Source organism: Arvicola amphibius, chromosome 6 (genome assembly GCF_903992535.2).
Source record: "Arvicola amphibius chromosome 6, mArvAmp1.2, whole genome shotgun sequence".
Taxonomy (NCBI): domain Eukaryota; kingdom Metazoa; phylum Chordata; class Mammalia; order Rodentia; family Cricetidae; genus Arvicola; species Arvicola amphibius.
In genome coordinates, this window is record NC_052052.2 from 50753166 (window position 1) to 50897344 (window position 144179).

The following is a 144179-nucleotide window of genomic DNA, read 5'->3' on the forward strand; positions in this document are numbered from 1 at the left end:
ATATCTTGTTCCTCCCTATTGGAGTGGGAATGTATGCTCTGCTATTGTATGTGGGGAAGCATGTAATTTTTGTAAATTGTACAGGGTTCACAGTTAAGAGACTGCCTTGAGTCTCAGAAGATACATTGGACTTTCAAACAGTGTAGCTTGATTTCTTATTGGTCTTAATAATAAAAACACGGAGTCAGATATTAGGAAGATAAAAGCTGAAAGATCAGAGACGCAGAGCAGCCAGCAACTAGTTCTTACCGCTATGAAATCCTCAGACCGAATGGAGTAGCCTGTCTTTACAAGTCCTCAGACTGAATGCCATGTGCTCCAGTCTCCTTGTGCCTTATATTCCTCTCTCTGCTCTGTCATATCCATTCCAGTCTCCACCTTCCTAGTGCTGGGATTAAAGGCGTGTGACTCACTAGTACTGGGATTAAAGGTGTGAGGCATCACCTCCGGACTCTGTTTCTCTTTTAGACTGGATCAATCCTGTGTAGCCCAGGATAGCCTTGAACTCACACAGATCTGTCTGCCCCCTGCCTCCTGAGTGCTGGGATTAAAGGTGTGTGTCACCACTGCCTGGCCTCAATGGCTAACTAGTTAGTGGCTTAGCTCTGCACTCTGATCTTCAGGCAAGCTTTATTTGTTAGACCACAAACAAAATATCACCACAGAACGGCACTGGGATTGTTAGAGTACAGGGGCCTTTGAAGTTGGATAGGAGTCAGGGTTGGAACTTGGGATCCGATGATGAATTGTCCGCTATAGGCTCATATTTTGAATATTTGGTCCTCAGCTGGTGGTGTTCTCAGACAAGGCTATAGGGCATTGCTGCACGGAGTGAGACACTGGAGTAGGACTTAAGATTTGCCTACTTTCCTGTTCCCTCTCTGTGTTTCCTGAGCCTGCATGCAGTATAACTAGCCATCCTTCTGCTCCTACCACCATGCCTTCTCTGCTTACTACAATGTCTTCTCTGTCACGATGGACCATATCCTGCTTGGGAGGAAAGCACAAACCAGCCCTTTCTCCCTCCAATTCTTTTTGCCAGGGTATGTTGTCATAGCAATGAGAAAGCAATTAACACAAGGTGCTAAGGAAGCAGTAACAAGAAGGAATCACACGTGTTCGGGAGGGTATGCCAGAGAAACTGCGGAGCATTGGAGAAGAATCATCTTGTCAGGCAGGGTTCAAAAAGGTGGAGAGGAATGAGAGGAAGACTGCAGATTTCTAGAAGAAGACTGGGGAATAGGAAATGATTCTGTGTATACAGATAGCTGTCCTGTGTGGAGGGAGGCTGTGAGCACTCGGTGTTGCTACGGGTTACATATTATTTTGCAAAAAAAAAAAAAATGTGTTCCTGGCTGTAACAAATTAATTAGAGTTTGATTTGGTGTAATTTCCTTTGCCAAATTAAAGTCGATTTTTCTTATGGATATCAGGAAACTACCATTCTTCTGAGAGAGAAGTCAAGCAAGCAACAACACAAGAGTAAGTCCTATGAAGAAAGCAAGCAGGGCTTCAGCAATTCATACACCATCAAGGCCCACCACGGATCGAGTTGAGAGGTGGGGGCTGCATGGGTGTTGCTCACCAGACAAAGGAACCTAGTCCTGAGTTGTAGGAACAGCTTGTGCCAAACCAAGACAGGAGACAGCCCAGACGCAGCCTGTTTGTGCGGCTGCAGGTGTTACGTACTGCAGAAGACAAGCGAGCAGGTGGGACTTGATAGCATGGATAGCAGGGGCCTACCAGAGGTCAGCTGCTGATGAGACTGTGTGGTATTAAAGTGAGGATGGGGTAGGGTGCCCTGGCCCTGAGCAAGCATGGGCTGGCTTCCCAGGGCAGTCAGCAAATCAATTACGCCCTCCACCGACTTTCGCCTTGTGTATTTAGAATGCATGGTATTTCCCTGCCAAACATCTGCTCTCGCTATTAAGCATGCCATGGTAACCATTGCACTCAGTGCGTCAGCGCCACCAGGATTGGTAATAATCACAAGTGTCAAAACCGAGAAGAATGGGGAAGGAAAGCTGTGCAAAAATCCAGCGGCAAGATGATTGGACTGGAGCACCAGTCTGCAGCTCGCCAGCTGCGCCTTCTGCTGCCCTGCTGGGGGCAGGGGAGCTGATATGGCTCTGGCCTCCTTTTGCCCCTTCTGTTGATCCCACTCCCTGTATTATTCATTCATCCACTGCTTCCCCCGACGTTGGAAAATATGCCAGCGCAACATATGTGCCCCTGCGCCATTGTGTATGATGAATAAACCCGCCAAAAGCTCACCAGACCTAGGGGCCTCTGGGTGCAGACCCAGCATTGACACAGGCAGGCAGTGGCGTGTCCTGGCGGGGGGCCACGGGAAGACACAAACCAGGCTTGGGCTTTCAGCATGACTACTTCAGAGCCGGGAGACCTTGGCAAATCTCTTAGCTCTCTGAGCCCAGCTTTTGCCCCTTTTGAAAAAAAAAAAAAAAGAGTAGCAGCAGCGCTTATCAACTACATTCGCTTGGACGCTTAAAGGGAACTAGCAGCCTTTCATGAGAGCTCAGCATAGTCCTTCAGGGTCAGCTATATGATTTCCTTTTTAATTGCGCTCTCAAAAATAGAGATAAGTAAAATTGCTAGGCACTATGCCCAACTCTATATTCTATTTATGGGATCTCCACAGCCATACTCAGGAAACACGACGGATACTGTTCGATGCGAAGTTTGAGTATGGGAGACGGTTAAAGGTTAAGCGGCTAGACAAACCCTCAGGTGGTGGCAATACCAGGCCATAGGTTGATCTGGGAACTCAATCTCAGCCCAGCTTGCTGCATCAGCCACCCTGCTGACTCTCTTACCTTGTTCTTCGCTACAGCGAAGGAAATACTAGTTATAGGCCTCAGTTCGGCTACAGGAGCCATAAAATGAAGTTGTTTCCTCTTCCAAACAAATGCCCTTCGGAAAGGCAGAGCCAGCTCCCACTGCCCCAAATCTGTGTTCCTTCTGACCAACCGGTGCCAAGTCCCTGGGCAAGTACCCCCTTCTCCAATTGTTTCCCACTGGTCCCTTCCACCATGGTGAAGAATGCCTCTCTCAAAATGAACTCAAACCTGTTCTGCGGGGTTCCTGAATGGGAGCTAGGGCTTCCCTTTGAGCGAGTCAGCACATTTAGAGGTTCACAGATAGGCAGGCTGGCAAGGTTGGTGCCACCATCTGGAGCATGCCCCTTTGGATGGCTTCTGAGCATCCCTGGATACTAGTTCCAGCGAGGCTCGGTAACGTGGGTTCCAGCGCCCTCAAGTGGACAGGGAGTGAAATCTGTGTAAATGACACTTAAGAGGACTAACGAGAACTCGCATTGTCTCTGTTAACAAAGTAAGATAAGCTTAAAATGCAATTCCCTCCCCGCGACGCAGATAGTGTTTGAATCTCTTTCCAGTTTGGGGTGAAATGGGTGATCGCCCTGCAGAGGTCCGGAAGCAAGCAGGAACTGACCACCGGTGCTGTTTCTTGTGCCAGTCAATGAAAATGCATATGTCACTTAACCCCTTGCCCTGCCGCTGGTAAATTCTCACTGACAGCCCACTCCAGACACAGTGTTCTTTCAGCTGTGTTAATGAGATAAGAAGAAGGCAAGTGTGAACATTTGGGTCAAAGATTCTAACCAAAGAGATGTTTCCTTCCGTCGCTGCCTCATAGAATCTGGAAACTGGATCAGTGAGCAACCGTGTGAGAGCAAGGAAAGAAAGGCAGTGTAGCCCAAGGCCAGACAGCAGCTTGAGTCACCTCAGGGCTGGATAGATTCATAAACGCACATGGTAACTCCACAATCCTGCTTAGGCAAATGTTGTCTGGGAGAGTTTTTCCTGGAAAACTCATTGGGAGTCACTGGGCAAGCTCCTCTAAGAGTGCCCCTTTTCAGGGAGTGCTGAGGCGAGATTGTCCCCAGGTGCTTTCCAGCTGGATCCAAATCCTGTGAGACTCACAAGGCAGCAGTCTCGTGACTAAACTTTTCTAGCAGGGTTGGAAAGCATCCAATACTGGTTCAGCACCAACCATCCCCCATACACTTGGTATTGACACTGTGGCTTTCTTCCTTCGCGGTAACAGGCCAGTCTTCAACCTACCAAGATTGGGCACACCACGGAGTTACTTCTGTTGCCATCCCTTTGTGAGAAGAACCAAGGGATCTTATAGGTAGGGATCACACTCTGAAGTGACAGTTGACTTACCCTTATAGCCAGGGTTATAAGACAATAGCTTTCCCTGAGTAAACCTCTCTGGCAGTTGAAAACCTGGCTAAGCATGCTGTTGAGCTGCTGAGCGGCAGCCATGATTGAAGCACCTGCAGCCACATGCTCAACACAAAGAAAAGATACAATGGCTGTCTTAGTAATCCTCAAGCTGCAGCGTCCCTAGTGAGACCATTCATACCCATCTGATGTCAGTGTTGATGGTGTCATGTGATATGTAATTCACATGACACCACCCACCACACCACAATGATACCGACCTGGGATATCAGTGTCTTTGCTGAGATTCTCCATGGAGGAATGCCCTAGAATCAAAGTTAACAGCCTTCTCTGCTGTTCGGGCTGTGGCCCTTCCCTATCTCTTCTCCCAGAAACCCTACCTATCTCCTACAAGCACTCTGGTAGCGGGCCTCTCCTGGGAGGGTCCAGTTGCTTGTAGTTGTTGGGACTAATGAGTCCTGGCCTTCAGCTGCTCTTCCCTCCTAGAACCTTCTAATTGAAGTTAATAGAAGCTGTGCCTAGTTTAGAGGATCAGAGGATGGGATTTTCAGCTGTTGGTCATTGACTGCAGTGTATTTAAACCTACATGGTGTTAATAAAGAGGGGCTTTGGTATCAGTGTTTAAAGGTCTGCATGTTGGTCTGTCTCTGCGTGTGTATTCTCAACCTCCAGCCCCTTGCCCGAAGCTTGCGAACTGGGTTCTAGCGCATAGAGTGCAGACGGGGGCCACGGTGCGCGGCATGTAGTGAGGAAAAATAGACCAATAAAAGATGTAACAGGTGAAGTAGGGGGCAGCAAACAGATAAGAGACAAGAAATGGAGACCAGCATCAGGGAAGGCGAGGAGGGGGGAAATGAAGAAAACACAATGCCATAACAATTCTAAATAATTTCATTTGTCTTAATTAAGATAATTCCATCTTATGTTTGGTTACTTGAGATCTTCATTGAGCAAAATCTTTTTTTGAGGAATAAAAATAGCAGGCACCACAAACTTTCTATTGAGAGCTGAAATGTCTATTTCAAGTAACTGATTTCTACTTCATCTCTGTCATCTTTAATACTATTATCGATACATAGAGATCCAACATGAAATGACCTGCATGCCTTTCAGATCCCATTTGTTCAGAAAAAGAAAAGAAAAAAGACCTTGTACAAGAAACTAAGGTAAGACAACCCAGGGACTTCTTGGGAGTTCAAGACAGACCTCTGGCAGACTGCCCAATATCTTAACATTTCATATATTGAATATATTGTAGATTTTTGTATATTGACTTTTTGTATATTGAATATTTTTTCTCATTTTCCCTCAAGACAAAATGACTAAATTATAGGTGTATAGAAATACTTTACAGTTTTACTTAAAAGGTCACCATTCATGGCTTAAAATACCGTAATCCTGCTATGCCCACACCCAGCACAGATCTCCCCTTCTCATATGATGGAAATGTGAAAGGAACTTTATCCAAGACTTAGACATGGGAGGCAGGTACTCTACTGAGTATATTGCTCATTCCATTCAAACTCAGATCCAAGATCACCCCAAATTGCCCGCAGATACTTGCTCAAAGACTTCAAACACAAAGCAAGAATCATCTGCAGGAGGCAGATAACAAGGCAGGTCCGACAAGCAGAGACTGTGTGTCCAGCCCACCTGAATGCCCTGGGACACAGAATCCCTCTCCCTGCTGCTTGAGGGCAGGCCGTAATAATTCATCTTATGGGTTATTTTCTTCTTTAATGAAAAGACTGGCTTTTAAAACCCCATCTTCATTCAGCCTTCAGCTCACATTCAGCTAAACTCCGCTAAATACTCATTGGATAGAAACAGCTCTTTCCAAAGAGGAAATTTTATGTATATCTGTGTAAAGCTCCTTTGAGAGGTTTGCATAAACTGCTTGTAATTACGTGGCTGGAATATCCACGCCTGGCTTTGTGGCGCCTCCAGCCAGAGTTTTCTTACATGGTTAGGTTAACTCATTCTTAAAACTCCTATAGGCTTTTGAATCTGGATTTCTCAACCTGTGAACGATAAGCTGCATCTTCTCAAAGGCTAGCTAGTTCAGAGGTGGAAGCCAAGGTCATATTTCGAAGAAAAAAATAAAAGGGAGAAGGTTTTTGATTGGCGGGTGGAACAATTTCACCCAAAGACCTAAGTTTCGAAATCTACAATAGCCTGAGACCTAAAGGCTACAACGACATGATAAACAACCACCCAATAAAGCAATCAAAGGCATTTGGTTAGGCGATATGGATGGAAACATATGTTTTGCACCTTCTTCTCTCTAATCTGAACTCAGACAAACTGATTGATAGGTGAAGGCAGTGAGGGAGAGCCTTCATCTCCTATCACTGCTAACCTTCTTGTAAAGATGTTTAAAGATGTGCAGCCCATTTGGGCTTTCAATCAGCCCCATCGGCATTGTTTCTAGTGAAGCTTACTAGAGCACACCTAGAGGATTTGTTACATTTCCAGCTGATGTGTTAAATTCCACATGGCATTTGGCAAAAGCAGTGTAATAAAACAGAAAAAAAATAGCAGCTTTAGAGTTAAATTGATCTGTTCCTAGTTCTGTCAATAGCAACTACACATCTCCTTGATCTTCAATTTCTACATCTGCAATCCTGGAACAGTAAAGTAAGAAATATCTGCAGCATGGGGTTGTGATGATAATTCAGTTAAATGAGGCAATAAACAAGTTTAGACTGCCTGGAATAGATCAAGTTTTGCATATGCATTTCCAGAAAAAGTATATAAGTAAGGAATGCTGAGGCCTGGGAAATGAGGTAAGCTGAGGCTTTCTGGTGTGGGACAGTTCTATATTCTGTCAATTATATTTTATATAAATGCTGATTGGCCGGTAGCCAGACAGGAAGGAAGTAGAGGTGGGGCAATGAGAACAGGAGTATTCTGGGAAGAAGGAAGCTCTTTCCGCAGTCCTTCCCAGATCACGGAAGAAGCAGGATGTGACCTGCCCCCGCTGGAAAAAGGTGTTGAACCATGCAGCTGACATAGATAAGAATAATGGGCTAATATAAAATACAAGAGCTAATAAGAAACCTGAGATAATGGGCTAATCAGTTTATCATTAATATAGAACTTTGTGTGATTTTCTTTGGGGCTAAACGGCTGTGGGAACTGGGCAGGACAGAAACCCCAACAAGCAGGACCTCATGTTACAGCTTTCCTTCTTCCTTCCTTCCCTCCCTCGTTCCCTGCGTCTCTCTGTCTCTCTCTGTCTCTCTCTGTCTCTCTCTCTCTCTCTCTCTCTCTCTCTCTCTCTCTCTCTCTCTCTCTCTCTCTCTCTCTCTCTGTGTGTCTCTCTCCAGTGTTTCCTATATTGCAAGCTCACCTTGAATTTGGTAGGTAGTCAAGGCTGACCTTGCCACAAATAGAATGATTTTTAAAACTATGAAATGTAGAATAAGGCATAAATCTCAGTTCTCACTCATTGGAGCTATTTATCTGTTGAAGAGAAAAACGGTTATGCTGAGAAACAGAATGGCTGCAAAGACTTGGAATGCACTGCTCTCAGACAGGTGAGTTAAGTGGCTTAACACAGTGCAATCAAATGACACAAAGTTTTAATCTCAAAAATTTGGTGGCCAATTTTGGTGCCCTTGTGTTTGGGACATATATGTTAAGAACTGAAATGTCATCTTGGTGAGTTTTTCCTTTAATGAATACGTAGTATCCTTCCCTTTCTCTTTTGATTAGTTTTGGATGGAAGTCTATTTTGGTAGATTTTAAAGGGGCTTTACCAGCTTGTTTCTTAGGTTTATTTAATTAGAATATCCTTTTTCAACCCTTTACCCTGAGGTAATGCCTATTCTTGATGTCGAGGTGTGTTTCGTGGATTCAACAGAATGATGGATCCTGTTTTCTTTTCCATTCTGTTAGTTTGTGTCTTTTTATTGGAGAATTGAGATCATTGATATTGACAGATATCGATGCCTGTTATTTTGGTGGTGGTGGTTGTGCTGGTGCTGGTTCTCTCTTTCTCTCTCTCTCTCTCTCTCTCTCTCTCTCTCTCTCTCTCTCTCTCTCTCTCTTCTTTTGATTTTGCTAGTGTGACAATATTTCCTGTGTTTTCATAGGTGTAGTTAACCTCCTTAGGTTAAAGTTTTCCTTCTAGCACCTTCTATATGACTGAATTTATAAATAGATAATGTTTAAATTTGACTTGGAATATCTTATCATAGAATGTCTTATGTCTTAGTTAGAATTTCTATTTCTGTGCCAAGACATTATGTCTAGAGTAACTGATAAAAGAAAACACTTAATTGTGGTTTGGTTAAAGTTCCAGAGGTTTAGTCCATTTTCATCATTGTAGGAAACTTGGTGGCATGCAGGCAGACATGGTGCTGAAGAGGAACTGAGAGTTCTACATCTGGATCCACAGGCAGAAGGAAGAGACTGTGAGACACTAAGCCTGGTTTGAGCTTCAGAGACCACCTCCAGCAAAATCACAACCACTCCAAGAAGGTCACATCTCCTAATCGTGCCATTCCCTATGGGCATATGGGGGCCTTTTTATTTAAACCACCAGATCTTATTTTCTCCATCTATGGTGATTCAAAGTTTTGATACATGTAGTAGTTTGGAATGACATCTGTGGTCTCCAAGATTCTGCACCACAACACTTCAGGCCTCCTCCCTTTTAGAGTCTCCATTGAGAAGTCAGGTGTAATGCTAATAGGTCTGCATTGATAGGTTATTTATTTTTTTCTCTTACAGCTTTTAATACTCTTTGTTTGTTCTGTTTGTATAGTGTTTTCTTTGTCCATCTTTATAATTTTAGAGATTTCAAAGTTGTTGGCAACAGGCGTGGCTACAAAACAAGATATCCTGACCTAGGGTGTGGTTACTTGATGTTTTGGACAGGAAGATGGCCCATAGTGGTGGATCCGCTGCACCCTGAACAAAGATCAAAGAAGTCAAGAAGTCAAGCATACTCCTGTGCTCCTTCATTTAAAATAGGAGGTTTGACATAGGGAGTGGCTGCCTACAGGACACTTGGTTCAGAGTGTGTTCACTGTACTAAACATCAAATGCTTTACTCAGAAAATGATGGTTTGATGCCCCAATTATTAAAACAAGTACTTGTCCTGGTTGTTCTTTGTGTCATGTTAAAGTAGTATTTTACATTTTTCCTTCTCTTTTGTATTGGGGTATAAAAGCATACAAAAAAATAACATGACCAAACTCAGAACCCAAAATGCAGCATTCAATATCTCCTGAGCTGCCCTCTCAATATTATCCTATGCCTCTGTGCTTCTTATCTCTGTCCTGCCTTCCTAGAATTTCTAATCCTTACGCCCTATTGTGGAGCATACAAACCTGCCTCGACTGGACTATGGCAGAAGTCACCTCAAAAAGGTGGCTTATGACAGCTGTACTTATGTGCCTGCGCCTTATCCAGTCATCATCATGGAGGCTTCTTCTGGTAGCATATTAGAACAGATGCAGAGACACACTATTTGCTTTGCCAGACTGGGGCTAGGAAACTACTCTGTCTTGATAGCTTCTAGGAGGATCCTTCAGGTGGAGAAAAACGAAGCAACCACAGACTTGTCAGTTGGGAGAGCATTTATGGTGAGCCATTATGGCTCTCCCAGAAGCTAGTTTTAACTTTTATTGATTCTTTTTGCCTTACCCAAATGAACTAGTAGAATAGACCAGAAGTGAATACATGCCTATGACAGGATGAGAAAAAAAATGAAAACTGAAGATATAACTACTATGATGTTATTTATGAGCTAGATAATATTTTATTCGACTATTTGCTGACTCTGACTCTTTTCTTTAATTTTTTAAATTTGTTTTACATCCTGATTGCAGCTTTCCCTCCATCCTCTCCTCCAACTCCTTCCTCCCACCTCTCTTCCTCCCCTATCTACCCTTTCTCCATATTCACTCAGAAAGGGGCAGGCCTCCCATGGGTATCAGGAAAGCACATATTAACAAGATGCCTGAAAATCATGTACTTTTCCCTGGGCATGGCAATCCAGCATAAGGAATAGGTGACCAAGAGCCAGTCAAAGCACCAGGGACAGCTCTGCTCCCATTGCCATGAATCTCATAAATACTCTGACTCTTATAAGTACTTTGTTTATGAAATGGATCACCATTCTCTGTCCCCTTTAGATGAAAAGATATGTCACTGAGTTCATTAGTGATTTGTTCAGAGTTAACATGGAGATAATAGTTGTCTAGGAATTACATAAAATTTCACTGGTCTCCATCTTTCCTCTGTTGCCTTCATCCTGTCCCCTCCCAGGTGAGCAGGCCTCAGCAGCTTGAAAGCATATGTCAGTTCTTCTTCCGTTCTCTTTCCATCTCAGACATCACAGTCTAGGGACAGCACAGATGCTGTATCAGACTGGGGAAAGGGTGAGGGAGGCCCATTCTGAACTTTGCACTCAGTTTCTCATTGATTGGGGCCTTGAAGATAAAATTTTGCATGAGAGCAGTGAAGAAAATGAACAGCTCAAACTGGCCAGTTTTCCAGGGCAAGCTTGCTTTCCTGTGGCACCAAAACAGAAGACCTGTTATTTTCTCAGCTCATGTTCTTGGCTCCAAGGACTGATATCTTAAGTACCTCATTCAAGTCCTGAGTTGACCTTGAAATTTTTATTCAACTACTCATTTATCTGCAATGGATCTACAAAAGGTATCTGTCTGTGATCCCTCAGAGCACAGAATCTGGAAGTCATAAGTCAAAAGTCAAATGTCCCTCCCTTCACGGGCAGGGAGCTTTTGGTGAGAGCAGTGTACAGGATGCTAGAAAAGGGAATTGTGGCTGACTGAGAAAGCTTAAGAGCTTTCATAACTCAGTTAACCACCATCACTGATGCAACAGACCATGATTTGGTGGAAAGATTTTTGATGCCTTTCAATATATACAATGAAATACAAATAAGTGTGTCAGCAAAGTGTGTCTGAAGTGAAGGTCATCTTTTTCCTATGCTCATCGTCCTCTTCCACCTTGATTGATGTCAGTGACCTTGATGATCATCCTTTCTCCATAGTGGTCCTAAGAAGGGAACTAAAGGAAACTGGGGCATTGCAGGAGCTGAGCCATGGGTGAATGTGGATGTTTAATTATTTACCTGACCTCTTCTTGAAACAGAGTGAACCACATTAGCTGTTCCCCCACTAATGCAAAGGCTAGAATTGGCCTCCAGATAGGCTAGAGAATGCAGATGAGAATAGAAACAACCCTACCCTAAGGATTGTCTAAATATGCTGTGGTAAAAAGGCTGTTAAGATATTTCAGTCATACCCAGCACTTGCAACCTCTTGATGTGTCCAGAGTACTTCTTACTGCATATTTACAATTGAATGTACCTTGAAATTATGGCCATCAATAACTGGATTCTTTTAATTGTTTCTCAGAGTTGTGAGAATTAGTCCCATCTATCCACAGTAATGACTGGCTTTGCTAGTACAACAGTCTTTATTGACCTTTTCCATTCTGACACTTTTGCGCCTTCTTGGCAATGTTCGCTAAAATTGTTTCCCTCAAATCCCTCTCTTGAGGCTCCGTATCTCCATGTTTGTTTTGGGAGATACCTGAAACAAAACATTCCTGACTTCAATGGGTGCATAATTTTAAAGAAAGTGAGGCTATAAAGTATAATCCTTTCTAGTATTTTCCTAAATTGGGACAATAACAAAGAAACATGCAGTTGGATATTTTTTACATGTTTGATAATACTCACCATGCTTACAGACTTGTAAAAATGTTTCAACAATTTTAGGGATATCGGTGATGCAAACGAGGGGGTACCTAACTGCAGAGAGAAATTCGTGAGATGGTGTGAGAGATGCATGCATAGAGGGAGCAATCTCTTTAGGAACAGGATCCAGTGGGTAGGAAAAGAGCCCACTATCAGAATAGGGTTCATAAAATCAGTAAAGTAGGTTAGCCAATAAGGATGTGAATGACCTTGGAAAGCATATTGGAGTAAGACAAGAAAGAATGTTAAAGGAAATGTTAGACCACCTGGGTATAAAAATCAAGGTTACTAAAGGGAATGAGAGCAAGCAAGTAAGTATTATATGAGAAAGTTACGATTTTTGTAATATTGAGTAGAATGAAAGGAGTAGATGCGGGAATAAAGAAAGGAAATAGGATGTCAATGAACAAGGGTGACAGACACTAACTCTGTTGTCAGTGGGCTAGAGAGGACCGTGCTTTACATCTACTTTAGCATTGTAAAAGAGAGAAATCAAAGGGCAAAGAGGCATAGACCAGTTGCTGTTTTGATTCCGGTTATGCACAGTGTGGTGGTTTGAAAGAAAATGGCCCCCCAAAGAAAGTCGCACTATTAGAAGATGTGGCTTTTCTGGGAGTAGGTATGGTCTTGTTGGAGGAAGTGTGTCGCCATGGAGGTGGGCTTCGAAGTCTCTTTTGCTCAATCTTCACTCAGTATGACACTTAGACCATTTATTCTTGCCTACAAGATGTAGGCTTCTCAGTTACTACTCCAGAACCATGTCTGCCTGTATACTGGTATATGCGTCCTGTGATCATACTGGACTGAACCTCTGAAACTGTGAGTCACCCCAAGTAAATGTTATCCTTATAGAAGTTGCTGTGGTCATGAGGACTCTTCACAGCAATAGAAACCCTAAGACAGAACTTAGTACTGGGGAATGGAGTATTGTTGTGATAGGCCTGGCCATGTTTTTGTTTGGAGGAATTTGGACTTTGGTACCTTTGGCTAGGAGAGCAGTAGAATGTAGTAAGCCCTGCTTAATGGGCCATACTAGTAAGAGCCATGGGAGACAATGATGCTGAGAATGATTTGAACTGTGGGGATCAAGATGTTTTTAAAGTAGAATTTGATATGTTGCCTAGAGATCATTCTTACCGCCCTTGTCTGAAAATTTGCCTGAGGCTAAAGTAAAGAAAGAGTTCTTTTGGCAGAAGAAATACCAAAACAGCCTAGCACATACTCTGGTTATTAGTGGTAACTCTAATGAAGATTCATAATGAAAGGGAGCAAGCTAAGCAGGGTAAATTACAAAATGTAAAATTTGAGAAAAGGCGCATGGGGAAGGGGAATAGTGGTAAATCCTATGTTTAAGAGGATAAATGGAAAAAGAAATGGAATAAAGGGAGTGGTGACCTCAGGACAAGATTCCACTGAGGTAAGTTTCCAACTTGTAAAAAGGAATTAAAGCAAAGCTTCAAGTCAGGTCTAATGTTGCAAGCCTTTTATCTCAGCACTCAGGAGGCAGAGATCTCTGAGTCTGAGGCCAGCCTGGTCTACAGAGGAAGTTCAAGGACAGTCAGGCTTAGTCAGTAAAGACAACAATCAAAAACAGAAAGGTGGCGCTCTAATTGAATGAGGGGGCCATGTTACAACCACAGGAAGCAGATGAACTTGGCAGCTTTGGCCATGTGGATTGGATTTACAATGAAAGATAGAAGAAATAAGTATGGAATTTGCCTGCATGCTAAGAAAAGCTGCTGAGGCCAGGCATGTGTCAGGGATGTTCCTGAATGGAAGCCTAAATAGGCCATTGCACGAAGCTGTGAAGTTGAAGCCTGGATTGCCATGGAGATGTTAGAGGTATTAGAGATGCTAGAGTCATGGTATACCTGCCCAGGAGAACTGCTAACAGGAGTGGAACCAGCCTAAAGAAAGACGTATGTTGCTGTCAACAAAGTTGAACAGAGGTGGAGATCTGAAGAGCATTTTGACATCAGACATGGGGATGCAGAATTTTAAGTTTGCCTGGCTGATTTTTAGTCTTGTTTTGGGCCAGTATTTTCTCAGTATGCTCCCTTCCCTGCATTTCGGAATGGTAAAGTATACCCTGTGCCATTATATTGAAAGCATGTGATCTGCCTTTTTATTTGATTTTACAAGAAATTGCAGTCAAGAAATTGCATGAATCTCAGAAGAGACTTTAAACTTTGGACTTTTAAGTAAGTTTGGGACTGTTATACACTATTCAGGTTTTTGAAGTTGAACTAAATGCATTTTTGCACTATGATATCATTAACGAGGTGGCTTGAAAGAAAATAGCCTCCAAAGGGAGTGGCACTATACGGAGGTGGTCATGTGTCTCTTCTCAGCAATGAAAACACCAACCGAGGCACACAGGGTGTGCAAAGAAATACAGAACTCTGGGAAATGACTGCGGAGGACGCTGTGTCGTTCAGAGAAGCTTGTTCCAGGTAGAACAAGGCAGTGTAGTCATCATTCATACAAGAGACTACTGATGACAAAGTAAGGGCCGTGTCATTAGGTCAAATTCGTTTTGTCAAATCAATGGAAACACAAATTTGTCTAGAGACACAAATACAAGTGACACGGGACGATCTTAAGTAAGGACCTCTGCCATCTGTCAGGACAGAGGAACAGCACAGAAAGAGCATGTCATCCTGATGGTCTAGTAGGAGAAATTGCAGAACCAGTTCTAAATTTAGTAACCTTCACATTGGTGCTGTGTGTGTGTGTGTGTGTGTGTGTGTGTGTGTGTGCGTGCAGGATAAAGCAGAGGACTTTAATCAACTTATTAACTCTTCCTAGGTTTAGTATGAAAACTTCTGTGAATTCTACTCTGATGTTGCTCAATTTGAAGCATTTCTGCTTCCATGTCTCCACAGAGCTGCATTTTACATATTGCCAAAGTAAAGTGAAAGGATCTACCTGGCAGGAAAGGGTAATGCAGACTCAGCTGCCGTGTGAAAATAGAAAACAGTACAAACAACATTCTTTCCAAATCCAAGTTCCATCCTCACCTCCCTTGGTAGGCGCTCCCCCAAAGTTCTTCCCAAGGTTCTGGAGTGTAAACTAAATTTCTCTCTGTTCTCATTTCCCTTCTGCAAGCCCTAGAAACTGCCTTGCTCTCTGTTGACACCTCCTTTTTTTCCTTTCATGAGACCAGTTTTAAGACAAAAACAACCATTTATGTTCTTCCACAGTTGCTGGGCACCCTAAATTCTGTAAGTGCCCAGGGAATGTGCACTATGGGCTAGGGCACTTTTGCAGTCTTATACAAATAGTGCTGGAGCAGGACTATAAGGGAGACCAAATGTCTCTCTTCATGAGTCTTAGGCTCCTTCCTATCACTTCTCCATTTGGGTCCCTTAAAGGCCTTAAAGTAGAAGGATGTTATTTGTTGGGACCAATTAAGTCCTGGCATTCAGCTGCTCTTCCCTGCCTAGAGCCTTCTAATTGAAGTTACTAGAAGCTGTGCTTTACCTAGAGGATCAGAGGATAGGATTTTCACCTGTTGGGCATTGACTGCGGTGTATTTAAGCCTCCATGGTGCTATTAAAGGGGGGCTTTTTGGTACCAGTGTTGGAAGGTCTGTGTGCTGGTCTGTCTCTGCGTGTGTATTCTCAACCTCCAGCCCCTTGCCCGAAGCTCGTGAACTGGGTTCTAATGCACAGAGCACAGACAGGGGCCGTGGTGCACGGCAGTTACTCACCAGTATATCAGGGATATCTTTCAAGAGTTGTAGACCCGTCAGAAACGTCAGTCTTCTCATGGCCCCACTTCATAAGTCACCAAGTGCTACCTCAACAAGTTCTTCATCTCTTGCACCCATTTCTCAATTCAAAAGAAGGCAGCAGAATCTTACATGAAGGAGAGGTAGATAACTCAGAGAATGCTATATTTTTTAAAAAAAATATGTTTTACTTACTAATTTTTTCATACAGGTTAAAATAGCCATCATTCACATGTCCAGCCTTTGACACAGTCAGTCAGGTTGGAATTAGTTTGCATTTAGAAAGCCAGTACAATATATCCCACCAATGTGAGGCCTTCTGTGCCTTGAAAATTGAGTTTTTGTCATATTTAATCTCTTGAATGTAACCCTTCCCAGATCTGTCTTTTCTTCCTTTCTCTTCCTACCCAACTTTATATATATTTTATGTTCCCATCAAGGTTAGTTTTTATTGTCTAAAGAGTCTTGCATGTGTGGCCTTCCACTGGAGCAGGGTTGACTGGTCGGCTCTATACTCATAGAAAAAATTGGCCCATCCTTTCACAACAGCGAACAAAGGCTAGCAGTTCCTCAGGCAGGGGTGGAACTTCATGCCCTATTTTCCTCTCCACCCTGGGACTTGGTCTGCCTTTGACATCCCTAACTATGTCTTGTGCATGCTTTCACAGTTGCTTGCAGTTCATATGTGCAGCAGTTGCTTGCAGTTCATATGTGTAGCTGCCTTGATGTATCCAGAAGATACTATCCAATAGAGTCATCTTCTGCCTGTGGGTCTTATGCTTTTTTCTATGCCTTCTTCTTCAATGATCCCTGAGCTTTGGAGCAGATGGTTCAGTACATATGTTCCCTTTTGGGCTGAATATCATGCTGTCTTTTGTTCTCTGCACCTTGGCCAGTTAAAGGTCTCTGTGTTGATCATCATAAACTACAAACATGAGCTTCTTAGATGAGAGATGAGAGAGGCTTTTGATAGATGGATATTCTATTAAGCTATTAGGTTTGGGTTTAATATTATGGCCATTTAGCATAATGATATTAATATGTTCTTCCTTGGGCCTACTACCTGTCTAGCCATAGGTTCTGTGCCTTATAATGACACATGTGTTTCATCTTGTGAAGTGTACCTTGAATTCAATTTGAAGGGCTTGAATGTCCTCATGATGTTCATGCCCTCATGATGCTCATAACTCATCATTGGTTATGCCGTCCAGACAGTCAGTGTAGATTGCAAGGTTCACAACTGGGTATGATTGATCATTAATCTTCTCAAATAGATTGCATATCAGCTCCAAGCACTATGGAAGCTACCTAGCATGGATGAAGCTTTTAGATCAGTACCGGCTCAGTTTCTCCATGTTCTTTGACTTAAGTATGTAGTATCTTTGGCAGTAGAGTTTTTTTTTTTTTTTTTTTTTTTTTTTGGTTTTTCGAGACAGGGTTTCTCTGTGGCTTTGGAGCCTGTCCTGGAACTAGCTCTTGTAGACCAGGCTGGTCTCGAACTCACAGAGATCCGCCTGCCTCTGCCTCCCGAGTGTGGCAGTAGAGTTTTGCCATCAAGTTTGAGAGGCAACCATGAGCACTGTCAACAAACTATAATGTTTAGATGTCTATGGAACATCACTGACCAACAATTCCAAAAGAAGTAACCCATTGATGGCACTAGGCTCCTTTTTCTGTTGTTGTTAGCCTGTGTAGTCTTGTACGAACATTGTGGCCCATTAACTCCAGAGCCAGTAAAACCCCTGAGCCCAGCAGCCACCATGACAGCAGAGCTGCACTATGAGTAATCTCCCTTCAGAACCTGGGTACACCCTCCTACCAAGAAGATGTAGCTGTACCAGACCATTATGCCTGATGACACCATTGTCACCACTGTCCAGTCCTGGCCCCATGTAGATAGCAAGTTAGACTACCGCTTCCAATCCCCACCCAAGGTGGAGGTGACTGAGAAGATGACAACTGTGATGCAGGGAGCCGATTTGCCGGCCACCATCACAAGATGGCGCTGAGCCCCTGCAGCGCCGAGTAAACAACTCCATATTAGGCAAGGCTCTAGACAGAACCTCCCACAGGCATGACCCGTGTCCACTCTCCCTATATAAGCGGCTGCCGTTTAGTGCTCGGGGCCCCTCGCTTCCAGCTCTCCCTTAACCAAGAGGCTCCAATAAAGCATGATTTGAGAAGAATCCTCAACTCGGTGGTCGTTCTTCCCTGCTGGCCAGGGGTTTCGCCGCACTGTGATAGTGAGAACAGTGGTCCCAACAACGCCTCCCACAGCAGCAGTCGAGAAAGCCACCTTTCTAATGGCCTGGACCCAGTAACAGAAACAGCAATTCATCAGCTGAGCCCAGGAGACAGGCAGCCAAGAAGACACCCAAGTGCATGCTCGTCATCTCTGGTGTTTCCAAGGTGCCCAGCACTCAGTACGAGTTGGCACTTCTCTGGAAGCCTCAATGCAAGATGATGCAGGAACCAGTGGTCATCACCTCCCTCAGACCCATCATCCACAACCCCAGGAATTTTCAGTCCCACAAGTGTCCAAGAATCATATGAGATGACACGTTCAGACATTTCTGAGAGCCCATCAGTGGATGATGTTGAGACAGATACAGGGTCTACTGGTGCCCTGGAGATCCAAAAGACTCAAGAATCACAAAGTGAGTGTCCTGTGGGGTGGCACTAAGCTCATCTTCCACCAGAGATCACGACTGAAGGAAGCTGGTCTGAGCCAGTCATATGATGACCTCTCCCAATACAACAGCCACACCTAGTGTCCGGAAGAAGGCTGGCAGATTTATTCATCACCTTATCAAGCAGTTTTCCTTCAAATCCAAATCCAAGGCCAAGGGCAACCCCAACCTCCAGCTCTGAGAGCCCTCCAGAACTAGGAGAGGGCAAGAGTTCTCTCAGTCCATTCCCCACATCCCTTTCTGTACCCCTCTTTGGATTCCCAGTGCTGGGGCAAGGAAAGCCTTCCGGTTCTAAGAAGCCCCAGCACTCTGGGCTGTGGGATACCTTGGAAGGATCTATGACATGGGAAGCATGTGAGAGGCGGACACTCGTTGCTGTGGACATAGAAGAGAGTTTGGCAGCTGAGAGTAAGACACAGGCTCTCTCTTGGCATGTGTGGACATTCTTCAGAAGTCTATGCCCTCTGCTGGCACTGACCCCAGAGAGGAGCTTCAGGGCACTCATCCTCTTGGTAGATCCTTCTCCCTTCTTTATTCTTTTATCTATTTATATGTGTGGTCTAGGATCCTTGGCAAACAGATACTAGAGGGTATCTCTCCCAGGTGAGCCTTTTACTGTCTCTAGGCAATCTCCAGGAGGGGTTTCTACACCTCTCTTAAGGGTCCCCACTTAGACCAGCACCAATATCTGTCTTAGGAAGACATTAGCAGATCATAGGAAGCTAGTGCTCAGGATGGGGAGCAGGTACTCCCCACCTCCCTACCTCCCACACTGCTCCTCTTCTCCCCTTCCCCCTAATTACCATTTTGTACTTGATGCTCTCTCAATAAGCAGTGGCTAAGTTAGCAGGAGGATGTCAGGAAGCTGGTAGGAAATCTTCCCTAGCGGAGCTTTAAAGACAGTGCCATCACAGAGCGAGTCTGCACCTCTATGTTGGAGGTTGATGATGTCCACTGCTGTGTGATGGCTTAGAATGTAATTTATTTAAGTAAAATCAAATTGGAGTTTTTTTTAAAAAAAAAATAAGTCTATTTCACTCTATGTATGTATCTATGTATCTAGATGTACTGTAGGAATATTCTTCTGTAGTAGGTTTCCATATGATTTCTTTTTGAAAAGCCTGCAGATTTGATGCTTTTAATAGCATTTCCAAGTGATAGTCTTTTTATATTTTATTTAAGCTACAGTTTAATTTCAACTATATTTCAAGTATTTCTTTGACTTTCAAGGCACCAAAAATCTAGTGAATGTGGGCAACCCACCTCTCTACTTAATTTATTAAGACACTATTCATATTGATTTAATCTGTTATATCTCAAACATGATTAAATTTTGGTGTTCTAGCCTAATCTACAATATGAATGCTGCCTGAGCACCAAAGTCAAAGGCTTCAACATGCCTTGATGGTGATGTTTATTTTTTATTCCTGGGTAATGCGTGTTAATTTCCACTGTGTGGTTTCTGTTTCTTTGCCTTTGCAATCAACCAGTGGAGAGATATGTTGAAGGCACAGAAATATCCACACCCATGGAGAGAGAATATGATAACCTAGGCTCCAATGCTCAAGAGTGACACAGAACTGCTCATATGTACTGACCAAGTTTGCTTCACAGTGAGTGTGGTGTGCAATCCCGCAGTGTGACTACCAGAAGGTAACTATTAATTACAGCAAGACTCCTTGTCCCAACTCCTCTTCTATCTTTCTGCCACCTGTGAAATACACCCACCCACTCATTAAAGATCTCTGTGAAAAATAACCTAGACTATGATTACAGGAGCAATATCCACCACTTTGCTTTTGTCTATAGTCCAACCACGTTGACATTCTTGCTATTTTTCTAATTCACCTTGTGTTTTCACATCCAAACTACTTTGCAGTACTTAGTACTTCTCTCCATCTACAGCGCTTTCTCTAAGATCACCACATGGTCTACTGCCTGCCTCGGTGAACACAAGACTCCAGTAGATGCCACTTCTTCAAAGAGGGTTTTCCCACCAAACACACACACAAACACACAAACACACACACACACACACACTTGTCTTTAGCCCCTACACTACTCGATTACCTTTTGAGGCAGTTGTCCCTGATTGATAAAATATCACATAAGCAGTTTTCACCTTTCTCAACTGTGTTTCCCTCCAGCGTGAGAGCAGTCTGTTATTTCTCTGCCTGCAGTTTGTCAAGGAGACTCACCCTGTAGAGCAGCATCTAGAGAAAGAAAGGGGCCCAAGAAATACCTGCTGGATGCATACTTGGTGCTTCCCACACTCAACACTGGACACTGGACAATGAAGCCTCTTTGGAGAGGGGCTCACTGAGCTTTCGTGTGAAGAACTCACTCGTACTCTGGCATGATACTCTTTCATCTGTCACACCTTGCATTCCTCCACAGAAGGCACAACTGGGCAGCCAAAGGACAGTCTTCACGGACTGTCCCAGTTTCATTCTGACACTACTCTTCATTCTTCTCTTTCCTTGGCTGCATCAACTTGAGTTTCCTTGTCTTCCAGATGCTCAACATCAGCTTTATCCAAGGTCTACCTAAATCACTTTCTCTTAAGCTAAGAGCTATTTATCTGCCGATTCTGCTTCATGGATACACTAACTCATATTTATATAATGTCACACTATGCACATATATCAAAACATCAACTTGTACCCAAAACTCTGAACAATTATAATTTTCATTCAAACATAATAATAATACAAATCTTAAAATACAATAACAATTAATGATTAAACATCATTTTTCACTGTTTGATCCTAAGTGATACATTGAATCCTAATACACTGAATGTAGCCTGATGTACTGCAAGACCATACCAAAAAAACTTCTGGGTATTTGAATGAATGACTAAGTGATGGTTCTGAATTTCTAGTCACTCTACATCAATGAAAGCCCCATATACCTAGGGAATCATGTGTAGTGCTGAGGACTCATAAAATAAGAAGGCTCTAGTCTACAGCAGTTCCTGGGTACCACAAACTTTGCGTTGGCTAGTTGGTACATGCTGCTGAGCAATAGTCATCCCTTCCAGGAAGGAGTCCTCCGAACACCCCTCTCAGCTGTCCTCGCTGCCTCTCTGACACCAATTAGACAGAGCCTGATAATTTCACCTGGCATTCTGCATGTCAGCATCTGGATTCCCCACCCCTAACAAGCCCCATGCCTCCTCTTGAATGTGCCATTGCTAAGCACCAGCTGATGACTGCCCAGACAGAAGCCATCTGCTGGTTATTAAGGAAAGTTAAACAAGCGGAGGAGCTCTAGGGAAGTTTAGCAAGAAAGAGCGCCATATGCATAGAGAATTGGCAATCAGTTGGTCCCTGTGACTCAGGGTTCATTATAGCAATGTTAGGCAGGCTTCCTTTGGGATTGCTCAGTTGATTGACTCAGGGGAAGGCCCTCTGAGAGAGCCTGCCCTTATGCCCCTCAAAGGCACAAAGACAGCCTCACAGAAGTTCATTATGTTTCTCTGTCAGTCAATCTGTCGGAGTCTTGTTAGCTCCCAGGGTGATCCTAAAGAATGGGATTAGTTAATTTAAGCTGCACAATGGTTTATGGGCCTTTTGGTGCACAGACAGTGGTAAGCAAAACAGACATGGTTTCTCTTTCCACTGTGAACATAATGGAGTTGTCAGATTCGCGGTTTGGACGGCAGTGCAGGGAAGTGGAGGAGGAGACATGTCCAAAGTGTTTTTTAGTCAAGAGTTAATGAATGGAAGTTCACAAATGCGGACAGAGTCAAGACTAAGGATATGGGAGATCCTCCCCACCCCAGGGTGGGGTGCAATGATTAGTAGTAAGAGCAAGACTAGAATCCCATGATAACTGTATTTGCCTTGGTTCATAGAGTGGGGTCAACATGATTTTGTCAGAAATGAACTGGAGTTTTGTTTCCCACTAAGATGGCTCAGAGGTAAAAGAGCTTTCACTGCAAGAATGAAGATCTGAGTTTGATCCATAGAATCCGTGGTGGAAAAAAAGAACTTGTGCATGGAAGTCAGAAGACTTCCATGCACAAGATGTGGCATATGCAGTTGGTGTGGTGGGGCAATAAAATTAATTTAATTTTTAAAAAAGAAATTTGGCTGGGGGCTCATTGCAGGCAAAAGTCTATAACAACATTCCATGCAGATGCAGGGGCACAGAAATGGGTACAGGAGTGTGCCTCCATTGATCCACAATTCATCCTAGGGGCCTGAGACCAAATGTATCAACAGACACAGAGGCAGGGTGGAAAGGTAGATTTGATCAGTCTTCATAGCCTGGAGAGTTTTGTTTCTGTTCTTTCAGGCAGTGATTTCCAAGGCAGATCTGTACAGGCACCGACAGTGTACAAGGCTCTCCACTGGGATGGTGAAAAGCTTTTGATAATAATAGGATTGCAAGACTGGGGATATGGCTCAGTCAGCAAAGTGCATGTGACAAAACGTGGGGACAAGAGTTTAAATCTCTAGCACCCACATGAAAATCCAGATGTGGCAGCATGTACCAGTAACCCCAGTGTTGGCGGAATGGAAGCTGGAAAATCTCCGGAGCTTCCTGGCTAGCTGGTTGGGCCAAATAGATGAGCTTCAGGTTCGGTGGCAGATCCTGTGCCAAGAAGTTAGGTGGGAAGTGACAGGGTGACTTCTACAAACTCACTCACACTCCTAAACATCTACACAACATACACCAAACATAATAATAATAATGGTGATGATGATGTTACTACAACAGGCACTAAAGTAGGGTACCAAACGAGATGAAAGTAGAAGAGTATTGACCTACAAGTTTCAAAAACTATCAAACACTTCCAATAACTTTCCTCTCATCAAAAATATGACAGTATAGGTCGATTTTAGATTATGCATAAGATATTTCAGTGCCATACATGGCTTGTGAGTATCGTAGAACCTAAGTAGATCTGTGTTGTAGGTGCATAGAACCTAGCTGCTTGAAGTCATTGTGGCAATAGAAAGGCATCCCTCATCATGGCCTGTGGAGATTAGGTTGGGAAATTGCATTCTGACACTTGTTTGGAAGCTAACTGCACAAAGGAAGAATAGAACTGGAAAACAATCACAGGGTCATTTAAGTACCCCCCAAGTGGGAAATAGCAGCCTGAACTAGCTAATCTATTTTTCAATTATATAAAACTCTTGGGATAAATTGAAAGTAAGAGTACTTTAAGCCCTGAGTAGATAATACTAACTTGTGGGATCTGGAAGCTGAGAGTTCAATATCAGTTTTGAATACATAGCAATTTCAAGGCTAGACAACCCTGTGTGAGATCCTGTCATCAAAAACATATGTTTTATGGTTAGGGCTGTGCCTCGGTGATAGAAGTGGCAGAGTGTTTGCTTAGCATGCCCAAGGCCATGAGGTCAATCACCACCACTCTCTTCCAAAAGGAATATTTTAAATCACAAAGTGTAGCCCACTTTCTTGAGGTCACATGGTCTTGGGTTCAGGGAGATATAAAAGCCAAACCAAACACTAGCCGACTCTGGAAAAGTAAACTCTCAGCGGCAGGGGCTCTGGGTCCTACAGATGCTTTAGTTGGCTTTCCAGATATAGGGGCATCTTCTAAGAAGATGGATGCATAAGGCATTGATACCACCAGTTCACAAATCCAGAAGCTTCGTGAGCAGGAAACAGGTGGCTTTATTTGGAGCATAGTTCAGGAAGGAAACCGACCCCAGATCACAAAGGTCTAGGGATGCTGCACTAATTAATTCATGCCTTACCCTGAAGTTATTTCACATCATGTGCTTTTCAATAAATACATTGGTATGGGCATGGGCAGAGTCTTGCCAACCCCCTAGATCTGGATCATAGTATTTGGAAGGAAACAGAAGAGCCTATTTCCAGTAACTAAGTGGTAAGACTTGCTTGGTAGTTTCACGTTGTGACCACAGGAGGGCGGTGTGAAGCCATCACATCTCAGAAAACTATATGCTCCAGCTCAGCTCAAAGTTTCAATCAGATTTTCAATGAATTTTACAAATCACTGCCCTTGGGTGTTGTTCTGTGTTGTCCGAATGCATATATAGCAGTGCTTTTCAATTTTTCACTTGCCTTGCTGTTCTCCAGGTCGAATTCAAATGTGTTCTTTAAGTTTGCAACTACACAGATAATTTACACAGATGACTGCCCAGGGCTCAGCAGGAGCCACTGACATTCATTCCTTTTACAGAATTCAGCTCGTGATGCAGTCTAACCCATACCCTCTGTTGTACAGATAAGAAAAATAATCCCCAAGAGGGGACCTGGCCAGAATCAACGCAGTTGTGCAATAAAAATAACTAGCTAACACCATTAGCAGTCAAGGGACCACCTTGGTTTAGATTTTGTCTTTGCCATTAGATGGGCAGGGGAGAGCTTGGGAAAATACTTTTAACCCCATGCCTCAATTTGCCTGTTTCACCTTCTTCACACCAAATCTATTTCTAAAATTTATTTTGAAACCTTCCAATGGCTGCCAGCAATGAATAAAAACCACATGTCTCCGATAGTATCACTGGAATTCTAAAGGATAAATTTCCATAGTTAGAAATTGTGCTGGTGCTATAGGGACTACAACGGACAACTTTGCTACTGTAAACTTTTCTATTTTTTTTTTATTATGAAGTCTAATCTTTTCAAAGCTTTGACATAGTCTTTCGGATTTTTGTTTTTGTGTACCTGCTTCTTAGAGAAGTTTTTTGGTTTTTTGTTTGTTTGTTTGTTTGTTTGTTTTTGATATATGGGCTCAACCAGCAAAAATAACTCGAGCATTTATTGCGTATTATCACTAGCAACATCATCATGACCCAACCAGACTCACAGCTTCTGTGGGGAGCTCAGTTCCTAGTGGGGATCAGAGAGAGATGATCATGACCTGGGCTGTGCCGAGTGAAGCTGAAAAGGGGAGGGGAGGTTTGTACAGGCGACTGGAAAAACCCTGTTGACGTTTCTGAGCAAAGCCCCTGAGGACCATGCAGGTGTCCAGCTCTGCAGATGGAGAGGGGACTATGAGACAGGCATTTGCCTGCTGCCTTCACTGAGGGCGAGTGAGACCAGGCGAACGGAACAGAAAAGAGTAGTGGACAAGGTCTATGGGATTCAGAGGACGGATTACAGGGGCCACACAGGACGTGGTGAAAACTTTGTGAGCTGAGAAACCAGTACACAGCTGTTTGAGAAGCTGCCTGATGCGATCTGGTTTTGTTTGTAATGTGCTACTCCAGCAAGAATGGGCCTGACCGCTCACAGCACAAGCACAGGGTAGAACAGAGGCAAGAGCGTTAGCAGTGGGGATGGTGAGTAGGGACTGGAAAACGGACATGCATTTGGAGGATAGTTCCAGCTAGATGTTCTAATTTTCATTCGACGTATAAGAATTACAAAAGCACACATAAGAAGTCTTAGGCTGGGCAGTCGTGACCCAGCCACAGAGGAAGCAGGATGTGTCTGCCTCGCCGGAAAAAAAAAGGTTTAAGTTTGGCAGCCTGTACTCTTAGACAGAGAACGAGCGTACCTGGGGCATCCAAAGACTACAATTCCCAGAAGACCTCAGAGCGGGCTCACGGCCGGATGCAGTCTCATTTTGAGCGCTGCTGGTCCGAGCTAGGCGGGGGGGTCTCCGGCAACAGCTTTCACGGGGTTCCCTAGCAGGACAGTGATTGTTCCCGGGAAAGGAGGCCGGGGTGTGGCCCCCAGGCCTGGTACGGCTGGTTGAGAAAGGGACTGGAGCAGGTTCCCGGTTTCCAGTGTCTGGCTAGAAACATGCCTGACCCAACCTCAGTTTAAAAGTGGTGAGCTGCTGTTCATTAGAGGCGGGACCGCGTTACTGCCCCCTCTGAGTACCAGACTGTTTTACCCTGAACACAGTTACAGCCCGAGAGAGCATCTGGCTGCCCTTCGTGGAGACAGAGCTGCACTGTGATGAGAAGACCATCATCATAGGCCACAGCTCCGGGGCTATCGCAGCCATGAGGTATGCAGAGACACAGGAGGGGAAGGCTAGTCTGACCCTGTCTCAGAAAAGAAACAGCAAGCAGACTCAGGTATGCTGCCTGAGTCTCATTCCAAATTATAACGCAGTAGCTTTTTCAAGGTGTGACCCACTCCCGACATCCTAGTACTTGGGAAGCTGCAGAAGGTAGATCTGGAATTTGAGGCCTACCTAAGCTAAATATTTAGTAAAACCCTGGAAAAAAAAAAGAAACAAAACCTAAAAAAAAAAAAAAATTATGAAACGTATGAGAGACACCTTTTCTTTTTGAAGTAAAATTTTCTCTTACTGGGTTAAGAAAACATGATTAAAAGTCCAGAATGTTCTTAGAATTCAAAACTCTAGCTGCTGCTTCAATCTGGCTCAAGATAGCAAACTCAGATTTGGGACTTCACCACTCAGATCCCTGACCCCACCCCAGGTCCTTCTGAGAAGTTGAGATCACCTGTATACCAACTTCAGGAAGATTCACAGGATCAGGGCATTGGGAGTGCTGCAATACAGAAATGTGACAAGTGTTTGTCTTTTTTCTAAGCTGGGGACTCTGTGTGTGTGTGTGTGTAATATATATATATATATATATATATATATATATATATATATATATATATATATAATCCCTACATGATACGGTAGCAGGCAACTCTGTAATTTAAAGATTTGGAAAAGCTACAAGACAGAGACCAAGTTATCCATTTGTGAATTTAGTCATAAACATTTTAAGATTCTCTACAAAGTACAGGCAGTGGTGGTGCACACCTTTAATCCCAGCACTTGGGAGGCAGAGGCAGGCAGATCTCTGTGAGTTCAAGGCCTGGTCTACAGAGCAAGTTCTAGGACAGGGATACACAGAGAAACCTTGTCTCAATAAAAAAAGGAAGGAAGGAAGGAAGGAAGAAAGAAAGAGCCTAAGATAACCAAAATGAACGTAATGCTAAAGGGTGGGAAACAAGGGAGCAATTTGTACTGTTAAGTTTTATGTATCCTCCAAAAGAACTTTCCACAATTCAAGTTCAACTCTGTAAAGAATACAACCTCTTAAGTTCTAGAAATCATTCAAGCATTCCAAGATTTTCTTATACTTTCACTTAAAAAGAACCTTTTTTAAAATAATGTATTTTATATTAACATATATTGGATTACAAAATGGTTTCATTATGACATTTTCACTCATGTTTATAATGTATTTTGGTCATCTGTAAAAAAAAACAAAACTTTTATTTCCTGGGGGTGTGGAGGGAGAAGTCTTAGGCTGAGAGCCAAAAGATTCTCATTCCTGAAAATAAAACCCAGGAGGGGAGCAAACTCGGTTGTTAACTAACCAAGTTGTCATAAGAACTTCTTATTGACCAGGCCAGAGGATTCCTAAGTTGATAATGAAAATCGTAAATAAAGAATGTTCAGGAAGCTTTGCCCGGTGGTGCATAGCTGTAATTCCAGCACTTAAGAGGCTGAGACAGGAGAATAGCCATAAGTCTGAAGTTGGCCTGTTCTCCACAGCAAGTTCCAGGCTAGTCAGGGCTACATAACTAGACTCTGTCTCAAAAACAAACAAATAAAAGAATTCCCAGAAAAACTAAAACAAACGAAAGTTGTGGAGTGAGACAGTGAACATTAAAATTCACTTACAAAAATAACTACTCTTCTGTAATTTCAAAAATACCAATAGTAACAGCAATAAAACCAATGGAAAGCCCAGGTAGCCTCAATCATAGATAAGCAGGTAGATAGGCAGATAGATAAGTCGCAGACTGATTGATTGATTGATAGGCAGATGACAGACTGATCAGTGATAAATGCTAAGTAGGTAGAAACAGGAAGAGAAAGAAGCTTCACATTTTGTAAGAAATACCAGCGGCTGTCCTTTTCTGAGGTGCTAGCTTCAGTACAGATGCAAAGGTGCAGGAATCAATAGAGCACACACCTTCTAACCTGGCCTCTTTCCCACTCTGCTAAGCTATCCTCCCACGCCCAAAGCAGAAGTTTAGAGTAGAAAATTCCTACCAGCCAAGCTTGCCTGCAAGGTCATGCGTCAGATAAACTTTATAATAAGCAGGATGGAAGACATGGAGATGATCTTGCCAATGGTTTTGGTCAGGGACAGAGAGGAAAGTAGGGATAAATGACGTGAGATTGCACCTTCCTGATTAGTCAAGCAATGAGGAAATGGAGGAAGCGCCATGAGTCTAGTGCTATAAAGATTGCTCTCTGCAATCAGTTCCCTGCTATCTTGGGCCGATACTGGCTTTACAAAGTCATAAAATAGTGTCTGGCTTTCACTGCTCGGAGTCTCTGGAACTTTTATTATGAAGGGAGAATCTCTGTTTCCCACAATTTCTGGAAAAGGGAACATTTAAAACCAGTGGGTAGAAACCAGTTAGGTAGATAACAGGGAGGGTGGTGAGTTTTATCTCTATCTACTTCTTACAACAAGAGTATCAGATGGTCAAAAACAATGTAAAAGTGGATCCAGGAAATAAGTCTTCAGTGTGGAAGAATTGCATTGTACTTTTGAAATGGGAATATTATGTCTAAGCATGGCACAAGGCTTTGAAGCCCTGGTGAAAACTGATTGAGAATTTTGACATTATACACACACACACACACACACACACACACACACACCACACATACACATCACACACACACACACACACCACATACACGGACGCCACACACATACCACACACACATCACATATACCACACACACACCACACACACACACACATATACACCACACACATACACACCATACACATACATGCACACCACATATACCACATACACCACACACATACACACCACATACACGCACACCACACACATACCACACACACATCACATATAACACACACACACCACACACACATATACACCACACACACATACACACCATACACACACCATACATACACGCACACCACATATACCACATACACCACACACACACACACCACGTACACCGCATATACACTTCTTTGCCATAACAATACTTCAGGCAAAATGACCAGGAGAATTGTTTAAGAAATATTTACAACATATAATAACTGATAAAGGCCTAGTTCCTTTGGAACATGTCAGTATGTATTTCTGCTTTAACACATGATGATCAAGGTAACTTAGAAAACGTTTATTTGTCTTGAAGTTTCAGTGACGAGTCCATGCCCATCATAGCAGGGAGCATGGCACAGGAGGGCGAGCTTGGCAGTGGAGCAGTAGCTGCGAGCTTACATCCTGATACACAGAGAAGGAGACTCAGAGAAAAGCGAACTGAAATCGTCATGGGCTTCTGAAACTTCAGGCCCACTGACAGTGACACACCTTCTTCGGTGTCACTCCCCCTTCTAATCCTGCCCCAAAAGTTCCACTAAGCATCCACTACATGAGCCTTAGGAGGCCATTCTCCTGCAAACCGTCATATAGTTCAGATCAACGAGAAAAGGATCTGCTCCCCAGAAGAACACAACCGGAAAGAAGATTGGGTTTTCTAATTAAAAATAAATAAATAAATAAATAAATAAATGCAAGTAGCTTTATAAAAAGAGTGGTAACACTATAGAGTTTTAATATAACACAATTAAAAAGATAAGAGAAATTAGCGACAACGCAATCACTTTTCTCTTATTCACTTAAGAAATAATCACAAGTTCTGAACATTATTGTACATGGTGTCAGGGACTCTAGCCTAGGGATCAAGTTGTATTTGTCAATACTTAACTATGTATGCTCTTTCACTTAGTTGTTCTACTTTCATAAATTTGTCCTAAAGATGTAAATAAGAATTTTAAAATAAATTTTAGATACAAACACTGTTGTAGTTTATATCTATAATATTTCCCCAAAGCTCATTCCTCTATTGAAGGCTTTATCCCCAACTGATGTTACTATTAGAAGGTAGAGGATTCTTTGGAAGGTGCAGCCTTGTTGAAGGAGGAAATGAGAACATAGCCTTTGAAAGTTATATCCCACCTCCCTCCTGGATGTTTTATCTCCCTGCTTTCTCATCAAAACAAAGGGAGCAATCTCTTCGAGTACATACTCCTGCTACCACATTATCCTCATCAACATGGGCCCCAAGGCAATGGAATCAGAGTACTGCACCAAAACCTCAGAAACCATGAGCCAACACAAGTCTCCCCCACTTTTTAAGTTACCACCGCTATTTAATCACAACCATACAAAACTAATTAGCACAGAAAATTGTTACCAAGAAACGAGGCTGTTGCTATGACCATATCCACCATGTGATTCTGAAACCTTTAGCCCTGAACTGTAGAAGGAGTTTGGGAAAGTTTAAAAACTCAGAATGCTGTAAGTAGTGATTCTTGTAGGAACTCAGGAAGCTAGGCTGCTGATGAGAATGTGTCTTCCTATTTCCCATGCTCTGTGGGTTATATGAGGCTGAGTTTACAGATGGTGGACTTATGGATTAGATGGAGGGATGTGTCAAGGCAGTACATCACTCATGCCTTGGCATGAGGATTTCTAGATGATTTTAGCCATATGTCCAGCTTACTAAGGAGAAAAACTATTTATAAACTCAGGGTAGGACAAGGAGGCTGTGGTATCCTTTTCCCTGAGACAATAGGAAAGATGCCTTGAGGTCACACCAGGAGTCAGCAAAAACCTGTTTCCCACGGGATCAAGGATATAAAGATAGACATTTGAGAAATTTTGTTTGGAAAATGAACACTGGGCAGCATACAATGCTGAGTCACCTTGCATGCAAACGGATGCCAAAGAATATGATTACCAGGGATTCGCTTCCTTATGTTTACCTGTCCGAGACCTCAGAAGCTGCTGTAGCAAACTCCAAGGACCTAACATTTGTTCCCATTACACTGACACCCCACACCATGTCTCCTATGTGTTATTACTTTTGCAAGTTGGCAAAATGCAAGAATTGTCAGACCATTGAGGCTTCTGCTGAATCTTCAAAGACTGGAAGACCAGTATATGGGCAGTGTTACTGCGAGCAAGCAAGCAGGCCCAGAGGAGGCATTGCATGGAGCTGAATTAGTGAAGCCAAAGCTACAAAAGAGATTTCAAGAAAGCTGAGTATGCCAGGAATGTGGAACCCTGCCAAGGAAAGCTGAAGGCACTAAGGAAAGCACAGCCCAGACAGTGGCAGTGGGGCCTGCAGTGGGCAATGCCAGAGACGTTGGGCATCCCAAATCCCTCATAGCCTATTCAAAGGTCATTCTGTGAGACATGGAGATAAAGGTCTAATTCACATCCTGCTGGATTGGGGTGTTGCTTTGGCCTATTGTCTCCTCTTTTCATTTGCAAGGAGAATGTTTAATTTATCTCATTTCTTGGAAGTGTGTAGGTCACTTTTATTTTGTATGGGCTCATACGTCAGTTTGCCTTAACATTCAAATATGAAATGCACTTCGAGCTCAGAAAGACTTGTCTTGACCACCAGACCTCTAGAAGTCACCAGTAGCATTTGTTTGTCAAACCTTGCTTTATTTTTCTCAACAATACTTGGGGTTATTTATTTTTTCAGGTCTCACTTATTGGTTTACTATGAGCTGCCTCCAACCTGGATATACATACATAAGGGTAAGGTAGCCTTACCCTTAATAAGGCCTCAATAAACGTCTGTGACAGAGGAAGAAAACATCCTTATCAGCAACAATAAACCCGTTTACGGTCTTGCCACTTACACGGAGCTAGGGCAAAGTTAAACTGGCTTACACACTGGGTCACAGCGACTATCCATGCATTACTAATAGTGGGTAATAGAGTGAATCCTTGTGAGCTATTATTTATGGATGATTTACATTGGTATAGTTTTTTGTATATTGATACAAGTTCAAATTATATTTCTTATTTCTGCTTACAATATTTGTGCGTCTATACGAAGTTATTCTGTCAGATTGTATACATGCATGTTTCTACCTCTGTTTAGGACATCTTGTATATTAATACAACCTTTAGGATATATTTTTGTATTGTATTATATATTATTCTTACCTCTAAACAAGAGACTTACAAATTGTTTACGTTTTGAGGTCACTGACCTCATTCATTGCACATTTGTTTACAGATTATTTAATATTCTGATGAAGTCTTACTCTTTAAGTTATACAAGTATTAAACATTAGGTCAATAGTTGTTCATGTTTGTTATACATTCAGTCAGATTAATTAGGTTCTTTAGATACATAGAGATTGTATTTTGTCTAGATAGGTAATCTTCAACCCCATCTAAGGCCTGAGAAGGGACATAATATTACTTGAAGCCATGGAGCCGCCAGAGACAGATGCTGGGAGCTTTACCCAGTAAGCCACAGCTATGTGGCATTATACAGATTAATAGAAATGGTTAAATTAATATGAGTTAGCCAATAAGAAGCTAGAGCTAATGATCCAGGCAGTGATTTAATTAATACAGTTTCTGTGTGATTATTTCGGGTCTTAGCTGGCCAGGTGGCCAGAAACCAACAAGTGACCTCCCTACAACACATTACAGTAAACATTGCCATAACAATCCCTTTATTGAGTTGAATTACTAAGTTCTTTAATTTCTTACCTTTATTTGTACAAACACTGAGGTAAAATGCATCAAAACCCAATATAACCTGGTTTCTATTTTCTCCATTTCTTTCCATAGCACTCATCAGCTGTGAGCTGGGATGTGTGCATAACAATATATGTAGTTACATGTAAGTATGCATGTGTATGTTCATAGTAAGTTTGTATATGTGTGTGTGCTTCATTTATTAGTCTACATATATAACATTCTGCATGTGTTCACATGGATATAAAACATATAGATATACTTTTGACCATTTAGTCTCTTCATTAATATCTTAACAACATACCAGCTTTATTTTGGAGAAGGTACATACTTTCCACTGTGTAACTTCTTAATGGGGTTATAAACCCATCTGTGATGGGTTCTTGTAATTGTCAACTTAACAACTTTAGGATTCCCTGGGAAGAGAGTTTCAACAAAAGGATTTCGGAATTAGTTTGACCTAGGGGATGTCTTTAAGCGATGGTCTTGATTATGCTAATTGCAGAGGAAAGATCTGGTGCCCTGGGTGTCACCATTCCCTAGGAAGGAGACTGAACAATGAAAGTGTTGGGAACACTAGCAGAGTACGGGGACATGTGTCTTAATTCACTGTTCTCTGTGGATGCTATGTGGCCAGTTGTTTCAAGTTCCTGCTGTCTTCACTTTTCAAAACTGATTGCTCGAACCCTGGAATTGTGAGTTAGGTGAGCCATTTCTTTCTTAATTTGCTTTTGTCCAGATAGGTTAGCACGATCATAAGAAACAAAACTAAGACATCATTTAAGTCTTCTAGCAGAGGACCAAACATATGACCTATCGAGGTTAGCAAGAAGTTTCCTCCTCTCCTCTATGTCTGCCTCTGATACCTAGTAACATTGTCTGCCTTGGACTCCCAGTGGCCACAGAGAGCTGGGACTCAGGGAGGCAATTTTCACCATCCTTCCTGTTCTCCAGTGTGATCTCTCCTGTCTTACCCCCAACCCTGTAGCAACCTGCTTGCCAGTGCCCTTCCTCCCACCCTACCTCCTTTCCTTGGGGAGTCTGCCATCCCTGTTTTCCTTGGTTCAAATTCAGCTTTACTCATTCCTGGAGACATTGTCAGCTCCCTTCTAGCCCGTCCCCAATTGTGTCAATCTCCAATACCTAGACACATCATCTACCTGAGATTCCTAGTGGCCACACCAGGCCGGGTCTCGGGTGATTTTCACTGTCCTTCCTCTCCTCCATTATGGTCTCTCCTGTCCCACCCCAAGTCCCGTAGCATCGGGTTGAAAGGTTCCACCTCTACCACTTCAATTCCATTCACTAGAGACTCCAACTCTTAGTGTAGATCCAGGGCTCCCCTAGCACTTTTATCCTTGTCTCTCCAAGCATATTCTTTGTCTCACCAAAACATATTCGTAGGTGTTCCTCTTCCCAGAACACCTAGGGACCGACCCTCCTGGTGGAGACGGGATCTCCTTAGCTCTTTCCCACAACCAAGCAAAAATGAAACAGAGAGATGCTGGAGTGAAATAATGACAGGAATCAAATGGATCTAGCAGACATTTGCACAACATTTCACCCAAACACAAAATAATATGCTTTCTTCTCAGTAGCTCATGAGAAGAGCTAAAATTATACGATGGAAAAAAGAAAGCATCTTCAACAAATGGTGCTGGCATAACTGGATGTCAACCCATAGAAGAATGAAAGTAGATCCATATCTGTTGCCATACACAAAACTCAAGTCCAAAGGGATTAAAGACCTCAATATAAACCCGACCACACTGAACCTGATAGAGGAAAAAGTAGAAAGTAGCCTTCAATGCATGAGCACGGGGGACCACTTCCTAAATATAACCCCAGTCGCACAGACAATAAGAGCAACAATAAATAAATGGAACCTCCTGAAACTGAGAAGCTTCTGTCAAGCAAAGGACGCTGTCAATAAGACAAAAAGGCAGCCTACTCAATGGGAAAAAATCTTCACAAACTTTACATCAGACAAAGGACTGATCTCCAAAATATATAAAGAACTCAAGAAATTAGACATTAAAATTCTAAATAACCCAATTAAAAAGTGATGTACTGAACTAAACAGAGAATTCTCAACAGAAGAATTTCTAGCTCCATCCATTTGCCTGCAAAATTCAAGATGTCATTATTTTTTATTTTGAGGGGAGCAGAGAACAATGTAGAGCTCAAAAAAAAAAAGAAATGAGAAAAATTATTTAAAAATGCTTTACATTTCATCAGAAAATAAGACTCACCTTAGAATATGATCAAAATACAATGTACATAATTCTCAGAGAATTAATAAAAATAATTTTAAGATAAAAAAGAGTTCATTTAATGACCACATTATTTCAATAAAAACCCTGTCTTACTCATGTGGAAATTACATAATAGTTAAGGGGAAAGGTGCTATAGATTTACTTGCAAACGCTAATACTCCTGATGGTTTCTCTGAGGGAAATAAATCAGGGCAGGGGACTAAGAAAGGGTGAAAAGACAATAGAAGCTCCGAGACCATCATTATGAGGGTTCAAAGGAGGTGGCACTTAAGAAATACTTTGTGAAAGCAGAAACGGGTCATATGGGTTTCAGAGGAGAGCTTTCTGGCACAATGCATTGCAACTGCAAATGTTTAAAATCAAATGCAAGCACAGGGGACACTGAATCATAGAAAATAACACTGGCAGAAAGAGGAAATGGGTACCCAAGGACCAGCTCAGCCCAAGCTACAGTGAAGAGCTGCGGGACTTGGTGTGAGTATAAGGGAAATGCCATGGAGGATTGAGTCCAGGCCTTACTAAGTCATGTGTTTAAACTGTCAGATAATGTCTCTGGAAGCCCTGTAGATTACAGACTGAACATGGATTTAAGACTAGAAAAGCTACCACATGCAATGTCAGCCTCCTGGTATGAGAGGTGGAATGAACCAGGGAACAATTGAATGGAAGAACAAGAAGGGATATGAGACTCAGCATATTTTCCATAGTAGAACTAAAATGCTCACTAGGGAGCTAAGACAAAAATAAAAACCTTCCATTTCTTCACTGTAAGAAAGAAAGAGGGATGGGCTGGAGAGATGGCTCAGAGGTTAAGAGCACTGACTGCTCTTCCAAAGGTCCTGAGTCCAATTCCCAGCAACCACATGGTGGCTCACAGCCATCTATAATGAAATCTGGTGCCCTCTTCTGGCATGCAAGCATACACGGAAGGAATGTTGTAAACATAATAAATAAATATATCTTTAAAAAAAAGAAAGAAAGAGGGAAAGACAAGACTGTCTTAATTAAAGTATGTTATAGTGTATCCATGGTTGTCTCATTTTCCCAGTCAGCTGTAAAATGCTTTCCCATGAATAATGAAATATCTTTCTTCCTGAACCACATCAAAAAAATTTTAGATACTGGTAAGATCTGAAATTGTTTCTCATATTGTCGTCATATTGTCAACAAACACCAGGCAGATTGGGATCCTGCTATGCTGAGAGAATTCTTTGATGCTGTTCTTAAGGAAACAGGAAAGGTAAAGAAGACGCTGCCTGTATCATCTTCTTGTGGAAGAATTAAAGGTTTAATAGTTTGATGCTAAAAAAAAAGGCTACCACAAAATTTAATGGTTTAAAATATAAGGTTTTTCTGTAGATGGAGCAGCAGGCTGCGTTCCGCTGCCCGGCTCCTGCACAGCTAGCTTTATCCAAAATAATTACATGGAAACTGTATTCATTTAAACACTACCTGGCCCATTAGTTTCAGCCTCTTATTGGCTAATTCTCACATCTTGCTTTAACCCATATTTAGTAATCTGTGTAGCACCACGAGGTGGTGTCTTACCAGGAGAGATCTTAACCTGCGTCTGTCTCAGAGAGGAGAGGCATGGCAACTGCCTGAGGCATCTGCCTGACTCTGCTTTCTTTCTCCCACAATTCTGTTCTGTCTACTCCGCCTACCTAATTTTCTGTCCTATTAAAGGGCCAAGGCAGAAGTAACACATAGACAGATGACCCTCCTCCATCAGTTTTTTTTTCATTTACAATCCTACAAAATGAAAGTATCTAGTAAGATTTCCTTATTTTCAGTGTACTAACAGTGTGTATATATTAATCTTCTAAGTTAGAAGACTTTCTGGGGAATCAATTTTAAGGGCTCCCACAGCTTCTAGATGTCCAAATGCCTATGTGTGCAGTGTTTTGTACAATTATTATTCTCTTTATGATTTCTGCATCTAACTCAGGCAACATGGACCGAGTTTCTGAATTGGATTGATGAGAAGGACTATGTGCTGAACACAGCTATAAACTTGAAAGGGGAGGCACCGTATCTAAATCTGCTTGACTTAAATAAGTAGTTCAGATTTCTAGAGTCTCACACCAGGTCATTTATTTTATCCATATTAAAGCACAACACAATTTTTTTAAAAAAGTTTTCTGATAGCAATTGGCTGAGTCCTACAAACATAACAAATCTTAACACATGTTTATAACAAAATTCCTTACAAAGTACACCTGGCTGCTTTCACAAAGATGGGCACTGTTGACCTAGATAGTGCTCAGGATTTAGGATCTAGGGAGCACAGAGGTAAACATAATTACTGTAGGAATTGGTCCAAGATAACATAGGAGGCAAATGAACTTAAAAGCAATGCTCAAGATTTAGGGGGAAAGGATTCAAGATAAACAAAACATTAATTCAGAAGGATTTGGGTGAAGCCTAGCCCTACAGATATTAAAAAATCAACAACCAGTTTGCAAACTGCATCCATTCCCAGCATTCTTGGAGGAAGACAGATTTTAACTGTCTCCTTCCTTTGAAGAGACAAGTACGCATTTTTTAATTTTCCTGGCTTCTCCAGTGCTTATCTGTGCACAAGGACCTCTTGCCCACTACACCTAAACTTGTAGGTGCTTCCTCAAACTCCATGCTAGGACTGATTTGTCTTTTCAACTTTCCATCTCTTCTTTCCTACTCTGATCCTAGGCCCCTTCTTCTATACTCTTTTGATGACACTGGGACTACTTGGTTAAGTTAATTCTTCTAATTTCAAAATATTTTTATTAATCACTTATACAAAACATCTCTTGACAAATTAGGTAATATGCACATGTTTTAGGGATATGAATGTGTTTCAATTTTATTCATTTAGTCTTATTTCATTTACCTGAGATGAATAAACATAGTTCCAGTATTTTATTTTTGTTGAGTGGTAACAACTCAAGAAAAAGGCATGGGTTGAATTGTATTTGACTTATATCCCAGAATATATCAAAATATTTCCTTTACATTCTGCATCTCCTTTCTTTTATTCATATCTGAAGAACTGTGAAAAGTGCAAAAGTAGCAATTAATCTTGAGAACTCCATTTTATTTCCTGTCATACCCACTTCAGAACACAAGAAACATTGAACTTCACTCTTGAATTTACCCTTAAGGTCTAGATGAGAATTTAACCTCCCTCTTTTCTCCTTATCACCACTATCCATCCTTCTAGACAGGACTCAGTAATGTTGCCTAATTGAATGTAGTTTTGCGTTCAGTGGGCTACTGGCTAAAGTAAAGACACCATAGCACCAACATTGTCATCTGTGACTCATGAAGTTTGGACACCTCTTCTTGCAGTGGGTAGGGGGTGAACATCTTTTACCTTATATTTTACCTTACTGGAATTGTAATCTTTAAGCACATTGTCTTCCCATGGGAGATGGTGCTGGTCATATTGTGTTCAGGTATGGGCTATTAACATGAGAAATAACATTGACAAATTGAAGTTTTTAGAGGCAGGGTAAAGATAATGGAATCTGATAAGAAATAAATTTTGGAAACAGAGGTTTCAACTGTAAAAGTTATAAAAGTTAGTTAGCAATGGCTTTGTCTCACACAGTGGAATTACATTATTACTTCGGGCATTCAGAAAATAGTTTGACTGTTAGCTATTCACTATGTGGTTTTTAAACTTCACAAAATTAAAAGTGCCCTCTCAAGGAATGTGTCTTATTTCAACTTTATAAAACATGCAATGGAATAAAGGAAATCTAAAGTGACTTAGGTCACACAGCTAATATATGATACTATTGACATTTGTCTTAGTTGGGGAATTTACTGCTACGAAGAGACACTATGACCAAAGCAACTCTTATAAAGAAAAACATTTAATTGTGGGTGGTTTGCTTCTGGTTTCAGAGGTTCAGGTTCAGTCCAAAATCATCATGACGGAGAGCACTGTGACCTGCAGGCAGACATGGTGCAGAGTAACTGAGAGTCCTATATCTTGAAAGCAACAGGAAGTTGACTGACACACTAGGTGACATCCTGGCCATATGAAACCCGAAAGCCCATCCCCATGGTGTCACACTTCCTCCAAGAAAGCCACACCTCCTCAAAGTACCACTGCTGATGAGATTATAGGGGCCAGTTATATTCAAATACCACAACACTGAATGGTAAGACTGTCAAAGGCACATTCTCTTTAGAGTCTAATGGCATCTCAGAATTTGCAAGCATGAGAGTGTGGTCCCATTAACCTAAGTGAAAGAAGTTTTCTCTTAGCACTTGGGAAAGGGCATTTGTGATTCCTCTGCTTACTTGTCAAGTCTTAGACAGGATCATTTTCCTGTGGTTGTTTCCCTCCAGTCCACTTCCTAGGGTAATGACTTTGTGTTTAGGGGCAAAAAAAAAAAAAAAAAAAAAAAAAAAAAAAAAAAAAAAAAAAAAAAAAAAAACGCCTCTAGATAAATGAATATGTCTTTTCCAGCACCCAGTGAAGACTACAAGTTTCAGTGAAGACAGCCTCATCTGCAGCACTCTGGACCTCTTCTTTGCTGGAACAGAGACAACATCCACGACCCTGTGATGGGCTCTGCTCTACATGAATCTCTACCTCAAAGTCCAAGGTGAGCATGTCATTTGCACGTGGACAAGGTAGAATGGTGTTTCTAGAATTTGTGCCTCAGAAAGGACCAGACGGTGGCAACTATGAGAGGCAGGCAAGCTTGACTGACCAAGAGTTCATGCCCTACTTTAATCCATGAGGTACAGAGGATGGGCAACATCATACCCTTAATGTTCCCAGGGAAGTGAGAGTTGACACCAAGTTGGCTGAATTCCATCTGCTGAAGGTAACTCACAACCTCAGGTACATAAGTCCATGTTGGATATCAACTACCATACTGAACCTTTAAACGTGGTAGGTATTCATGTCCTAAGAAGTTATTTTAATGGGGAAGTAGAAATCTGGTGAAGCATTCCATGTATCTAAATGGATATTTACACATATTTTTGGCTGTGGTGTTGGAAGGGGTTTGAATCAAACATGTTTAGGCAAAACCTAGCTGCATTTCCCTTGGATAATCTCATCTTCCTGTGTTAATGTGAGCATGTAGGTGGCATACATAACTTTCCATCAGACTTTATCTACTTGGGCAGGTCTCAGAACTAGGAACCTGCATGCTGAGTTTAGGAAATTCTTTACAATCCTCAAAAGATCACATATTAAGATATAAAACACATTTGAGGCACATGGACGAATACCAGAGAGAGAGGGGCTAATATCTCTAACAGTGTCCCCAACATATTTCCACCTTTACTTAGAACCCCAAAGTATCTCAAAGAAAGACATCCCATAGTGAAATATCAGTTTAAAGAATGGGAGGGACGGGAGCAATATTTATGAGGCAATCATGACGTTCTGCAGACTTGTATCTCTTCCAAAATATCATCCTAATTTTTTAGAGTAATCATCTTCCATTTGCTAGATTGGAAAGTTAAGTCTCAGGGAAACTGAATTTACACAAAAGCACTTTCTTCTACAAAGTGATAGGCTCCAGAACCAAGCCTGCCCTGAGGATTCATACTGGCCCATGCTCCATCCACAGGAGTTACTGCATTTGACATTAGAGCATCTCATTTCCTTTTTACTCCAAGAATCCCTGTCCAACTCCCTGTATTCACTGACCTTATGCTGATCACATTACTACCCATCTCTCCTGGCCACCAGCATTCCCTCTCTATAATACACAACTGAAGCTCCCTCCCATGCTGTCTAATGACCTGTCTCTGAGGATGTAGGTCAATTATCTCAGACTCTTGAATATATTGTTCTTGGAGATGCTCTACAGCATCATATCCAGAAAAGCTTGTCCACCCATCTCTGCACAGCCAGCTTATATTTAGAATCAGAGGGGCAGCTACTGTGTTTACCATTCCCTTCGTCAGTGAAAATCTCATGGCTGGAAATTGATTTCTCAATTGCCCAGGTGTGTTTGCACGCTTCTTATTCATTTACTTAACCCTAGGCATCCAGTGAAATGCTTCCCGCAGACTTTTAACATCAACTCTGACACCTGTCCTGGGTATTAAGAAATCTAAATAACTATGTGCAGTGGAGGCTAGAAGCTATGGCCGTGTTAGCAGAAAGCCCTGGTTCCAGTAAGGACTCCACTTCCTGCAACTATGTGAGCATGTTATGTAACCATAAAGAGTTTCAGTATTTTGACTCAAACCTAAGATCCAAGTAGAAATAAAATGAGATTAGGCATGCAGAATTGAAGCTATTTTTTATTGCTGAAGCCATTATTTATTAAATACCTCCAAACCTTGACATGGGGTTGGAGGAGACTAAGAACATGGAGTCACTACTTGGAAGCCATGAGGACTGCCCAGAAGAAAGCCCTCTGCCTCTCTGTAGATGAAGGGAAGGTAGAGTGAGGAGCAGGACAACCGTGGTGTGCCATTGTATGAATTTAGGAAAACAGATTAAATGATTCATTAATATGGAAGTAAGAAATTGAAAAGGAGGTAAGAGAATCCTGAGAGATTTAAAGAATCTTCAAGAAGTCCTGGCGAAAAAAACAGCATGAGGGAAAGGCTCCTGACAGGGATCATAGACGTACCTGTCAAAGCAGAAGTTCTTTCTTATGCATCTGTATGTCTTTGACTATCTGTGGTGTGACTCTATGTTGTATCTCATTAACATTCTATGGAACAGAACAGAGAAGTAGAGAATATACTACCATAGACCTGACCTTTGAGAGCAGCGAGGTTCAATATCTTCCTTTGAATGCTTATAGGACCTTTCTGTAGACACATATCTTAACCTCTTCCAGTTAAACAGATATATTTTGTAACAAAGAGAAGTATAGACATGCTGATAAAATTTCCTATAAAGTAATTAAAATATGTGACTAAAAGCTGTTATGTATAAAAGGGAAATAATGGGTGCACAGTTCAAATGACAGTAGAGAAGTAGATTGGTGAGGGTGGAAAGTTCAGGACGTCAAGAGTCTCAGGCATAGGAGCTTGAGAACCACTCTCCCTATCTGTCTACCTGGGTATGCAGGCTATATTTCAAGCTATGACATGTTGGTGCCTTCTGTAGGGAACAGTGACCCTGCACAATTTCACTAGGCTACACAGGGACCCCAAAGAGTAGCCCAATCCAGATGTTTTGAATCCTCTTTTTGTATAATGGGCAGTTGAAGAAGAGAGAATCTTTTCTGCTGTTCTCAATGGGTGAGTTGTGATTGGCAAGAGAGGATTCAGCGCTCCCCCTTGGTCCTTCTGCATTCTTCTCTCTGCAGTCCTCTGCTTCACGTGTACGCTGTGCATGTGGCCCTGCCCGTGACTCCACCCCACTGTCGCTGTGAACAGGGACTGCTGCAGATCACCCTTATTTCTCTCTGGCTCTATTTTCTACAACATGGGGGAAGAGACCCAAATCCTGCCTCTTCTTCACAAAGAAATCTGGATACCTGCCATATAGCTAGAGTATTGAAGTGTTCTTAACTATTTTAATGGGATGATCTCTTACCTTTTACTCAGAGATATAGCTGTGTATTAATAAGGACACTGGATGAGGCTGGGGAGAATGGCTCCTTACTTAACACAAGGAAAACACAATACAGCAATTTTAAATGGCACCTGCTGAACTGGATCAGGTTCTGCTCGACACACATTCTTCTATAGGTCAACACTTATTATGAGTCTTATCTATGCTTTTCAAATAGAGACAAATAAGACATATTCATGCTAACAACAGGAAAGGTCTCTTGTGGCATAAAACTTCTGATAAAATAGATACTATAAAGTCTAAGCATTCCTTCTGGACTTCCTTGTGCAAATAGTCTCAGATTTTGTATTATAGCACAGCGTTGTAACCACACAGTTCAGCTGAAGCTCTTTCTGCTTATGACATGAATTTCTGAGAAGCTTCCCCTGATGTTTGCTGCAATGGTGGTGAAAGGAATCTCAGATACTCATGCCTCTAAATTTTTATTTACCTTCTAGATGGAGTAGTTTACACATAAGTGCCTACATATACCACAGCAATTGGTTGAGGTCAAATTACAACATACAAACTAAATCATTTCTTTCCATCTTGTGGCTGCCACATATTGAACTTATGTGGCAATGCCTTTACCCACTGAACAATCTTGCTAGCTCCACTAGATGCTTTTAAAATGAGAAAAAAGACGTTAGGACAAGAGAATATTAGACTATTTGTCTTCGGATCTTAAAAATCTCAATTGTGTAGGTGCTTCTTTCTCCCCTCATGTAAAAAGTTTTTTTTTCCCATTTTTATTACTTTAAGAAAACAACCCAGTGATTCACTGGTGTCTTATTATTCAGAATTTTGTTACATCTTTTAATTACTTATTTCATTAACAAGTGCATTCTCTCAGGTTGTTTTCTATTGCTCTGATAAAAACCATAACTTCAAGCAAACAAGGAATAAAGGGTCTCTTTCATTTTACATTACATACTTCTTCACAAAGGCAATTCAGGGCAAGAACTCAAGGTAGGAACCTGGAGGCAGACACCATATTCTTTACTGGCTTGTTCCCCACAGTTTGCTCAGCCAACTTTCTTAAACATCCTGGTACTGCCTGCCCAGAAGTTGTACTACTGTATTAATCTTTAATCAGAAAAAAAAATGCCTTATAGCCTTTCCTATAAGCAATCTTATGGAGACATTTCCTCAGTTGCGGTTCCCTATTTCCAGGTGACTCAATTTTATATCAAGTTGAAAAACAACAACAACAACAACAAAACCCCACCAAACCAGGACTCATATGATCTCATGTAATCAAACTTATTCATTAATTATTATAGAGAAAATGGACTGGTATCTTTTTTATACTATAGTCAAATTCAGAATATTCTAAGAATATGTATTTTCATAACAGGGCTTAAAGCTAAGTTTTACACTTCTACTCTGGTTCTCTATTATAATCAGATTGCAATTAGCCTCACCATTTAGGATCATTTTCACTGAGTTCATATGTATCAGTTAGTGTCTTGCTGTATAACAAGCAGTCTGAAATATTATTATTCATAATTACTGTTTGCAGCATATAGGTTAACTCAGTAGCTCTTACATGTGTAGCGAGTGATCTAGGTGACTGACAGTCTATGAAAACTTCAGGCGAACAACAGTTTTCTTTTCACATTATCTCTCCCATCCATAAAACCAGCTGGCTATACATATGGTAATGATAAAGTCCAAGAGAGAAAACATAATCACATAGTTCTGCTGACATCCAGGCTAGACACTGTCACACAGTAAGTTCTATTGCATACTGATGGCCTAGCCACACAGCAGGTACGCCCTAACTTAAGGGAAAGTAAATTACTAGTCTTTGATAGGAATGGCATCCTCCACTTTCTCTAGACTTGCAACAGGAAACCTCTCTGGAAGAATGAAGTACAGATATCAGAATCTTTGCTCTTGACAAATATAAGTAGATATAGGTTTATTATCTCTTCCTTTTCAGGACAAACTGCAAAGTAATTCTTGAAAATTGCAGTCTTTATTTGTAGCTGATAACAAAGGACAGATTATGGCAAATGAGACCTTCCTTCCACATTAACAGATAAAATCATGGGCTTATAGAAGCTAGGCCTTGGAAGAAAGTTAACAATAGCCTAAGCTATTTCTCTCGTGTTAGGAAAAGCGCAATTTTGTGTTCTAAAGATGATCCAAGTATAAATTTAATCAGAGCTTTCTATCATGTAGAAAAATACCTGCCATAAGGAGTTGTAAGGACCAAAGAATTTTGGTTCCTAATATCAGAATAATTCATTAATTTATACAAAAATATTAAAATGGAGTATCTCTTGCCTCATCAATCACTCATTAGGTATACGCAACAGACCTTGCCAAAAGGCCAGTTTGGTGGGAGTGTCTTCTCAATTCAGATTCCGTCTTCCTAAACGACTCTAGCTTGTACAAAACTGACATAAAACTAGCCAGCATAAACTTGTAACAGAAAAACAATAGAAGTAGAGTTATGTTAACCATTCACAGGACACACAAATCATGGCAGCAACTGTATTATGACACATAGTTGCTGAAGAACTTTACCTCTAATAAATAATGAATTTTATTTCTTCATCAATCTGTGGAAGATTGATACCAAGATAGAAACATGAATTCATGGTTATTTTTATAATAGTATTTAATATCATGGTTAAAAATATAGGTGGAAAGGAGCTTTAGAGTTGACATAGCATAGTGCCTGCCATGCTATTTAGGGCAATGCACACAAGAACACTGAGCTCACACTGAAAGAAAATCATGTTGAAAATAAAGGGGGACTCAGGATACTAAAGTCTGTCCTTCTTGGAGGGCTGTGATTTTAACAACCTTTGTGGAATCTTCTTCCCTCAATTTATGATTGGTCAGTTGAGATGAATCAATTGAAGTTGACTTGCCCACAACTTTGGGTAGACATGGGCTGACCATCCAGGACCAGTGAGAATGAAGAAGCATGGGTGCTACTGATGGTATACAAAGCCGTTCAGCCCTTTATAGAAGGCTTCTAGTCCTTTGTCGGAAGTCAGAAAGGGTCAGAAGAAATCAAAAATTTGGCATCTTTATTATCCATTGTTTTTCCTTTTGTCTGCCTATCTGCCTGACTGTCTTTCTGACTGTCCAACTGTCTGTTGGTTAGCCCATCTGTTTGTCTGACTGTCTGCCTTTTAGTCATGAATCTGTCTAACTTTTAGTCATTAATCCTCTCATCTCTGAGGTCACCGTAGCTGCTGTTAGGGGTTTATGGGCACAGGCCACTCTAACTTCTTTGACCTGACAAAAGTAGAATTGGAGAAAAGGGCTTTTGCAATTGGAGTGTTCTAGAGGAGGGTAGCCTAGGAAGTCAGGATAAAGCGTAACTGATGGTGAAGCTCCAGAACACCAATCAATCATTTGATTCTGGAGTATGCTATGTGGGTGAGGCAGCAACTGTGGAAGACAAAAATCAGGACAGTTACTGCTATTATAATTCCTACTGTGAGTCTCATTAAGAAAAACTTGGGGCAGTGTTGTCCTTGTCCCAAGAACAGAGCATTCAAGAAACCATCAGAAGAACTGCAAGAAAGCACAGTCATAGGCGTCGTCAAGATTGATTTCCATGCCACTATTGCCTGCTGCAAGGATACAACATGGAGGAGGCCACTACTCTGGATGAAAAGTTTAAGAGGCTTCTCCTCAGCCAATTTAAGTTAAGAAGTTGTCATTTAGGTTTCTTCTCTCATAACTTCATATGAACATCCAGAGACAGGGGTAAGGATGAAAATAACTTAACATTGTGTTTAAAACCAGAAATCTTGCTGAGAAAGGTGAAATGGAATCGTGCACTGACTGGATCATCCACCAGACCCCAGAAGAAGACTAAGATCAGAGAATGATCTTCTCTATATTTGCACTGACATGAATTTTGCTTGAGAGATAAGGGTGTAACCGGTGCAAAAGTATTATAATTAGAATTTTACATTTGGGCTGGCTTGGCATTCAAAAAATGGGCCCATTTTTTTCTCAGCTACAAGTAAGTTGTTGATGTGAGTAAAGGTTAATGATACCTGGGTGTTTCATTTCTTCTTATCAAGGAGAGGATCTTAGTGAGAACTTGTTGTCTAAATAGCATCCCATATGGTTGAATATAATGCCCAAGGAGTCTATGTGAGGATGAGTCAAAGACCTTATTCAACTGCTGCTTAGCTTGAAATCATGAAGAAAAGATTTTCCCTGTGTTGGCTCTATTTTTAAACTGGACACTGGTCAGTGGAATCTCCATGGTCTCCCTGAACCAAAGGAAAAGCAAAACCCAACAAACAACAATACAACCAGACTAATAAAACAGACAACTCCTCACCAGTCAGGACATTTTGTGTGGTTCTTCCTTTAGAATGCTGAAACAGACAGGACACTTGATTTTCAAGGGCCATCCTTCAATTTCTTTAAACTTTATAAGGTCTTGGGTGCTTGGCAATCTGCATTCATGGTCAAGCACGATCATGTTGACAGGAATATCTGCCTTTACTAGTGTCTAACTTCCCAAAATAAATTTGTGACAACCAACTTCTGGAAATTCCAGGTCTGAAAATGAAGGCCAACAGCCAGAATCCTTAATTAGTACCTTCCTTCCTATAAGGAAATCAAGTTGTAGAGAAATTTCACTTTCTCTCTGCTAAACGACCATTAGCTCAGAGAAATTAAGGAATTAAACCTCTGCTTTTCCTTAGGTTCTACTAACAAGGAGCTTCTATGAACACAATTTGGTACAAATTCTCCCACTATCTTTGATAAGGACAATACCCCAGAGGATATTAAAGCCATTGCCTCCTGGTAGAAAGACATTGCACTCTGTAGTCTGCATCTCTGCAGATCAAATATTCCCCAGTGTTAATGGAGACAACTGAGTGTTAACTTCAGAAAAATTGTAGATCCAATTCATCACATCTCCAACAGAAAGTAGGAGGAATGATAGAGAATTCTTGGGGTAGGGTTATTCCAACTCCCATTTGCATTCTTTGACATGTCTGGAGGACAATCCTTCCTATATTGCAGTGGAGACTAGCTAGTGAGGTCTTGTCTGGACCAAGGAGAGGACAGGCAGATAATAGCACTTCTATACTCATCCATAGATCAGGGCATCCCATGCCCTGACTTTCTCCCATCATTTCATGTTTTAAACAACACCAAAGACAGCATGGCTATCAGTATCACTGTTATCGGTCAAAATGGAAGGGGACAACAGGCATAGTTGAAAGATAACCTTTACTTTAGGCATACTTTCTGACACGCCTATTCTTATTTCCCTTCATGGGTTGAAAATCATCAGTGATTTTCCTGGCGAACCATGCTCTCCTGTATCAGTGATGTTTGTTAACTGAGTTTTAAAACTGTTAGTCTTTCTCAGTTACATCTGTACTCCAATTTCTACCACCAGACACCTTGTTCTTCCCAACAACTATCTGCACAGGAAAGCATTTGACTTGACAAATTAGACTTCCAGATTGTCTGCTCTTGTGAACCCAGGTAGATGCCAGACCTAAATAAACACTTAGACACAAAACATAGTTTAACTCAGGAATTGAAAGAGGCATCAGTTCCTAGAGCCACTAATATCAGCTGAGAAAGCGACACCCCTTCTGGTTCCATCCCACAGGAAAGCGAGATTGTCTTGGAAACTCCAGTTGGAATGGGACTGATGGATCATGCGACCAAACCCGTCTCTCTGAATGTGGCCAACAGCGGGGGCTGACTGAGAAGCAAAGGACAATGGCTCTGGGCTCTGATTCTTCTGCATGGACGGGCTCTGTGGGAGCCTTCTCAGCTTGGTCGATCACCTTCCTGGACCTGGGGGGAGTTGGGAGGTCCTTGGTCTTAGCATAGAGTGGGGAACCCTGATGGCTCCTTGGCCTTGAGAGGGAGGGAGGGGAGGTATGGGTGGAGGGGAGGGGAGGGGGAGAAAGAAGGGAGGGAAGGGGGAGAAGGAGGGGAGGGAGGGGGGAGGAGGAGGGAAGGAGATGGAAATTTTTAAATATAAAAAAAATAAACCATGAGAAAAAAAAAACAATTGGTAAGGTCTGAGTTGTTCAATTTCTTCATTGCTGTTATGCAAAAATTAAGCTTAAGCCCCCAATCAATGAGAAACTGAGCCTGAAATTCATAATGGGTCCCACCCTTTGCCCACCACATCTGTACTGTCCCCAGTCTGTGATGTCCAAGAAGGGAAGAGGACTTCAGGAAGAAGTGACAGGTGCTCTTAAACTACTTTGGCCTGCTCATATGGACAGGACAGGATGAAGACAACTGGGAAAAGATAGAAACATGTAGACTAATGAAGTTGGATATAATTCCTTGGCAACTATTATCTTCACATTGTCTTTGAAAAAAACACTTACATACTCAGTAAAATATATTTTCACCTAAAAATAAAAAGAATAACGATTCGTTGCATTACAATACTTCAAAATGTCAGAGGAAAAGGAGGCATAAACATTGTCTAAATAATTAATAATATCATATAAATTATATCTTCAATTTCCCTTTTTCTCTCATTTTATCATAGCTATGTATTTGCTTCTGACCTGTTCAAGTAGTTTATCTGAGCAAGGCAAAAAGAGTGAAAAATATTTAGAACTACCTCCTGGAAAAGCCCTGGCACTGGCTTAAAGGCTCTTTCAACTGGCAAGTCTGTGGCTGCCTTATCTAACTCTGCCTAAGTGGTCCTCCTAAAAGTCAGCAGAACAGAATGGTTCTCCAATCCCAGACAGACAAAACAAATGGTTCTGAAGTAGTTTCTATGACATACTTATGATAGAAAGACTATGACATTGACCCAGAGTCAGTTAGGGTATGATCACAGATATCTAAAACATGGAAGAAGATTTGGGGAACAAAATAGAAGATTTTCTGCCTACATAATACTTCTTAGCCTTGAGTCTTGCATCAAACATTTATCCCCAGTGTTTTTACAGAGGACCAGACTGACTATATGTGGTGTGAGCTTCTCTTGCAACTAGCCTGTGAGCTTTAGTGGCTCACATCACAGGCCTAGAATCATAGGGTACTGGTGGAATATTTTACAAAAGAGTGTCGCAAGTGGCCCAATGATGCCAAATCATTGTACATGGTTCACTGAAGGGGGAAAGGCAGGTACCAATTCCAAATAGACATAAAACAATTTGAGAAACCGAGTAATAGTGGTGGAAATTATCCAGGCTAAATCTTCTGGGACAGTTAGAAATCTATAGCTCTATGCCTCTAATAACACACCAGATGGTCAAATGACAACTCATTTTGAGTTGCACCCTTCATGGTGCAAGATAGCCACTCCTTAGTGTTATCCATATTATGGAGCTACACCTTTTTCTTGTTTCTAGCCCTGGTTATTTGATATGCCTTGCAATAAGTCTATACTGGTCAATAAATGATGTAGTATGCTTCCTACTCCTACAGAATCTGTTATTCTGTGTTATGGGAGTGGTGCTAGATAATACCATTACTGTGTCTTCCCAGGTGTTCAGTCATCTTTTATCCTCAAAATGGAGACAATCTTCTTGTAAAAACGGAATGTTTCTAAGTAAGGTCCATTCTGTGGAACCACTATTTTCCACACGATGGAGAAACCTAGAACTGGCCCATCCTGAACTCAAATACACTGAACATAATAAATGTAAAAATACTGTGGCCTTATCCTACCTCAAGGGATGCAATGGGGCCGACTACCACAAATCATGTCATTCTAAGTAACCTAAAACTTGGGGAAATGTTTGACTATGATTCCTAATGAAAATTGCTACCTATAAGCTATGGATTCTTGATTTTCTAAGTTGGTTGGAAGTGGTATGAGTATCCTTCCAGTTCTTGAACTGGGCAAAGATGTTGAGAATGTGATTTCTGACCAATCTTCCTCACATACTTTGTATGCCCCCTCCCTCTTCATCTCTGAGTAACACCTGGCATATGTCATTTGACAGGAAATGAGAATATTTTATCAAAGGTAGAATGTGAATCTTTTTTACATTTCTCTCTTAGAAATGCAAAGGCACATGGATGCTCCCATCAAATATTAAAATCAGGAAGAAGCTAGAAGTTCTTAGAAAAGAGGGGAGAAAAGACTACCTGCAATGCCTTGGTGTTTACAAAGTACATCCACTATGACTGGGAATCCGTGCCCCATGGGGAAATCTGGAATATGATAGGCCCAAGGCATGATCTAACCTGGTAACTAAGTATCAAAGACAGCTTTCTTTTATTTAAGGCAGTTCAATCACAACATGCAAGTCTAGAGTTTTACGCCTGTAGACCAATCTTTGTTCTCTTGAGCTCACTCATGCCCAATGATCCAACCTATGTGCTGAGTCCCATATACGAAATGTGAGGAATGTGAGGATGGAGCATCCAGAGACAACCACATGGATCATGTGACTTCATGAACCCATTTAAACCTATAGGTTTCTGTTTCCTTTTTCTAAAATGGAATGTGAGTGTAGAAATCTCACCATTTGATGGGAAAGGACAAAATGAGAAGTGTGAAATCTGTAATGTGTTTGAAGGCACAGAATACCAGCAGTACATATGATTTCCCACCTGGTGCATGTTTTTTTTTTTGATAAAAGTTTTATTGATAAAAGACTCAGTTAGAGTCTTAACATCAGGAAGTTCCCTGCTTCATTAAGAGGAAGCAAAGTACATGAGTCCCTGTGCTTACATATAATTATTACAGAAACCAGGGATGTTAAACATGCAGGGTTGTGCCTTCATATATATATATATATATATATATATATATATATATATATATATATCCTGTTTTCCACCCAGAAGGCTAGGTATGGATATAGTTAATAACCTGGTGATGTGTGCTTCCTGTAGGACCAGGGCACACCTGACATGCCCAGACTTAAGCCTATCTCAGTCATTCCCATTAGGTATTTATCTTGAGCCTTGTATAAATCCCATCTTCAAGGAAGAGGTAATGTGTAATTTGCAAAAAGTTTAAATGTAGTCATACCTTAAATTTTACTGGGATTTATATTTTACATGGGATTATGTTCATTGTCTCCAGGAATCTTTTTGATTTCCCTTCAAAATTATATTATGATGGCTAAAAAAAGCCCTCCACTTTATTATGCTAGGCATCCACCTAGGTATTTATTAGCCATTTGTCTGTGACACCAGTTCCTGGAAAATATGTTCCCAGTAACGAGAACTCCCACATGCAGAAATGTAGAACAATGAATATCTACTTGCTATGTTATGACTAACTGCTTTTTGGTTTCTGTAACCTATTTAAACAGAAATCCAGGTCACCTTGATTACCTAATTGTGGCAGTGTAGAAAAGCTCTTGACTTGTGTGTACAGATAGTCAATGTCTTCTTGCTAGTTTTACCTTTAGGAAGCGTTCCTTCACCACCGTTCTCCTGACAATCTTAAGTTGGACCCAAATATTGTTGTCCTGCTGAAAATAATCTGTAATAGTCTGTCCTGTCCCTTCAAGAGACAAGCTCTACCCATTCCCCTGCCTTCTGCTGGGGCAAGTGGATCTTCCTTCCACTTCCAGCCTGTGAGTTTCTTCTCTTATCTGTCTCTCTCCTGAAAAGGAAACTTCTCCTCTCCCCCTCCTTTCTCTCTCGCTGTTTTCTCTTTCTCTCTGTCTCTCTCTCTGTTCTTCCCCCTTCTTCTCTTTCTCCTTTTCTTTCCCCTCCATAACCCACTAAATAAATACCCACTTTCTCTGCATGGTATGCCTCTCCATCTCTGTCTCTCACCTGCCGAGGCTCCGCATGGGACTGACTGAGCCGCCAAGGTCTCTCACTTGCCACACGATTCCCTGCCCAGAACACACTGCCCCTCTTGGCCCACTGCCCGCTGCCACCCCTCAGGGAATAGCACCATTTTATTTTTCTATTACACTAGTGTTCATGATTTGACCAAGCTCTCTCCAGGTTTCCTCCCACCCATAGCTGGGCTGGCTGAGGAAACGTGGAACCCTGGGCTTGGGAATCAGGTTTCTTTACAACAGCCCCACATTCTATCTGCCTGAATACCAACCTCTACTCACACCAGCAGCTTCAGTGGTGAGTTTTCCCCTTCCAGTCAGCGTAACTGTGTTTTCCCAACCACACAACCACAGCCTTCATGGCTACAGTTGAACCCTTTGCTGACATTCATCTATGGTTGTTTCCCATAGCTAAAAACATGATTGGATAACCCAGGGTAGTCCACTCGAGCTAGTGCTGCACACACTGAGCAGTGCATTCACTTTGGGGCTTAGGGCCCCTCAGATTTTTCTTTCTCTTATCTTTTTCTTTTCATTTTTTTGACCACTCATAAGTGGTCCCCACCATGAGAGACTGCTTGTAGTGGCGTCTAGCCTCTCTGGCTTCCAAGTCACCTATACTGGGGCCAGTCAGGCTTCATAAACACCCCACCTATAGAGAGAAGACGTTCTACTGTAGGCCTTGTGGTGATCATTTGCTGTTCTGTGGTTTTTTACGTTTTCAGCTGTAGAATATAAACCCTCAAACGATCAGCCATCTGCCTGTGAATGCTCTGCTGGTGTCTCACTGGCTTCTCTTTTCTTTTTGCTGGGCAGCCCCTTCCCACCCGTCTAAAAATGTTATTTTCCTTTTGCTCCCATTCCTTCTATTCCTGCCACCACTACCACTGAATACTTGGAACTGCGAGGCAACTGTTTTCAATTCCAGCCCTTGCTCCCCACTGTGGCTTGTGGCGCATTGACACTGTGACAGGGCAGATCATGTCTCTAGGTCTCTCTTATTATGTTTAAAACTTGCACAGCTCAAAAAACATGGCTTCTCCATACAACATGTGACTGCTGCCTAAGATCAGGTGACCTTACCACCGTCTTAACTAAGGTCAGGTGACCTCACCACCATTTTAATTGATGGCCAGGTCAGGTGACCAAGTCCCACCATATTTACTGAGGGTATATATTTACATATATACCTCACCTGGTTCCCCGGTTTACTTATTTTTTGTCTCTAAATTCTTCTGGCTGACAAACTCTCTGGTTGTCAACACCTTTGAACAAGCTAACACTCTCTGACCTTCAGACAAGATGGTATATTACATGTGTGTTTTGCACAGTGGTATGCCTTTGGTAGCATACCAAGAGCATTCACTTCGTCCAATTCCTGTTCGACTAAAGACTGCTTTAACAAGATAGGAAGGACAATTCCAACAGTTACTTGCTTCAATACTTTGACTCATCAAGTCATTAGCATTCTGTTGTTTAGGCAGTGAATCCACCCTAGACCAAGTTTCCTGAAGGCAGCCACTCCCAAGGTCAAACCAGAAGTACTCTGGAATATCCTGATTATTGGTCAGGGTGAAGTGGATCTACCTGTATGGGCCATCTTTTTGTTTTTATTAAACATTTTCCATCTCCTCCCCACCTCCCATTTCCCTCCCCTCCCCCCCCTCCCCTCTCCCTCCCTCTCCAGTCATCTCCTAGAAGGCAGTTCTAAGGCCTCCTCCACAGAAGACAATAGGGCAAAATAACTCTACTGGAATTGTGGTAACACTAAACACTGGGCAAAGAACTAGCCTGACCAGCTGTCAGAACCCTGCCCAATCTGGGAACAAGCAGGACACCAGAAAACTGACTGACCTTCTTTGCCACACCAAGGTAGGCCAGTCTGTCAAGTTTCCCATCCACAGGAACGTGTCGTGGATCTTCTGTTTGTTGCAGCTTCAGCTAATTTGCCTCTAGGCTAATGTTGCCCTATTTGTCACTGGAAGCCCTGTGTGACTGCCAACCACTAGCAACCTCTGCCCCCAAGTCCACCAGGGAGGAGCCTATGGGAACCATTCAGGCAGCAGGTAAATCTTTGTCAGTTTAATTGATACAGAGGTATTTGGATTATACTTCCTAAACAAATTTATCCTTCTCAGATTTTCTAATGATGCTGATGGCTAACTGCAGCATTGTCTGTTCAACAACAGCAAGCAACCAGCTCCTCCACCACCAACAGCAGTTGCTACATCCATCTACTTCCTATGTAAAGATCAGGCCTACCTTTTTCTAGAGCTGCTAGGTCTCCTGCCAAAAAGGCAGATTCATACAGTGTACCGGGCTGACAGGCTTCACATTAAAAGAGATAAACTCACAAAACAAAATTCAATTTAACTTTTACTATCCCTTTATTTAAAATCTTGTGTTTCAAGAACTGTTCCCAGTAATGAAGTTTATATAGGTTGTAACGGTCTAGGAGGATGATTTAGGGTATAAGCTATAAATGTCTATGGCTATAAAAGCTTAAGTAAATTATGAGGCGATGAGAAAATTATATAAGGTATGTAAAAATTGTAAAAGTTCTAACAATGATTTAAAGTATATTAAAAAATTAAAAATTGAGATTTCTTTCCCTCTCACTATACTATTTTGATATGAAGATTTCAAAAGTTCAGAGTTGTGGAATTCTGTTAAACTGTTAATCTAGCCCCTGTAAAACAGTAACTGCTATTATCATATTCAAAGATACAAAAAATTAAATTTCCTTTGGTTGTCTTCTCAATATGAGCTTAAAGTTGCTTCATGATAAAATATTTCTGTTCAATATCCAGTTCTCTGCACAGAAGGAAAAACTGTTCATCATTAACCTGAAGTTCTTTTTTGGGGGGGAGGGGTTCTCTAAGTGTTAGCAATAACTCAACAGCATGTGTAAACTCCAGCTGTTTAAAGACAGATTTGTTAACTGATTTTTCTATTGCGTGGATTCCAGTACAGATTACAAACAATGATAACACTAATATATCTAAAAATTTCATCTCTTTTTGTAAACTGAAAAAGTAAATACAAGCTTCAATTGCAAATTGGACACAACTGTTACAAGTCAAACAGATTCCATATGAGTAATATTGTCAAGCCAATCAACAGCTTAAGCTTCCCCACCTTCTGCCTGTTTCTGAAAGTGACCTCTTTCCTTCCCCGGATCTTGAGAATTCTTGCCCTGCCTCAAGTACCAGGGCCACAGGCCTGGAAGTTTCAAATGTACACCCAAAATGAATATTTTCCCCTAAGCTCCCTGACTTAACCGTGTATCCCTAGTCTATCTCTGTCCCAAGCAGGTTTACAATCCACTAAATATTACAAACTGCTCCAAGCATACCAGCTTCATGTGGTTCTCCAAAACTAGCAAGCTCTGGACTTTCTGAAACCTGATGAAAACCAGTTGCTTCTGATGAAATTTCCCATCAGTTTAAGTCCCAGCTCCAGAGTATCATTCCAGACTGCTCCAAAGCTACCTGCACTTTGTTAGCCCCAGGTGGTCCAATTAAATCTGGCCAGCAAACTAGATGTACCCTTCCTCCTCCTGACCTTCAGTCTGCATTCCAGCTTCCTGGGCCCTAATTTCATCTGACAAGCAGTTACAAAAGAGAATGTATCACCCCTTATCATTAACAAAAGGTTAGTATGTTAGATCCAAAGAAAACTAGTTCCCTTCTACCAAAGAAGCCACTTCCTACTATTGTCAAAAGGGACAAATGACTATCTATGGTGCCTATTAGCATACCAAAGCTCATGCAATGCTCCAGACTCCTTCAGTATTAAAAATAGTTTAAAATCAGAGAATTACAAAAAATAATTCAGTAAATAAATATAATTAATTAAAAATTATTAAAAGGGTTACTCAAGTTGGGAACTAGAATCTGATTGAATGGCTTAATTCATGGTTCCCAAATTTCCCCTGGGTAAAGTGTTTATTTACGCTGTCTCATTTTGTACAAGTAACTATAAAATTTAATCCTTGATTTCCAAATCAAGTAACTATTAATGTTAAAAACTGGAAGTGCTTAGGATCTAAAATGGAAAAAGTCAATGAGGAAACAGATAAAATGGCTGTCCATTATTTAGAAGCTGGAATATAGTAATGTATTGCTTGGACCCTTGGACCCTCTCAGGAGGAGCAGACGGAGGGAGAGAGGGAGAGAAAGAAAATATTCTCTGCCTGACACATCTTCTCAGGTCTTGGTTGGCAGGGCAGACCCAGTGTACTCAGTGACCAACGTGTATCTTGGCTCTCAAAGAGCCACGCCCATTCAGTACTTGCCTACTCAATCTACCTGAACTCAGAGTCCTTCAGCTGTGTGCTGCTCCACAGCCCTTTCCTCCACTAAGTACAGTATGACCCAGGACGTGGTCTCCGAGAGCTTAGTCTTGTTTGTTCATTTGATTTCTGTTTGTTTGTTTTCCTCACAGTGGAAATGATTCAATATAGGTTGATCAATGGAATGGGCAGAGTTTCTCTGCATTTCAGCAGCTGCCCCTAAATAACCATTCAGAGATTTGTTATTAATTATAAATGCTTGCCTGATAACTTAGGCTTATCTCCAACTAGCTCTTACAACTTAAATTGAACCATTTCTTTTCATCTATAATCTGACTCTGAAGCTCCTCTAGGTGTTGGTGGGTATAATGATTAATTGTTACATCTCTTTAATAGACAAGCCACATCCACTCCCTCCCCTATCCTCTGAGGCAGGCTGATCTTCAGCTTCTGGCCTGAGCTCTCTCTCTTTTCTGTCTTCCTCTCAGAGAGGCAGCTTCTGCCTCTCTCCCCACTTCTCTCCTTCCCTGCTTCTGTCTCTCTCTCTCTCTCTCTCTCTCTCTCTCTCTCTCTCTCTGCTCTTCTCCCTTTCTCCCTTCCCCCTCCATAACCCCCTGAATAAATAATAAAATTCAACCTCATTCTGCATGGCATGCCTATCCATGTCTCTGAATCTTGCCTGCCTGCCATGTGTCTCCCACCGTTCAGGGCAGGCAGCCATCTCTGCCTGGGACTGGCTGCTCTCAGGGCCCACTGCCTGCAGCCACATGGCCTGCTATCACCACTTGGGGACCTACAGCATTTCTGCTGCCTACTGCCACTAGGGATCCTGCAGCATTTTTAATTTTTCCATAACAATGGGGCCAAGGCTCTAATAGTTGCAGATTCTGTGGGGTGTCACTGAGGGTATAGGGAGACTGTGCCCAGGTCTCTGAGGCTTCACTGGATGGGGATAAGGAGCAAGATATGCCTCTAGGGGATAGGGCCTAAAGAGTGGGGTCCTCCAGCCATGGACCCAGACACTCACCTCTCCAGGTGCATTTAGAGCCAAGGTCAGATTTGGGATATAATGGTTCATTATTTCTTTTGTTTGCACAAGGCCCCAAGTTCCAATCCCAACCTAATAATAAAATAAAGAGAAATATACAGATGTATCACGACCTATGTACTGACCAACAACTGGCTTCATAATATTAATTCTCAGAATATTCTCAGAATATCAGAACAGCAACAGAAGTTTCCACAACTAATCCTTGCCTCACCTAGGAGACACTTCTTTGATCCTTCCTTGTGGTTAGGAAAAGCATATCATTGACTGTCAGAAACCAGACTGTCAAAAACCTCTGATTGTCTCTAGTTACTGGCTTTCCAAATTGATTGTTTGGAAGCCCCTAGAGTTTGTCTCTTACTTCTGACCTTTCCAAGGAGTGCATAGGTGAACTTAGGTCACTAACATTGCTCAATGCTAGCCTAGATTTTCCTGAATCTCTTTTCATAATTCACCATTTAATGTTAGAAATGCTTTCATAAATTCTTTGAGAATCCCATCCAAGGAGTTTTGATAAAATTTACCTCTTTCCAAACTCCTCTCTGATCCACTCTCAATGTTTTCAAAACACTCAATTTTGTGTCCTCCTTTTTTTCATTACAAAAAAAAATCAAATCCAATATGTGCTGCCCACAAACTAGAATATGAGGACACTCTGCCACATGTTTGAGGCAAAAATGTCATATCCTTGAAGAAACCTGGCTCTCTGCATACTGACAGCTCTCAGTTGTTATTAAATCTCCATCCAGGTTTGGAACTTGATGTTTACCTCCCCTCTGACTGCGGGGATTGCGACGGCTTGAGTTTGTGCAGGTTTGGCACATGTTGTCACACCTATAGGTTCCTATGTACAGCTGTTGGCTCCTGTGTAGTCAGCCATCACATCTGGCCCTTCCCCTTTTCCACTTCCTCTTTCAAATGATCCCTGGACCTTGCACTAAGTGTGGCTAAGCTACTGATTTGTCACTGAGGACTGAGAACTCTACAGTCTCCTACAGTCTCTTATCTTCTGTACTTTTCAGAGTTGCTTGTTTTAATCACCATCTACTGCAAAAAGAAGCTCCTCAAATAAGGTTGAGAGATGCCCTACTCTGGCAATAAGTCTAGCAACATGAGGTGTTGCCTTGGCTTAATACTGTGTAATGATGGAGGATTCTCATTGGCTAATAAACTGCCTTGGCCAGCCTTTAGGTGGGTGGAGTAGACAGAACAGGAAGAAGGAAGTGAGGTAGATGGCTCAGTCAGATGCCACGCCTCTCCTAAGTGAGATAAATCACCATGCCTCTGCTCTCTGAGGCAGACTGCTTTGCCTCTCCTCAGGGAGAGAGATGCGATGAAGCCAGCCACCAGGTCAGACATGCTGAATCTTTCCTGGTAAGACACCACTTTGTGGTGTTACACAGATTATTCGATATGGGTTAGTCAAGATTTGAGTAAGAGGCTGAAAATAATGGGCCAGACAGTATTTAAAAGGATACAATTTGTGTGTTGTTATTTTGGGGCATAAGCTAGCCGGTGGCTGGGAGCCAGGCAGCAGGAATGCAGCCCGTCTGCTCTACACTACAGTGTAAACTTAGGAGAAGACAAGTAGTAGATTCCTTCCTAAGACCTAACATCTGTCTAGCCACAGGTTCGTGGCTTTGATAACAGTGGTGTGAATGGATTTCATCTTGTGCCCTTAAATCCAATCAGGAAGCACTTGATTAATCCCGTAACATTCATGCTACTATTGGGTACTTCTTGCCAGGCCAGTTATGACTGTAGCTAACAGGGTTCAAAGCTGAGTATAATTGTTGCTTACTTTTCTTCTTCAGTAGCATGAACAACATCTTCCAGAACTATGAAAACTAATCAGTAGGGATGAAGTGTTCCTATTAAAAAAAGTTTGATTTTTTCATATTCTTTGGCATGTGAATGTGGTGCCTTATTGTCAGTTTCTAGAAAGCCCAGAACAGCGGCAATAGCGTGTAATGTTCGGGGTCTATGGGAAGCCATTGGTAAATAACCCCAGAGGAAGGAATCCAGAGTTTGCACTAAGCATTTTATTTTTAACCTATTGTATAGAAGGGCTGCTGCTACATTCTCAGGTAGCTCCATTTAAACATTTGAATACTTGTATATGTGTGTGTTTTCAGAAGTTTTTACAGTAGTATAGTTGGGCATTTCACAGGAAGGTATGGGAAGCCATGAATAGCTATTTATTAGTTCCCAACTACTTTGTTGTTCTTCTGACATAAAACTTGACAGTAGGAAAGGTTTAGATTGACTCACACTTTTAAGGGTTTGTCCTCCATGGAAAGAAAGTTCTGGTGGTAGGAGCATAGCACAGTGGGTCGTATTGAACCTACAGTCGGTTAGTAGAGAGTGCTGATGTTAGTTCTCTCTCTCTCTCTCTCTCTCTCTCTCTCTCTCTCTCCTCTCTCCTCTCTCTTCTCTCTCTCTCTCTCATTTATTCAATCCGGGACCCTATGAGATGCTACTGCCCATCTTTAGGGTGGGTCTTTCTTTTTCAGCTCAAACTTCCTGAAATCTCCTCACAGATACTCAGAGGTTTGTGTCTATGGTGATTGTAAATCCAGTCAAGTTGATGAGGAAGATGAACCATCATGGAGTTGGTCCCAGACCTTGCAGTGTGCTGGGATCAAATGGTGACTGCCTTACCATAACCTTGAGTGGGAGTGCTACAGCACTGGTCATTAAACACATGACTGGATTTGAAACTTGTTTGTGTATCTGACTTGCCAGGCATTGACTGAGTCCTTGATAATTTCCAGCCGTCTGTAGGATTCTTTGGATACAGCCTCTCATATGCTTCTCTGTTATGTATGTCATATGGAGTTAAATATCTATAGAAATTAGAAACAAATAACTTTGAAGTAACCATCTCCCCCTTTTCCCACCTCCAGAACAGCCTTTTAGTCCTCACTTGAAAAAAATTCAGTTTCCAATATCTGTCACCTTTGGAGATAGTTCTTTGTGGATACGGATGGCCATTTTCAGAGTTGCTGAAGTTTACTGGATGAGGCTAAGTATTTGAAGGCTTCAGTGCTGGGTTGGGGAAGTAGAAATACCACTTTCCCTAACTTGGTTTGGGGTCTTGAAACTGCTATTAGACATAGAGTCTTCAATTTTGTATTATTGCTTTTATAAGCCTAAAATACAACCTTTTAAGTCTGAATTCAAAACAAATCCTTGGAATTGTTCTGTGCAAAGTTTTGGATTCTCAATAATAAGAATTATTACAATACACATTTTTAACTTTCATATAAAGCAATAAATGTATGCATACATTTGTAACTATGCACTTTTGAATCTAATGATTATTGTTATTATTATTGCTAGTGATATTGTTACTAGCAACTTAATAACTATTGACTAAGCCTAGGTCTTCGAAATATTCAAATTGATGATATCCTGATTCTTTATTGTGTTTTTACAATTGGACTTTGCTTAATGACATGTTGTAATCTACTTTTTGCAAACTCCTGTAAAGGTTATAAGTACTATGTGACTGATTTTTTTTAGATAACCATATCATATGTACATAAAGGATATTCCTTTCTTTATCTTCAAATGTTGGTACATGTGCATGCATGTGTGTCTGCATTATTGTGTGTACATGTCCCTATATGTATATATATTTGTGTGTGTGTGTTTCTGCCGGTACACATATGTGCACCTGCGTGCTGTAGACAGATTTCTACTTTGTTTTTAATCCTCCACACTCTTCATCTTATTTTTTTTTCAGCCAGGGTTTCACATAGAAACTGGAGCCCACCAAATCTACTAGAATAGTTGACTAAAGCCCCAGGGATCCTCTTGTTGTTCACTCACAGTAGTGATATTACAGGTACACATTGCCACACCTGGTATTTTTGCGGGTGTCAGGAATCTGAACTCAGGTTCTTATGGTTATGTAGCAAGTATTATACCAGTCTTGTCATGTCCCAGCCTCTCATTTCCAATTCTTATGCCATTAATTTTTTTCCTCTTGCTTTATGACTCTGGTCAGTGTATATGGTGAGCTCAAATTTCTTACGAAAAGGGAGGGTTTAACTCTTGCTCCTTTTACTTCTGTGAATGGAACCAAATTTCTAGGTACATACACGTTTATTTCTTGTAATCTTTATATCAATTAATATTTTCTCCCTAAAAAGCAATTAGTTTCAAGTGAATTTAAAAAATATCTTCTTTGGATTTCTGGCTAGTTCTTTTCTATTCTTTTATGTTTAAACTCTCTATCTTTATTATTTTTTTCCATTAGTTCTTTGAATATTTCTTACAATATGATTTTTTCCTTCCCTGAGCTCTTCCCAGCTCTATCCCACCCCTTTACATATCCACCCACCTTTGCATTGTATCCTTTTGTTGTTGTTTATCAGTTCCCAGAACTGCTTCCCCAAGGGGTTAGAAGTTATACCTCCCTCCCCCCAAGCAGGCTTGTGCTTACACCCTCCTTGAGCACAGTGTCACAACCACTGTGAATTTCTACATGCAGCTGCTGTCTTCTGTCTTAGGGACATTGTTTCCTTGGAATCATCTGCTATTTCTGGCCTTTACACCTCTCTCTTTCTCCCTTATTTAATGATGCCTGAGCCTTCAGAGGAGAAGTTGTGATATGCATGTCCTTTATAGGGCTGAGCATTCTTATTCTCTTATTTTTAACAACCTGGCCGAAAGGTCTCTATGCTAATCACCATTTACTGCAAATAGAAGGTTTCCTCTTCTCTGACTTGAATTGAGAGATGCATTAGTTTATGACTTGTGCCACATGGACAACAACTTTATATTTTAAGTGTTTCCTTTTGAAACAACATAGACTTGGTGTAAATTTTTTATCCAGACTTATCATCTTTGTACATTGTGATATAGTCCTGATCCTTGGGGAAAGACTATTGCCTTAATCCAATTATAATTAAAAGATATATTTTTACTATTTGCGGGACCACAATTTCAGATGAACTTGAGATCACTGTTGGAGTGGGGGTGAGGATAGCCAGGGAGGAATTAAAGGCGGAGCAACCAGGCAGGAAATAAAGGCAGGGCAAGGAGAATTCTGGGTAGAGGGAAGTTTCATTCTGCAGTTGTCACCCAGACACAGAGGAAGCCAGACACAGAGCAAACAAGATGTGACTGCCTTGCTGGAAAAGGTACCAAGTCATTTGGCTAACACAGACAAGTATTATGAGCTAATATAAGTTATAAGAGTTAATAAGAAGCCTGGGCTACTGGGGAAATCTGTTTATAATTAATGTGGACCTCTATGTGTTTCTTTTGGGTAAATGGCTACAAGACTGGGCGGGACAGAAGCCTCTGTCAACACTAACATTTAAAAGTGATGGGTATTCATGTCATAAGAAATTATTTCAATGGTGGAGAGAGGGTTCTGATAAAAATCCTCCAGTTATCTAAATGGATATTAACACATATTGTTGATAGTGGTGCTCGAAATGATTTTGATTAAACATACTTAGGCAAAACCTAGCTTCATTTTCTTGGAAAAACCTTATCATTTTCCTGTGTTAATGTGAGAGTCTGTCTGTCAACAGCTTATTATCTGACATTGTCCCCTTGACAAGCTCATGGCTGGAAGCTGAGGCCTGGATTCCGTGGGTGCTATTTGCATTTTTCTTACTCATTCATTTAACTTCAGGAAGCCAGTGAAACTCTTTCCATAGACGTTTAACATCAGCTCTAACACACTCCTGGGTATCAAGGAATCTAAATGGCTATGGGCACCATCATCTGGAAGTCATAGCCTTGACAGTAGAAAATTTTTGGTTTCAGTGATAACTTCATCTTGTACCATGGTGGGAGCATGTTACCAAACCAGTCAGAGTTTCAGTGTTGTTCCTTTTGTTGACTCAACCCATTTCCTAAGTCATGAGGCCATCCCAGAAGTAAACACTCCATCTCTCTGTGTATGATGACAATATGGAGTAAGAAGCAAGATGTGGGAAAAATTATTTTGAGCTTCTAAAGGAATAGGTTTAAAGCTGAGGGTTAAATAAGGTTTAAGAATTAGCTATGTGAGCACAGGAAGAGAAATGCACCCAGTAAGAAAAGCAGTTTTTGCTGGTGTCATGTTGTTCTTTGTGGTGTTGGGTGTGTTCTTACCTTGTCTACCCATCTTTTCCTCTGATTGGTGTAGTTGGGGCTGTGCCTCTGTTGATCAATCTTCCAGGTGCCAATGGATCAAAGGCTCAGATGGTTTCTCTTCATGGTGCAGTCAGGGCACCAGTCACTTCGGAGGTTACTCGGTGTTCCTGGACCTGAATGATTCTAGCTTGTGGCAATTTGACATAAAACTAGCCAGCATAGAACTGTAACCGGATAAATATAAAGAAGTGGAGGTATGGTCAACACTCATGGGATACAAAAGCACAAATTGGGACAACATCCTGATGACACAGAGTTACTGAACAGCTTTGCCCATAACATCTGATTTCATTCCTATTCAACAATTCATGGAAGGTACAGAGGCAAATTGAATCATGAATGCATGGCCCATTTTGGAACGTTATTGAATTTCATAGTTAAAAGCAAAGGTGGAAAAGCAGTTTTAGAGTTGACATTGCATGATGCCTGCCTTGATGTTCAGGGGAATCCACATGAACTCTGATGTACTCGTGAACATGGTTTTGTTAGGACTGTGGAATTGTAAGCGGATTTAATTCTCTTCCTTATGCTTTCTTTTTTGGGCTATTTTTAATAGTGACTGTACATCACTTAAGAATGATGGAACTTGTCAGCAATGTACATAAGAGACATTGATGCAGTAATTGTGCATGGTACTGCAGGGCAAAAGGCTTGAAGCAGATACTCCCTTGCCTAGAGAGGAATTGAAGTTGGACCACAGCTCAATGTCTATGAGATTTTCAAAGACAAGCATTGTGGGGCTGGAAATATGGCTCAGAAGTTAAGAGCACTGGCTAATATTCCAGAGGACCCAGGTTCAATTCCCAGCACACACATGCATCTCACTGTTATCCTTAATGCCAGTCCCAGAGGATCCGACACCCTCATACAGACATACATGCAAGCAAAACACCATAGAAAGAAAGATTTTTTTAAAAAAAAAATAAATAAACGTTACTCTTTATGGATCTGGATTGGGTACAAATAAGAAATTAAAAGGCAAGGGAAAATTGCACAATAGGTGCAGCAGGTAATTTCTCTGACACAGGAGGATAATGAAAAATATTTTTCTTATAGGTGAAGAAACACAAACATACAATAAGGCACACTAAGAGAAAATCCCTTACAAAGTAAAGCAGGGGTGGGAGACCATTGGGAAACTGAAGTCTAGCCTTTATGTGGGCCTTTTATGGTCCTCATAAAATTACCCAATGTAAGATTGGTCAGTTGTGATAGAGATATGGGTGGTGACTTGCCCATAACTTGGGTAAACAGCGTGGGTAAACATGTCTGACTTATCTTTGTGCAAGAATCTGTAATTCTGCAGGGATTGGGAGTGCTACAGGTACCCAGGCCAGCCACCCAGGCCTTTATATAAAGCTGCAGGTCTTTGTCTCAGGTAAGAAGAGAAGCTCCAGATGAAGTGATTACTTATATTGTTCTATTATTAAATAAAACTGAGGAGTCAGGTATTGGGGTAAAAAACCTGATAGACCCAAAGAACAATGGAGGAACAATCAGGTGACCCTGCCTCTCCATATTTCCAGAAATCTTTCTAAGCCCATCCTTCCTGTGTCTCTCTATCCTAATCTTGGTCTGCCAAAACCTCTATGATTAATTCTGTCCCTCTGAATGTTGACTCTGTCCTCTGATTCAAGGTTTAACTTTATTGTCAGTCTCAGGAGTGTCAGAGTGTGATCAAAGTATCCCACAACACAGAAGGGTGCAGAAGAAGTTAAACATTTGGCATCTTTATTATCCATTGTTTTCTCTTTTGTCTGTCTGCTTGCCTGTCTGCCTGCCTGCCCGCCCGCCTGCCTATCTGTCAGGAATGTGTCTAACTTCTAGTCCCTACTTCCACCATCTCAGATGTCACCATAGCTGCTGTTAGGGGTTTGAGGGCATAGGCCACTCTAACTACTTTGACCTGACAAAGGAGAAATGGAGAGAAGGCCTACAATCATAGTGCCCTGGAGGAGGATAACCTAGAAGGCCAGGAGGAAAACTTAACTGATGGTAAGATCCAGAACATAAGACAGCCATTTGATGAGAATATGTAAAACTAGAGTACGTTGTATAGATGAGGCAGCGACTGTAGCACCCGAAAAGGTTTTGTGTGTGTGTGTGTGTGTGTGTGTGTGTGTGTGTGTGTACATATATATTATAAGCTATTATAATTCCTACTGAGAGTGTCATTTAAAAAAATCAAGGCGGTTTTGCCCTTATTAAAGGAGAAGATCAGGCAAGAATGCCATCCAAACATCCCTCAGCAAGCTCTGTCATAAATGTCATCAGCATCGGTTTCTTTGCCAACATTGTCTGCTGCAAGGTATACACCATGGAGGAAGCCATTAGTCTTGTTCAAGAAATGGAAAGCTTTTCATTAGCAAGTTTAAGTTGAGAAGTTGGCGTTTAGCTTTCTTGTATCATAATGTTATGGAGAATATCCAGAAACAAAGTCAGTGAGGGAAATTCCTTAACATCTTGAGTGATGGAAATATTTTCAGTAAAGTGAAATTTAATGGTGTTGTTGACTGGACCATTCACCAGAACCCTATGGAAGGGCAAGGCCATAGATACTGACTTACCTATATCTAGACTGGCATAAGTTTTGCTTGACAGATCAGAGTGTAAATAACTTCAATCAGTTATTCATTACACTAGACTTCTGTAAAAGGCGTCAGATGCCTTGAAACTTTACAAGAGGTATCAGTGGCAGCAATCCAAGCCTTCCTGCCCATGAATGCATTTCCATTCTTGTTGAGGGCATAACCAGACATCTGCACCTCATTGCTGGTCTGTAGGAGAAATGTATCCTACAGGTATTGTAAGATAGCCCAGGAGTCCCATGGACATCACTCAGGGATCCCAAATAATTCCTCCAAGCCTATGAGTTTCATAACAAGGTAGCCTTTTGAAACCAAAGAACATGGGGCAGTTAGGGTGCTTAGAGAAAAGAAGAACATTACAACTCTGAGTATTTCTCTTTCCAAGAAGTGGTCCATAGTTGATTAACAACAACAACAACAATAATAGTGATAATAACCATACTTCTACATTTGACCTCGACTTTCAAGAAGGTGAGCCCAATTTTCCTGGCTGTACATAGGTACTGCAGTGTTGAACTGAGTCAAAGTCATTGTGTCCCATATCTGGACATAAGTTTTCTTATCAAGGAGAAAATCATTGCTGAGAAATAGCTGTCTAAATAACATCTAATATGCTTAAGTATAGTGTCTAACATGTTTGAGTATAGAGTCTTTGTGAGGATAATTCAAAGGCCTTGCTTGGCTGTTGCTTTGCTTGGAGAAAAGTTTCCTTCTCTGTTGACCCTCATATTTTTAAACTGGGCACTGGGTAGTGGATTCTCCATGCCTCCTTGAACCAAAGGGGAAAAAAACAACAGACAATAACAGCAACCAAACAGACAAAACAGATGACTCCTCACCAATCTGGACCAGTCATGAAGAAGAGACCTGTTCAGTCGTCCTCATCAACTTAGACCATGAAACATTATACGGACAAGTTCAACTGAATTACCATATACGGGCTGTCCATACATGCTCCAGCATTGCCAGAACATAAATTTCATTTTTTTCATTTCTATAAGGTCATGGGTGCATGGCAATCTGCATTCATGATCAAGCAGGATCATGCTGACAGGAATATCTGCCTTTACCAGTGTCTAACTTCCCACAATAGATTTGCAACAGCCACCTGCTGGGAATCCCGGGTCTGAAAATGAAGGCCAACAAAACCTTTATAAGCATCTTCTCTCCTATAACGAGATCAAGTTATAGGGGAGGTTCACTTTGTCCCCGGCAAATGACCATTAGCTCAGAGGATATTAAGAGGTTTTATCCTGGGTTTCTTTAAGTCCTCTGTCTCTCCTTAGGTTCTACTAACAAGGAGCCTCTGTGAACATAGTTTGGTTCAAATTCTCCCACCGTCTTTGGCAAGGACAATATTTCAGGGGATATTGAAGCCATTGCCTCCTGGTAGAAAGACATTGTACTCTGTAGTTTGCATTTCTGCAGATCAAATATTCCCCAGTGTTTATGGAGACAACTGAGTGGTGACTTCAGAGAAATTGTAGAGAGTCAGTTTGTCACATCTCTAACAGGGAGTAAGAAGGAATGGCATAGAATTCTTGGGATAGAGTTGTCCCTAATGCCACCTGCATTCTCTAGACCGTCTGGAGGACTATATGTCAGTGGGGACTAACTAGTGTGATCTCATCTGGACCACGGAAAGGCCAGCAGATAATGACACTTCTATACTCACCCATGGCTCAGTCCCTGAAATGTTCTGATTTCTTCCTTTTAGTTCCAATTATAGGACCACTCTGAAGAGAGGGTGACCATCAATGTCATCATTATAAATCAAAAAGGAAGAGGACAGTGGGCATAGAAGAAAAATAACCTTCACTTTAGGCACACTTTGCTGACACACTTACTTGTTTATATTTCATTATGGGCTGAAAAGCATCAGTAATTGTGCTGTGGAAACATGGTCTAATGCTTCAGTGATGTTGTAAACTGGGTTTTGAAAGCTTTTAGACTGAGTCATCGCTGGACTTCCATTTCTACCTTCCCACGCACTGCTCTTACCAAGAACTACCTGTCCATGAAGGCAATTTGCAATTTATGACCTCCAGATTCTGTGCTCTGAGGAATCAAAGCAGATGGCAGACATAAATGAGCAGCTGAATGTAAATTTCAGGGTCAACTCAGGACTTGAAGGAGGTACTTGAGATATTAGTCCTTAGCTAATATCAGCTAAGAAAATAAGAGGTCTTCTGTTTTGGTCTCACAGGAAAGAGAGCCTGCCTGGGAGAACAACTGGCCAGGTCTGAGCTGTTCATTTTCTTCACTGCCCTTTTGCAAAACTTTACCTTCAAGCCCCCAGTCAATGAGAAGCTGAGCCTGAAGTTCAGAATCGGCCTCACCCTGTCCCCAGTCAGTCACCGCCTCTGTGCTGTCCCTAGACTGTGATGTCTGAGATGGAAAGAGAAAGAAGAACTGACATGTACTCTCAAGGTGCTGGGGCCTGCTCACCTGGGAGGGGACAGGATGAAGGCAATAGAGGGAAAGATGTAGACAAATAATATCAGATACAATTCTTAGACAACCCTTATCTCCATGCTGTCTCTGGGAAAATCATTTAAGTTCTCAGTGACACATCTTTTTATGTAAAAGGTCCAGAGAATGATGATTGTCTTCATAAGCAAAGTATTTTTATAGGGCAGAGTCAGAGGAAATAGTGGAATAAAAATTATCTAAATTGTAAATAGCATCATAGAAGTTATATGTTCAATTTCCATCATTCACTCATCCTATCATACGTGTGCACTTGTTTCTGGAATGTTCAAGCAGTTCATCTGGACAAGGAAAAAGAGTGAAAAAGTGTTAGAACTAACTCCTGGGAGAACCACACTAGCTGACCATAAGACTTTCCCAATTGGCAGGTCTGTGACTTCCCCATCTTGCTCTGCCTGAATGGTCCTGGGAGTCAGCATGGCAGAGTGATTCCCTAGTCACAAGCAGGCAAAATAAGTCATGCTAAAGTACCTTCTGTGGCTTACTTACGGTAGAAGGACCTTGGCTGTTTTCTGGTACCAGCTTGGGTGTGATCACAGATATCCAAACCAGGGAAACATGTTTGGGAGCAAATGTGAACCTTTTTCTGTCTTCCTAGTATTTTTTAGCCTTGAGTTTTCCACCAGACATTTATGCCTTAACTTTTCACACAGGACTAGGGTGTGCAGGGTGTGAACATCTCTTACAGTGATCCTGTACTCACACTAAAGTGGCTCACATCAAAAGTCTGCAATCACAGGATGCTAGCAGAATATGATATAACAGAGCATCAGAAATGGCATAATAATGCTGAATCCTGATAGATGTGGTCACTAAAAGAGAAAAGGCAGTTTCAAAAGCCAAACATATATGAGTCATTTTATGTAGGTTATATTGATGGTGGGACAAAATTGTCTAGGCCACTTGATAATCTCTAGATGTCTTTGATCACATATCAGGTGGTAAAATGACAAGTTATTGAGGGCTGTCACAATCATAGTTCAAGTTACTTGCACATTGCTGTTACCCAGATGAGAGAGTTATATCTGTTCCTAGTTCCAGGTCTGGTTATTGTTGTATGCCCTAATAACCTCACTCGTGCTGCTCAGATTATAAGAGTGCTTCCTGTGCCTAAGCATAAGGCTTTATCAGTCTGCGCTGTGGGTGGTGCTAGACAGATGGCATCATTGTTATGTTCACCTAGATGTTCAGGCATCTTTTATCCTCAAAGTGGAGACAATCTGCTTGTTAAATGGAGTGTTTCTGGGTAAGGTGCATTCTAAGAAGCGTCTGTTTTTCACAATACAGAGTAATCTAGTGCTTTACCCATCCTGAACTTAACACAGTAAATATATAATTTTGTTTTTTTTAATTTATTAGATTTTTTTTAAGGCTAAACCTGACAGAATGTAAAGTTTTAGTCTTCTAAAAACTGCTAACTTATTATAGACTGTTAGGAAATACAAGATAGTCAGTCATCCTTAAAGGACTGATATAATTAATTACTGGGATAAGCCTTATTTAGGTCCCTGTATATGTTTTCAAAGTCAAACTTAAAACAAGTAACTAGAAACAAAGTTTGTTCAATCAGATATACCTAGGCAGCCCTAATACTTCAGAGATCTGCAGAATATGGCATTTAAAATAATGATTAAAAAGCTTATTATATTAGACAGAGACTCTGAGATCCTAGCAGTGACCCACGGTCTCCAAAGAAGATTATAGGACACCATGATGTCTCCACCTGGATTACGATGATGCTTATCACTGGGCGAGATGCCCTAACACAACACTTGCTTCCAGGACTGTGGATAAACAGCAGAACCTTGGAGAATTGATTGTGCCACTTTTACCTAGACAAAATAAAGTCATTCTTTTCTGTGTCCCTCTTCCACAGGAAATACTGTTTAAGATTGCGCTTCTGGATACTTCTGCCTCCAGTGCTATGGAGACCTGGGTATGGCTAACTGTATATGGACTCTGGTCCCTGTCATTTTCAACAGATTTAGAAGCTGCTTGGTCTGTATTCTGGTATAATTTATTTATCCTCCTGGGATCTCTGATAGTCTTGATGGCTAGGCCAGCTATAATGTTGTTAGTTTAATAGCAACAGGTATCCAGGCCCTTCCACAAAGCTATAGCCAGCTTGTTAGCTCATTTTATAAATAAAAAAATTCAAGCCTTGCTTTTTCTAAAGCTACTAGGTCTCTTGATTAAAAAAAAAGTTTTAAAATATATAAAAGTCTGAGTATATAAAAACTCATAATCTTTGAGGGTCTAAAAAGTGATGTAAGATGTAAATACAGGTTAAAATATGGAAAATGTTTCTGATTTCTTTTCCCTTCTATGGTATAGTTCTGATGAGCTGATAGAGCAATGACTGCTTACTGCTTCAGTCACAAGCTCAAGATTTTAGATTTATTCTGGTTGCCCTTTAAATATGAAGTTGAATGTATTTCTCAACAGGTCAAAGACATCTCTGTCCAATTCATAGCTGGCTCTCTGGACAGCAGAAAAATATTCATGCTTCTAACCAAAATTTGTAGTTTTTGCAAGGACTCAAAGGTATGAGTCTATGCCTGCCACTACAGATACCCGTTATCTGCTTTTATCTATGATATGAATTTCAATATGGGCCGAAATGTTTCAAATATATTATTTTCTTTTAAATGAGGAGCTGAAGGAGGGAGAACCTGAGCAAGGAAGTCAGGACCTCGAGGAGTGCGCCCACCCACTGAGACTGTGGGGCTGGTCTGATGGGAGCTCACCAAGGCCAGCGCGCGACCTGGACTGAAAAAACATGGGATCAAACCAGATTCTCTGAAGGTGTCAGACAATGAAGGCTGACTGAGAAGCCAAGAACAATGGCACTGGGTTTTGACCCTACAGCATGTACTGGCTTTTGGGGAGCCTAGTCTGTGTAGATGCGCACCTTCCTGGACCCAGATGGAGTGGGTTGGACCTTGGACTTCCCACAGGGCAGGGAACCCTGACTGCTCCTTGGACTGGGTAAGGGAGGGGGAGGGGAGTTAAGGGAGGGAGAGGGAAATAGAAGGTGGGGAGGTGGAAATTTTTAATAATAAAAAAAATTAAAAAAAGAAAAAAGAAAAAATTAAAAAAAAAACATACATTTTAACTTCTGTTCCTATTTTAAACTTATCTCAGTAGGGTTCCAGGTTCCACTTGGCTGGCAGACACATCAGTTGCTGACTACAACCTGCTCTGAATGACTGCAAGCCCTGGGAGAGAGGATGTGTGTGTGTGTGTACACACATGAAACTATACACATGAAAATATATAGACATGAATGTGCTAAAGGAAATCCATTAATTTACATTCTAACTTCAAAAATTAACAGGGAGGAAGAAAGTAAACAATCTGATGAAGCAATGGAAAGATTGTCTAACATGCTTAAGGGCTGACTTCAATCCCTAATACTATATGGAAACAAAACAAGCAAACAAAGTAGAATCAAGACCAGGGTGCTCCTTTAATGTTAACTAAGAATCTGTCTATTTTTTTTTTTTATTATTCTTTGTGCATAGCACTGTCAAAGTGAGGCCAGTGCTGCTCTCTCTCACGTCCCATGAAGGTTGCAGTCACTGGTCAAAGTTTGTTTATAAAACAGGAGTTCAGATGCCCATGATAGTCTCTGGAATTCATGCAAATCGCAAACCGAAAACCAGGTGGAAGGACTTTTCTGAATCAGCTAGGCTCTTAACCAAGTCGGACATTACCAAGTTCCTTCTTCCTGCAATTCACCCTAGTTTCTCCTCTAGAGGAACAGGCTGAAAAGTCTAAACACTTGGACAGGAATTTGGGGAAAGCGCGTGACCAAGAGCTTGAGAAAACTGGGAAAAGCTATGGGGCAGAAGGCACAAAGCTCTGCTCTGGCTTAGAGAGCTGAGAAGAAACAAGTTTTAGAAGAGCTTGCCCCCAGGCCTGAGGGCTGGCAGCAAGCACAGCTGGGCTGGGCGGAGGAGTTAGCAGAGGGAGTGGGCGGGCCTAGCCAAGGGGCTGGCCCATTCTGGGAACAAGACGCTGTGACCCTGAAGACTTTTCTTAGCTCAGACCCTCATTCTCCCAGAGAGCCTGCAGGAGTACCAGCCATGCTCGCTGCAACAGTCTCCCTGGTGGCCGCCATCTGGGCAGAGCTCCATCTGAAGAGTCTGCTGCTGGCTGCTGTTGCCTTCCTGTTCCTGGCTGACTACCTCAAAAAGCGGCGCCCCAAGAACTACCCGCCAGGGCCGAGGCCCCTGCCTTTCGTGGGCTGCTTGTTTTATTTGGACCCAAAGCAGCCCCACCTAGCCCTCCAGAAGGTAAGTAGAGGCCAGGGTGCCTCTGGCTGTGACCTGGGACGGGATCCTGGCACCTGGAACCGGAGGACCTGATTGTAGGCTAATGCTGGCAGTCTGCTAACCCAGAGATAAGTTAGTTGCCAAAGAGTTGTCTATCTGTCGTTGTAAGATTTCTATTGTGATTTGATGGCCAGAGAACATACTGGGTATTATTTTAATTTTTAAAAGTAGGTCAATGTGAATTGGATAACAAAAAATATTATCTTCATAAATACACCACACTGGTTTAAGAAATGGGGTTCCACAGATGTCGATTAGAGCGCTGGTCCAGATAAAAAAATATATGGTATCCTCTTGACCTGTATAAATATCAGTTCTCTTGTTTTTCTTATTGATCCTAATTTGGTTCTTCACTCCTTACTGGTTTTATCAACTCCAGAGAAAGATGCACTGAAAAATCCAGCTCTGCTGAGAGTCTCTGTCTTTCCACTCAGTTCTGGAAGCTCTCCCCCTTCTATTGGAAAGACTGTCATGCTCACTATGTACACATGTACGACTGGAGGGTCTTTCTGGTGAATAGCCATCTTCCATGTAATGTTCCTGTTTATCCACAGCAATTTTTTTTGGCTTAGACAGTGACTCCTCCAGCCATGTTTAATTATCCCTGTCACTTCCCATCACATGTGAAGACTGAGCATATCTTATTATTCATTTCTATTTAACAGTTTAAGCCCATAATTTTTCTTTTTTTCTCGCCTCTTTTCTTCCATTATCCCTTCCCTGTGTATTTCTGGACACTCTCCGAGTAGATGCCTTTTTATTTGTCTTCTCTCTTTCCATCTCTTTTATTGTTCTGCCAGCATCTGCTCTGTGTTTTTCAATATGCAAATGAGGCTCCTGAGAGTTTGCTAATGGCATTTCCCATGTGAAGTGTAGCAACTACAAACATGGGGGAGCCCTCTGCCCTGTATGATGCCCTGCCCCAGCTGCTGTCCCCACTCACTGAGACCCACATCCCACACTGCCCTGCTCTTCGGTGTCAGTGCAGCTGGGACTCAAAGGCACAGGAGTCTGTTGTCTTTGCCCCTGACGTTTCCTCCCATAGCTGTCTTTTCTCTGACCTTTCAAGTCTGTCCTTTCCTTTCTGATCTGAAGCACTTTCTTTTTCCATTCCTTCAGAGGAGGCTGCACAAATGTGGCAAAGGAGGAACTGAGATCTTCTGTTTCATACCTCTGTTGAAGCTAGATGTGACTCAGGAGGACAAAATGCAGAAACGGAGCCTTCCAAAAGCCAACTCTGATCATACAGGGAAAGAAAGTTTGATTCTCCTCACGCATTGCCATTCAACTCTATTTGCATAAGCTTTCACATTCCACATCTTCATGGACCTTCTCTTCCCTTCTCCCCATTTCCCTCTTCTTCATGCAAACTCCCCACCCCTTCCACTCAGGCCTGCCTCCCACTCTGTCCCTCTCACTAAACTCCAAGTTCATTTGGATATCTCAAAGTCATCTTGTTTTCCTCAAATATTACATAACGTCTAGTGATTTCCTCAGCCAAGCGGCAGCTTTGTCTTCTTGGCTACGCTACTTCACATACAACTTGTTTGTCTTTTGGGGATGATAGGAAATGCTCATTGTAGGGAGGAGTTTTAAAGTGGATAAAATATGCTATTCCTTTACTCCGTGAGTACTATCTACGACCAGAGATGCAACCTGCTCCTTCATCCTCATCATTGTGATTTTGTACCTCATGTGCTTTGTTGCATATAAACAGCTGACTAATTTCTTAGAGATGCTGAGTGCCCAGAACGTGAAAACAAAGTGACTTTCATGTTTCTACTTTCATTCCTTTTTAAAGAACCCAGTGTGGAAGGGATAACTTTTTAATGTTCATACTAAGTTTCAAAAAATAGAACTTCTTCCTCAAGAGTACACAGACAGTTAACCATAGAAGCTACAGTTCTGCATCACTCCAGAATGACAGGGAAGTCTCCACTGCCAGCCTCCACTTTCCATACACTCTCCGTATCTAAGAAGATATGGGAAGGGCACACTCTACTCTGGCTACAGATATCTACAGATATTTTAGTTTATTAATAATTCCATGCTTTCTACAGTAGAATTTAAAAACACTTTCAGCCTCTGGCAAGTTAGGGACATAGTATTCTGCCTCCACTGATCTTCAGGATGCTTCAGTTTAAAAACTGATTTTAAAAAAAAAAAAAAAACAAAACATTGTTGGCCTCATAACCTAGTCTAGGGGCACACTGATGCTCATTCAATTCATATTGACTGAACACATGAATGAAAATTTTTTTGAAGAAATTCTTAAAGTAAATAGGAGAAAAAAGAAAACCCAGAAACATTCTCATCATACCAAATACCTCCTCCACACACAAATGCACAGATTACATTCAGTCGTAGCTGCATTGCTTACACAGGCTTCTTCTGTATATAGTAGATGTTGAAGGAATTATTCTCTGTTTAAACAGAGTGCTTTGAAAGCTACACCAAACATGTACAAACCTTCCTTGGCCCTTTTCCTCTGTTCTCTGCCTTCATTAAATTCAGGAGGCTTCAGGTTAGAGACTTTGCTTATTGATTGCTACACATGAACTCATGTCTTCCTCTGGGGAAGTAGGGTAGCTGCATACCTCGTTCATATTTGCTGAATTCTTTAGGAATTTTATAAAGGGAAATTTCTCTTCTTAGTGCATATTGTAATTAAACCCAATTTATAAGAAAAAATTCAAAACATTTACAGAGAGGAAGATGCTTGCCTTTGTAGACTCAACATGAGTTCCATTGGCTACATGCGTGCCTGCTATCTCTGTACACATAAACATGGACTCATTGAGCTGTAACTTCTGAAATATTTTTCAGTTTGTGAAGAAATATGGGAATGTTTTAAGCTGGGATTTTGCTAATATACCCTCAGTGGTTGTAACTGGCATGCCCTTAATCAAAGAAGTCTTTACTCAATTGGAGCCAAATTTTCTGAATCGTCCTGTCACTCTTCTCCGAAAACATCTCTTTAAGAAAAATGGTAAGTTTTTTGAGCAATATATGATGTGTATTGTAATTCTGCGGCATGTTAAAGGTGCTTGTCTATAACTGGCCAATACTCACATAAACTAACCCCAATATGAATTGCTATCTATCAAGGAAGCAGGGTGCCATCTTCTCTGAATAGAAGTGCCCCTCAGAGGACTTACCATGTCTCTCTTCTAGATTTAAGAAAAGCCACATGTCCTGTACACCAACTCTTGATGCTCTGATGGAATGTCCAGCCAAGCATCCTGTGCCCTCACTTTCATTTCCCCATCCAAACCTTCGGCCCCAGGAAAATAGATGGGAGTCAGCCAGCCTCCTCTTGCTGCTGCTCTGCATCCTCCAGTGGTCTTTAGCCTTCTGGCCAATAATATAACTGGAAGGTTTGAATACTTATTACTGTCATTTAAAAAGTAGCAATCAGGAGGCTAAGATGTGTATGGAAAGGATCTAAGGATTTCTCTGAAAGTTACCAAATTGACAGAAGCGTTTATTGTATATGCCACGATAGTAGATGGATTCTGTGTACACCAGAGTGTCCCTTCTCCTTGGCTCCAGGGTCTAAACTTGAATACAACAGCTGCAATCTACTAACTAGATTTCTTTATAAAGTAAGCTTTATCCCAATGTCTCAGCTTTTGCATTAGATGCAAAGGGTCAGGGGTTAATTGTCAATAAGCGTATGAAATTTCTGAAAGTGTTAAATCACGTAAAAACAAGGAACACTAAATTATTTGATGTGGTAAGTAAGCAGTAAATCTTAGTTCCCTTGCTTTGGGATTATCTCTTCAGATAGCTGCCAAGAGCCTTATTGGCCCATCTCTTTTCTATAGCACAGGTGCCCATGCCATTTCAGGTAATTTTAGATCAGAATCTCAGTGCCATAACACTAAATCTCTCCTTTCCAGGACTGATCTTCTCCAGTGGCCAGACATGGAAGGAGCAAAGAAGGTTCGCCTTGATGACTCTGAGGAACTTTGGGTTGGGAAAGAAGAGCTTAGAGCAGCGCATACAGGAGGAGGCCAGCTATCTTGTGGAGGCCATAAAAGAAGAGGGAGGTGGGCATCTCAGAGGGCAGGGGCTGAGAGTTGTGGCCTTATATATGGTGAACAGATTCTTGCTAAGCATCTGTTTGTCCAGGTTTGCTCTGGTCTGGGTACTGAAGGCTGAACTATGAGTCTATAACATAGTAAACAAAAATGTGTTATTAAACACTTTGTTGAATTTAATCCTGGTAGTCTATCTGATTTACATCCATTGACAGAAACCTTGGATCATGTAAGCCCCATATGTATGCTGTGGCCAGAGCTCATTATTTTATTCTCTGCATTCTCCAATATTTATGTAGGGGGAAGGGAGGCACAAGGATTGTTTTATTATTTGGAGTTAATTTCTTATAGACAATACAAATATAAATATCTTTAAACAACCCAGCTCCCTTTCTACTCCAGGACAGCCTTTTGACCCTCACTTCAATATCAATAATGCAGTTTCCAATATCATTTGCTCTATCACCTTTGGGGAGCGCTTTGAGTACCAGGATAGTCGGTTTCAGGAGATGCTGAGGCTACTGGATGAGGCCATGTGTTTGGAGTCATCACTGATGTGCCATGTAAGCATACTACCCTCTCATATCTTGAGAAGAGTATTAACGTGGGACTAATTCAAACAGACTCCTCCTTTTTGTATTTTAGGGCTTTTGAAGTTAAAACATAGCTTAAAGTTGAGTTTAGCACAGATGTATTCAAATCTATCTGTTGGTTTCAGAGTTGTTAATATGCAAAACTCTTGCATGAGAATAGCCACATTTCTAATACTTAAATGAAGTACCAACATTTGCAGGATGCCCATGTATCTGGGAATGCTGGTGCTGGTTACTTACCAGCTTAACTTACTTACTTAATACACTATTTAATGTGCTGCTCTTTGTTCACTGGGAATGGGGTTGGCAAAATGTGTGACTGTCTGTTAATAATTCTTTTCCCATGTTTTGGAATTTTGAATTGTTCCCAGACTTGTGATGTTAGTAACGTTGTGGTATATATTCTGGACCAAGTGTTCATGTGAACCCATTCACTAATTTGTGTAGGATTTGCATCTGCACATAAAAAATAACCAAAAAGTTCAAATAGATTCCTATTTTTACATGCAGTAAAGACTTGGTGTTCAAACTTTACCCCCAATTAGGAAATCTATGTTCAAATTTTTGTCCCTTAAATCCTTAGGGTCTTCTAAATATTTTCCACAGCTTTCTGGTCTCTCAGGCTTATTCCTAAAATATGAAAGACAGCTTTAAAGGAAAGTTAATGGAAATACAGGAGGAGGCCAGCTATCTTGTGGATAAAAGAAGTCATGCTTCCTAGAAGTCATGCCTTTGCCTTGGTATAAAGCTATGTGAGATAGTATACACATTTGCACTTATTTAAGTGTTCTTGATGCATTCATTTGTCCTTGCATCGGTTTACATGTCATTGTTAAAATGTTAAATTGTTTCAGTTAAGTAAAGAGCACTTTAATTTTGCAAACTGTAAGATTATGTAATGGTAAAAAAAAAAACCCATATAATTATAATCTACTGTGCATGTATAAATCAGGTCCAAAAAGCGTCAGCACACCACCAGTCACACTTTACTTACACAAGTGTCCCACTACTGTCTCTGACCTGGAGTTATGCAGCAAATTACAGACATCTCTATTATTATCGTGCTGGTTAGAGCATCTGATGTGCTATCTACTAAAGCCATAGACTTATCTCTGTCAATTGCGGTTCTATCAACTTTATAGTTTTTAAAGTGGTTTTCTTCTAGATTAATTGAGATGGCAAAGGGTATCATCATGATATCTTCATACATGAACCACTATACTTTTCTTATTGCTTCCTTTCCCCAATCCAGCTTGTTCCCATTTTCCCCAGTTATTCTCAGCTCTGCTTTCCTATCAGTTGTACTAATTGTCCTTTTTTACATGGATTCTATTTTCACTCCCTGCCCCCAAAGTTCTCTTCTACTCTTCTTTTCCTTTCCTCTCAAGATCTCCCTCTTAATTTCAGACCTGTAAATGCAGAGGTCTTGTTGCCTTGATTTTCCATGTTTCTTGGATTTCTGTGTTGCAGTTTTGCAGCTGTTAGTTTGGATATTATTTCTGGAATTTTTTGGAGGATCTTTTTTTTTTTTTTTTTTTTTTTTTTTTTTGGTTTTTCAAGACAGGGTTTCTCCGCAACTTTAGAGCCTGTCCTGGAACTAGCTCTTGTAGACCAGGCTGGTCTTGAACTCAAGAGATCCTCCTGCCTCTGCCTCCCGAGTGCTGGGATTAAAGGCGTGCGCCACCACCGCCCGGCTGTGGAGGATCTTTTAATAGAGCTACCTAGTCGTTAAAGTGTGACCCATAGCACCATTCTGTCAGAAGTAAACAAACTGATGTAGCAGCACCAACTTCATGTCTTGCAAAATATGGAAACACACATAAATTCAACTCCAGCTCTTCAACATATCGCCAGTTTCCACAGAGCTGAAACAATATCAAAATAGTGAATGTGCTATGCAGTTTCAAAATTATTTAATGTAGTCTTAAAATAAGAAATGGATGAGATAGCTGGAGGTGTCCAAGAAGTGGGGCCCAAAAATAAGGTGAAATAATTTAAAGGGAAATGCTGGAAAATAAAAGAATGGTACGTCAGGAAAAGACTAAAATACAAGGGGGGGATACAAAAATAGATTTAGCAATAGTAAAAAAAGTTCAAAAGTCAATGTAAGAAGAACAATAAAAAGTTTTAAATATATTATTTTTAAAAGTCAATAAGATAAATTCAAGATATAAATGTAAAGGATAATATAAAATGCAAAAAAGCAAAAAAGCTAAAGAAAAGAAATTCTGTTGTTAAAAATGAGGCGAGACATAAACCTAACTAGAGGAATGGGTGACACAGAGTAGCAAATGTGGCGAGTGAGGTGGCCTGGCAGAGAAAGGTACTGCCTGGGAAGTCTGATGATGTGAGCTTGATCCTGAGGGTGCACAGGGTGGAAGGACAGAGCTACCTTCCTCAAGTTGTCCTCTATCTTCCACGTGTATACCATGACACATGAGCAGAGGTATACACACACACAAACACACACACACACACACACACACACACACACACCTAGACACAAACAAATAAATATACATGTAAATAAATGTGAAGATATTTTATCTTAAAATTTTTAAGTGAAAATAAAGCAAAATTTTTGCTAAATGTGTAGAAAAATAATGAATCACACAGAAAAAGAAAAAAAAGTTCCATCAGCTTTGCAGGTCTTCAAAAAGTAAAGACTGCAATTTAAATGCATGGTGGAGGAGGGCAAGTGAACGAACTCACGGGCTCTTTGTTTTGTGCTGTTGCGGAGTCTGATGTCTACCAGAACTGTCTTCATAGCATAGCTGCATTTTTCTTGTTTATGTAGTAGGAGCCTCTGCTGTGTATTAGCTAGCCTTGGCATATCAAGTTGCAGTAAGACTAGGCAGCTCCTCTCCTTTTAAGACTGGAAAGGGCAATTCAGTGGGGACAAAGGGTCCCAAGAGCAGGTAACAGAGTCAGACACAGCCCCTGCCCCTGCTGTTAGGAGTCGCACTAAGAGACCAAGCTACACAACTGTAACAGATATGCAGAGGGCCTAGGTCAGTCTCCTTCAAGCTCTCTGGTTGTTGGGTCAGTCTCCGTGATCCCCTATGTGCCCAGTTAGTTAATTCTGTAGGTTCTCCTGTGGTGTAGGACACATCTTTTTACCCTCCCTAAAGTAATAGATCTTTAGTACACAGTTCTGAGTTGTTTTCTACCTTACTATCCACATTTACTTTACTTAGTTTGGTTCAATTCTAACAAGATAACTTACAACTAATTGATTTATATTTTCTCTTTTGATCATGCCTCTTGTAATTAGAGCCTCTTCTGCCATTCAATTTAGGGTGTTAAAGTTCAAAATTGAAGTGCCTGTGGAGGGTGCGGGTATGGAGTAAGAGTGGAGCAGGAGTCGAGGCGGCTTCACTAGCCACTGTAAGAAATAAAGGGAAGGACAAGAGTGTTTTGACATGTGGCACCATGGCATCTCCATGACTGTCTTATTTTTCCCAATCAGCTCTACAATATCTTTCCGAGGATAATTCATTATCTTCCTGGATCGCACCGAACACTTTTCAGAAACTGGGGAAAGCTGAAATTGTTTGTTTCTGATATAGTTGACAATCACCGGAGAGACTGGAACCCTGATGAGCCAAGAGACTTCATTGACGCTTTCCTCACAGAAATGACAAAGGTGGGGAAGATGCCGGCTATGTTGTCTTCTTCTTGCAGAGGAAGCAGCAATTTAATAGTTTCTAGTTGATTCTGCAGCCTGTGTTCTTCATCTTATTGGTCTGATATAGCACAAATGTGTTCCCTCATAGTGCTGTATGCGCCCTGTATGCCTGTTGGCCAGGCAAGCTTCATGTGGAAATAGTGAGAACTCCTTACATTGCCTCTTCCAGATTCTCCTGGGTACAGATACGTTTTGCCTCCTCTCCTTCCTTCATCTTCAATGCCAAGACTGTAGTGTCAATTTCTCCCTGATCACTGCTTCAATCTTTATATCTCATCTGTTTGCTTCTGAACCTTGATCTCCGTCTTATAACAACAACTCTGTGCAACCTCCCTTTTGAAAATTAATCACATACACAAGGTTTATTATGGAGTATTAAGCACAATATAGAGCTGAACAGATGGATGTCTCCCTGGAGCATTGTTTAATACCCTATAGGAAAATTAGATGAAAGAGTATAGTACTTATCAGGAATAGTGTAGCATTAATTCAGGATTGTTAGGGTCATTAGAAATAGAGTTCATAGTCATGACAAGAGGCCATGATAATGCCAGAGAGTATCTTTCAATGTTTCTCTCTTGACTTTTAGCCCGATGTGAATGAGCTGTATCATAAATGAAAATAGCAATTAAACTTCAGAGTCGAATTTTGTTACAAGTTGGTTTAGGGCCAGTTATTGATTGCATCTCATTCACCAATGCAAGATATAAGCAATCCACAGCTGAATGCAAGAGCCTGACTTTAACATATAGATGAGGCCTCCTGAATCCGCATAAAAGCCATCCAATAATACACAAGAGGCCAGGCAGCAACCAGCTGAGCTTGTGTGTTACTTGTGTATCATCGTGAGAGTACCCGACCAAATCAACACAGGAGAGATTAGTTTCCGCTCACCATTTTAGAGTTGGGTCCGTCACCATGGCGAAGGAATGGTGACAAAAGCCTATGGTGAAGTCTGTTCACATAATGACGCTTTAGGATTAGAATCCAAGGCAAGATCCAGCGCCCGAATATAACCGCAAAAGTGCTGCTCCTAGCAGTCACTTCCTCCAGTTAGGTCCTTCCCCCTTTTCCAATAGTATAGAACCTTCAAGAATACTTCAGACAATTAGGAGCCAAGAATTCAAAAAGTGAGCTTGTAGTAATTCTAAATTTTCATTTCAGATCAAAACCATATTACAAAATATATAGCCTGGATCTCGCTAGGCCTCTTACTGGTACACATCACTGGATCAGTGCCATAACTTAGATACATTGGCTTATGGGCTCCTCCTCTGAACACGGGCAGAATAGTAATTTCTTCATCCTCTCATTTTATTTTCCTTAACTAATTTTGATAAAAGCCATGTTTATTTTTTTCTTCAGAGAAGGAGGTGAATAATTCCTTGTCATATTCAGGTATTAGGCCATCAGTATTATAATCAATCTTAACAGATTTATTCTTCCAGAGGAAGCTGGTAAAAATGGTGCCATACCATAAAAAAAAAAAATCATGAGATCATAAAGTCTTGACTAAGAAAGATGAGTGGTGAGATCAGATAATCAGAGATCGCTGAGAGTTACTTGATTCTTCTGGGGTAAGCAGAAGCATCTGTCGAGTGTTGGCTGTGCGCCTGTGGTGTCTCAAATGATTGATAATGGCATGTTAAGGTGTGGTCCTTATTCTCATTTTATAAACCTGAAGAAAAGAAATGTTAGGTGAGTGCCCTAGGCCAAGTCGTGATTTAGAGATGTGGCTGATACTGGAAGCAAAAGATGATTTTTATCCTTTTTTCTGATCACTGGACAAAAAGTTTCCAAAAATATAATCAGAAGAAAATAGGTGAGATTTTTATCCACCCAAGCGCCATAAGGTTTTGGTCGTCACCTTGCAGCACTCAGGGCAGAAATGCTTCCTGATGTGGTCAAAGGGATTCTTACTTTATATGAATCATTCCAAAATCATACCCTAAGATCTTGACTGAGACTCTTGGAATATATAACTACACACTGTCTTTTCCAGTACCCAGACAATACTACAAGTTTCAATGAAGAAAACCTCATTACCACCACTCTGGACCTCTTTTTTGCTGGAACAGAGACAACATCCACGACCCTGCGCTGGGCTCTTCTCTATATGGCCCTTTACCCAGAAGTCCAAGGTGAGCGTGGGTGAATGCACCTGGAAAAGGTGGAGTGGGGCATCTCTAATCTGTGGCTCAGACAGGACCAGAAGGCATGGGGGGATGGGAAAAGACAGAACGGCTGTGAGGTGATGTGCACTTGGAATGGAGCACATCCTCCACATGTCCTGTCAGATTAGGATGGGCACAGCAGGGCCAATATTATAGCTTTTATGTACTCAAGAAGCAGAAAGTTTAAAACAAAACAGAGACATGAAGGAACAATGTGGTCAATTCCAGCAAAGGATGGCATTACCTTAGGAGCATCTACACATGTCCTCCTTTCTTTTTAACAATACATTCCTTTTTGCCTTAGATACTGTGCTCTAGTGATATTTCATTTGTATTTTAATAAATAAAGCTTGCCAGAAGGTAAGAGAATAAAACAGCTGCCCTAATCAGCCTTACAGATCAGGCAGTGGTGACACACACCTTTCATCCCAGCGGCCACACTAATTTGCCATAGACACCGAGAGGTAGTGGTGCACACCTTTAGTTCCAGCCCTAGAGAGAAATATAAGATGGGAGGAGACAGCTCTCAGTCAGTCTCATTCTGAGATTCCTAGAGGCAGGATCACCATTTCAGTCAGAGGTAGAGGTAAGAGTCAGTGGCTGGCTGTTTCGCTTTTCTGAACTTCAGGTTGAACCACAGTTTATGTCTCAAGGTTTTTATTAACCATTTTACACTGTGCAAACACCTTAGTGTGGTTTCAGAAGTCATGTGATATTCACCGTTCTGCCCATCCTCAACAGCCCCCTACCCTGCATGGAAGCTTTCCTGTGTTACATGTCCTCTCTGGTCACTGCCTGTATTCTTGTCTCTAAGACATGACATCAAGGTTTCCCTCTACCAAGAATGTACTGTTCCAGTTTCCACCACATCTAGAAGAATCTTCTAAGGTACCACATCTCTAAGGTGTTTCAGATTTTTCTAGGAATTTACTCACTAAGCAATTGCTGTCATTTTCTTCCTCTAGAGATGAACAATTCTCCCCCATCAATGGCTGAGCTTTGTACATTGTTTTTATATCACTCCGCTGCCCGTTGTCCATATCAAAGAATTATCTGTCTCCTAATTTCTTTTTCTCCACAGCCTAGTAGAATTTATCAGGTAGTGGTTGGGAACATTTTTTATATCCTGCAACATTTTTTTCAAAATATAGCTAACAATTTATTCATGAATTATAAAGTCAATTTAGTACATATTTGCCCTAAGATAAAAACCAAAAAGAGAAAGTTAGAGCCCTACAAATGTGGTGAAGTCAGATTTATCAGTAACCTTATTTTTACCTTTGTGTGAGTGACCCTGTGTGAATATATGTATGTGTATACTGCACATGCATGCTCAGGCCTCCGTCCTCAAGCTAAGTTCACTTTTTTTTTCTTTTGAGATAAGTTCTCTCATTGGTCTGAAACTCAACAAGTAACCACTGAGCTCCAGAGGTCCCCCCTTTTCTCTCTGTCTCCAGAACTAGCCTTTGCCATCACACCTGACTTTTTTACATGTATTCTAGAGATCAAACTTAGGTTCTTGTGTTTAAGCAAAATTTTTCTCAATTGAGCTATCTCCCAAGAGTAAACTTTATTTCTTTATTAATGTGAAATGTATATTTAATATGTATCTATCTTTATCCATATACTTCTTGAGTCACCATTTAAAATGCATTTCTTCCTAGAGATTACATTTAATTTTTTTGATATATTTTAGGGGGTGCGGTAGAGTGCCATGGCACAAGTGTGGATGTCATAGGACAACTTTCAGGACTCAGTTGTCCCCCTCACCATGTTGAGCCTCTAGAATTAGCTCAGCTCAGCAAGCATGTCTACCTGTCAGCCTTATTACTGTCCCAAGACTATATTTTTTTAATTTAAAATCATTTCACTTAGGATGCAGACTTAACTCCTAAAAATGAGATTCTGAAATATCAGTACATTTAAATAATGTAATTACAGCCATGTTCATTTCACAATATGCATAATAGTCAAAGAATGGTAAAAACCAGAGTATTGATAAGACATGAATAAATAAAGTGCAGAATGTATCTGAGATCTAATGAAACATAAGAAATTTGTTTTAATTTTTTTAAAGATTAAATTTTGTGTGTATGAGTGCTTTGCCTATATGTGTGGCTTTACCTGTAAGTGTATGTACTGCATGCTTGTCTCGTACCTGTAAAGGTCAGAGGAAAGCATCAGATCCCCTGGACTGGGATTATAGATGGTGATGAGCCACCATATGTGTGCTAGGTTCTAAGCTCAGGTTCTCTGCAAGAGCAACAAGGGGTCTTAACCACTGAGCCATCCTCCAGCCCCAGAAAAGGAATTATGATGCTGCACTAATTCAGGCACCGTGCTAAGTTAAAGAAGATGATCACAAAATTGCAAATACTCTGCTGTCTAACTGAAACAATAGTCAAATTGTGCACACAGAAGGGAGAATGCAGTTAGGGAAAAATCAGTTTTTGTAACATGGATATAGACTTTTTTGTACCATGAAGTTTCATCAATAAACATGTATGACAATATGAACATATTAAAGGGTAGTAAATAGTGAATTACACAAAAATAGTTGAAGAGCTGTGATTGGTGGCCCACACCATTAATCTCAATAGTTGACAGATTTGAGATATTTGTATTGAGAATTTAAAATAATCCTGTAATCATACAGAAAGAACCTTTCCTCAAAAATCACTGTAGTAGTAATGATAAATTTTATATTATATAAATTTATGTGAAATGAATTTTTATATGTGAGATAGTAGTACTGGCAGACAGGTTGCAGAATCAACCAGTTATTATTATAACAGTTCATATAAATCTCAAAACATCCTTAGGATAAGGCAGACTTATTCTCACTATTCACATGGTAAAACTGAAGCTCAAAGAATGTAAGGATCTTCACTATCAATGTTGTTCAGCAACACACTGCTGTCTACAGCCCATGCTGTTATATCTACTAAAGAAAGCAGGAATTGCAGATGTTCTGTATCCTGTACCTTTGTGTCCTGTTTGCCACGCTCATGTTCAGCTCTACCTCGTGCAGGAGGTGATTGGCTCTTGTGAAGAGAACTAGTGTCTACCAAAGAGATCCATTGCTCTTTAGAGGCTTGACACCTAAGAGACAGAAAATTATCTACAAGGCAAGAAAACTGCTAGTGCCTTGGTCTCAGAAGTTCCAGGCTCTCGAACTATGAGGAATACATTTGTGTGGTTTGTCACCCACTCTGCATGGTGCTTATTTGTAGAAGCTCTGACTAGATACTGCTATGTGCGTTTACCTGTGTTCATCTGAGACAGTCAGCTCAGAACACATGGAAATTTATGATTATGTTGTAAACTCAAAGAAAGTTGTTGAACTGACAGTTTTCAAAAACAGGTACTTGAAGGGTTGAGAAAACTTTTATTTCTTAATAACCAGAGTGCTAAGGTGAAATAAAATCAGGTAAGGTCTCAGAGACAATTTCTATATCTTTAGAAGAAAGCATTAAAGTTTAAAAGGTAATAAAATCTCCTGTTTTCTTTCAGAAAAAGTGCAGGCTGAGATTGACAGAGTGATTGGCCATGGGAGGCAGCCAAGCCTGGCTGACCGAGAGTCCATGCCCTACACCGATGCTGTCATCCACGAGGTGCAGAGGATGGGCAACATCATTCCCTTTAATGTTCCCAGGGAAGGGGCAGTTGCCACCAAGTTGGCTGGATTTGACCTGCCAAAGGTAACACTCTCTCACCCTCAGATCCTCTAGTCCATCTTTGGCATCATCTTGGGAGTCTAAATGTAGAGTGACATGTATTCCTGACCCAAGAAATGGTTTCAATGGAGAAAGAAGTATACATTTACCAAAACCCTTTCTGTGTATTAGTGGATTTTCAAATCTATGATGAAGAGTTGAGAAGGGAAGATTCCTAGATTGTGTGTTCATAGGCCAAACCTGGCCTTGTTTTCTATAGGACTCCTCAGCATATTGCAGGTCTAATCTTAGCAGAAGACCTTTGCTGAAGAGACAGAGAACAATCACTGTGTTTACTGTTCTTATTGGTGCACAACAGTTCAGGGCTTGAAGTTGAGGTCTGAATTTTTCCAATGCTGTTTGCATTTTTTCTGTTGTTCATTCATTCATTCATTTCAGACAGCCATACCAACTCTTTCCACAGACTATACCATCAGTTCCCTGGGTACTGGTAAATCTAAATGGCTATGTTCAACAGATGTGGGAAATCATGGCCTTCACAGCACATAGGCCTGTTTCCAATGCTGACTTCACTTACTCCTACTGGACAAGCACGTCTCCTAACCAGTCACAGCTTCAACTTCTACAAAATGCATTCAACCATATTCATAGACTCCATATGGAAATATAATAAGATTGCATATGCAGGACCTTATACTCAGAATAGAAGTTATTCCTTATTAATCAAGCGAATGTTCATTAAATACCCACAAGGTTTGAGTCTGAGGTTGGGATACCTGAGTCATGGGAGTCCCTGTTATGAACCACAAGGACTGTTGGAAGGAAAACATTCTGTTTCTCTGTGATACTGACAAGATGGGGAGAGAAATAGCAACTGCAGGAATCAGGGAGTGTTTCTGGGGAAAGAGGTATTGGAACTGAGGATTGAAGGAGAGTTTATAAAGAATTAGCTATGTGTCAGTATGCAAAGAACACTCCATATAAAGCCATCAGCATTGCAACATGGATCATAAAGGAAGACTGCTCTAGCGGAAGCCCAGTCAGAGGGCAACAATAAACAGTGACTCTGATAGTACACAGGATGAATCTTTGATTTAAGAATACGAGAAACCTGCTTTCAGGGTTTGAGTGAGTGGGTGGGCTATGTAACTAAGTCATATGCAGAGCCCACTCAGCCTTCAAACTGTGGAACACAGTCATAGCTATTAGGTGGTTGCACGAGGAGGATATGGCAGCCTGCACGAAGGCTTCAGTGGGAAACTGGAATGGAGGTGATGGTTTCAAGAGTGGACCTGCTTTGCTGATGATTGAGCAAGGAGAGGGGAAGGCTCACTCCGGTGACTCTGGGTATGGTGTGATATATCTGCCATAACAGGAACGCTTTCTGATACATGCCTGTGTCTTTGACTGTAGTGAATTAGGCTGTTGTCTCTTTGATAATATACAGAAAATAATGGAGAAGCATAGATGAAGGAAACATCATATCACACAGCTGCCATGATCCTAACTGCACTGGACAGTTATTCACCATCTCCCGATGGGTGCTCTCAGGTCCTCTTCTCAGACCTATATTAGTCACTTTTAGTAAGGTAGATAGATTCTTTAATAAAGCACGGTCTACCTACCTTTGCAAATGGCTGGGATATTTCAAGTGACAGCGAATCAGTTGGGGAGAGCAGGAAAGTTCAGGATGTCAAGTACCCCAGGCCAGGTGTGGGAGTTTGAGCATCATCACCTCTTTATGTGGGAGTTTTTATTAAGTCTTTACTTTCTGCTGCCTTTTCTAGGGAATCATGGTCCTGACCAACCTAACCGCATTGCACAGGGACCCCAAAGAGTGGGCCACTCCAGATGTCTTCAACCCAGAACACTTTCTGGAGAATGGAGAGTTCAAGAAGAGAGAGGCTTTTCTGCCATTCTCAATGGGTCAGTTGTGATGAGCAGGAGAGGGTTCAGAGCTCCTCCCTAGTCTCTCCCTTCTTTCCACCACGTAATTCTATTCTTCAGTTTTGTTGTTTCTATGTTATATATTTCCCCTGGGCAAGCCAGCTGTCTGTTTATAAGGTAGTGATAATATCCCAGGAGGGATTACAAAAATACACAGCCTGGGAATTGTCACACCATGATTTCACTGCATTCTGACCACCTAGTCAAGCCTCAAGACCAAGCCCAACTCAAGGGGAGGGAAACGATTGCAGTCATTGATTGGAACAGCATTGAAGTACCAGTACACATAATATGGAACCCATGGATGAGAGCAATGAGATCTGTATTGCTTTCATCATTTCTTTCTGATGAAGGGGAATAAAATTGAATTTTCCTGAGGATGCACCCACAAGTGGTGCCATAATGAAGAACAGTTACACTGAGCAGAATGTGGAAGCCTAAAATGCCTGTTGGGTTAGCATTGTGCCAACAGCTGTGAGTATTTTCTGTGGCACACAGAAACTTGCCCCCTCCTCTCTCTACTCTTTCTGTATGCAGCCTCCCTGGAAGAAGGAAATTCAGACATCAGCTTCTTTTTTTCTTGGCAAAAATAAGTAGGACTATAGCCTGTGTATTACCAAGACAGATGGCACAGTCATTCTTGAAACAAGCCCTACTTATTTATAGAGCAGAGCACTGGGAGATTTATACTAGCATGGTCTTTGTTTCTTAATAAATCAAATCACTGACTTACAAAAGCTAGGCATGGGAAACTTTGCCAAAAGCCTCAGTCATTTCTGTCATTTTAGTACTAAGGCAGTTCATGTGTTTTTCCATGTGAAGATGACCCAAACACAGTCTGAACCAAGAAATGGTAGTCAGCTGTCTGTCACTGTCACAGCTGTCTGTCACTGTCACAGCTGCCTGTCACAATCACAGCTGTCTGTCACTGTCACAGCTGTCTGTCACTGTCACAGCTGCCTGTCACAATCACAGCTGTCTGTCACTGTCACAGCTGTCTGTCACTATCACAGCTGTCTGTCACTATCACAGCTGTCTGTCACTGTCACAGCTGTCTGTCACTATCACAGGTGTCTGTCACTGTCACAGCTGCCCGTCACTGTCACAGCTCTCTGTCACTGTCACAGCTGCCTGTCATTGTCACAGCTGCCCGTCACTGTCACAGCTCTCTGTCACTGTCACAGCTGCCTGTCACTGTCACAGCTGCCCGTCACTGTCACACAGTACCTGACGTTAAAGAGCTTCAAAAGAGGACAGGTTTGTTCTGACCCCTGATCTTGGACTTGTTCTTTAATTTAATCCAAAGCTTTCATATTGAGTGTCCCTTGTTTTCATCCTTTTCAAGCATGTAAGTTCCTGCTTGCTAATTTTGATGACTGCCCAGCCATGGAACCTGTGTGAGAAACAAGACTCCGTGTGTTTGTCAAGTGACAAAGATTTATCTCTGTAAAAAATGGGTGGGTTAGTTGTAGTCACACAGTGGTCCTTGATTGAACAAAGGTTGAATCAAGAGTGTAGGTTCCTGACTTTACAGATCAAGTTTTGTCCTGACAGAAGAATTCTAAAAGAGTCTTGGGAATTTACAACAGAGCTGCTTCAGTTCCATCAAGTTACCAGTCATGTGCCTAGACATATTTAAAAGGATGAAGATGAAGGGAGCAGAGACGATGAGTTAAATACTTGATGGTACACACACATCCACACACTATGACGCCAGCACTGTGGCAACACACAGTTACTGAACAATTTTGCCTGTAGTATCTGCATATGTTCCTTCAGCAATCTGTGGATGGTAGAGCCCACCAGAAGCATGAACTGGTAATCAGTTTGGGAATGTCAATTAGTTTCCTGAGTAAAACAAAGTAGCAAAAGCATCTTAAAGAGTTGAATGAAATAATGGTTATAACAATGTTCAGCACAATCCCGATGACAACACTGGCATGCATAGCATCGTGCCCATGGTTCTGCCTGGACTGTGAAGTTATAAATAGCTTCTGTTCTCTTGTTCATATGTTTCCTATTGTGCAGATTTTATAGTAAATGCATAGCACTTAATTGTTTATTTTGTCCTATTCTGGCTTGCTTTTATTTTATCTTATTTATTATTATTAATTATTATTTTTACTAGTTCTAGATACCTATTTCTATTCTAATGAGAAAAAGAAAGAAGGTGTAGAGATTTGGCTGGGTAGGGAATTGGAGAGGCGCTTGATGGAGCTGGGGGTGGGGAAACCATAATCAGAAAATAATATATGAAAAAGTCTATCTTCAATTTAAAAAATCACAGAAGAAAGAAAAATAGAAGGAAGGTACTAGCAATACAGTAAGAGAAATGATGATCGTGACTATATGGTTCACTGCAGGGCAGTGGGTTAGTAGTAGACCCTCCTTCAGGAAAGGGAGCAACGATAGCCTAGAGAGGCATTTGAGTGGCCCCAGATAGAGTTGTGGAGGCCATCTGTTACTAATGCCACTCAAGGTGAAGGGAGACAGTGGGCTTAGGTGCAAGTTGGTTTGTGCATTAAGACTCCTGCTGAGATACCTGGTTGCATTTTTCTCTTTCCTTTTATAAGTTGAAAAGCATCTCATGATTTTTTGGTTGTCGCACCAGTATCTGGTTTTATCACTTATGTTTGTTGAGTGACTCTGGGAAGCACTTACGCTAATCATACAACCAGCTCAGGTTTTTACTCCTATTGTCCCAGGCTGTGCTCCTCCAGCACTGCCTGTTTTCTGAGATCCTGTGATCTGTGATCCTGTATTTTTACCTTCTGCATTTTGGGGTGACGAGGCAGATGCTAAACAGAGATGCAACTGAATCCCAGTCCCAGAGTCCAGTCAAACTTTGCAAAAGGTAGTTAGTGACGTAACGGTGGCAGCTGAATAAATTCTGCTGTTTTTTGTTTTACAGGAAAACGAGCTTGTCTTGGAGAGCAATTGGCCAGGTCTGAGCTGTTCCTTTTTATCACTTCCCTTATCCAAAAATTTACCTTCAAGCCCCCAGTCAATGAGAAGCTGAGCCTGCAGTTCAGAATGTCGGTTACCCTTTCGCCCGTCAGTCACCGCATCTGTGCAGTTCCTAGGCTGTGATGTTGAAAAGGAAAGTATGAAGAAATGGCATCTGCTTGGAAGACACTGGTGCCTCCTCACATCTGAGGGGACAGAATGAAGGTGACCAGGGAAGTGGGTATAATGAGACGAAAGTGATTGAATCCAATTATGGATTCATAAGTGGAAAGCCATTTATGAGCTCAATTACACTCCTCACCTAAGATTTTGAGAGGAAAATGATTCCTCCAGTAAAGAAAATGCCTGCAGGGATCATGAGAAATGGTGGATTAAATTGATATAGAAATCACAAAAATGATCATAAAAGTTATGCCTTTACTTGCCCCTCTTTTTCTCCTTTCATTAATGTACATTTGCTTCTTGTAGCCTGTGCAGAAGAGAGGGTGTCCATGTAGGCTCTTCCAATGGCTAGCTCTGCCTCTGAGTGGGTTTCTTGGAAGTCAGCAGGGCAGGATAATTCCCAGCCGGCAGGGGAGGCAAGTGCTGGGGAAGCAGTTTCTATGACTTACATATAGCAGTTGTATGTAACCTAGGACACAAGACATGGTGGACTATAACCATAGGAAAGTAAATCCCAGAAGCAGATTTGAAGACAAATTGGAATAATTTTCTGTTTCTACAGTAACTTCTTGCCTCGAGTCGTCCACTAGACATTTATTCCTACATACATTCTCACATAGGACCTGGCTGTGTTAGCTGTGAATATCATTTCCAACTGGGATTTAACCTTAGGTGGTTCCTATTATCAACCAGAATTTACTCGGCCCCCAGCAGTGGATTTTTCAACAGGGCATGATAAATGGCAAAATTCTTCCTGGGTATGATCAGTGAGGTGAGTTAATGATTATAAAGTAGGTCTAATAACATTGATAGGAAGGTTTTAATCTACTTACAACTAAAGCAAGAAAAATGCTAATAAAGTAGCTATCACCCCCAAATTTTTGGTCCTTAAGATTCCAGAGATTCTGGAACAACACAATAAACTATTATATCAAGGAAGCATTTGACTGCAATAGCCTGAGGTTCCCAAGGACAGAAGCAAGGCAGCTCTAGTAGCTCTGCACACTTACTTATCTTCCCCCGTTCCACACCCAGGCATCTGTAGCTTACAACATAAGCCAAATATTAACTTAAAGATTATTTCTCTTTAGCACTTGAACAATTCACACTAGCAAGGGATTTCCTTAGTCTCATGGGCTACTGTTGCTCTCAAGATCTAAACCTCAGACCCTGTCTTTTTATGCACAGTCTTATTAAAAGATCTTTATTGGAGACCTGTCTTTGAGCTTCTCTGTGGAACTTTTACCAAGAAAAAATCTCCAAGTTTTAGCTAACATTGCTTTGCTTTCTGGGTGTGATTTTAATATACATATGTGCCTTTTTAGTCCAAATTCACCCTATTAAATTTATAGGGTACATATCATCATGCCTATGGAAGAATAATGACTCCATAATAAATTGATATATCATTTTCTGTTCTTGGGACTGAGTCATCATTTTGTGCTGCATGTGTAGTGCTCCGCTGGTGAATCTGCTCCTGTGTTAATTCACGTGCACTGTCGTCTTCCATCCTCAAAGAGGAGTCAGACAGAGTCTCTCCAAGCAAGGCATGGCCTGATAGACCACTGTTTACAGAGTATGGAGTCATTTAGAGCATGGTCCAGCCTGATCTTGACACAATGATTACAATAACAATAAAAGTATGGGGGCCTCTCTTATCCCCACAGATGCAATGGGTCCCAGCAAGTATCCTGTGGAACCACAATGATCCAGTTATTTTGTAAAGTAATTCACCGTGACTTCTGGTGCATATTTCCACCCAAGAACCTTGTCTTCTTTTTTTCTAATTTCACTGAAAATGGTATAAAGTGTGAGACTCCTTCCCATGGGGAGAGGGTGGCCACCGCAGGGGGTCTTCATCTGCTGCAGAGCTAGGGAGTAGACCAGGGGATTGGATTTGGAGGAGGCAAGGGAGGAGTGATCTGCAGTTAGCTTTCCTGTTTCCCTAGTCAGAATTGCTTTCACAGTATATACTATAAAAAAACAGCTCTCTCTGGGAGGCCTGTTCTACCCTGGAAGGAAACAGAGGAGGAGTGGAAAGGGAATGGGAGAGAGGGAATTTGGAGGAGTGGAGGGAGGGGGTCACTGCAGTGTAATGTATGAGAGAAGAATAAATGAATAGATAGGTACATAAATAAATCAATAAATAGCCAGCCAGCTAAAAACTAAACTATTTCCAATAGAGGCTACTATTGTCTATCTCATGGTAGAAAGATGTCTACTAAGACCAGCTAACAAGGATGCTCATTCATGATAAGGATACAAAGAACCATGTGTTTAAAGTCTCTCAATCATAACTCTAGCATCATAGTTTCAACAGGGCTCCCTCAGCTGAATTCTGTCAGGTAATGTAAATATGAATTTAATAATGATTTTAATAAAAAGAAATTACATACTCCATATGTTATAAGCCTGTGTTATGTTTTCTATAGGGTTTACCTGAAAGCTTACAAGGCCCAGTGGTTTAACAATACATACACAGGTAATATTAATACAGCACTCATGTATGCTATTTGAATTCAACCCTCTTGTAGTAAGGTGATGTTGCACAATATCTTCTAAACAGAGCAATAGCCATTGTCAGAACGCCAACTATGCCTGCTTAAAATAATTACCGCTAAACTTGTTACATGTTGCCCTTCAAATAAGGAGGAATAGACAAGGTTACCGACAGACCTTTCCCAAATATCCATTCACTCCCCTCAGCTAATTGCATGTGATTAGGTCCAAGTTATATGAGACCTCAAGGTTCTCTGGGAGTCTAGGCTAACATCTAAAAATCGGAACAGTTCTACCAATATAAACATAAGGATTTTTATATACACTGACTAAAGGACCTAAATACTGCCTAATATCCTCTTTAGAAAATTTTCTTAAAAACGAGTTTGTTTATTACTATTATGTCTCATGGTATTTAATTTTTTGATCAAGAGAAATGTGTGTATAAAAGTTAAAATGACCCATAAATGTAATTATGGGTGCCTAACTCTCTGAAATCTCCCTTCCACCTTCTTGGTTCTTGTTAACTTAAAAACCTACAACAAAAAAAGTAGATTGTTAGAATTCATGTACAGGTAATCTTAATTCGCTACAGTGTGTCATGTTCCTTTGCAAACTGACCTCATTACAGAGTAAGGATGGATGTGGAAATAAGACCCCTCTACTCCCCCCAGAAGTCTGCTACTCCTCTCTCTGGCTGTGTAGGCCTGACCAGCTCTGACTATATAAGTCAAACCAGAAATAAAAACAAAAATCAATAAAACAAAATAAACAACTCTTCCTTATCAATAGGAATGATGAATTACTCTTCATATCTTAACATGTGGATGATCTTAGGGCCTATACCCACACTCTAAATGTCTAAACAACAGAGAGGCAACAAGTAATTCTTTTGCCCTCACTGTGTCCCAAACTGACATATGAGAATGTCATATGTGGCAACTTAGACCTAAGTCTATCATCTGACTGCAAACTAGTTTGGTCGGTCAGTCCCTTTCCCTTGGCTTTAGTTCTTCTTAACAAAAGTTAACTCCACACTCCATACCCTAGCCATCCATGTTCTGTGCTTAGAGCAGGCTGCCAGATATTCTCATTAAACTTAGAGTTTGGGGTATTTATTCAAAAAATCCAAGTGTAGTCTTTAAAAAGTTTGCTAGACAATTCTATAAAAATGTCTCAATAAGATTCTATTTCTCTTTTAAACTTCCATTTAAATGCTGAATTTAACTGACTTCTCATACAAAGCTTTCGGGCACTTGCTCCTTATGCAGGAGCCCGATGCTACAAGCTGCTCATTACAGTTAGGATGTCCTTCTACAGAACCCTGGTACATGGCCTACTCTAACCAGTGGTACAATTGTATTTAACCTTACTACACAAACTTTCTCTAATAATATTCCTGATTGGGTTGTACAGTTACAACCTACTGGCTATTGCTCTGGCTCTTGGCCCTCTTGGAGTTTTATTGTGGCCCTCTGATGATTGATGGGCCCTCTTCTGAAACACCTAACTGCCACCCTTTCTACATCTTCTCTTTTGTCAGCTCCGAGAGAAATCTGTGCTCTAAACTTATAAAGCAGTTTGGGTGGCCTCTGAAGGAGGATCGAACTCCATGCTACTCATTTCTCTTTGTGCCACTCTGGACATTCTTTTCAGGACTCAGAACTAAAGCAGCTGGACTTCAGGTCAGCTTAACATCCTTTAGGACCAACTTGATTCTTTAGCTGCCAAAGTAGTCCACTTCTAGACCTTACTATTACCAAGGATGGGATCCATGCTCTCCTCCTAGAACAATGCTGCTTCTGCACCAACAAATCCTAGCTGGTTTGAGATGGGACCCAAAGACATAGGGACCAGAAAAAATATATACAATCCCAAGCCTCTTCCTATGTATGGACTTGAGTTGCCTCCCACTTTGGCTCCTCTGATGATCACCCCTTTCCTTCTTATCCTCATGCCCACATTTTTTGACCCTGTCCTTTAAGAATTTTATCCTCTGAACTTCCTTCGATACCCAAACAAGGACTCCATGTAAGTAAGCCCTGCCAGCGGCCGTAATCCTGCAACAGCTGTGGGGTGCTAACAGGCACAACCCAGCCAACTCACCAATCAGACCAAGAAAGGGCTGGCCTGTACAACAAAGCATAACCCTCACAACATCAACTAGGTTTCTTGGCCACAGTGCTTCTCCAAAATCAAAGAGGACTCAGTGACTGCCGAACAAAGGGGATAGCTGTGCCTTCCTAGGGGATGAATGCTGTTCATATGCCAACTGATCCGGCCCAGCACAGGAAAAGACTAAATTACTGTTAGAGGAGGGAGGGGAGGTATGGGTGGAGGGGAGGGGAGGGAAGGGGGAGGAGGAGGGGAGGGAGGGGGGAGGAGGAGGGAAGGAGATGGAAATTTTTAAATATAAAAAAAAAACCATGAGAAAAAAAAAAAAAAAAAAAAAAAAAAAAAAAAAAAAAAAAAAAAAAAAAAAAAAAAAAAAAAAAAAAAGAACTCATGCTTTCTGGAAGGGTACCCGAACTGCTTGGAAGAATGCCGTGGACTTCCCCCTTGGCAGGCCCAACCAATCACGACGATTGTACTAACTTTCCTCTGTGACCCCTGCCCTTTCATCTGTGTCGCCACCCACAAGGTTACTGATTTCTTCATAGCTTAAAGCTGCCAGCCCCTGTCCCCCCTGGAGGAGACCTCAACATGCTCCTTCTGCTGTTGAGACCATCACCCTTTTCCAGCTGGCAAAAGTACTCTCCCCAAAACTACAACTTCCCCTCTTCTTTAACCCATCCAGAGTTTGGATATGTTGATTAATAGCCTCAGGTCATGAGGAACTGAGTCAAACCATATGGGGTCTCTATGCCTAAAGAATAGCTTAGCCCCAGCCTGACCATTTCCCTTCACCCTTAAGTGGTATCAAAAACAACCCACTCTGCTTCGAGTCCCCCCCCCCCCCCAAATAGCTGTAACTTCTTGGTAGCTCTCTCTCTCTCTCTCTCTCTCTCTCTCTCTCTCTCTCTCTCTCTCTCTCTCTCTCTGTGTGTGTGTGTGTGTGTGTGTGTGTGTGTGTGTGTGTGTGTGTGTGAAGGCACGCACGTGCATGCATGAACGTGTGTCCATACAAAGGTTGGGGTCCCTTGATAGTCAAATAAAGCACTGAGCCTGTTGAGATGAAGTGTGTTTGCTTCTCTGCCTTATCTTTCTTACCTGCAGTGCCCTCAGAGACTGGTCAGATTCTCTGGAGACCATAGTTATATGCAGTTGTGGGCTGTCACATGAATTCTGTAACCAAATCCAAGTCCTCTGCAAGAACAACCAGTGCTTTAAATTGCTGAACTCTCTCTCCAGCCCCAGAGTCCTAGCTCTTAATGGGACCATTTGTGTTAGAGGAAGCAGGCAAGACAGAGACAGAGACAGAGACACAGAAAGATCTATAGACCAGCAACTGGGCCCTGATGGGAGAGGTTTCAGGGGTGGAAGTGAGTTTGTGATCTAGTTTTTCCTGCTCAGTCCAGTTGAACGGGCAGCTACCATTATCCATGACAGGTTGAAAATGTGGATCAGTACAGCTTGTGGAGGCCGAAAAATGCAAGCCCATTTTTACCTTGTCTGACTGTCAGAGTCTGGGGACAAACAGGCTTAATGGCACCTTCTAACTCAGAAGGTGATTGCCTGACTTCTCCACCCCTTTTAAAGTTAAAAAGCAAGTTCTTTTTATTAATAGTTTTTCTCAAGGTATAAAGAATTACTAAATGGTTTTGAGAATAGACAAGAAAAATGTAAGTCACATGTAATTTGAAATAAATGTGTTTTGTTTGGAAAAGGCCTTTTATCTTCCTGTATTTGGGTTACAGTGGGGTTAGAAGGTAGCAGCTCTTTGCCATATGACTGTCCTTGTTTATCTATCTATCTACATCTATCTATCCATCCATCCATCATCTATCTATCTATCTATCTATCTATCTATCTATCTATCCATCTATTTCTCTATCTATCTATCTATCTATCTATCTATCTATCTATCTATCTATCTATCATCTATCATCTATTTTTAGCAAGAATATGTAAGGACCTCTCTATTTCTTATTCTTGAAGAAGTGAGGATTTTCCACTAAATGTTTCCACTTAGGTTGAATTCACAAAGCATATATCCATATGGAGAAATATTTACAAAACTCAAATTATTTTTAAAAATTAGTAATATTTTAACAATAACTACTGATGATCTAATACACTACAGTAGGCCTGGGAACACAAAGTTAAGGGGAATGAGTCATTGCCTCTCTCTTCCATGGAGATATTCACATAACTTTTACCAGGTACAACAGTTTTCATCAAACTCTAGCCTCATTGTTCCAACTGTGTACGATTATACAACAGAAATTTTCATCTGACTAATACCTTTATGAAGTTAAGATAGGTCGGTGCCCTCCTGACAGCGGGTGGTCAGGATATGCAAATATATTTCTGCTCCTCCCATTGTAACTATGAAGTCACCTGGGGAAGGGCAGTGTTTAGTGTACAGGGCTCAGTGTATGTGACTTGGGTCACCTTGTCCCCTAGGCAACAGAATTCTGCTGACTGGATCTCTAAGAGTTGACTATGTGAGATCTTTTGTATCATGTTAATGAAGTTTTTTTGTTACCTTCTCCTCCAGTTACATTGGGTTTAAAAGCTGTGGAAAAATAAACGCGGGTGATTTCAGGGACTGAGTGATACCTGAAATACCCCTCCCAATACTGTCTTTTGTTTTCTGTCATATTATTTATATGCGTCTTCATGTAATTTTTCTATTCCCACGCTCCTACCCTGGAAAGAAGTATTTTGCTCGAGGCCGGTCCTCGACAGCGGCTGTTTTGGTGTTCCTCATACTCCTTTAGGTAACCCCTCATTCACGCCCTTTGCTTAACACCAGAAAACTTAATGGTTGGCCAAGTTGGACTTTGGTAGAATCAAATATGCTCACAAATATACTTTGGTCTCTTGCTGATTCCCTATCTAGGGTGAACATACTTTTGTCCATATCTTGCTAAAAAAGGTTAACACAGCAGTTGTGATAAACGGTGGTGCAATAAGCATGGGCATGCAGACATTTCAATTGCATTTTAACTGATTCCTTTTGGTGAGCACCCAGGGACAGTATAGCTGTATTATATGAAAGTCCTATTTTCAATTGAGTGTCTTCTGTACTGATATCCATTGCTGATTAGGTTATTTATATTAGTGCCCTCCAAAAGCACCAAAAAGTTCTAGAAAGCTGATGGCAGAAATTAAAATATTATGACGGGGCACATGCAACCATTCCTATCCCCACCACTTTCCTTCTCTTGGCTAAAAGTATCAAAACAGTGGTCCATAAAGGAATCGGAATTTCCATTGGAAACTCAAAGCTTTCTTTGATTTTTTTCTTCTCTGCAGTGCAGCATCTATTCTAGAGGTCTTTCACTATCTTGATTAAGCTTATTCCTAAGAATTTCATTGTTTTTGAAGTTCTTTTGACTAAAATTGTTTATCTGATTTTTTCTAAGTTGATCTATAAAAAAAGCTGCTATTATTTTTTTTACTTTATGTTAGCTTGGTATAGGCTGTTTTGCTGAGTTTACCTTTAGGCAAGTGTCTTCAAGTAGAGGATCACACTGTCTTTGGGATAATTAGTCTACTTCATTCTTTCTTTATATTCCTTTTTTTCAGTTCTCTTGCTGCTGTGCCTTGAATTCATTTGTAAGTGCAATACCGAATACATGTGCTGAAAGTGGATTGGCTCCGGGTTTGCTGAACACACAGCCTTTTTTTAAATTGAGGTGTGACCCTTGATCCTGTTTGTGTACAATATTGAAATTACCTGTTTGTACAGGTTGAATCATCATAGTATCCCTGGAATGAAACCAACTTGATCATGGTGCATGATTTCTTTTAATGTGGTGTTGAATTTGGTTTGTAAGCACTCTATTAAGTGTTTTGATGTCTATGTTTATCAAGAACTCTCTCTCTCTCTCTCTCTCTCTCTCTCTCTCTCTCTCTCTCTCCCTCTCTCTCTCCTCCTTACCTGGCTTTGATATCAGGATAATATTTGTTCAAAACATTGAGTTTGAAAGTGTTGGCTCCATTTCTATTTTGCAGAATATCTTGAGGGGTGTAAGACATCAGGGACTCTACCTAATACTGCTCTTTTCTTTGTCGAGAAATATTTTGTTGTTCTAAAGCTCAGAATTTGTTACTGATCTGTTCATATTTTATATTTTTTAATTCAATTGTATATAAAGTTTTAGAAATTTATCCATTTCTTCTATATTTTCAATTTATTGAAGGACAAGTCTTCAAAAATAAATTCTAACAATTCTCTCAAAAGTGTCTGTTTGAAAATGTCAATTTTCACCACTAATTTGTTGAATCTTCCCAGGGTTTCTTTTCCTTTTTTAAGATGTCAGTCTCTTTAATATTTTCAAAGAATCCACTCTTTGTTTCACTCGTTCTCTTTGTTATTCTTTTATGTATGATTGCATTCATGTCAGCCATCATCTTCATGAGTTCTGTTTGGGTTCCGGTTGGTGTTTGGTTTTCAGAAACATTGTGCTGTATCCTCAACTTATTTGTCTGATACTGTCTGATTTTTTTTAATACAAGCGCTTAAAAGAAATATAGGCTTGTCTTAGATATACCTTACCTCTTCTTTAGTAATAGAATGTGTTTATTTTGTATTAGTTTCTGAAGAAAATTATTTGCAGATGTAGAGTCCCCTCTCCTTGTTTGCTGCTATGAATTTGTCATTCCTTTATTTTCTGTTTTCATGTTTGTTAGTCTGCTTCTAATGAAAGATTGATGGGCATTCATCTTATTCCCATATACGCCAATGGTGTTCTATCCTGTGTTTCTAAGACTTTTTCATTACTATTAGCAATTTGGGCTAGTGTGGATATAGTTTGGTTCTTGGGAGTCATAAGGTGAAAGGAGAAAGGAATCCCACAAGTAATCTACTGACCTCCAGAGGCACTCCATGTCACAAGTGTAGGCACATAAATAATAAATAAGTAGCTTTGCCATAGGTCCCTGAATTCAGTCCCCAGAACCGCAATAATAACCATATTATTCATAATAGTAATCAGGACCAAGATGCTCTTCCAACAAATGTTAACTAGGCATCCATGGATGCGCTTTTTGGCAAGAATAGCTCTGCTAAAGGGAAGTGATTTTTTGAGGAGGTGAGAGCACTGCCCCTGAGTGCTGAGGTTAAAGACGTTCGTCACCGCACTGCATCTAATTATTTCTTTTTAATTAAAACATAATCACATCATTTTCCCCCTTCCCTTTCCTCTCTTCAGTCCTGCCCATGTCTCCCCACTCAAATTAATGACCTTAAAAATCGATTATTATAGTTGCTATGTAAACACTTGGATATATAAATACAACCTCCTGGGTCCATTTTGTTTCTGGTCTGTTCATGTTTTCAGGGCTGGCCACTCCACTTAGTGTAGAATACCCAGTTAGAGAACCGCTCTCTGGGGAAGACTAAGTCTCCCTATCAGCAGCTCTTAGTTGCCTGTAGTTCTTTCTCTAGGGGTGGGGCCCCTTGAGATTTCCTGGTTCCACCTCAGCCTATCCATTGGTGCCCTTTAAAACCATGTTTCCTGTGTGTTCTCCTGGGAACCTAGTGCCAGGCACCTGGCTGAGCACAGCACTCCTGGACACCTGCAGGGCAAAACAGAGCCAGGAAGTGCGTGTGAGGGAAGGTTGGGGAGGAAAGGGTAAAAGCTCTGAGGGGAGGGGAGGGGCGGGGCGGGGAGGGGCGGAGAGGGGCGAAGAGCTCTGTGCCCTTGATTAGAGCTGCTCCCTCAAGCTGATTGGAAGCTACTCGAAGAAACATCGGTGGGGCAAGGGAGCCCAGCTTTAAGGAGGAAATAGGAGGGACACAGGGGGGTGAACAGGAAGGGATAGGAAGGGACTAATGAAGGGATCGGTTACGTAGGGAACCCTTGGTGGTTAACACCTGGGACTTGTCCCAGCTCAGACTCTCATTCCTCAAAGAACCGGTTTCAGTTCCAGCCATGCTAGCTGCTGCGGGCTCCCTGGTGGCTGCTGTCTGGGCTGCGCTCCATCTCAGGACTCTGCTGCTGGCTGCTGTCACCTTTCTGTTCCTGGCTGATTACCTCAAAAACCGGCGCCCCAAGAACTACCCACCGGGTCCGAAGGGTCTGCCCTTCGTGGGCAGCATTTTCCAGTTGGACTTTGAGAAGCCCCACCTCTCAATACAGCCGGTAGGACGGGCAAAGGGTGCCTAGCCGTGTCCTGATGTAATAATCCTGAGCTACAGGAACAGGGGACATCTCGGTACTAAGACAGACGACCAGGTTCATGGTGATGGACCAACCTGCTATTTCAAACGAAAACCATGTGTTCTCCTTTAAGAAATATGCTGTTCAATTTTCAAATAGTTGGAGATAATTCTTACCCTTGTACTTTTGGGTATAAATTTTTCTTGTAATTCTTTTATTGTCAGAGAACGCACTGTATATGATTTTAATTCCTTTAACTTTTATGATTTAAGTCCAGGTGTATTGAAGGCATGGTGATATATCTTGACAAATAAGCCCTGCCAACTTGAAATGTTTGAAAGGTGGTACCTCCACTTACTTGGTTAAAGTTCTTGTTGAGAAAAAAAAGTATATTTTTCTCTTGATTAGAGTTTTCTACAAATATTAATTCTCTCTTATTAATCCTTGTTGTTTTTTTTTTCCTTCTACAACCTTGCTGACTGCTTCTTTACTGATTTTATCAAATTTAGAGAAAGTTGCACTGAAATCTCCAGCTCCGCTGGGAGTCTGTCTGTCTTTCCACTCAGTTCTGGAAGCTCTCCCCCTTCTATTGGAAGACTGTCATGCGCACTACGTACACATGTAAGACTGGAGGGTCTTTCTGGTGAATGACCATCTTACATGTAATGTTCCTGTTTATCCACAGCAATTTTCCTTGCTTAGAGAGTGAATCCTCCAGCCATGTTTAATTATCCCTGTCACTTCCCATTGCATGTGAAGACTGAGCATGTCTTTTTATTTATTGCTATTTAGTGGTTTAAGCCCATAATTTTTTCCCACCTCTTTTTCCTCCATTATCCCTTCCCTGTGTGTTTTTTGGACACTCTTTGAGTAGATGCCTTTTTCTTCTTCTCTCTCTTTAAGTCAATATGCAAATGAAGCTCATGAGAATTTGCTAACGGCATTTTCCATATGAAGTGAAGCGACTACAAACATGGGGGAGCCCTCTGCCCTGTATGATGCACTGCCCCAGAGGTCCCCACTCACTGAGACCCACATCCCACACTGCCCTGCCCTTCAGTGTCAGTGCAGCTGGGACTCAAAGGCACAGGAGCCTGTTGTCTTTGCCCCTTACTCATCCTCCCATAGCTGTCTTTTCTCTGACCTTTCAAGTTCATCATTTCCTTTCTGACCTCAAGCACTTTTTTTCCTCATTCCCTCAGAGGAGGCTGTCACAGAAAGAAGCTTCTTAGCTGTGCCCTCCACATAATGTCTCTCCCTTCCTTCCTACACTGTCTATACCCTGATTGTAGGACACTGGGCTGATTATCTGCTGCACTTAACATTTTTAGATGTCCTCCCATTTCTTCTGGCCCTTTTGGTTTCCCTATAAGTAGCAAGACATTCTCTCTCTGCTTTCAAGAGGTTTCTGTGTTTTAAATTTTCAGGCTGATATTGACAGTTTTGCTTTTACTTGTTGTTTTATGCTGTTGAGTTCTTCATGGTAGATTTCTATTTTGCCAGACTAGAAAGTTTCAGCCATACTTCAAGAATTTTCTCTTTCCTGTTTTTTGGAGGACATCTGTTTAATGAGGCACAGTTGTGATGTCTCTGGTTCTGGGTCTTCCTTTTTGCTGACTGCTTTCTCTGTGCAGTACAGGGTGGACCTGCTTCTCACGTTAGTAGGCCCCTCTTCTAAAGCACAACCCCAATTTTTAAATTGTTGGGATTACTTTATTACTGGTTCTGTTGACATATTTTTATGACAGTGAACCTAAGGTTTGTAGATTTGAAAATAGATACAGAAAATGTCACCAGTTTTCTCCCAAATCACATATATGGAAGAATCAGAACCCAGATTCAAGCAGGTTATATACCTTTCAATTTAATGTCTTGAGCCCCAATTAGTCATCTCTCTTAAAAAAGAAAAGAAAAACTCCTCAAACTTCTTGACTGAAATCAAGGGAGTCCACTTAATGCGTTTGGTGGTGAAACTTCTGAGCCTAAAATGTACTTGCCTAAAAGGTAAAGCCTAAAAGCAGGCTTGTTTCCCATCTAATTTTTCTTGGAGCACTTTCTAGCTTTCCCTCATCAAAAAGCTGACTGACCCTGGCAACAATAAGAACTGTTCTGACTTACAGGCTGCCTAGAATTATGAACTTCTTGCAGTTGAGGACTTTAAAATTCCCTATCACTTGTCATGACCTTTGGCTGTGTGTTCTCTAATAAGACTTTTCTCCTGGAGGAAGTAACCTTTATGTTCCTGCGTGTACTCATCCTTCAGTCTTTGTATCTGTATGCGTGATATCACAATATGAGTATTTTGACATTCACACTATATATGTTTTTTTCTGATAACCTCACCATTTAAGAATTGGTTCCAGTACCATTTCCCTTAGATGACTTTGTCTTCATCTCAGGTTCTAACAGGACTATAGCAGATGTCGTCTTAGGCTGTGCATTGCACATTTTCTACACTTTAAAGCTCTCTGAGAAGATGGTCAATGAGAGTGTTAGCCTGAAGAGGAGGTAATGCACCAACCAGTGTACACAGCTGTGCTTAAGTGAGTTCATGTGCACAACATTATAGTGAAGAACACTCTGAAATTTCAAGGAATACTCTAGTCTTCTATAAAGTCTAAAAAGTACTGCTACCAAGCTTTCTTTGTTATGTCCATAGATTTATTTTATGTTTCCTTATTGAATAGAAAGTGATTTTTTTTCAGCTTAAAAGAAATATATACTGTTTTAGTTAATTTTAGTCCACTTAACAAAACCTAGACATTACCTGAGGAAGAGGAAACCTCAATTGAAGAGTTGTCTCCATCACCTTAGTGTGTGGGACATTTGATTTTGGTTGTTAATTAATATAGGAGAGTCCAGTCCACTGAGATGATGTCATTCAAGCACTTGATGGTGGAATATAACCTGTAAAAGTAAACTCTTTCTTCCCAAATTGCTTTTTGTCAGTGATTCATCACAACAGAAAACACACGAGGACATGTACATACTGAAAAAAAAACACACACATAAGAGCACAATTAAGCAGAAGAGACAAAGAACTACTTCTCTACAAACAAGACCCCTAACACACTCTCTTATGTACCTTATGTACCACTATGTACATACACTCAGAAATAATTTTATATAACTTGTTCAGCTATGTTTCGAGATTTTATCATAATAAAAATAAAGTTACAGTGCCACTGTTTATGGCAGTTCTCTGTTTCAGAATGTCTCTTCATTGAAGAACTCTCTGTAATAAACTCAGGGACAGGAAGAAGACAGTCAAAGCCCTAAAGCTCACTGGCCAGCCTGCCATGCCTTTTCAGAGCTAATGAAATATACTGACTCAAACAAACTAACAAGGTGGGCAGCTACTGAAAATAATACCCGCGGTTGACCTCTAGCATACACACACACACACACACACACACACACACACACACACTCCTAAAAGAAAAATGCTAAACTTTAAAATAACAAAGAATAAGCAGTTTTTGTTCTTGTACCAATTAGGAAAACACACACATACACACACACACACACACACACACACACACACACACACACACAGAGCTCACACCTCACTACACAGATCTGTAAGGATTCAGATTAACAGACCTTTTCATATACTGCTAATGGTGGTGGGAATTTGATGCCATTTTTCATTTTCCCCCCAGATGCCCCTTTTCTATTGCTTCTAAAGGGCTTCAGTAGAACCGGTATGCCATTTGCCTTCATGGATCATTTATCTCATTAATCCATAGCTTCTACTTTCTCTTTATCCAAGACGTGCATCCCGCCCTACATTGTTCTACAACAATCCACTTGGAGATTTACTTCTACTATTAAATTTTCTGTCTCCTATTTCTTTTGTCACATTTATATCTCTTATTTCAATCTACTGTTGGTTTTCCTATTGTTATTTTCAATTTTCACTCTTTTACACCTCTAAGTCACCTTTAAGAAAATATACTTTTTTTTAATTTTTCAAATGGCTTACTCAATGTGTAGTGAAAACTGTGCCCTACCTGCCTTAAGACATATACCCAAGGGCCTTCTTGGTTATTTAATACATTATTACATTTATTGGCTGACAGATCTGGCCCTGTTGAGAATTGTAAAAATCAGGATCTGCTCATCTTCATTCATTCCACAAAAGATAAAACTTGTTTATTCACTTGTGTTGGACTGGAAACATACAAGGGCACAGAGCTGGTAAAGATGGAAAGAACATTGACCCTAGTACCTAGTCTCAGATGCTGAATCCCTCTCTAGTACAAGGAGAGAATCTATATGATACACATTGCTAGTTAGGATGCACTTAAGCCTTATTTTATAAGTTGTTCCCTAAACTTCATGGTTGATATTGAAAGTTAGTCAATGTATTTAGTAAATAAATTTAGTCAATAATTTTTCATACACCCTAAAACCTCACCCACACACAGATCAAGACGAATTTAGCTTTTTCCTCATTTGTACACATCTATTACTGGCATCTCTTAAAAGAAAAGGCATACACTTGTTGGCTCTGCCTTACAAACCAGACAAGTCAGATTGTGCTACAACCCAATGAAGTTGGCCAGGACTCTGGATAAAGAACTGAGGAAGTACAGAGTCTAAGTAAGGGTTTATTTATAATATGGGTGCACGATCCTGGAATCAGATCAAATCTGATTTGTTGTGTTTGTTTGACAGGATTCACAAAGGTCCAAGGTTTTGTGACTGGTAGGATAGGGCACAAGTAAGTGAAGGTGAGAGTAGGGAAGGAGACCACAGATACCTGGGAGATTGTGCCCTCCTGTTTGCTACTACTGACAAGACTCAGGATGACAAGAGCAGAGCTGGGTCAATGCGGGGTTGATTCGAGAACACACAGGAAGAAGAATCTTTGGAAATGATCACATACCCTCATCAAACTTTGCAAAACCTTGTGTCTTCTGCATCTTCATGGGTGCTCTCATTCTCTCCAACTCCCTCTTATTGCTTCCCTAAACTCTGTCACTCATACCCTCATGCCTGGTCCCCATCCCAACTGCCTCTAAACCCCAAGTCTCATAGAGATTCAAAGGTATTAATTTTCTACAGATGTATATCACATCTGGCAGTGCCCTTCCACCAGGCAAGAGGCTTTATCTAGGCTGCATTACTTCATTTGCAATTTATTTCCTCTTTAGAAAAATGATGAAAATTCTAACTATGGTAGAACAGTTATAAGGAATGAAGTACAGCATAAAGCATACTGAGTACCCACTCAGTGAGGGCAGCTATCTGGACCTGATGGGTGTTTTTCTTGACTCTGACCATGCATTTGTATCCCCAGGTATTTGAACATAGAGCTCATTCATTTCTCAGAGATGGAGTCGATGGCTGGGTTCCTGAAACTAAATAGAGTGCTTCTCACAGTGCCACTCTCATCCTTCCCCATAGAACTCTGAAGGGGGTGGGGAAGTAATTTTTACTTTTTCATAGCTGGTAGTCTGAGACTTGGAAGTGAACACCTGCCATAAGAGCCCAGTTATTAATCCATAGATCCTACATGCTTGCATCATTCCAGATCTTCAAAGATGTCTCCACTGCTACCCTCTGCCCTTTATTGTACAGTTCATATCCAGCAATGTTGGGGGAAGGCACAGTCTCCTTTGCCTAAATCGATGCTGGATATTGTGATAAATTAGGATTCCATAGTTGCTATATCTGTCTAGAATACACGCAGTTCAATCTTTCTCTGGACCGCTGTCCTTTTTTTCTCTGCCTCATCGAGTGTAAAAATTTTTAACTTACAGCCTTTAATATCTTCGAAACACTTGCATCTTCATGAGTTAGTGTAGGAACAAGTTGATGTTCATTTGGTTCATGTTGGCTAGATATAGGAATGAAAGACTTAAAGAGAAATTTCTAATCCTGAAATTGGTTGAAGTTTGGTGAAAGGAAAACGAAATCAAGAACATTCTTATCACACTAAGGAACCTCTTCCATATACAAATAACAGAGTTCCCTTATTGTTTGTCCAGTTCATCACACATGCATATCTTATGTTAAGCATGTTGATGAGTGTGGGACATTATTTTCTGATCAAACCATTTCTTCTATGTGGATGTCCATAAAACTGCACCAACATCAAGCCTATGCGCACCCTCCTTGACCTTTCTCAGGTCAAATGTGTTACACGCTCTCCTTTCATTAGATTTCAGGGTACTGCAGATCAGTGATTTTGCTTCTTCATTGAAACTTATATCCTCATGCTTTTCTCTAGGTAGACAAATGGTAGGTGTATAGTCAGTTCATGAGACTTATGTTAATGAACTTTTATATAATATAATAAAACTTTTTACTAATTTGAATTTGAGTTTAGTGCAGCTGATGAAACCACAACTTCAGAAACATTTCCACAGACAATGGTACATCTCCCCACTCACAGAAACCTCTCAACATAAATCTCGTTAGCTACACACATGCCTGCCATCCCTGGAAACAGACACAGGCACACTTACTATAACTCTTGGTATATTTTTCAGTTTGTGAAGAAATATGGGAACATTTTTAGCCTGAATCTTGGTGATATAAGTTCAGTAATCATAACTGGACTCCCCTTAATCAAAGAAGTCTTTACTCACATGGAAGAAAACATTTTGAAACGCCCTGTCACTCGTACCCGAGAACGTATCTCTAATAACAATGGTAAGTTTATTGAGCAACATGGTGTGCGCAATATAGTGCTTCTGATATGTTAAACATACCTGTATCTAACTTTCTAACATGCCCATAAATAGTTCCACCATAATCTGCCATATTTAAAGTAAGCAGGATGTCACATTTCTTGAATGAAAGCACCCATCAGAGTACTAAACAGTGTCATCTCATTTCAAGAGATTAGAAATAACCACATCTTGAATTAGCTAATTATAAATGTGTTGATGAGAAGGAACCACATCATCCAGCCATAGCCAGACACACTGTGTTCTTACTTCCCTTTTCCCTCACCAACCCTCTGTCCTAAGAAAATGGGTGTAATTCAGCCCCATTCTACTGCTGCTCTTCATGTTTCTGGCTTCTTATACTCCATTATTAAAGCCATGTAACACAGAAATCTCCAGCCTTCTAAACAGGGTTAGACTAGAATAACACAAATATTAGATAATATCATTAAATCAAGATGTATGTTCCAAAATTGAAAGCAGAACTTCAAGTGTATTGACCTGCCAAAGTGTCAGTTTTAGACATTTCCTAATTTCTCCTTCAGGCAATCAATCATTAATTGTACATAATTAACTATGTTATCTGTTATAGGAAACACAGAGATAGGCGTAAGTGATTCATGGTACACATAATAGATAAAATCTCCATCTTTACATAACATATACTCCATCAAATGAAATACACTGAGCCCATTAGCTAATTAAAATCACACAGAACTACAAGGTTAAGCATAAAAGATATTTATTAGAAGTATCGAATTTCTACTGTAGTTCAGGAAAAACCTTCTTTAAGAGGAGAGTCCCACATCACCTCCCCTTTTCTGTTTAAATATAAAAGGTTTTAACTTTAACATAGTAAAATTACATATAACAAAACAGTTATCAAGTAAGAATTACATTTACAATATTTCTACTTTATCTTTTATCATAACAAGGAAAACTATAACTATCTATTTTTCTACTCCATCAAAGACTCCATAAGGATATACTATTACCTAAGTAAACAGGAAGTGCATTATAAGCAACTTCCAAAACTCTAGAAATGACAGAGACATCTCACTGCCTGGGCAGTCACCGAAAGTTCTTCTGTACCATTGGGGCATCCATCTTCAGCCTACAGGCTTATAGTATCCAGCAGAATTTTCCATGAAGCAGGAAATTTCAAAGACAGGTCTACCTATATTGGCAATTTGCCAGTCACTTTCTTCTGTATTCTGCAGAATGTCTTGCAGAATCTTTCATGTAGCAGGAACTCCAAAGGATCGTCTCACCTTTAGGCAAGTTCATCAGTTACTTCTCTGTGGATCTTGCATGTCCAGGTTATCTAACAACTCCATAAGGAGCCTCTTCAATGCCCATCTTCTTCTTGAAGTAGATTGATTCTGCCAGGATCAGATGTGTCTCACTGTCATGAAAAGTGCTAAATTTTTAAAACACTTAAATGCCATATTCTGAAGATCTCTGAAAGATTTGAAGAATACCTAACTGAAAATCTCTATGTATCTAGAAAACCCAACTAACATGACTACAAGCTTGACTATTATAGATGAGTATCTATTAACTTATATTTCTTAATTATAGATTACATTTTCAAATAAACTACATAATACAATACCTTAATCAAGAACAGAAATATATATAACAAAATTCACCTTAAATTTCTATCAATAAACCAAGATTCATACCAATACAAATTATTCATATCTATATCATATCCCCCTTTAAATGTAAACAAACATTTATAGACAATATTTAGGAATATGGGCATAGTTTTCTTCATATTACTTCCTACTGTTTGGGGGTGCTGTTAATCAGGTCTTTCATGGTGTATCCTGTAGGCTAGGTTCATTTCAGTCAGCAGTTGGGTAAAGTACTTTCTTTGTGGGAGTGTTCACACAACTTTTCAGGGCATCTTGTTCCATGAAACCATATTCGTCTGGAAGCAATCCACAGGTTCTCATCTTCTTTGAAAACAAGAGAATTTTACCAAAGCAACATATCCTTAAACCCAAATTTGAAAGTCATGATATCTTTATATGCTGTTTTAGTTTAACAGCCCATACAATGAAATGTCTCTCTGTACTTAACTCCTTCACAGTCAAAAAATTCAAAGAAAACACGATAATATACATAATCCAGACTCTCTGTGTATAATCCATCTTTATGTAGCTTACTTTTTATATTCCTTTTAATCTATGACTGTCTATCTTTTTAAAGACTTTGTTTCAGTTTTTTTAAAAAACCATTTACTTTTTTGATAACTCTCTGTACTCTTTTGCTTCTGTCTCACAAGCCTATGTACATTTATCCAACACTGTGACTCATTTATAGGTCTTTTCTATCTGAATTTGTCTTTATTGCATATCTATAACTATTTTCTGACCAGAAGCTCTTCTTAAAATGCTAAGCACTTATGACTATAAGCTGCAGCATTGCTAGGTCAAATACAGTACTTCCTGCTTATCCTGCCCAGTCCAGTATGGCAGAGTTGCTTGAGCCTCTGAGAGCCAAGCACACCGCCACAATTTCAGACACACAGCCAGTCCATGTCATCATTAAGCAAGCTGCAGCAGTCTGCTCACAAACCCCATCTAAATGCTCTGTTTCCCACAAGAGCCAGAGGTTGCACTGGAAGCATAGTCCAGAAAGCTGGCATTTTAAAATGGCCACAGCTTTTTTTCCTGCTATGGTTGAGTCAGGAAAATATCTCTTAAAAGATCCATGCCTCTGCTTGCTTCTAGCAAACAGAGCCCATCCAAGAAAATACTGCTAGCAAACCATGTTTAACTCTGTTCTTCTGTGTCTAGAATTAATTTTTAAGCTTTCTCAGGTTTTTATGTGGATGTAGTTACCCACGTTGGCAAATCAATTGTTGGAGGAGGGGGTGCTTGTTTGTCCTGGGCATCCAGAACTGAAATAATCACACAGAAACTGTATTAATTAAATCACTGCTTGGCCCATTAGCTCTAGCTTCTTATTGGCTAACCCTTACATCTTAATTTAACCCATTTCCATTAATATGTATATCACTATGAGGTTGTGGCCTACCAGCAAAGTTTCAGCACATCTACCTCTGGCCACAGATCCATGGTGTCCCCTGACTCTGACCTTCTTTCTCCCATCATTCAGTCCAGTTCTCTCTGCCTATCTAAGTTCAGCTATATCAACAGGCCAAAGCAGTTTCTTTATTCATTAATTATAATCGCAGCATACAGAAGAGATTCTCATGTCAGAGCTGATGTTTCTTTGAACTTTAAGAAATTGACTTGCACATGGCATTGCATGTGCCATGAATTAGGTTCATGTGCCATGAACAGACTGGAATGTTTGTCTCCTGTTCTTTCTCTGTGGAATACTGATGCTTCTAATCTTTTTGATTAATTTTTTTTATATTTTAAAGCTTGTATTGAATAGGAATTATCTTATAGAGCCTTTTATACCTCTTTAATTTATATGCATTGTTTTATCCTTTAGTCCATTCCTGTTATTCAACTTAACACAACTAAGTAGACTTTTGTGTCAGCTTGGAACCAAGGTGATATGAATTTGAACCCCTGGGTGTTAAGCAACTGTGTTCCCTTGGAAAGTTTTATTATGTATTCTTCCATTCTTTGTAGCAATGGAAATGGACCTATTGCTGGTTGGTAATAAACATGCAGAGACCTTAAAGAGTAGATTATACAATACATAAGAAATACCAGTGTGTGATTTTACAGATCACCAGGACGTTAGCCATCATGCTTCTTGCTTTGGGGTATTCTCTCTAGATAGTTACCAAATACCTTATTGGCCCTTCTTTTTTCCATTGCACATATGTCATAGAGTTCATGAGGTAATTTTAGACCAGAATTTCAGTGTCATAATGCTGAATGTCTTCTTTTCAGGATTGGTCTTCTCCAGTGGCCAGACATGGAAGGAGCAAAGAAGGTTCGCCCTGATGACCCTGAGGAACTTTGGGTTGGGAAAGAAGAGCTTAGAGCAGCGCATGCAGGAGGAGGCCCAATACCTTGTGGAGGCCATAAAAGAGGAGAAAGGTGGGTATTCCACAGGGCAGGTGTGGAAGGCTGTGGGAGACTGTGACCCTCTCATTCATTGAGCACATTCTTCCTAAATGTCTAACTGCATGCTCTGGTCACTACACTGTGCTTTGAACTGAGGATTAGGCAATGACCATCTAGCCATGAGCATGAGCTTGGAGTTCTGCTGGTAAGCACATAGATGGTCATTAGACACACTGCTGAACCTAAGGCTTGATCATCAGTTGAGATTCCCGGTATTAGCAGAGTCCCTGAAGCATGTCAGTCTTTATGTAGTATGCTCTGACCAGAGCCTCTTCCCTGGTTTTTTGCAATGTGTATTCCTCTATCATATCAAATTAATTCAGTATAGGAAATAGAAACAAATGAATAACTTTGAAGGACTCGTGTCTCCCTCTCCCCACCCCCAGGACAGCCTTTCAACCCTCACTTCAGTATCAACAACGCAGTTTCCAATATCATTTGCTCCATCACCTTCGGGGAGCGCTTTGAGTACCATGACAGTCAGTTTCAGGAGATGCTGAGGCTACTGGATGAGGCTACATGTTTGGAAGCATCAATGATGTGCCAGGTAAGCACTCTATTTGCATGTCTTTCAAGGGTATTACAAGTGTCATTTAGTAATTTTTCCACATTTGTAGCTAATAAGGTAACATTTGAAATATTGAATTTGATCCAAATATATTTCAAGTCCACCTTCTGACTTTGATGTTTTTGTTAATTATAAGAACCTTAATATATACAAAATATTTCTATCATTTATTCAAACTATTTTAATATTTATCTTGGTCTATAGACATGTTTATGGAAATGCTGATATCATTTAGAGAATGGAAATAATATTATTTACTTGGACTTTCTTTTTTTCCCTGCTACTCTCTTCCTATATTAGTCACCATCAGAAGGAACTTTCTAGCATATCTACTTGTATTGAGATTATTCTTTGTACCCTGTTCCCTGTTATCTGTAGACCAGAAGTACACTGAATGTGTTGTTTTTTTTATCTACAGTTAGATAAATGAGTTGTTCCTAGGTTTTGGAGTTCTGAATAAGAGTTTTATATCAGTGTCCATTTGGCACATCCATTTGTCTTATATTTGCATCTGAACATATAATATAACTAAATATTTAGAAGTGCATTGTCCCCATGATGCAATCAGTCTAAAACCAGAAAATATACACATCTGAGGTTCAAATGACACTTCCAGCTGTGGCCAGTTTGCCATGCCTACTCCTTATAGCCACTTGAATACTTCACTTATCTGTCAGCCATGCCCATGACTCCTTAAGGCAGTTGTATGTTGAAATTAACCATAAGGGCTTGATTTTATCTAAATGGTTTTCCTTCTGCTAGGCCTGCTACAGTAGTCCCTCGCTACCTTCGTGTATACACATTGGAGAAGGTGTGTGCAGATGTTTGTGTATTTTTTCTACATTTTGAAGACATTGTACTTAGTGTATGTGCATGTATACATTTGTTACATTTGTGAGTGCATACAAATCAGAGAACAACTTTCAGGTATAAGTTCTCTGCTTCCATTATGTGTATATCACAAATGTAAAATAGTGTTTTCATGTGTATATTTTTTGTTTGCAATTTGTCATGATTTTTTAACTGTTTCCCTCATGCAATGTCATTATTGCTTCTGATGCTTTGGATTTAAAATCTGTTTTAAATCAGATATGAGAAATACTGTGCTATCTTGTTCTACTTCTGTTTGTTTAGAAATTGTTTTTTTCTCTTTGATTCTTAATTTGTGGCGATCGATCTTACCTGTAAGGTGTGTTTTATAGAGACAACACAAACTTTGATCTAGGTATTAAATTTGGTCAGCTTTTTATTTTTTTTGCTTGTTGGAGTCACTTATGTTCAACATATTATTGAATCATATAAGCTATCTACTATGGTTTTATTGTTTTTCTTCTTAGTTAGATCAATTTTACTTTACTTTCTTCCATATTACTACCAAGGATTACTTGTCTGTGTTAGACATGATAGATGTTTCCCTAGTTCTCATTTTCTCAACCATTCTTCTTATGAAATTTATTTTTTCCTGTGTTCTCATAATTGGCATTCTTTTTACTCTGTGTATAATACTCCTACAAACACCTTCAGTATTGTTGGATTAGTGCTCCTGAATTGCTCTGGTTTGCACTTTTCCTAAAATATTCATGTTTTTCCATCAATTTTAAGTGATAGAAATTTTGGATATGGGGTCCATGTTTGACATTTACTTTCAGAGTATAATCTGTGTCATCTCATGTTTTCTTGGCTTGGAAATAGAGGATAAAAAACTGATACTTGAATTTTTAAGACTTTGCATATAAGTTAATGTTTTTCCTTATAGCTTTTCATTTTTTGACATATTTAACAAATCACAGAAGTGCTTTCCTCTGGTCTGTTTATTCCAAAAGTCTAAATACCTCTTGTATTTGAAAATCTATTTCTTTCTCTAGATTTGGAAAAAAACTGCTAATAAATTCATTGAATTGATTCTCTATGCACTTATTGTTTATCCCAGATCTTTGATTTCTTTTCTGTGACTGCAATCCTGTGGGAGCTGAGGTCCAGTTTCTGATTGTATCTCTGAGTTCTTAGACATTTTAAGTCATGCTCATTATTCCTCAAAGGAATGAATGAAGCGTGTCCTCAGCATTGGGCTCCATTCCTGATAAATTGTCTTCTGCATAGTTTCGTCTGTTGGTGGTGGATTTTTCTGTGTTATTGACTCATTGAGCTACTTATTTTCACCATTTCCATTTTTTTTAAAGCAAAAGAAACCTCAGTTTCTTGCTTAATGTATCTTCCATTTTGTTGATCTTTTCAACCACATTGCTGATTTTCTCATCCATTTTGCTGACTTTTATCTTTCTATTGTTGACTTTCTTCCCCAGGTCTTTTATTGAATTCATCTGCTATAGCCTCCAAGCCACTTATCAAACTTTGTAAAAAACTTTTCAGCTTTTATGTAGCATTGTACTTGTTTCAGTACCTGTGAATGCATGAATTGAGGAGTTCATGATTTTTAGTGGCATTCAGCTGGCTTGTATTTCCATATTTCTTGTGTTTCTGTGCCACAATGTGTGCTCTCTTGGGCACTCTTCTGGAGTGTGTGCAGAGAGCAGTTGTGGAAGTTTTCACCTCATCATACTGTGAGTACAGAATGCTTCCAGAGAGAATGAATCAAAAGCACAGACATTGGTCCTTCAAAAGCTCATTTTCTCTGAAACTTTCTGTTTCTATGCATCGACTACTCTATATTGCACCCCAAAGTGGATTTATTTTCACTTATCTCACTATCTGTTTTCTCCTCACACTCAGGGATGCCCTCACTAATAACTGAGGAATTAGTTAGCATGACTTACAGGTATGAAAATAGGCATAAAGAATGAAATCAGTTGTACTTATTTCCTACACGATTTTGTGTTCTGTGTTTTAACTCATGGTCATTGTAGTCTAAACCCAGTGGCTCCATTCTTTTGCTTCCAGTAATCAGAGTCAAGGAAGTCAGGGGAGTCCAGTGAGTACCATGCTCACTTCTAGTTGTGATTATCAAGGGAAAAAAAATCTTAGAAGGGAGTTAAAGGTAGAAGAGAGTGATAATAAACATTCTTGGAATGACTGAGTACATCAGGCACTTTGGTGGACAGCTGCAAAAGTCCATTGATTTTTTTTTTCACCATTATCTTTTACATGTAAAATGATGCAATATGGTGTCTGCAAATAGGTACAGAGATATCCAAAAAGATATAGACAGTAGTCCACCAGACGTCTTTGGAATGTTTTGAGTATCTCGTGCCGTTCAGTGTTTGGATACAGGGAGACCCCATTAGCACACTGTGTGCTTTCAATATTCTTAACATTGTTGTTATCATTGTTATATCGGCTACAATTCATTAAAACTAGGAGGCAACAGAGGTAAGAGTCACACCCATGTCTGTCTCATTTTAAATTTTGTTTCTTTACATTGTGTTATGCACTACACATTTTATAGAAACATCAATCACAATTATCTTTAATTCAGTAAAGATTGAAGTCTTACTATGTGGGGTTTAAACCATGGTGGTGTGCATATCAGAATATGCAGTTACCTGTACAATACATGTTACTGGTAATTTCCCAGAGGAAAAATAAGTCATGTCAGAGAAATATAAAAACGAAAAAAGTGCCCGTTACTTTAATCAAGTAAAGGATCTGCAAGGAGACTTGCAGTGATTTCATGGCGTGAGGGACAGGGCTGTAACTATTCCAGCAGCATTTTCTTTTAGGCACGATGAATATGCGCCTAAGACAGAAAGGCCCTCAGTTTGGTCTCAGAGGTTGCTCTGGTGGGAATGCCTAGAGGAACTAGTACAATCATGAAGATCTGGGGGTTCCAACTCTGTAGGGCTTACAGGTAAATAGTAATATCTCTGACTTTGAGAATAGGGACCATCCTTGATTGTAGAAAGTCACAGAGTCAAGCATGTGGTTACATTGATAAATATTTTTTTCTGGAAATTGTATGCAAACTAGCTGTAATGACATTACTAGTATAATCAATAAAAGTGTTGACTGCTCTCCTAATATCGAGAGATAGATGGTGTTATGTAGCAGATAACAGGCAGCTAGGCTAGAAAGAAGTGGTCTGAAGCTGAGTACACTTTTCATATCAGAGTAGAAATGTTTTGGAGGTAGGTGAGAGGGAAGAGAGAAGCTGGCCCCACAGTTTCACAGTAAGAAACAAAGGGAAACACAAGACTACAGCTGTAAACATTGTAAAGCGGCATCATAATGTCCCATTGACTGCCTTGTTTTTCCCAATCAGCTCTACAATATTTTCCCATGGATAATGAAATATGTTCCTGGATCACACCAAACAGTTTTCAGAAACTGGGAAAAACTGAAATCGTTTGTTTCTTCTATAATTGACAATCACCGGAGAGACTGGAATCCTGATGAGCCAAGAGACTTCATTGATGCTTTCCTCACGGAAATGACAAAGGTCGGGAAGATGCTCCTGTGTCTTCTTCTTAAAGACGATATAGTGGTTTGTTTGATAGTTTTCAAGTGATCATGTAGCAGGCTACCACAATGTTAGTGCTTTAAGATGACACAGCTTTATTCTCTTACCGTTCTCATGATCTGTTCTTCCTTTCGGCCACATAACGTTCTTTTAAAGACTATGGGAACTATATGACCCTGTATTTCCAAGCTCTTAAAGCTGACAACATTTTTGTGTGTTTGCTTGCTTGCTTTTATTTTTCTTTGTTTTTCAAGACAAGTTTTCTTTATGTAGCACTGGCTGTCCTGCAACTCACTCTATGGACCAGGCTGGTTTTGAACATGCAGAGACCTTCCTGCCACTTCCTCTTGAGTTCTTGGATTAAAGATGAGCACCACCACACTTGACTATGAGGGCACTGAAATTTTTTGCTTTGGTTTCTTTTTCTGTCTTCAATTCCAAAATTGTAGCATCTCTTTTCCTCTTATCTATTTGATTGTGTTCCTCAAGCACCTTCTCAAAAGGATAGTTCAAAATAATTGTACCCTCTCAAATTATCTACACAGTCTATTTTAGATTTTCAAGAACCATGTAAATGTTCCAAAAATGAAGATATAGACATCTTTGTACATCACTGCTTCACATACCCTACACCCTGTGAGTGAAAATATTATTAATATTAACTCAGTGGTGTCATTAAAAATACATGGTTTCCTGCCTGTAAATGGTAGATACTTCCCTTTCATGCCTCTCATTGACCTTTACTCTTCATTTTCCTTTTATTTATGCAGGAATTACATACAAAGTGAAAGTAGCAATTTAACATCAGAGTTCTGTTTTTGATGATTTCTTCTAAGGCCAATCATTCACTCCTACTCAGCCCCAACTATAAGACACAGGCAAAGCTCAACTGAATGCTAGAGTCTGGGTGGGTCATCTGCCTTTCCATAATCTCCCATCCAATCATATCCAAGCAGACAGAAAGCATTTGAATGGATATATTTGATACGTTTTCATCTTGTGACAATAATAGGCAGAAGCATTTTAAGAGGCTCGTGGTTTATTTTGTCTCATATTTTCAAGGGATGTTGGTCCATCATGAAAGAGAATAAATGAGAAGAAGATGTGGTTGTGCCTGTTTGTGTCATGGTAGATCAGGAAGCAGAAATTAGGCAGGACCCAGGGCTTTGATACAACCACAGGCTTTCTAGTGACTTATTTCCTCCAACTGAGCCCCACCTGCCAATGTTCCAGAACATCCTAAAATAGTCCCAGCAACTAGGAACCAAATATTCAAAACTTGAGCATATAGTGATCAGTTTAGAATCAAACTATAACACTATTTTTTTAATGTTCTGATCTCAATAGACTCCTGGCAAATACACATCACTAAATCCTTCCTACGAACTTTGACTCATAGATTCCTTCTCTGCCCAGGGGGAACCCATTAGTAAAATTTTTCCCGTGTTCTAGCAAAGTTCATCCTCCTGGTATAGTATCAATAGTAGCAACATTTTATCTCAAGAAAAAGGACAAATAATTTACTATATGGAGTGCAGGTGTGAGACCATCAACATAATGAGTATTATAAAGAATGTTGATTATATAGGAAGTTAGTAAAGATGGAATTTTATCCCAAAGAATAATTGATGGAATAAACAAGGTTTTGCCTATGAAAGAGTAATGGGGATATCAAAGAATAAATAAACACAGATCATTCCTTCTGAGATCAACAAAAGCATTTGTAGAGTATTTGATATGTTTGCTGTATCTCCTACACTTGATATGACATGTTAAAATATGAGTATTATTCTTTTCTTTTAAACTGAAGCAGATAAAGGTAATGTGAACCTCTTAAATCAGATAGTGACTTAGTGATGTGGCTGATACTGGAAGTTAAGTATGTGTGTGTGTGTGTGTGTGTCTGTGTTTATCCTGTTCTGTTATCATCCCACTAAAGCTTTTGCAAAAATAAAGTCACAAGAAAATAGTTGTCTTGCTATTCATCCACCTGAGTACCAGAAACTTTTGATTAGCTTCCAGCACTTGGAACAGGAAAATGTTTTCTGAGGAGATCATAATAATATCATTTGAAATGACTCCTATTGAACTCATACCTCAGGGTGACGAAGACCTGATGTGCCGGTGTCTGTAATTTTGCACTGGAAACAATAGATAGCTCATGAAATATCTGCTTGCTGAGAAGGTCAAGGGGGATATCATTTTAAATGCCTGCTTCAATTGTGATCCCTAGCATTAGAAAGCATGTATTGAGAAATCACAAATCTGACTAAACAAGGACACACTGTCTTTTCAGTACCCAGAGAAGACTACAAGTTTCAATGAAGAAAACCTCATCTGCAGTACTCTGGACCTCTTCTTTGCTGGAACTGAGACAACATCCACAACCCTGCGCTGGGCTCTGCTCTACATGGCTCTCTACCCAGATGTCCAAGGTAACGTGCAGTGACCTCACTGGACAGAGCAGAATTCTGGAAGCCGTGGCTTAGATGGCACCAGAAGAGAACATGTTGGAGTGGGAAGAAGGGCCATAGCTGTGAGGCAATGTGCCCTGGGTAACAGGCAAGTCTTCTCCATGTTCTCTCAGGGCTAAGACGGGTCTCAAGAGTACAGACGTTTACAAAGTGCATCCATTCATGTCCCTCTTCCATTGTCAGTAGGCCTTCCCATTTTCCCCTGGATTCTGTCCAAACTCTGTTCTGGTGTTCAATGCACTGTGATGTCACCTTTCTGCCTTTTTACTTCAACCCCACCCACCCTTGGTGGTGCCCTTCTTACACTCTGTGTCCTCTCTTGGCCCTGCCCTTATTCTAATTCTTGACTGTAAGACATGATATCAAGTGTTCTATCACAGTCTTTACCCATTGTAGAATAATCTTCTCAGGTATTACCTCCCAAAGTCATTTCAAATCTCTTCATTGTTTGATAACTGGAGAATTACTGTTGTTTTCCTCCAGACATGACCAGATCCTCTTCCATGTCTATGCTGGATGCATTGTTCCTTTCTCCAGTGACTGGCATTCATCAGGGAGAGTGGTCCATGCTATTACATGTATGCCTTCAGCTTCTAGAAAAGTTTAATGATCTGAGGATAGGAACATTTTTTATGTTTGTCCCGTTTTTTTCAAATATTGAATAACAGTTTATCTATGATGTATAAAATCAAGTTAGTCAATACAGGCCAATGGTTTTTACAGTAAGATGAAATTTGGATAGAGAAAATCAGAGTGTTTCCCATGTGGTAAAGAAAAATTTGTTCAAAGAACTACCCCTCGTGTGTGTGTATGTGCATTTGTGTGTGCATGTGTGTATGCATGTGTGTGTGTGTGTGTGTGTGTGTGTGTGTGTGTGTGTGTGTGTGCTTGTACAAGTGGAAGCTATAGCACATTCCTCAGGGACTATCCAATTTTGAGACAGGGTCTCCCATGCACCAGGAGCTTCTCAAGTAACCTACACTGCTTGATCACTAAAACCCATGGGGATCTGTCTGCCATCAAGTCTGTAGTGCCCTGGGATTAGAAGTGAGTGCCACCATACCCAACTTTTTTATTAGAATTATAAGAATCAGACTCAGGTCTGCAAGCTTGCTTTACTGACTGAACTGTCGTTCATTCCCAAGTATTTTTTATTCAAAATACAGATGTGTACCTCTATTTATTTATATGCATACTGAATTTCAGTTAAACTATGTATATGCCTGGAGAATAATCTTTTATGTCTTAATACTACTGAGTTAGAATACATACTTGACCTCTAGAATAACAGCTTCAAAATATCACAAAATACTAATAGGAATCCAGGAGACAGACTTTTTAGCTAGATAACTGTTTAAGCTCTATGAGCATATTGGAAGAAAGATAACAAACACTATCATTCATTATTATGATTCTATCTGTTCATATAAATTTCAAGACATCCTTAAGATAAGGCTCAGTTATTCTCATTAATCAGATGTGGAAACTGAAATCTAAAGGATTTCATCAGCAATGTTGTGCAGCAGCTTCTTGCTATCCACTGACCATGCTGATGTATCTCCTTGATAAATGAGAGCCTACAGATGCGCTGTGGTCTGATGTTCATGTGTTCTTTATGAATTCACTTGTTGCAACTTAATCACCAGTGGTATGGTGCTTGGAGGTGATTGGTTCTATGAAGGGAATAATTGCCTTTAAAAGAGGTAGCGGAGATGCCAGGGAGACAGCTCAGAAGGTAAAGGATCTTGCTACTTCACCATTGTCAAGAGGTCAAGAGTGCAGTTCCCAAAACTCACATGGTACAAAACGAGAAACAGCTCTCCCAGCTGTCCTCCACTCTCATGCCATGAGACACCCTCCCCCAACAGAAATATACTATTATAAAAAGTATTAACCTTTTATAAAAGAAAATCAGAGAGACTTATTTCTCCCTATGACATGAGGATTCGGCGAATCTTTCTCATCTATGAGACAGAAAATTGTTCCTATCAGATAAGAAACATCTTGGTGCCCTGCACTAAGCATCTCCAGGTTCTAGGACTAGGAAACATGAATGTGAATTGTTTATAATGCTCTTTGGGAAAGGAACTTACTCATACCAGACTAGGTACTGCGTTAATAGCCATGCTGATCACAGCTATTCCATTTGGTAAAATTAGGGTTATTTTATGGGCTCAGAGAAAATTCACTGAATTGTTGATTTGTCCTTTAAATCAATCTTTTAAAGGATTAAGGAAACATCTCTACAGCTAGGTCACTAAAATGAAATAAAAGCAAAACAGCTCCATTATATTTTTCTTTTCTATTTTTTCCTTTTTTATTGATTTTTATTGAGCTCTCCATTTTTCTCTGCTCCCCTCCCTGACTTTCCCCTCCCCTCTTAAACCCTCCCCCAAGGTCCCCATGCTCTCAATTTACTCAGGAGATCTTGTCTTTTTCTACTTCCCATGTAGATTAGATCTTGTAGGAAGAAATAACTAAATTTGAAAATTAATAGGATCTCCTGTTTTCTTTCAGAAAAAGTACAGGCTGAGATTGACAGAGTGATTGGTCAGAAGAGACAGGCAAGCCTGGCTAACCGAGAGTCCATGCCCTACACCAATGCTGTCGTCCATGAGGTGCAAAGAATGGGCAACATCATCCCTGTGAATGTTCCCAGGGAAGTGTCAAAGGACACCAGTTTGAATGGATTCCACTTTCCAAAGGTAATTATGTGCTCCCAGCCTTGGATATCTCTGACAATTGTTTACCTTATCCTAAAAACCTAAACTAAAGGTGACATATATTCCTTCCTCAAGGGATCATTTAAATTGGGCAGAAAGATAGTTTGCCTACTAAAATACTAGTTTTCCTCCATGCATCTAAACAGATATCTACATATACAGTGGCGGAAAGAAGACTCCTTGGCCACGTTTAGGCAGAGCCTGGCTTTGTTGGCTAAAGGCATCCTAGCATCTTCCCATGCTAATGTGGGCTAACATAGTCAGCAGTTCTCTGATAGATGATACCCAAGAGAGCAGCTCCCAAGACCAAGGGACTGCAGGCTTGGGCTAAAAAATGCTGCTACACAGTTCTTGAAGTACTGAGTTAGAAATGAGAACAAAACTTGAGGCACTTGTGCTACCATAACAGTGAGACTGTTGTTTCTAAATCAGCGAACTGCAGGCTTATAATTTACATACAAATGATTTCTGTCTCATGGGGGAAAAATGCAATATTAGAAAGGGACAGAGGGTCAGCAGTTTCTAAGTGATATTTATGTGCTGTTGACTCTTAACTCCTTCACAATGTCTTATTCACTTTTCCAAATAACTATCCATCTCATGTTTGAGATTAGAAAGTGAGGCTTAATGAAATTAGATTCACATAAAATCTCTCTACTATTAAACATAGTGGGGAATCTGGGACCAAACCTGTTCTGATTGTTCTGATCAGCCTATGCTTCCTCTATAGGGCTTAGAAGATGTCTTCCGATGTTTCTCCATGAATCTTTGTTAAAGCCCCTCTCTTTATAGACTGGATCCTATCACATCTCCCAGGAATCTCAAGATCTCTGCATAGGGTTTCCTGAAACTTACACCCTCCACACCACGAAAGATGGTTCTATCTCCAGTCAGGGAAATTCTGCTGCCATTCGTTGATTAACTCTGGAAATGTGTTTACAGATACTAGCATAAGATGATGAAAACATACTATAGAGTGTGCAATGTAAGAGGTGACAGAGTCATCACGTTCATGGCACACTTCACTGTTAGCTGTGCAGCAGATGTGGGTCTAAGATGCACTAAGGTGGTTCTCGGAATCCGGAAAGGAAATGACAAAGTCAAGAGAGACTGAAAGAATGGGTAAATTCACTGATAGCGTTGGTGATTCAATGTGATAAAGGGCACCCTCTGGAGAGCCCAGGCACCATGCCCGGAAGCCTGATGGAATAAGCTTGCAAACTTTACTTCTTTGATGTGCTCCCAACCCAGAGAACTGGGTTCAGAATCCTCCACACTAAGGGTTAAGAATGGAAAAACAGAGAAGGAAGGATCATCATTTCCTTTCATAAACTTGCCCAGGTCCTCAGAGTAGGAGGTGCCTCATTATTCTTCTTTGGATGCTAATATGACTTTCCCTAGACCTGTACAAACCTTTCTGATAGACTTGTATTCAGCATTAAAGAGCAACCTAATGGTCTAGAATATCCCCAGAAGACACTCACAGTCAAAGAAAAGTTATCTGGACAAATACAAGTACCTTCTGGAGAAGGTACTAAGTGGGGAGAGTCATGCATGAGAGCTCAAGAAGTATCTACCTTTACCTCCATGAAGGTCTGTTCCATATATCGAAGCTTGACTCTTTACCATCATTTCTAGGGCACCATGCTTCTAACAAACTTGACTGCACTACATAGTGACCCCAAAGAGTGGGCCACTCCAGAAACCTTCAATCCAGAGCACTTTTTGGAGAATGGACAGTTTAAGAAGAGAGAATCCTTTCTGCCTTTCTCAATGGGTGAGTTGTCATGAACAGGAAAGGGTTCAGAGCTCCACCCAGCCATTCCCTCCTCTCATCACCATAATCCTCTGCTTTAATGAAAACACCTCCATATTGACCAGTGTGACTCCATTTTGTATTTGGTTGAAGTATTGCATTCCCTGGCCTTGGCCCCACTTCAGACTCCCCTTTGCCCTAGCTGAGTGTTTCAACTTTCCTCATTTTTCCCCCAAACACTAAGAATAGACAAGTATAATGTGCTCCCTCTTCACTAAAGTGTGTATGGGACACCGTCATAAGATTTTTCAGTGTCCCAAGTTATTTTCAAAGGATGTACTCTCACCGGCAAATTGAATTGATTTAAAATGTGATGCTGGGGAGAAACGCATCCTGGGAAAATTAGAGAGATCCTGTCTTAAATTAAATGGTTAAAAGAGATAAAGTGGTGTAGCTCAGTGAAGGCATACTTTCTAGAATATGCAAGACCTTAGATTCAGCAACTACCAGGGATAAAGAGAGAGAGAGAGAGAGAGAGAGAGAGAGAGAGAGAGAGAGAGAGAGAGAGAGAGAGAGAGAGAGAGAGAAAGGAAACAAGTGAGGAAGAAGAGACAAGATAAGAGAAAAGGATAGAAAAGGAAAAGAGAAAATAAAGAAAAAAGAAATTCTTCTTCCCTAGTGTCAATTCTGACCCCAGCATCCATACTGGTCAGCATTGCCAAGGGAACAACTTTGTACACTGCATGTGCTCCTAGTATTAGTGTGATTCACAGTCACTCATAGTGCCAAGTTGGCATTTGACAAGTTGGAGAGCGGGAAAAATGGAAATCAATGCCACTCAATAAAGCATTTGCCCAGAACCAATCTGAACGTCTCAGTAAACTTCTTAGTCAGAACAGCTATTCTGAGGCTTTTAACTTGGCTTCGGATTTTATACTATTACTCTTGTTCTTTTCTTTTTCTCACTCAACACATATTATTTAGGAATAAAGGAAGCTAGTAGCAAGTTACTTAAGGTACCTAACATAGTAACTCAGCTGGTAAATTGCTTGTCTTATGAGCATAATGTCCTGATTGGATACCCAGAAGCCCCACAGAAAGCTGAATATGTCAGCATATGCTTGTCCTCTTCTGCTTGATGGCCAGAGACTAGAGGCCACTGGCACTCACTCACTCACTCACTGGCCTGGTTGCCCGGGATACTGTCTCCAAAATAAATACATACATAAATATATTGGATGGCACTTGAGCATAAGCACACATTACTGGTCACTAAATTCTATACATATGTGCACACGTGTACACACTATGGGCACACATATACACAAACACATCTACATCAATGTGGGCTTAAGGATAGATTAGATACTATGTGGAAATCTGCAATGCTGTTGAGATACATGGTGAGGGTGCTCACTGAGGGAGAAAACAGTGGTGTGCTATGATTGTCCTGGACCATCAGGGATTACCCGCGTAAACATAGATATTCACTAGAGAGAGTGCCCCGTAAATACATATCTATAGACACATGTAGATAAATACACCATGTGCATGTGTGTATGGTGTGACATGACCTAGAGCAACAGTTTCCAGAGTCATGTGAATGCTTCCTGCCTAGGTATTACCATCACATTAGTCAATGCAAAGAAACAGGATACCTAGAATAATGGCAAGGTCTGGGACAAGTCTGGGACATATTGTTGGGCCAAGGTCAGAAAATGCCACCTTGAACGGGGTGCTAGTGGGCAAATCAGGAAAATGTAAGACATAATCAGATGGACACAAAACTCATGGCCAGCTCAGTAGTTACAGTAGGAAGTTATGGACATCAGTCCCTCCATGCCCTAAAATCAGCTGAGAAAGTGACTCATCTTCTGTTTTGGTCTCACAGGAAAGAGAGCCTGCCTGGGAGAACAACTGGCCAGGTCTGAGCTGTTCATTTTCTTCACTGCTCTTTTGCAAAACTTTACCTTCAAGCCCCCAGTCAATGAGAAGCTGAGCCTGAAGTTCAGAATGGGCCTCACCCTGTCCCCAGTCAGTCACCGTCTCTGTGCTGTCCCCAGACTGTGATGCTGGAGAAGGAAGGAGAAAAAGAGTACAGGAAGAAATGGTGGCTGTCCTGAAGCTTGCGGGCCTTGCTCAGATGTCAGAGATGTCAGAGAATGAAGGCGACTCAAGAAATAGTGAAGGAATTGAGCTAAAAACATTGAATCAAATTTCTGAACTGTTTACCTCTAATTTGGTGGTGGGAAAATCATTATGAGGTCAGAAGCATATCTTTTTATCTAAAAATTGCAGGGGGAATGATGATTCCTCCTATAAAGAAAATGCACTGAAAACGAATTGCTGAATTAAAGATGCTAAGTGCATCATGAGTCACGTCTCAAGAGTTGTACCTTCAATTTGTTTCCACTCTCCTTTCATAGACATGCATTTGTTTCTGGCACATTAAGATGTTAGTCTAAAGTGGTACAAAGGACAAGAAGAATCAGAATTTACTTTCTGGTTGCATGCATAGGGAGAGGCCATGAAGACTCTCCCAAATGACAGATGTGTCGCTAATTCTGTAGCTCTACCTCCAACTAGGCCTGGAAGTCGGCTCTTTGAGTTTCCTCTATTGAGACTTTTGTTTAGATCTTGTACCACATTTTTAAATTAGTTTTTTGGACATAGGCTTTCTTTATATCTTTTGGATATGAGAGGATGAGTTGGTAAGTAAGTTTTTTCTATTCTGTAGGCTTCATGTGGTGCTTTCTCATCTGGTAAAATTATATTGCTTCTAATGCCCACATCTCTCTAAATGTGGAAGCCAAATGATATGAATCACTTCCTCCACTTGGTAAGAATAAATGCAACTGGACTTTGAAATCAAGAATCATGGTGATATGCTCAATTTTAATTATTTTATCAATATTGTATTATACATTATTATCAGTGGTTAATATGAGGAGTTGCAGGCCTTACCGTTTCAGAGTAGATAATCTATTCTTGATGGAATTGATAAAAAGGGAGAACAAACTCACAAATAAATTGCCACTATTGTTCTCAGCTTAAGAATGAATGCCCAAAATAAAAACTTAAAAACATGTACACTTCTAAACACCTCTCCTCACCTCCATATCTGCATAGCACATGAATGCTGTGGGGATGGAATTATTTCTGAAACTTCCCAGAGGTGATTTCTGTGTGTTATGTGACAGGTGCTTCAGCCTTACAAATCCTGCCCCTTGTATTGTTAAGATTCAAACCCAGGACAAATGGCTGCAGAGCCTATTTACATATCAAAGCAGACCTGGCCTCAATGTACTTAACTCTCAGAACATCCCTCAGCCCCTACCTGTTACCCAGTCTCATACCCTCAGCTCTCCAGCCCTAGGTTGCCCTTCCCTCAGGAGAGAATGTTTATTGTAGATGTGGGAGAGGATAGTCAGATATCTGTGAGGGTTCAGATTGGATATAACCAGACTGAACTGGGCCATGTGGGGAGAGGGGGGTGGGAAGGGAGAAGGAGAAAGAGAAAGCGGGTGTGGCAAGTGGCATGGTAGACAGGGGTCAAAGATCCAAAAAGTGGTGGGTAAACACAAGGCCTTGATTATTTAGGAAGGGTCTCTGAGAGAATTTCTTTAGATATCTTTGGTTTTTACTGTCTGTACCCTGTTTGATATTCTGACAGCCTACCACTTTGAGACCTGAACCTATAGGTACAGTGTCAAACCAGATGTCATGATTTGGTCTTATCTGAGAACTTTGTACCCACATTAAAGAAAGAGCATAGACTCAGTCTCCCCTTTTTTCTTTACCCATTGCCCTTAATAACTACATTTAACATCAGGCACTCTCTTCTGTCTTGGTAACAAGCACAGAGCCAATAAGCAAATATATTTTATTTTAAGAGAACAGTAATTTATGCATAAAAATCAAGTAAATTTCTAATTTCCCTTTTTAAAAATTGCCTAATGAAGAAGCTCTGGGAGCAACAGAAATCATCTTACTCTGTACTGCCTTCAACCAATCCCAAGACCCCCAAGACATGTATTAATTACAGGTCTTCCCCTTTGAAAGCTCACCTTTTCATAGACTGACTGCCTCACTCCCTTCTCACCTACTGCATAGGTGTGCTGGAGGTTTGTGGTCCAGGTTTAAGCTTAATAAACAAAGACCCTTTTTGTGTTTGTGTTGAAAACAGACTGCATGGATTTATTTGAGGTTTAGTATCATGGGCACAATAGTGAGAGCTGCAAGAAGAGAAAGACTTCGAGGTCTCAGCAAGTAGTCTCACATTTTTATTTACTGTTTTGGGACAGGGTCTCACTAAGTAGCTATGGTCATAGTCACCCTAGAACAATTATGTTGGCCAGGCTGGCCTGAAACTCACAGATCCACCTGCCTTTGCCTCGCCAGAGTTGGAATTAAAGTTGTGCGCCACACATTAGGCTGTAGGTCTCATCATTAAGCAGCATTTTATCAGAGGAGAGAGTTTGTGTGTGGCTTGTTGGGGTTGAAGCTAATGATTCCTCAGTGGCCATGTGTACCATCCAGTTGTGCTTCAACTTGAGAAATGGCTCTCACCATGCATTTTTGTCCCTGAGCCTTTGAACACAGAGCTCATTCATTTGGTAGAGATGCAGTGGGTGGCTGGGGGCTGGAACCGAACACAGTGCTTCTCACCATTATGTTCTCATTCTCCCCCAAGAAATTCTTTGAAGGGAGAATAATTCAAAACTGGGGATCTGAGGTTTAAAAGAGAACACCTTCCCCAAGAGCCCACAGTTAGTGAACCGTAGAATCTGCATGCATATACCACTCGAGGTCTTCAGAGACATAACCACTCAGAGCCTTTACCCTCTATTGCCTGCTCCATATCTGCTAATACAGTGGCTCTCAAACTTTGGGTTGCAACCCCATCTGAGTCACAGATCAGATATCTTCCTTTCTTTGAAACACTTGCATCTTCATGATTTAGTCTTCATGATTGGTGCTCACTCAGTTCTTACTGGTAAAGGTATGAATGAGTCTCAGAAGAAATAGCAAATTCTAGAGGGAATTGGAATGTGGTGAAGTGGAGATGAAGAAAAAGTATTGGAACATTCCTATTACAACACGGTACCGTTCCCACACACAGGTGCATGGATTGCCCTCCGTGCTAGTCTCATTATTTACACATGTAAATCTCATGTCTAGCACATGCAGAGTAAACAACATTATCCTCTGGGTAAAATGATATTTGATTTTCTAAGAAGTCCAAGCAAGCTGTAAACAACATTCACAGCCCTTCCTCAGCATTCAGCACTCCTCAGGTCACATGTGTGTGTGTCTCATTCTCTGCCTTCGGGGGACTTAGGATGCTTCAGGGAGAGACCCTCTTAATTTTTTGTCACTTACATCCTTATATGTTCCTTTAGGGTTACATGATAGATGCCTACTTAATTCATACTGACCCATATTATATTAATGATTTTTATGCAGTAAATTGCATTTTTATTGAACTTGAATTTTGTTCAGAGAAGGAGGAAACCGTTTTCTGATATGATTTCAACATGCCCATGTGTCTCAATAGTACCAGTTCACCTCCAATAAATTAAAAGGGTGGCATTCTTTCTACAAACAGTAAATCAATCATCAGTCTATGCTGTTAGGGTAGTGACAGACACATGGTGTTATTCATGTGTCCCCCGCAAGTCCACAGTCATCCTCCACCTTCATTATAGAGTCAAAGGCTGTATAAAATAAAGAAGAAAAACCTACCAACATGGCTAAAGAAAGCATGATATGAATTGTAATTGGTCTCTGGACTTGCAATTTTCTAATCTAATATAGGGATATTCATTGACAACTTTATCAGATGATCAGCCTTGCAGACAGTTCAATATAAGGTATGGTTCACCTACGCACTGTGACTAAACCTAGTAAACACATTGATTTGACAAGCGGGGCGTTAGTAGAGCGGTACTTTGTTCTCTCATTGCTGCCCTTAAGGTACTATTTTTAGTATATCGTGCTTCAATAAAACTGGATATGCATTTATCTTTATTGTACGCTTTTATTCTTCTGGGTGTATGCCCCAGAGTTGAGCAACTAGATTACACAGAAGTTCTATTTTTAGCTTTTTAAGGATCTTCTATACCTGTGACCATATAGGGTGTGTTAATTATTTACATTCATTATCACCAACAATAATTAAAGTTCCTGTGATTCTGGTGACAGGAAGATCATCTAAGGGGCAAAAGTGCACCCACGACTAAATTGGTTTTAAACTATTGAAATAATTGTCCCCAAGGGATTGGCATTTCCACCAGAAAAGCCATGCAGGGAAAAGGAGAAGGATGAAGAGGAACTTATACCACTTCTGAGTACTTCATAGGAGTCCAGACAACTACACTTAATGATAGATGGGATTAAAGCAAGACCTGCTTAGTTGGGAGAACTTCTTGTCTTCCACTTAAATCTCAACCTGATGTTAAGAACAAAGATGTATTTGGATGATCACTGGACCTCTTTACTCTTCTTCCCACATGGATACATTGAATGAATCTCCTTTCTCCACATATCTGCTTAATATTCTGGGGACAGGTGACCAAGTGTAGAGTCTTAAGGTTGATAGAACTCCAGTGCTAACAAATCCACTGATAGCTCATCACCAGCACAGGCTGCTTTTGTTTTAGAGATGGCAGACTTTCTGACTTGGGCAAGATGGCGTCTCCATGGAGCTGTCATTTGTATTTCCTAGGGATAAAAATGTTGAAAACTTTTCCATATTTTATTAAACATTTATTTTGCTTCTTCTCAGACACACTTATTCAGTTTATTTGCCCAATTAGTTGGGTTGTTCATCTGTTTGTTAATACTTTATATAGTCTGGTTATTAACCCCCTGTTAAATGAAGAGCAGACAAAGCGTTTTTTTTTTTTTCTGCACGGTCCCTTCAGAGGTTATTTATCTTTTTGTTGCACGTTCCACCAATATGTCTGCTAGTGATAAATATATTCAAAAGAGAAACTCATGCTTCTCTCTTTAAATATTAGATTATTGAAATTATGGATCTCAGGACATTAGAATTAACCCAGGTATCTCCTACAGGATAAGACAAATCTCTGGGAACTAGCCAGGGGAGAAATTTACCTTCCAGCAAAGGATCTTATCTCCTGGAGAAGGATTGACAACTTGTCAGTTTAACGTACTGAGAGACTTCGATCTCAGACAATGATGGGTGGAACTACATCATGGCTAATATTTAGTTACCCATATATCTTGCTCCATATCTAAACATTAGTTTCATTTCAGGACCTCAATAATGAGTGTGGAGTAGGAATTACCTTGATCTCTCTGTCTCTCTTTTCATTGTTACCAAATTAAATAAATCTTTTTTTTTTTTTTTGCTTTTAATCCTCACCTATTGGTTGTTATTTTGTTTGTTGGTTGGATTGCTTTTGGTTTTTCTAGCCATGGTTTCTCTGTGTGATAGCTTTGACTGCCCTGGAACTCACTTTTTAGATCAGGCTAGCCTTGAACTCACAAAGATCCACCTAAGTATGGCTCCTAAGTGCTGGGATTAAAGGCATGTGACACCACACCTGGCTTGATTTTTATTATTATTGGTTTGTTTAACTGGCTTATCCAGAACATGTAGTCAACCCTAGCATGTTGGGGCACATGCCATCATTTGCCTCTACTAGTGTGGATTTATTTCTGGTTATTCCATTCTATTCTATTCTTCTATTATATCCTATCCTAGTCTATTCTATGTTCTACATATATATTTTGTGCCAAAAATGCTTATTTTGCTACTACGGCTCAGTAGTATAATGGTACTGTGATACCTTTATCAAGATCAAGTGCTCTTCTATTCAGAATTGGTTTGGCTTACTGGAGCCTTTTGTGCTTCCATAAGATTTTATGATTTTTTACTTATATATGTATATTGGTATTATAGAAATTTTCTAGGAGATAACACAGATTTATTGCTATTTTGTATGTTTGCCTCCTTTTTGTTTTATAGACAATGGTTTCTCTGTGTTATATCTTTGACTGCCCTGGAACTCACTTTTTAGATCAGGCTGGCCTTGAACTCACAAAGATCCACCTGCCTATGCCTCTCAAGTGCTGGGATTAAAAGCATGTGACACCACATGGCTTGATTTTTTTAATTGGTTTGTTTAAACTGGTTTATCCAGGACATGTAGTCAACCGTAGAATGTTGGGGCACATGCCATCATTCACCTGTGGATTTATTTTTGGGTATTATGTTCTGTTCTCTTCTATTCTATGTTCTACATATATATTTTTTGTTCCAAATAATGCTTATTTTGCTACTATGCTAGGTAGTATAATTGTACAATGATACCTTCATAAAGTGCTCTTCTATTCAGGATTGGTTTGACTTACTGGAGCCTTTTATGCTTCTATAGGATTTTATGATTTTTCCCTATATCCATATGGGTATTATTGGAATCTTTTAGGAGATCACACAGATTGATTTTGGTAATATAGCAAGTTTCAAAACACTTATTCTCGCTCATGAACATGAAGGATCTTTCCACTGTCTGGTATCCTCTTTAATTTCTTTCTTCCTGGCTGTGCAGCTTCTTCCCTCCATTCCGCTGTGTTATTCCTAGGGGCAGGTCTGATTGCTTCTGGGAATTATCTCCCAGCACCAGCCTTCCTATGTTAAGCAATTGCCTTTGGGGGAAGAATAGCCCCTTAGTCTTTCTTCTTATTCAGGTTGGCTAGGTGGGCTATTGCTCTTCAACACTCTTCCCTTTGTTTCATTGCAGAGCCACAAGCCTCTCTTTAAGAGTGCTGTCTTAACTATTACTTTCCTTCAGTACATGTCTTGACCCTAACATTCAGCTTCCTAATGTTCTTTTGCTCTTAAATTACATTTTATACTTATTTCCAGGCTACATCATCCAACATAAAATGAGCTCACTAGTGTTTTTTTTTTTAAATGTTTTGTCTCATAATGCTTTTTGAGGCATATTTTTAGTTACTTGTATTTTGCTTGTATATTGATTTCTTTTTTATTGTGTGTGTGTGTGTGTTTGTGTTTGTGTGTGTAGTGATGAGAGGATGCAGTCCTACAATTGTCTTAAACTAATTACTTAGTTCTCCACAGATTTTGACTGATGCAAAGGTATTCTTATAGGTGGTGTGCAAATCAATAACTTGTGTTTTGCTGATGATACAACACTGCTTGCTAAAAAGATCCCAATGAGTTGCAGGCCATGGTAATTGGAGTGGTGGAAGTAAGTGAACACCTTGGTATAAAAGTAAGCATCGAGAAGAACGAGATACTACACATGGGAAGGGTACACAAGGATTTTAACCTTGTAATAAAGAATCAGAACCTCAAACAGTCAACTTTGTCTATCTGGGAGGAAACCTCAGTTCAAAGGAGGGAATTATTTCAGACATCAAGAGGCAGACAGAGATAATGAGGGCTGCATTCCAGGCACTAGGAAAGGTTTAGTTAGAAAGAGACATAACGACAACAACAAAATCACAAGTATATGAGACCCTTGTCCTGAGTTCCCTTCTTTACAACCCTGAAACCTGGACAGTGAAACACTCCTCAGAACAATGGCTGAATGTGTTTGAGATGGCATGACTCAGGAGGATTCTAAGCATCACATGAAGAGACAGGCTGTGCAATGATGACATTCAGAAACATCTCCATCTGCAGAAGGAAGTGAACTACAAGATGCAGCAAGGGTACTTCGACCTTGTTATAAGAGTGAATGATGGCAAATACCCAAAGGCAGCACGGCTTGGGGGAGTACATGGGATTAGACAAAAAAGAAGGCCCATAAAACACCGGATAGACTGCTTTAAGAAAGGCCATGGAACCTTGTATATGATAATAAACACAAGCATCTAGAAATGCACAGTATAGGAACAAAAGGAGAACCACCATAAGTGGGCTGCTTATGCATGCTTAAGCATTGCCAGGGCATAAATGATGATGATGATGATGAGGATGAGTGTGTTTCTTGAGATTTTTAATTTTTTAAAAAATTTTTGTTTTGTCTTCTTTTTTAAATTTGCCTGTTTGTTTCCTAAAGATTAAAAAAAGCATGGAGTCAAATGTGTGTGAGGTGAGGTGATTCTGGTAGGAGACATAGAAAGAAAATTACCACCAGAGTATATTATTTGAATTTTCAATATTAAAAGTGTAAATGCATTTAAAATTACTGAACTGCATTGTCTGAAGTGCTTAAGAGCATTTACTTTATGCTTCATATATTTCATCAGGCAACTAAAAGTGGCCATTTACAATATTTTAACATAAGCTAATACTTAAATAAGCTTTGACTTTGTCCAATGTCTGATAAAATGAGAGGTACACATAGAGTGTTAAATAGATTTTAATTCTGATTTCTTGAATGGTATGTGTGTAACTCTCTGTCTCTTTCTGTCTCTGTCTCTGTCTCTCTGTCTCTCTCTCTCTCTGTCTCTCTCTCTCTCTGTGTGTGTGTGTGTGTGTGTGTGTGTGTACCTGTATATGTGAATGTATGTAAATAATTTCTTCCACTGAGGTCTCAGGGATCTAACTGAGGTTGTCAAATTTGGAAGCAAGTGCCTTTATCACTGAGCCTCTAAATTTTAAAGATAGTCCTTTACCTATTTAATTAAAAGAAAACCAATATTTCAAGTCTAATTAGTTTAAATATAAAACAGAGAAAATTCCTTATAAATAGCAATTTGGGTGTGGTCAGTCTATTTACACATAATTCTATTCTTTGACTGGGACTGAATAAGCATGGGATAAAGCCGGAATCCCTGAACATGGCTGACAATGAGGGCTGCTGAGAAGGCAAGGACAATGACACTGGATTTGGATCCTACTATGCATACTGGCTTGGGGGGCGGGGCCTGGCCTGTTTGGATGCTCACCTTCCTGGACCTGGATGGAGGGGGGAGGAGCTTGGACTTCCCACAGGGCACAGAACCCTTACTGCTCTTTGGACAGGAGAGGGAGGAGGAGTGGAGGGGGGTGGGGGGTAAATGGGAGGCTGGAAGGAGGTGGAAATTTTTAATAAAAAAAGATTTATTTTTCTATAAGCTTTATTAATTTCTTTCTATATACCAGACAAGTAATGAATGGCATTTATAGGTATAGCCTCTGTGTATTCAGTAGAAACTTATCTGAAAACTTAAAGGTAAAAAACTTTCTACATTTTGTCGTCCTACACATGTCATGATTACACAGATTATTTTGTATGTTATTTTACATGTATATACATATAAAATATTATAGATATTACAAGAACATTTTCAGTTGCAAACACAATATTCTTTTTAATGATGCAATGAAACAGAGAACCTAACACTGCATTTTTATGATATTAGTTTTATCTTGGTAATATTACAATTTGTACACCAAGCTAGATGTTACATATTGACTCATCACTTTATTTACAATGAAAAAACATTTCCAATTAATAATTGTCTCATGTAATACAGACAAAATATATATTAATACAGACAAGATATGTGTCCAGCTCATATAGACAAGAGCCCAGAAATCATAAGAAGGTAGCTTTACAAACAGGCTGATTCTAAAATTTGTGTTTCAAAATTACAGATTAAGTGTGCCAAGTAATAAACATTTTAGAAATTACATTCCTTCCATTTCTTTTGCTGAGATAGAATACTCTGACCCTGTAAAACTTTGACTTAGAAAAGGACTTGTTTTGCCTTATGCTTCAAGGGATAGAGTTTGTTATAAGAGTGAAGGCCTTGCACCGAGAGTGTGAGGCTCACCCACTGGGCAACAGGGAGGCAGCCAGACCGTATTTCATCTTCACACAGGAAGCCGAGAGAAAAAACCGGAAGTGAGGTCTAGCTAAATTAACTCAAATCCACTCAGAGTGACTTACTTATTCTAGCAAGGGTTTACCTCTTAAATGACCCCAGAAGTATTCAAACACACACACACACACACACACACACACACACACACACACACTTTCAGTCAGGTGTGCCAAATATGGCAATTATAACAATATTTTCAAAAATAAATGTAGCAATGAGTGACTATAGTGTTGTTTGTTTTTGCAGGAACTCTAGGGGAGGATTGTTTTCACCCAAACTATCATAGGAATCATCTCGAGTTTATAAAATCTAATCTGCTATAATTCAAGGGTGCCAAGACGAAGAAGAAAGCAATATGTTCTGTGGTTACACAAATGTCAGTAGAGATTTCCTCAATGTGCTGGTGAATGGGTGTTCCTGTAAAGAACTTTCCCCTCTGCCTCTTCTGCAAGGCTGATTAACTGATTAGAACCGCAGTGATTGTGGAGAGGCTAAAGTGCTCCGGGCCCAGGGCCAGATACAGATGAACTTTAGCGCCCTTCATGGTCACTAATCACCTGCCTTTGTCTATGACCTAAAGTGAAAAGTTTTGGATATATTAATGAACAGACTGGTGACTTGCACCAACCAGAAGACTGAGATTATCATCAGATAGCAACAGCCTCTCAACCTCTATCAGGTATTTCTGAGGGGGTACATCAACATATTTGAAGAGTCCCATGATTTATGAATTCCTTTGTACTGTTACGATAACAGTTCATGAAATTGTTACCACATTGGAACATGGAATTTGGGGTTAAATAAATCTGTGTTTCTGACCATGATCACTCATACTTATGTCCAAAATAAACTGCATCCTACTCTGAGAGATAAAATTTCTGTCTTGTGTCAACAGTTATGGTGGCCAAATAAGCCACTTTTCACTGGATGAGACAGATATCAATATGGGTCCCCTCTATCCAAACTGCCAGTATCAACCCATAGATGAATTTTGGTGAATGCTTTCTGTAGCTCCAACCTCTCTTGATTTGGTCAATAATCAAAGACATGTAACTATTCTCAGACTCATACCTTGCCTATCGTCCTCTGACCATGCCTCATCGTTCTTTATCTCCAAAAGGAGCAAAATCACTGTTCCAAAGAAGAGTTGTTTATGGCTTATGTTAAGATAAAAACAAAATAGAGGTCGTCCCATGTTATGCTTAAAACTCATGAATGCTGCCTTCCCCTGGGAAGCTCTCTCACTTCCATTGGGACATCTTACTGTCCCTTTGAGGAGCTCTCTTTCTCTTAACCCTTGTGCTTAAGCTTTCATTATATTTTTTAAAACTACACCGAAAGTCAAAAATCCTGATTTGGCATAAGTTGGGTCCTGAAAGTCTAGGGAAGCTCTCCAGGCTGCTGTAGATGACAATGTACGGCCATGTCTCTGTCCCAAGTTTTGTAGATGCTCATGCCAGTCTCCATCTTGAAACATTGTTGGTGAGTTTCTCTGACCACCACTCAGCTTATCTTCCTTGCTAAGCAGGCTTGAAAGTTACCTTAGGTTCCCACTTAGAACAGAAAGGTACCACTGGCACCAAAGATAGAAATCTAGACTCCTCTGAACTCTGTTCCTGAATAAATGAATTAATATGTGACTTCTCTATGGGACATCTTCAGAAAGGTTATGCTCACCAATGTCCTAAGCCACTATCAGCCATACAAGAGAGCATCCTGAGACACAATGGAGGCTGCTTGAGAAAGCAGCATGTTCTGAATTCAAATCACATTAGCATGGTTATGTCTCCCCTTAATTATTCAAGAGCCATTTTGTTCCTTTGCTTCCCTTCATGCTTGCCCTGTTTTGTGGAAAGCTAATTGATTAGAAAAGGGAGACTCTGTTTGCTTCCCCACCCCATGACTTTCTGAGAAGGGGCTGACTCAGAACGTTTAAGGCCAACATAGGAGAAATCAGACTCAATGCATTTTGATTTCTTAAGCAGCTAAAACTTCAGCTGTCTTTAGACTTTGTACTAGTTGGGCATTAGGATCTTATCATGGTGTGGAACTTAGCATATGTTCCCCAGATTGTCAATGGATGGAATCTTTTCTGATCTATGGGGCCACTCAGGATATCTAGAGGAAAAGGTAACCACCTAAGCATTGATGATGACTAAATGCCAGGTAAATGTGGGACAGATCATCTTTATGTAGACCAGGATAAAATACAGGTGAGAGTTGTAGTAAGCAGGGAGCTGATAGCCAATCCATGATGCTATGCTTCCAGTTAGTTCTCCTTTCATGCAGATATGAAAGCAGGCACGGGAAATGTAGTTCAGCCCTACTACAAATTAATAGAGAATTTTTTTAACCTAAAGTAACATTGAGGGTAATAGTTTTATCTGTAATGACATTTTATCCTCAGAGAGTTTGTTCTAAAAATAGAAAAGGATGTTGCCTTAAGTCCACATGATAAACTTGACCTTTTGTTCATTTTACTCAGCTTTCTTCATGCCATAAAGAGATAAAGATATCTGAGTTTTCTACTTGGTTATTATATTGGCCATAGCTACATTGCATGTAATTGTGTCTAGTCTATGATATATATTTCCATATGTTCCCCCCCAAAAACTTAGTGACAAATGCAGTGACCAATTCAATTTTTTATTTGCATATATTTTATTATATATATGTGTGTGTGTCTATAATCACATATGTAATATATATGCATATGTATAGGATGCACAATTAAAATATACATACACATATTTTTAAATGTGAATATTTGAGTTATTTATCAAAAGGCTTGATAAGTATATACAGCCTTATACAGGTAGGCTAAAGCTCTTAAAACTTATTAAAATGTTATTTTGGTGTTTATTAATAAAAAACCTAAAATGTAATTTGTTTAATAAAATACTATTCATAAGAACTGGAGAACTACTGTTTAATTAAGCTATAAAATTTAATATCATGCATATAGATTTAAGTGAGAATTTTCTTCCAAAATAGGTTCTACAGAAAAAAATATTAAAATTATATTTCAATTAAGTCAATAGTCATGGGAAAAATAAGAATTGTATGGTATAAAATGCTTTATGTTAATCAAATGCCTCTTAAATATATCTTAAAATCCTTATTAAAATAAATTATTTTCAAAAATAGTCTTAATATATAAACGAAAATGCTTAGGGAGGCTCTTACTGAGCTGTAATATGTGAAGGACAAATTTATTTTCAAAGATCTTTTTACTTGAAAATGTGGCTTTTCGTGATTAGGATTTCGGGATGGAGACAGAATCCCAACAGTCACATTCAAAACCTGAGTATTTAAAAGTTCTTATCTCTTCCAATTTAAACCAAAGGGGGGAAAAAAACATTATTTCAAACCAACCTGTCAGTGATTGCTCAACCTGACTAAAGCCTATCACTGCTCGAGCTAAGTTCTGTGTTTTCTTTTTTATTGTTTTATTATTATTATTATTTATTTTTCCATTCAAAAATTTACACTTCTTCCCCTCCTCCCATTCCCCTCCTGCTTCCTCACTCATCCTCCTCCCTCCCCCTCCCTCCTTAAGAAAGGGTAGGAAATCCTGCCCTGTGGGAAGTCCAAGCCCACCCCACCCCCCAATCCAGGTCTAGGAAGCTTTGCATCCAAATAGACTAGGGTCCCCAAAAGCCAGTACTTGCAGTAGAAACAAGTCCCAGTGCCATATAAGTTCTGTGTTTTTAAAAAGTCAAATTCTCTGCTTAATATTAGCTCATACCCTCAAGAGGATAAATTTGCAATTAGCAGTTGCTTAGAGCTACGAAAATGAAACCAGATGGTGTAACTTTAGAACTGGTAAGTTACAGAGCTAAATAAAAGCTACGAAAATCAGACTTTACAACAAAGAATCCACTTTCAGTTACAGCTATGTGCTTCTACGGACTGTCTACAGCTACTTGGGTTTTTATATCCTGGACATAATACCAAAGTAGTTTATAAGTGAATGCAAATTGTAATTACCAAATTAAACCCAAATTCTTTTCAGCGCCAAGTGTAACTTCCTTTCGAAGGGAAAAGCCGCAACTCCAAAGATCTAGTTAAGCTTGTGATAGGGCAGGGCAGAGAGCTCTGATTATTAGTGGTAGGTCCTGTGCTAACAGGAAGAAGTGGCTGGGACCTCGGCTTAGAGAGGGAGGGGTGGGGCTGTAAGGGCGGGGTTTCTGTGCTCTCTGGGTCCTAGAGTCTCTGAGGGAAATGGAAGGGTGTGTACGGAAGTGAAGAGAAATAGATTATCTGAGAGCCCTATAAAATTAGCAGCCCTGAGCCTCAGCTCAGACCCTCATTCCTCCGAAGAGTCTGCTGGGATAACAACCATGCTCTCATCTACGGGCTCCCTTGTGGCCAGCCTGTGGGCAGGGCTCCATCTCTGGACTCTGCTGCTGGCTGCTGTCACCTTCTTGTTCCTGATTGACTACCTCAAAAGCCGGCGCCCCAAGAACTTTCCGCCAGGGCCACGACGTCTGCCCTTCGTGGGCAATTTACTGCAGTTGGACGTGAAGCAGCCACACCTGGGAGTCCAGCAGGTAGGAACCGAAGATAGAGCCTGATTTTGTACTGACCTAATCCTGAACTGCTAAGAACAGAGGGTGGGGGCGGGGTGACTCCAAGGCTCCTGCTCACAGTTGCTAATTCCAGGCCAAAGAGTTAGCTCCTAAACTTGTGCTTTTAAGAAATATGAAGCTCAGTAGGGCAGTGGTGGCAGATCTCTGTGAGTTTGATGCCAGCTTAGTCTAAGGACCGAGTTCCAGAGCAGCCTTTACCACACAGAGAAATCCTGTTTGTAAGACTAAAGATAGAGGGAGGGAGAGGGATGGAGGGAGGAAGGGAGGGAGGGAGGCAGGGAGGCAGGGAGGGAGGAAGGAAGAGAGGGATGGAGGAAGGAAGGAAAAGAGGGATGGAGGGAGGCAGGGAGGCCGGGAGGGAGGAAGAAAAAGAGGGAGGGAGGAAGAAAGAGAGGGAGGGAGGAAAAGAAGAAGAAAAAGACACAAATAATTGGAGAATTTCTTATCTTTCTATGACATACTTCCAGGTGATTCCATTGTGGTTAGAAAACACACTGTATGAGTTGAATTCTTTAAATATGTCCAGGTCTGTTTGATGATCTAATAGTAAATTATGATAGAGTCAGATATGTCCTGCTGCTTTAAGAAGTGTGTGTAAATCCTTGGCCTCAGCTTAGTTAGTTAAAGTGCTTCTCCAGAAAAATATAAGAAGTGGTGTGTGTGTGTGTGTGTGTCTGTGTGTATGTGTTCATTCTACTACTCTTGACTGGAGTTTTGTATAGGTGTTATCTCTCTCTTACTGAGCCTTAATTTTTTCTATATCCTTGCTGACTGCTCACCTACTGATGTTTTCAGTTACTAAGAAAGACTCCTAATTTATCAATTGTTATGATTACTTTGTTAGTTGTTCTGTTGACATGTTTACTTATGACAATGAACCTAAGACACATAGATTTAGAAATAGTTACAGAAAATATCACCAATTTTCTTCCAAATCATAAATATGGTAAGAATGAGAATTCAGATTAAAGCAGCTCAGATACCTCCCAAACCAATGTCTTGAGCCCCAATGAGTCATCTTTCTTAGAAAAACTCTTTCAAAATTCTTGACTGAAATCAAGGGAGTTCACTTCATACACACTATATATGTTTTTCTGATAACCTCACCATTTAAGAATTTGTTCAAGTACCATTTCCCTTAGATGACTTTGTCTTCATCTCAGGTTCTAACAGGACTATAGCAGATGTCATCTTAGGCTGTGCATTACACATTTTTCTGCACTCTAAGGCTCTCTGAGAAGATGGTCAATGAGAGTGTTAACCGTGAAGAGGAGTCAATGTACCAAGGAGTATACACAGCTGTGCTTAAATGAGTTCATGTGCACAGCATTATAGTGAGGAGCAGATATACACTGAAATTTCAAAGCATACTGTGCTCTTCTATAGAGTCTAAAAACTACTGTTACCAAGCTTTGTTTCTCATATCCATAGATTTATTCTGTTTCTTTATTTTAATACATTGTTGATCTTTCTATTGTTATTTTTAATTTTAGCTCTGTTTTAACCCTCTGAGCCACCTTTAAGAAAAAAAAACACTTTTGTTTTAGTTTTTCAAATGGCTTATACTGTGCAGTGATAACTGTTCTCTGCCTGCATTATGACATTTACCCAAGGGTCTTCTGGGTCATTTCATACATTATTACATTAATTGGCAGACAGACCTGGCACAGTTGAGAAATCCTGTAGTGATCAGGACCTGT

General features: G+C 40.5%; 3 protein-coding genes and 1 pseudogene across 10 annotated transcripts in view; all 4 read left to right on the forward strand.

Moving 5' to 3' along the window:
* The first annotated feature begins 22867 nt into the window (after nt 1–22867).
* LOC119817261 lies at nt 22868–71734 on the forward strand (annotated as a pseudogene).
* A 1319-nt stretch (nt 71735–73053) lies between these two features.
* Nucleotides 73054–94046, forward strand: LOC119816664 (cytochrome P450 2J3). Of its 3 annotated transcripts, XM_038333499.1 has the most exons (10): nt 73054–73338; nt 76204–76366; nt 77280–77429; nt 77823–77983; nt 81483–81659; nt 83704–83842; nt 87389–87576; nt 89340–89478; nt 90845–90926; nt 92411–92538. In XM_038333499.1, the coding sequence occupies exons 1-9, from the start codon at nt 73129–73131 to the stop codon at nt 90898–90900; spliced, it is 1383 nt and encodes a 460-aa protein (XP_038189427.1). In that variant the 5' UTR covers nt 73054–73128; the 3' UTR covers nt 90901–90926; nt 92411–92538. The 3 variants fall into 3 exon arrangements, with proteins under 3 accessions (XP_038189427.1, XP_038189426.1, XP_038189428.1); XM_038333498.1 differs by lacking the exon at nt 90845–90926 and having other exon boundaries at nt 92411–94046; XM_038333500.1 differs by lacking the exons at nt 89340–89478; nt 90845–90926 and having other exon boundaries at nt 92411–94046.
* An 8896-nt stretch (nt 94047–102942) lies between these two features.
* LOC119816661 (cytochrome P450 2J4) lies at nt 102943–128451 on the forward strand. 3 transcript variants are annotated; one of them, XM_038333493.1, is made up of 9 exons: nt 102945–103382; nt 109901–110063; nt 113965–114114; nt 114528–114688; nt 118926–119102; nt 121420–121558; nt 124115–124302; nt 125959–126097; nt 127968–128451. In XM_038333493.1, the coding sequence occupies exons 1-9, from the start codon at nt 103173–103175 to the stop codon at nt 128144–128146; spliced, it is 1506 nt and encodes a 501-aa protein (XP_038189421.1). In that variant the 5' UTR covers nt 102945–103172; the 3' UTR covers nt 128147–128451. The 3 variants fall into 3 exon arrangements, with proteins under 3 accessions (XP_038189424.1, XP_038189421.1, XP_038189423.1); XM_038333495.1 differs by lacking the exon at nt 102945–103382 and adding an exon at nt 104003–104021; XM_038333496.1 differs by lacking the exon at nt 125959–126097 and having other exon boundaries at nt 102943–103382; nt 127968–128075.
* A 13661-nt stretch (nt 128452–142112) lies between these two features.
* The window catches only part of LOC119816663 (cytochrome P450 2J4-like), a 21998-nt gene continuing 19931 nt past the window's right edge, over nt 142113–144179 (forward strand). For all 4 annotated transcript variants that reach the window (XR_005285804.1, XR_005285805.1, XR_005285806.1 and 1 more), the window contains exon 1: nt 142113–142440. Coding sequence is in view for 1 of the 4 variants with exons in the window: in XM_038333497.1 (XP_038189425.1) it covers nt 142231–142440 (210 nt within the window). In the remaining 3 variants the exon portion in view is untranslated. The remainder of the gene's footprint in view (nt 142441–144179) is intronic.

Coding starts and splice junctions, on each gene's coding strand:
- LOC119816664 (XM_038333498.1), top strand. CDS start 73,129: ATGCTCGCTGCAACAGTCTCCCTGGTGGCCGCCATCTGGGCAGAGCTC. Junction 73,339..76,203: donor CCCACCTAGCCCTCCAGAAG/GTAAGTAGAGGC, acceptor AATATTTTTCAG/TTTGTGAAGAAATATGGGAA. Junction 87,577..89,339: donor CTGGATTTGACCTGCCAAAG/GTAACACTCTCT, acceptor TGCCTTTTCTAG/GGAATCATGGTCCTGACCAA.
- LOC119816661 (XM_038333493.1), top strand. CDS start 103,173: ATGCTAGCTGCTGCGGGCTCCCTGGTGGCTGCTGTCTGGGCTGCGCTC. Junction 103,383..109,900: donor CCCACCTCTCAATACAGCCG/GTAGGACGGGCA, acceptor TATATTTTTCAG/TTTGTGAAGAAATATGGGAA. Junction 114,689..118,925: donor AAGCATCAATGATGTGCCAG/GTAAGCACTCTA, acceptor TTTCCCAATCAG/CTCTACAATATTTTCCCATG.